Genomic DNA, 113,812 nt, shown 5'->3' with positions numbered 1-113,812 from the left:
TCACCATGACAAGGGCCCGGGCTGTGGCGCAGGCGGGAGAGCAAGCCAGCTGCAATTAACTGCAATGAATCACTCTGACCAGGAGGTCATGAGTTCGAGGCCGCTCGGAGCCTATGTTTGTTTGTCTTTGTTCTATGTTAAAAGGCATTGAATGTTTGCCTATATGTGTAATGTGATCCGCCCTGAGTCCCCTTCGGGGTGAGAAGGGCGGAATATAAATGCTGTAAATAAATAAATAAATAAATAAATAAATAAATAAATAAATAAATAAATAAGGTGAGAATCCATTGAGATTTACAGAGAAAGAACAATACTAATCAACAAACAGAAATTAAGCCTATAACTTCTCACTCACTGCCAGAAGACATTCAACAGTTAAACAAGCTATCAGAATTTAAAACAAAACCTATCTCTTCTGACAGGTCAATTCTAAATTATGAGTTTAAATTTGCATGTTATTGATATGAATTATGATTTTAATGTGTTTTCATTTTAGGTCTATGTCTTTTCATGTATGTGTTTTAGTGGTCTTATGTTATTATCAATACATTTCACCATGTTAAAGCCTGTCTTGAACCATGAGGAGAGAGAAAATAAAAAATAGTAGTAGTAGTAGTAGTAGTAATAGCCTAACTCATGTGATATACCCCAATTTGTGTACAAGCTCCCCGAAATGTCGTTGAGCTGAAGGGTGCTGGGCTTCTTCTATAATAGGGGTAAGGTTCTTCAGATGTGTTTGGGGTGGGAATCCCTGCCTCCCTTAGCACTGGCTGTGGGGGTCAGGGCGGCTGGGGTGGCAGTCCTTCAACTTCTGGAAGGCTGTATGACTTCTGCCCTGTTTGTCAAGAAATGAGAATGGTGGATTCTGGAGGTCACAGAAGGAGTCCCATGTGTCCTCTTGTAAAGGTATAGGGTTCTCTAATCTGAGTGATTTAGAGAACAAATACAACAAACTAAATACGCATATACAATTTTACAACATAGTGAGCAATCTACGGGAGCCCAAGTTAATCACAGTTGGTGTCATAAGATGAGCTCCGTTTAGATATTCCTTTTCCAAGGAATTTAAGACACACACACAATAAACAAATACAACAAACTAAATACACTTATACAATTTTACAACATAATGAGCAATCTACGGGAGCCCAAGTTAATCACAGTTGGTGTCATAAAATGAGCTCCATGTACATATTCTTTTTCCAAGGAACTTAAGATAGACACACAATAAACTGTTAAAGGAGGCATTGGGCAAACTTGGGCCCATTGAATCCGCCCAAAGGAGTAAGCCCATTGAATCCATTTCTGAACAGGAGTTAATATTTAGGTTGTTGTATGTTTTCCGGGCTGTATGGCCATGTTCTAGAACATGGCTATACAGCCCGGAAAACATACAACAACCCTGTGATCCCGGCCATGAAAGCCTTCGACAACACAATATTTAGGTTATTTCCATTCGTCTGATGGAATTGAATAATAGTGTTCTAATTCAGAATTCTCAAATGAGTTAGATGGTTATTTTAGCATCCCAATATTGTAAGTATTTTACATTCATCAGGACAGTCATGTGTAGAACTAGCTTGAAAGTCATTTCATAACTATGTCTATCATTGCTAGTCTCCATAAATAAAAACATCCGCTGGAATTTGATGTCTGGGTTACAAGAGTTATGCATTCATAACTTATTCACATAAGGACTATGTGTTCACCATCATAGCACTATTGCTACGATTGTAAAAATTCCCATTCCTGCTTTCTGAGGCCCCTTCCAAACAGCTGAATAAAATCCCACATTATCTGGTTTGAACTGGAAGGTATGGCAGTGTGGACTCAGATAACCCAATTCAAAGCAGGTATTGTGGGATTTTCTGCCTTGATATTCTGGGCTAAATGGCTGTATGGAAGGGCCCTCAGGCATCAACAACTACAAGTGAAGGAGATCTATTCCAGATCTATACTAGAAACATGGTATTTTGTATTCTCTCAGGCTAGATCTACAGTGACATATAATCCAGATTGTCAAATCATTATCTGCTTTCAACTGGATTATATGAGTCTGCACTGCCATATATATTTCAGTTCAAAGCAGATAACCTGGACTTTATATGGAAGTATTGATTCAGCTTTAGGCTCTTCTACAGTGTCCTTATATCCCAGGATCCAATCCCATATTATCTGCTTTGAACTGGATTATGTGAGTCTCCACTGACATAAAATCTGGGATAGGCAGATAATCTGGGATCATATCTTGGGAAACAGGAACAGTATAGAAAGGGCTTAATTTCCCACCTTCCACACAGTTGAATAAAATCCCACATTATCTGGTTTGAACTGGGATATATAGCCATGTATACTCAGATATTCCAGTTCAAAGAAGATATTGTGGATTATTGTGCCTTGATACTCTGGGCTATATGGCTGTGTGGAAGGGCCCTAGGTCTTCGGCTTTCAAAAAACAATTTTTGCGGAACCCTTATATATTGCTTTTGCCTCAAAGCCATACCAAACCATTCCCTTTTCATGCTCTGGTCTACAGCCTGGAGAAACGCTTTCACTGAAGACCTGCAAGACATCTTCTCAGGGTCCTTCCACACAGCCATATTACCCAGAATATCAAGGCAGAAAATCCCACAATATTTGCTTTAAACTGGGTTATCTGAGTCCACACTGCCATATATCTCAGTTCGAAGGAAATAATGTGGGAATTTTTTCAGCATTAGTCACTCACCTGATGCTAATTTCCTCTCAGTGGCGACTCTGGGGGTTGGTGCTCATCTCCATTTCTAAGTCGAAGAGCCGGCTTTGTCCGTAGACACCTCCAAGGTCATGTGGCCGGCATGACTGCATGGAGCGTCATTACCTTGGAACAGAATTGCCCAGAAGTACAAAACACTGCTGTTATGGAGAATGGAAAACTGATTGACCTGGGCTTCCTTTTATGAGCCCTCTAAGGATTTGCTGGAATGCACTGTATGTGTCAGATACGATCAACCTTTATTGAATCGGCTCAACCCCTCTGTTCTCCATATCCCTCTCCTAGAGGCACTTATCACTTGAAATATTAAAAAAAAATCCAGGGAGAAGATTCCCTCTGCTCTAAAAGTACTAAATGAATCATTGCTGAGATCCTAGTTCTCCTGGACCTCTCAAAAGCTTTCGATACCATCAATCATGGTATCCTTCTGGGCCATCTCTCCAGGATGGGACTTGGGGGCACTCTTCTACGGTGGCTGTGATTCTTCTTGGAAGGTCGAACCAAGAAGGTGGAGCTGGGGGACTCCTTTTTTACCCCCTGGATGGTGGCCTGTGGAGTCCCTCAGGGTTCAATTCTGTCCCTTATTTACATGAAACTGCTGGGAAAGATCATCCAGAGTTTTGGAGTTCGGTGTCAAATACATGCAGACGACACCCAACTCTTTTATTCCTTTCCACCGAATGCCAAGGATGCCATCCTGCCCCTAAACCAGTGCCTATCATCAGTGATGGACTGGATGAGGGCTAACAAGTTGACATTAAATCCAGACAAGACAGAGGTACTTCTGGCCAGTCAGAAGGCGGATCAGGGTGTGGGATTACAGTCTGTGTTGGATGGGGTCACACTCCCCCTGAAGACACAGGTCCAAAGTCTGGATGTGATCCTGGACTCATTGCTGACTCTGGAACCTCAGGTGATGGCAGTGGCCGGGGCGCCTTTGCACAATTAAAACTTGCCCATATCTTGAGACACCTGACCTGGCCATGGTAGTCCACGACACATCCGGCCTAGACTACTGCAATACTCTCTACATGGGGCTGCCTTTGAAGATAGTTCGGAAGTTTCAACTGGTTCATACCCTGTTTCCCCGAAAATAAGACATCCCCTGAAAATAAGACCTAGTAGAGGTTTTGCTGAATTGCTAAATATAAGGCCTCCCCTGAAAGTAAGACCTAGCAAAGTTTTTGTTTGGAAGCATGTCTGTCGAACAGAACACCAGAGCATGCAAAATCGGTAAATGTACGTACATGGAAATAATGGTAGTAACAAGAAATTCTTGATAGGATTCATAGCTTGTGTGGTTATGCTGGTTTGTAATGACAACTACTGTACAGTACATAATAAATATGAATTTTTCTGTGTTGTCGAAGGCTTTCATGGCCAGGATCACAGGGTTGTTGTATGTCTTTCGGGCTGTGTGGCCATGTTCCAGAAGTATTCTCTCTTGACGTTTCGCCCACATCTATGGCAGGCATCCTCAGAGGCTGTGAGGTATGGATAAACTAGGCAAGGAAAAGAAAGAATATATATCTGTGGAGAGTCCAGGGTGTGGCAAAAGTCCTTTGTCACTGAGAAGCCAGCATTAATGTTTCAGTTAATCACCCTAATTAGCATTGGAAAGGTTTTGTCTCTTGCCTGGGGGGCATCCTTTGTGGCCACACAGCCCGAAAGACATACAACAACCCTGTGAATTTTTCTTCATGGAAAAATAAGGCATCCTCTAAAAATAAGATCTAGCACATCTTTGGGAGCAAAAATTAATATAAGACACTGTCTTATTTTGGGGGAAACACGGTAGATCGGCAGCCAGATTACTAAATGGAGCCCTGCACAGAGAGAGAGCCACTCCCATGTTGTGGCAACTCCACTGCTGCCGGTCTGCTTCCAGGCTAAATACAAAGTGCTGGCCATTACCTTTAAAGTCCTAAACAACCCAAGTCCAGCCTATTTGACTGATCGCATCTACTCCTATAAACCAACCTGGCACTGCAGTTAGCAGAGGAGGCCCTGCTCTCAGTCCCACTCCCATCTCAAACATGGCTGGTGGGAACGAGAAAGAGCGCCTTCTCTGTGGAACTCTCTGCCGAAAGAAATAAAGGTGGCATCCTCCCTTCTCTCCTTCAGAAAACAACTGAAAACTTACTTTTGCTCATTAGAATACGGAGAGGAGGAGGATTTGATTATGAAAGATCACTACTGGACCTCTGACTGAAAACTGTTATCGTATTCAGGCTCTGAAATACTCTCCCACTCTTAGCCCCTACTCTTCAAGCATTTCGGGTGAGCCTAAAAACATGGCTCTTCAGGCAGGCCTTTATCCTGAGTAATCTATGGTTGGCTTGATGAACCATCGATTATACTGCTCCGCATTTTTCTTGCTATTTGTCTTTTTCGCAGGTTCTACTGTGTTTTAGGAATTTTAATAATTTTATACTTTTACAATTTCATCATGGGATTTTATATGTGCTGATGATTATATTTATGCCATTTATTTATGCTTGTGTATTGTTGTTTATATAGGACACTTGGAGTGCTTCTGTGAGCCGCCCCGAGTCCCTTGGGGAGATGGTGGCGGGGTACAAATAAAGATTTGTTGTTGTTGTTGTTGTTGTTTTTGTTGTTGGACCATGTTAGCCCAGTTAACATCACTGGCCACTCAGTCAACTCACATATCTTGGTGAACTTTTGTTGGCTTCTGTAAATTAATGTGGATGTTTTATGTTTAGGGTTTATTTAAGATATAATTTTTATAGGCTTTGTTTTATTTAATCTGTAGATATCATGTCATAAATTGTTTCATATGTGGAGTTATTTTAGGTTATTATGTTTTATTTGTTATTGTGCTAAGGCATTGAATGTTTGCATTTCTTGTTTGTTGCAGTCTGCCAAGTCCCCTCGGGGAGACAGGGCAGAATATAAATAAAGTTTTACTGTTATTATTTATAGAAGAGGGATGGAAACATAGGCCCAATTGACAGAAGAAGAGATCTCCTTAACTTGCAGTCACTGATGCCCAGGAAAGCAGGATTGGGAATTTTTACAATAGTAGCAATAGTGCAATGATGGTGAACACATAGGCTTTAAGTGAATATATTATGAATGCATAACTCTTGTAACCCAGACACCAAATTCCAGCTGATGTTTTTATTTATGGAGACTAGCAATGATAGACATAATTGGGTGACGATAGTTGCCCATAGGTCTATAAATTCTATGGGCACGTACAATGTCCTCAAGTTTAATGCTTAATTTATTTTCATTTAGCCAGCTCACCATAATTTGCTCCAATTCTCCTGGTGTCGCTCGGACCTCATAAGGAATTCCAGCCAGTTTCAAGTTTCTCTGGTGAAATCTGTCATTCAGCTGAGTGAGTTGTCTCTCCATCTCATCAATCCTTGATTGGTTTTCAACAGCCTTTTTCTGTGCTGACTGTGCAGGTTTTTTTACTGCATGTATTTCCTTTTTCACTTCCTGAAGTTGATTATTAATTTGCTTAATGTCCGATCTGATATTTTTCTCCATATCTTTCAATAATAGTCCCAATTCTTTTAGGCTGTGCGCCATCTTATCTTACCCTCCGGCAGTAGATAGTAGACGAAGATCTCTGTTTCTCTTCTGGAGTTATAAATCAGTTATAAATCAGTCCTCCTCCAGGCTTCAGAGTCTCCCTTGTCTGACTTTTATTGCCCAATTAAGTAGATGGCTTTCACTTTGTTTTTTTGCCTTTAGTTGGGCTATAAATTTAAAGTTCTGGGGAGAGGGTTTGTGGAGCGTCTATTCTCTCCGACGCATGCATAGCAAGTCAACACATAGGCTTTAAGTGAATATATTATGAATGCATAACTCTTGTAACCCAGACACCAAATTCCAGCTGATGTTTTTATTTATGGAGACTAGCAATGATAGACATAATTATGAAATGACCTTCAAGCTAGTTCTACAGAAAGTCCTGCAGATGAATGTAAAAGACTTACAATATTGGGATACTAAAATAACCATCTAACTCATTTGAGAATTCTGAATTAGATGAACACTCTTATTCCATTCCATCAGACAGATGGAAATAACCTAAATATTAACTCCCTGTTCAGAAATGGATGCAATGGGCATACTCCTTTGGGCAGATTCAATGGGCCAAAGTTTGCCCAATGCCTCCTTTAACAGTTTATTGTGTGTGTGTCTTAAATTCCTTGGAAAAGGAATATCTAAACAGAGCTCATTTTATGACACCAACTGTGATTAACTTGGGCTCCCGTAGATTGCTCATTATGTTGTAAAATTGTATAAGCGTATTTAGTTTGTTGTATTTGTTATCTGAATCACTCAGATGAGAGAACCATATACCTTTACAAGAGGACACATGGGACTCCTTCTGTGACAGCCAGAATCCACCATTCTCATTTCTTGACAAACAGGGCAGAAGTCATACAGCCTTCCAGAAGTTGAAGGACTGCCACCCCCAGCCGCCCTGACCCCCACAGCCAGCGCTAAGGGAGGCAGGGATTCCCACTCCAAACACTTCTGAAGAGCCTCCCCCTTATCATAGAAGAAGCCTGGCACCCTTCAGACCAACGACGTTTCAGGGAGCTAGTACACAAATTGGGGTATATCAAATGAGTTTAGCCTATTACTATTATTATTATTATTATTATTATTATTATTATTATTATTTCTCTCCTCATGGCTCAAGACAGGCTTTAACATAAGACCACTGAAACACATACATGAAAAGACATAGACCTATGATGAAAACACATTTAAAATCATAATTCATATCAATAAAATGCAAATTTAAACCCATAATTTAGAATTGACCTGCCAGAAGAGATAGGTTTTGTTTTAAATTCTGATAGTTTGTTTAACTGTCGAATGTCTTCTAGCAGTGAATGAGAAGTTGTAGGCTTAGTTTATGTTTGTGGATTAGCATTGTCCTTTCTGTGTAAATCTCGATAGATGTCACCTTGTTGTGATGAGGGGGCTTGCATGTTCCAATGAACCTGAGGGCACAACCACCGGAGTCACACACTCCCAGGAGGGGCCGTGAGAGAGCTTCCAGACCAAGCTAATCCGAAGACCTGAAGACCTCCACAGCGGATCAGGTGTAGGATAACATGGTACATGTTACAATGACTGTGAAGGCAGAAGAAGTCTTCAACAGACTGGGAAGCCACCATCGTTGTGTCAACCACGCCACTGGTTGAGACCTCACTCTGTGAAGACTGTGTGTTGATTGGCTGTGAACCGACCTCCACACATTAAAAAAAACTCATGCACAGGCATCTTCCAAGAAAAATAAAAACAAACCAACAAAAGTCCCATGGTGATCAGTGAGTGGTGTCGGGGGCAGGACTGTGGAATCTGGAAGCCCCTAGTCACAGACTGGCACATGGGCGGTGGACATGGACTCAGTCGCTCTACCTCAAGGCCTGAGGCAGTTGAGTAGTCCAGCAGCTGTATCCATGACTGAACGGCCATTTTTAGGATCCATTCTGCTCACCCCACATGGGGAAGGGGCTAGAAAACATTCCCTAAACATAGTCTGCCTCTCTTATACCCAACTGGAGTGCTGTGTCCAGAGGGGTCACCACACTGCAGCCAAAAAAGAGAAATGAACTTTGGAACATGGAACGTCAGGACACTGTTGGACAACCCAGACAATGAATGCCCCAAATGCAGGAATGCTATTATTGTAAGGGAGCTAGGATGCTTTAACATCAACATAGCAGCACTTCAGAAGACCCAGAGAGCAGGAAAAGGACAGCTGAAGAAAGAAAAAGGAGGCTACACCTTCTTCTGGAAGGGACTGCCTGAAGAATTGCAAAGAATACATGGAGTCGGCTTTGCTATCAGAAATGACCTGGTGAAGCACCCATTGGCATTAACAAACGACTCTCACACCTCCGAATTAACCTTGCCAAAAACCATCAGGCAACCATCATAAGTCTCTATGCTCCAACACTACATGCTCTTGAAGACATCAAGGAAAAATTTTACTGTCAGCTTGATACCATCCTATCAGAGATACCTAAGGAGGACAAAATCATCCTCCTGGGGGATTTTAACGCAAGAGTCAGACGAGACTTCAACCTGTGGCCAGGGACTATAGGAAAAGACAGGGTTGGAAACAGCAATTCAAATGGCATCCTGCTTCTCACCAAATGCACAGAACACAACCGTGTCATTACCAACATGCTCTTCCACCTGAAAAACAAGCTCAAGACATCATGGAAGCATCTGCAGTCAAAACATTAGCACCTCTTAGATTATGTAATTATTTTATTTATTTATTTATTTATTTATTTCTTTATTTATTATTCAAACTTATATGCCGCCACTCCCCTAGGGCTCGGGGCGGCTTTCAAGAACAGGCTAAAATCTAACAATTTAAAAACATCTTTAAAACATTTTAAAAACACTACATGTGCAAGAGACCGCCGTGACATGCCATGAGCCATGACAGGCACTGATGACTGTTGGACAAACCACAGGCTAACCCAATCCATGATGGCTATCAAGATCACCTCCAAACACAGACTCCAAGGAAGAAAGATGAGGAGCCCTCGAGGCCTTCTTCAGACAACATTCAAGGATCATCTACCCACAGAACACCCCAAAAATGTCAAAGAACACTAGAACAAACTGAAGACATCCATCATCACAGCCTGCAAAGAAACCATTGGATATAAAATTAAGAAACATCAAGACTGCTTTGACAAAAATGACAAAGAGATCCAACAGTTAATTGATAAGAAAAGAAAAGCCTTCCAAACATGGCAGAGAGACACCAACTGCACTGCTAAGAAAAATATCTATGCCAGTGCAAAAGCTGAGATTCAAAGAAGTACCAGAGAACTCAAAAACATCTGGTAGACAAAGAAGGCTGAAGAAATCCAACACTTGGCAGATACCCATGATGTTCAGGGATTTTTAAAGCCATCTACAGACCAAGAAATCATGGCATACACACTCTCTGCTCATCAGATGGAACCAAACTACCGAAGGACAATACATCAATCGCACTACGTTGGAAAGAGAACTACTACAACCTTCTGAATTGCAGCTCTAACGTGGCTGAAGAGGTTCTCTCGCAAATCCCACAGCAACAAACCAGGGATGAGCTTGCAGCACTGCCTAATCTGGAAGAAGTCGACAATGCCATCAGCCAGCAAAAAAATAACAAAACCAACCGCCTTCTACCTGTCTTAGAAGACACCCTCCCAGAATCCCAGAATGGCTTCCGCCCCTCCAGAGAAACAGTGGACATGATCTTCACTGTACAATAGGCCCAAGAAAAATTCAGGGAACAAAATCAACCTCTGTACATTGCATTCATTGACCCTTGCAAAGGCATTCGACACAGTGAATCACAGTGCTCTCTGGACCATTCTCCAAAAAATCGTATGCCCTAACAAATTTGTGAGCATCCTGCGGCTTCTCCATGCTGACATGATGGCAAGAGTCTTGCACAGCAGTGACTCCCAAAGTGACTCATTTAAGGTGGAATCGGGTGTCAAACAAGGATGTGTTATTGCTCCAACATTTTTTTTCCATCTTCATCTTGTTGATGGGAAGCTTCTCACCGGAGTGGAAATCATCTATCGGACAGATGGCAAGCTATTTAACCTCAGCAGACTGAAAGCCAAAACCAAGGTCACAACAACATCTGTTATAGAACTCCAATATGCTGATGACAACTGTGAGGTTATCAACACATGCATCTTTAGGTCTTCCAATTCTAGAAACTCCTGACGACTATATTTATGAATTGGAGAGATACCGGACAGGAAGAAGGATAAATCCAAGAGGCAATGGGTAACAAGGGAGTACACCCTGTAAACACAGAACGTTAGGGTAGGGGAGAAGAATCAATAAAAATACTTTAGAGCACATGCACAGCTTTGGAAATGGCTGTGAAACCAATATCACATCCATCTTCATGGTTATTACAGTGAATCTGTATGTATGCCAATTTGTTTATTGCACTCATAACCACTTAGATATCAGTAATATAAGTTGTTTCTTTAGGCATATATTCCCTTATCTGAATAAAGAAGTATATGTGTTGTCCTTCTTATGTAGGCAGTTCAACTTATGTAGGCAGTTCAAGGTTAAGGATAATGGAACCAGAATTTCCTCATTCCTTTATCTTTATATTGGGTCAATAGTTCCGGTCAAAAATGTATATATAACCTAGAAAAGGTAGAGAGCATTGCCCAAGAATCTCCGAGTTCAGTTGTCCACTGGATCTGTCCACTGAGGGGGAAACCAGCATCAGGTGAGTGACTGAGAAGATGTCCTGCAGGTCTCGAGTGAAAGTGTTCCTTCAGGCTGTAGACCAGCGCATGAATAAGGAAATGTTTATTATGGTTTTGGGAGAAAGCAAAATACAAGGGTTCAGCCAAAAGGACTACAGTGTTACCTCACTTCTTGCGTGGGTTACGTTCCAGGACCACCCGCAATAAGTGGAAATCTGCGAAGTAGGGGCACTATATTTATTTTAATATTTATACATTATTTTAGTAGTTATACACTATTTTAAATCTTTATCAACCAATCGTGTGTTGATACATTGACCCTTTGGGTTCCTTTTCTCTCCCTTCGGCTTCTCCTACCTTCTTTCCTTAGGCTGTAAATTGTAATATTTTATTATTTATAATATTCTTTTAGAGTTTATTGAAAAACTGCAAAACATTGAATCTGTGAAAAGTGAACCACAAAGTAGTCAGGGAACACTGTATTTAAAAACAGAGGCTTAAGTCTTAAAAGCAAGGGGAACAATATATCTTATTTTATTCATATGAAAGGAGATGAGTTAATTCACCAAGGACAGAATCTCTAAAGGGTCTATAATTAATGAGAATACTGAAACTTCTGCATAGGTTAAGCAAAGCAAAACAAATTCCAATTAATGTATAACGTGCAGATAAAATATGAAGACAACAAAATAAAGTGAAGGATTCAAGATTCAGATGGCTTCATCGGAAAGGAAGGTAAACCTTCTATATGCTTTAGAGCAACTTGCCACGAGCAGTATCCTTTCCATACTCAACAGCACCACATGAACAATTTGACATCAGAAACCTTGAATTCAATGCAGATCTTTCATATCAGGAAGGGTTGTAAAAGAACTTCCATAGACAATCCTACATGTTTATAAATCTCTAACACAATTCCACCCAGATTCTCTCCAAAATGTAGAATATTTCTCCTCACTGCAGTTTTCCTTCAAAAACCAATAATGAAAAGCAAGATGCTCCGTAACCTTTTAGCTACTTCTCATTGTTATTCCATTTGCTATTATTCGCTTAACATGATTCTCTATAATGTTTTCTTTTTTTTTTCAATCTTTCTTGAAAGTCATCCAGAAGATGGGACTCCTCACCTATGCCAGCCTCTGCCTTTTTGGCCTTCTGCTCTCCAGTCCTTTGACAGGAGGTGGGTCCCTTTAAGAAACATCCAAAGTGTTATGTTTGCAGTTATTTTGGGAGGTTGACTATCGGTAGCTGATGAATGGCAGATAACACTCAATAAACCACAACATGTCTACTCTTGAAACAGTGTAAGGCTTCCGTACGTAAGAGACAACACTGGTAATATCTTCTACCATAAATTGTCCTACATTCTTATCCCTTTCTCCTTGCAGCTGAGGCCAATTCCTGTCCTAATGATTGGACGGAAGATCCAGTCCAAGGGAACTGTTATGCTTATTTTGATAACAAACTGACATGGAGAGAAGCTGAGGTAAGAAACATTTCCTGCTGGATGAATTACAGTAGAGTCTCACTTATCCAAGCTAAACAGGCCAGCAGAAGCTTGGATAAGCGAAAATCTTGGATAATAAGGAGAGATTAAGGAAAAGCCTATTAAACATTAAATTAGGTTATGATTTTACAAATTAAGCACCCAAACATCATGTTATACAACAAATTTGACAGAAGAAGTAGTTCAATACGCAGTAATGTTATGTTGTAATTGCTGTATTGACAAATTTAGCACCAAAATATCATGATATATTGAAAACATTAACTATAAAAATGGCTTGGATAATCCAGAGGCTTGGATAAGCGAGGCTTGGATAAGTGAGACTCTACTGTATAAGTTATTTTACCCTCATCTCATAATTGCCAAGGAAGGGAAGAGAGCATTAGGAAGAAGAACTCAGTTAAACGCAGCCTGGGAACCCTTCCAGGCAGCCGTATAACTCAGAATATCAAGGCAGAAAACCCCACAATATTTGCTTTGAACTGGGTCACCTGAGTCTTTCCAGTTCAAAGCAGATAATTTGGTATTTTATTCAGCTGTGTGGTAGGGGACTGAGTCTATAATATAGAAAACATGTGACATTTCAGATATTGAGAAGCGCTAAGCATTGGGTTTATTTGTTTAGGTGGGAAGTTCTCTTAAGCAATAACTTTCTGCAGGGTCTTATAGATCATGGTTCTCAACCTGGGGTCCTCAGATGTTTTTGGCCTTCAACCCCCAGAAACAGCTAGTAAACTGGCTGGGATTTCCGGGAGTTGTAGGCAAAAAACGTCTAGGTACCCCAGGTTGAGAACCACTGTTATAGACTATGTATTGGAGGTGTAATGGCAGCAAAGTATCTACCTGCCTACTGAGGGGTTCTTCCATTTAACAGAATTTCACACACTTGATATTTCAAGTTTCATCCAAGGTTGCCTTTTCCCTAAAATCTGCACTCTAAGTTGATGTTTGTACCCAGATTCAGAAGGATGTAATTTTTTGCCTAGTTTCTTCTTGAACATAACATTGAGTATTTTAGCCATTTTCTTCCCACTACAGGCAAAACCTTGGAACTCAATAGCAAAACAGGGTTGATTTTGTACATTTGCACATGGTTGTTTTGCACAGAAACAGAAAAAAATTCTGCACAAAAAGTTATACTCCTGAGTAGAAGAAATCTGGGTTTCTGCATACAAATTATTCTTTCTTCAAACAAATTGAATATTTTTAAATATTTCTTTTCTGTGCAAACTGCTTTCCTGTTAATCACTGCCATGGCAGTTTCCCAGCACTTCCATCTGCTAGGCTGAATTCGAGAGAAGCTTTAAAAGCGATACATTCAAAGGGATCCAGCTCTGCATTTATCCTATTGATGGAAAATGACAGTGTGAATAAAACTCATTCTTTGTCCCTTCTCCCCCCTAAGATGGAGTGCCAGAACTATGGCTCCAAGGCTCACCTGGCCTCTATTCTTTCCGCGGAAGAGACAGATTTCATCGCCAAACACATCAGCACTTACCAGCACGAAACAAGTAGTGTCTGGATGGGTCTGTATGATCCCCGTCAGGTGAGCCTCTTCCTGCTCTGGTTTTCTGACAAATTCTCATTATCGCTTTGGTGATTTCATTCCAGGCATTACTCAAAAATTCTAAAGGGAATTACCAACCCTCTCTATGGCTATGTTATCACACCAAAAATGAACCAAGGCTTGGAAGCACTACTATGTTCTACAGCGCTTACTCCTAAACAACTATGCTGTACATAATTATGCAGAACCAAAGAAGTCTGATATTGTGCTATAAATCACTGGGGTGTGCATGCGTGAACTATGATGATGATCTCCTGAATATATATATATATATATATATATATATATATATATATATAGTGCATGTGTATGTGATATTGTGCATGTTTTTCCATTATAGTTTCTTACCAATTGACCCATCAGATGGCATCCATCTCTTAAGTTCTAACATTCAAAATACAGAAGATAATCCTATATTATTTATCTTATTTTTAGCTATCAAATCCTGTCATGGTCATCTTTTTTTTTGTTTTCACAGTCTATAAAAGGTTTCCATTCTTCTTGCAGATTCTGCAAAATTAGTTTGCTGTAGGGATAAAGTCAATTGGTCGATCTCTGCCATTTCAAAGACTTTTGGAATCCAGTCTTCTGTCATTGGCATAGATTCTTGTTTCCACAATTTTGCATATTCAATTCTTGCTCCTGTTGTTGTGTAGTGAAAGATTCTTTTATGGTGTTTTTGTATTTGCTTATCTAATAATCCTAATTAAAACATTTCTGATTTCAATGTTATTTTGTTTTTAATATTGTTTCCAACTCATTATGAATTTTTATCCAGAAATCTTTAATCTTTGGGCAGGTCCACCACATGTGGTAAAAACCTCCTTTCTTTTGTTTGCATTTCCAACTTAAGTCCAAACTTCACAAGTTTTTACTACTTTTAGTATGGATCTTTTTCTGAGCACACAAATCTCTGGAGAGGTATTAAAGCAGAAATCACAGACACTTGCTAGACGATCTCTATCACATCCAATAACACCTCCTACAGCTTTCCAGCTAAGCTGTGAATCTGCACCATCTCAATTGTCCCTTCACTTCCTCATTTATGAATCTCATTTCTGCAGACTGGGAAATGGAATTGGAGTGATGGATCCATTTACAATTACATGGCATGGGCGAGGGGCCAGCCAGACTTTCTTCATGGTCCTGAATACTGTGTAGAACTCAACCTTTTCACAGGTAAGCAACCTGAAAAGGACTGATAAAAAACAAGGTTAATTAGCTGATGTGTAGAATCATGGTGGAGGACCTAGAAAATACCTAGAGAGAACACCTCTCTACAATTTCTAGGTCCTCCAGAAACTCTCTGTTGTCTAATTCTAACAGAAGCAACCATAGAATAACTTTGAAGGATCTAGAAAATGCCTACAGATAATTATGGGTACAAATCCCAGATACAGGGATTATACTTTGTCACCCCTCAACGGAGTTCTGAACCCTAGAATCATTCTTCTCAGTTATCCAGTAAAATGGTATTTTACAAATTAGAGAACTAGAGAGCTGACATGTAGACAGCATACTGACCACACACACACCCTACATAAATATGAGATTGGGAAGGAAATAACATTGTTTTCTGTATTTTAGGTTTTAAGCAATGGAATAATAATAACTGCAAGAAGATGAACACCTACATCTGCAAAATTAAGCTGTAGAGCTACCTGTGTATCACTGAGTTGTGTATGCCGGATGAAACTGGATTAGATGGATATGTCTTTAATGATTATTTCCCACTTTTCCTGATCTGGTACTCTGAAATGCCATATTATTTCTTTCAAAATACTGTCTTTAAAAGGTTTTAATTTGGTTTGACCTCTTTTTCTCACCCTTCTTAATGGCTGCAGCTCAATGTGAAGTTAAATAAACTATTGTTTATGCATCATTTCTATGGTCTTTTCTTGTGTTCTGGAGTTATCCCACTCTTGTGTTATCCCACTCCCACAAAGGTCACCAGGAGGTGTGGCCTGTTGTGAACACTTGTGCAAAAAAGTGAATTTTCATTACTTGCACGTTCTCCTAATCCTGCTGATAAGAGAAGAGCACTGGGTTTGCTAGCCTTGGGAAGAAAGTTCTCTGCAGGACAGTAGCTGATTTTGCATTTTCCTTCACTTGCATTTCCCTTTTGCCTTTGTAAATCATTCCTAATTCGGGGACTGTTACCTGGAGCAAATGGGCCACCTCACAGCATGGCAAACTATGGGTGGTTCCACATAGCCCTTTAACCCAGAAGCAATCATGTTTTAAAAACGTAATTGTGCCCGGATTCATGTCTGCAAATGCCCTAAAAATAGCGTGCTTTTCGGGAGGTGTCCACACGCCCTCGCAGAACCTTCCGGGAGGATAAGGAATCACTCACAGCCCTCCCCAAATACTTCTTTTTATATCATAGGATGTTTCCGAACAAAATCTGAGAGTTTGAAGATTTTGCAGTAAGACTTCCAAACTGAGAGTTTTGCACTGTAATCGTCTTCTCCCTAACTCAGGCTCTGTTTCCACTTCTTGGTTCAAAGACTCAAACAACACGGAATTTGAGAAGTGCTGTGACCTGTTTTGGCAACAGGTGACATTGAATTCTAGAGAGCACTTTCCGTAAAATACTATCTATCTCATTAAACATATAATATTGTAATAATAATAATAAAACTTTATTTCTAGATAGCCCTCTCTCCCCAAAGGGACTCAGGGTGGTTAACATACATATAAACGGCAAACATTCAATGCCACAGCTACTTCACTTAATATCAAAAGTATAAAATGACAATAACATACTCATTATAATAAAAATTCTAAATTAGAAAAAAGCAATAAATTTAAGCATGACACTCAGTAAAAACATTATTGCACAGAACGAGCATATACCTGGACTGAATTAAATGACCAAGTTGCAGAAAATGTTCAGTATTTGTTAAAGTTTCACTCAGACCATAACTGCTATGGGGTGACAACAATTATCATCATCATCATCATCATCATCATTTAATTACTTAATAATCGCCCTCCATCCACGATGCTCTAGGCGATTTACAAGATAAAATTGTAAAGGATCAAAATACATACATACAAATATTGATAAAAATTAAAATAGATTAAAAGCTCTAGTAGAGAGCTATGTCTTGAGTGCTAGGGTAAAAGGCCCTAACTCACGCATGGCTCTCATATAGGGCGGCAAGGCATTCCATAAGGCAGGGGCAGAAACAGAAAAAGCTCTGCGTCTGGTTCTCTCCAAGTGCACTTCTCTAGGACCCGGTACATAGAGTAAGTCTCGTTGGGATGGTCGTTGCGACCTCCGATGGTGGGAGAAGGAGAGACGGTCCCTAAGATACGATGGGCCCTGGCCGTAAAGAGTTTTAAAAGTCAGGACTAGCATTTTATATAGACCACGGTAATCAGTTGGAAGCCAATGCAGATGCTGCAGCACTGGTGTTATGTGGCATTTCATGGGTGTTCTTGTGAGTAGCCTGGTTGCCGCATTCTGAACAATACGGAGCTTCCGGGTCGTGGACATCGGAAGGCCAACATACAGGGCGTTGCAATAGTCCAGCCTAGACGTGACCGTGGCATGGATGACTGTTGCCAGCGCCTCATCAGATAGATAGGGTGCCAATTGCCTCGCTTGTTGTAGGTGGAAAAAGGCCTGTTTGCTGGCAGCAGCGACCTGAGCTTCCATTGTCAGCTGCGAATCTAAAACGACACCCAGGCTCTTAACGGTGGGCGAAGGAGATAGGGCAGCACCATCAAAGGTGGGTAGCAAATGGGTCAGACCAGTTGAGCGGCCATGCCAGAGAATCTCAGTCTTCGCCGGGTTCACCTTCAATCTACTAGCACGTAGCCAGTTCGACAGAGCCTCCAGACATAAGGTGAAATTGTCTGGTATTGACGTTGCTCCAGGCTCCAAGCGCAGAAGGAGTTGGGTGTCGTCTGCATATTGATAGCAGTCTAGGCCGAAACTCCGAGCCAAACTAGCAAGGGGTCTAACGTAGATGTTGAAGAGACGTGGTGGGACCGAGAGCAGGGCCTCCTCCGCTGACCGAAGTGCCCGAGATGGTCTATACAGGGAGATACGATTTGGCAAATAGCCTGGACCTGAGATATGGATGTGTAGTGTAAATGCACAGAGCTTTTGTTGGTTTTGTATTTCTCTTTTATTTCTGAATTACCCAGACGATCAGAAAAGCATTCACTCCCATGTATTTCTTGGAACACAACTGCCTGGAAGTATCACAGACTACTATGGTGGGGAAAGAAATACTGAGATTGGATCTACACTGTCCTATATCCCAGGATCTTACCCACACATTATCTGTTTGTCCTAGATTATATGGCAGTGATTCATATAATCTAGTTCAAAGAAAATAATCTGGGATTAAATCCTGGGATATACAGTAGTGTAGATCCAGCCTGATTGCCATGGGCATCCTTTTCTGACCTCTCTAAAGGGATGCTCGGATGTTTGATGTTTGCTCAGTTTCAACCTTTTCTTGCAGATTACACAGGAAATGGAAGGTGTCCTGCTTCTAGGTAACAGACAGGTAGGGAATCATATACCACAACTAGAAGTATTTGCACTGCTTTAGTGTGTTTAGTTTAATATGTGTCTGTCTATCCTAAATTCCTTGAAAAAATAATATGTACACAGGGCTCATTTTATGATAGCATGAATTGTGATAAACTTGGGTTCCTGTGAATTGCAAATTATATTGTACTGGCACTCCTGTAATGTGTGTTTAGCTTGTGGTATTTGTTCTCTGAATCACGCCGACAACAAAACCATTTACCCTCTGTAACAACTAGAATCCATCATTCTTGTTTCTTGACAACCGGGGCAGAAATCAGACAGCCTTCCAGATAGTGAAGGACTGCCACTCCCAGCCGTCCACAACCAGCGCTAAGAGAGTCAGGGATTTTTTTACTCCAAACATATCTGAAGAGTCTCACCCTTGTTATAGAAGAAGCTTGGCATCTTTCAGACCAACAACATTTCTGGGAGCTAATACACAAATTGCGGTATATCAAATGACAACGCCAGCTCTTCGGCTTAGAAATGGAGATGAGCACCAACCCCCAGAGTCGGTCACGACTGGACTTATCAAATTCAAACTAAGAATTTAGAATTGACCTGCTAGAAAAGATAGGTCTTTCATTCTGTTTTAAATTCTGACAGCTTGTTTAACTGTCAAATCTCTTCTGGCTGTGAGTGAGAAGTTGTAGACTTAGTTTCTGTTTCTTTATTAATATTGTTCTTTTTGTGTAAGTGTATGTCACTGTCTAGTTCTTTTTTGTATTTATACTTTGTTATATGTGCTAGGCCTTAAGTAGTAGGGTAGTATTTGTGGTGGTTAGAATTTAGATAAAGAATTCTTTTAAAAATATATCAAAACTTTCAATTTGTGTAAACGTGCTTTTGTTTCGTTGTGCGTGGCGGTTATTTTTTTAATTGAAATAAAAGCTATACATGAAAGAAAAAATGTCTTCTATTAAGGCAAAAAGACTGGACAGATATGGGGGTTATTAAGACAATCCAGTTTTTATTTTGAACTTCTTCCTGCCAGTCATTCTACATGCTTGGGGCAGCTAAGGAAAAGGTCCCTAGGGTGAAAGTTGCAGTCAAGTTCTGGTTGAATGAAATAAATGTCTCCCAGAGAAACCTAAGTGTATGGGGTGATTATATGAGAGAAGGTGATCCTACAAGTAATCTGGACCCAAACTATTTAGCACTTTAATGGTGATAACCAATACTTTGTACTTAAGTGTAGTTGTGATATGCTCATTCCTAAACGTGTTGTTATCAAATCTGACTGACATATTTTGAACTAATTGGAGTTTCCTATCTTGGGACAAAATGGCCCAATGAACAGCACATTACAAGAGTCCAATTGTGAGGTTAGTAACACATGCATCATTAGATCGATGATAGGTAAACAAGTGACGGCGCGAGTGGCGCCATCTATAGGTCAAACTGTAAGTTGCAAGATTTGAATTGTATCATGCCTGATTTTGCCTTTACCCTGTAAATGTAGTTGGATTGGTTATTTATATCTGTCAATCAATGTTGTTTGCACCAGTTATATTGCTTCCTCAGCTCAATTGTTTGGCTCAACCTTTTCCTGGAGTAGGACAGTGTTTCCTTTTTCATTCCACCATCAAGCTTTCTACCAGATGGACGTGAGAGAGAGACTTGGCTCTAAAAGCCCTTGATTAAGTTACCTCTCAGCACCAATTCTGAGGTTCTTACCCTTGAGACTTACGCTTCATGTTCAGGGCCAACCTGAACGACGTTGAGGAGTCTCAAGCACCTTCAAATCAGTCCTTTGGCAACAGAGGAAGACTGTGTCTTCAAACATAAGCCATTTGGACTGAGGCTGAGGTTTGCTCCGGCATTCACAGCCATTGAGAAAGAGGGACCTGGAAAAGCTTCTCAGCTACAGAGCTCCTTGGACTTAAAACAACCAAAGACTGTAATGTATATTTTCCTTTACCCCTTTGAAACTTCCAGCTTATTGGGATAACCTTTTCTGAACAATAAAACCAGATTTTGAGTTATCTACACTGTTTTGGTCCTTGGGAGTTCCAGTTTCCCTAAAGGAGGGCAAGAAGCAATCCCCTGGAGAAAGATGTCACGTCCATGCCTCTTTCGCTAAGAGTTATAGCCCCAGACGCGACGGCACAGGAGGTAATTTGACAAGTCCTTAAGCTTTCTCTGCCAAAGAACACTGATGCCTCACGAAACTACAACTCCCATGACTGCACAACATTGAGCCATGGCAATTAAACAAGAGATGACGTCCCTCAAATATGACCTCCAGGTGTAGCTCCTGAAGCAGCTTCCCCTTTGGCTTTGTCTCAGCACTAAGATTACTGCATGACGCAAATCTAACGTGCACACTAAGTTTGGAGAGGTAATTTAGCCAAAAAAAAGTGAGCATTAGATTTGAGTAAATACGGTGTAAAATATACATATATCCATGAGCCCCAAATAAAGTGCAATAATGTGTATTTCATAAAGTATATAGCCAAGGATCCCAGACACCGACCATTTCCAAGTCCTGAGACTCAGAAAGGCAGATGGTAAGTAGATAACTCAAAAACATAGTAGCTTGTATTTTCTCAGGATGGATCTACACTGCCATATAATCCAGATTATTAAATCAGATAATCCACATTATCTGCTTTGAATTCCATTACATGAGTCTGCACTTACATATAATCCAGTTCAAAGCAGATAATCTTGATTTTATATAGCAGTATAGATCCAGCTTCAGGTCCCTTCTACACTGTCTTTATATCCCAGAATCTGATCCCAGGTTGTCTGCTTTGAACTGCATTATGAGTCTCCACTGCCATATAATCTGGGATGAGCAGATAATCTGGGATTTTTTTTGTGTGCAAGGAGCGACTTGAGAATTGTCATTTCTGGTGTGAGAGAATTAGCCATCTGAAAGGGCGTTGCCCAGGGATGCTCGGATGTTTGATGTTTGCTCAGTTTCAACTTTTTCTTGCAGATTACACAGCAAATGGAAGGTGTCCTCATACTAGATTACATAAAGGTAGGGAATCATATACCACAACTTGAAGTATTTGCACTGCTTTAATGTGTGCTTAGTTTAATGTGTGTCTATCCTAACTTTCTTAAAAAAATAATATGTACATAGGGTTCATTTTATGATGGCATGAATTGCGATAAACTTGGGTTCCTGTGGCTTGTAAATTATATTGTACTGGCACCCCTTTAATGTGTGTTTAGCTTGTTGTATTTGTTCTCTGGATCACTCAGATAACAAAACCATATACCGTCTGTAACAGCTAGAATCCATCATTCTCGTTCCTTGACAACCGGGGCAAAAATCATACAGCCTTCCAGATATTGAAGGACTGCCACCCCCAGCTGCCCACAACCAGTACTATGGGGGGCAGGGATTTATTACTCCAAAGATATCTGAAGAGTCTCTACCCTATTATAGAAGAAGATTGGCATCCTTCAGACCAATGACATTTCTGGGAGCTAGTACACAAATTGGGGTGTACCAAATGAGTTTAGCCTTTATTATTACAGTAGAGTCTCACTTATCCAAACCTCGCTTATCCAAGCCTCTGGATTATCCAAGCCATTTTTTTTAGTCAATCTTTTCAATATATTGTGATATTTTGGTGCTAAATTCGTAAATACAGTAATTACAACATAACATGACTGCGTATTGATCTACTTTTTTTGTCAAATTTGTTGTATAACATGATGTTTTGGTGCTTAATTTGTAAAATCATAACCTAATTTGATGTTTAATAGGCTTTTCCTTAATCCCTCCTTATTATCCAAGATATTCGCTTATCCAAGCTTCTGCCGGCCCGTTTAGCTTGGATAAGTGAGATTCTACTGTATTATTATTATTATTATTATTATTATTATTATTATGACACAGCAAACAAGATAGACATGCTGGATTTCGTATCACAAAATTACAAGTCGAACACTTCCCAAGTGTCTAGGACTGGGATGATGCGTGCAGATCCCAGTAGGGTGGCCTTTTGCAGTTGGCAGAACATAATTTTGTCAATGTCTATTGTTTCCAAATGCCAGCTGAGATCTTTTGGCACGGCACCCAATGTGCCCATCACCACCGGGACCACCTGCACTGGTTTCTGCCAGAGTCTTTGAAGTTCAATCGAGGTCCTGAGTTTTTCCTGTTGTTTTTCGTCAATGCAGCTGTCACCTGGGATGGCAACATCAATGATCCAAACCTTTTTCTTTTCCACAACTGTGATGTCTGGTGTGTTATGTTCCAGAACTTTGTCAGTCTGGATTTGGAAGTCCCCCAGGATCTTTGCGTGCTCGTTTTCCAATACTTTTGCAGGTTTGTGGTCCCACCAGTTCTTTACTGCTAGGAGGTGGTACTTGAGGCATACGTTCCAATGAATCATTTGGGCCACATAGTTGTGCCTCTGTTTGTAGTCTGTCTGTGCGATTTTCTTACAGCAGCTGAGGATATGATCAATGGTTTCGTCGGTTTCCTTGCACAGTCTGTATTTTGGGTCATCAGCTGATGTTTTGATCTTGGCCTTAGTTGCCTTTGTTCTGATGGCTTGTTCCTGAGCTGCAAGGATCAGGCCTTCTGTCTCCTTCTTCAGGGTCCCATTTGTGAGCCATAGCCAGGTCTTCTTATCAGCTTTTCCTTCAATTTTGTCAAGGAACTTTCCATGCAATGTTTTGTTGTGATAGCTGTCAGTTGTTGTTGTTGTTGTTGTTGTTGTTGTTGTTGTTGTTGTTGTTGTTGTTATTCTCTTCATGGCTCAAGGCAGGCTGAAACATGATTATACACATACATGAAAAGACATGTACCTAAAATGAAAACATATTAAAAATAATAATTCATATCAATAAAATTTAAATTCATAATTTAGAATTGATCTGCCAGAAGAGATAGGTTTTGTTTTAAATTCTGATGGCTCGTTGAACTGTCAAATGTCTTCTGGCAGTGAGTGAGAAGTTGTAGACTTAGTTTCTGATTATTTACCGGTATTAGTATTGCTTTTTTGTGTAGATCTGTGTCCATGTCTGTTCCCTTTTTGTATTTCCGTACTGTTATATGCACTAGGCGTTAAGTAGTAGGGTAGTATTTGTAGTGATTAGAATTTAAATAAGTATTTTTTAAAAAAAATATATCAAAATTTGCAATTTGTGTAAACATGCTTTTATTTCTTTGTGTATGGTGATTGTTATTTTCTGATTCAAATAAAAACTATAAATGTAAGAAAAGAATATCTTCTATTAAGTCAAAAAGGCTGGACAGATATCGGGGTTACTAAGGCAATTCAGTTTTTATTTTGAATCTCTTCCTGCCAGTCATTCCACAGTCTCGGTGCAGATAAGGAAAAAGTCCCTTAGGTGATAGTCAAGTTCTGGCTGATTGAAATAAATGTTCCCCAGAGAACCTAACTGTATGGGGGAGATTAAATAAGAGAAGGCCATTCTACAGAATCCAGAATCCAAACCATTTAGGACTTCAATGGTGATAAGTTGTACTTTCCTTGGAAAGTAATAGGCAACCAGTGGGGTAATTTAAGTGTAGGTGTGATATGCTAATTCCCTTGACATTAAGTCCAGTCATGTCCGACTCTGGGGGTTGGTGCTCATCTCTATTTCTAAGCCGAAGAGCCGGCGTTGTCTGTAGACACCTCCAAAGTCATGTGGGTGACATGACTGCATGGAGCGCTCTTATCTTCCCACTGAAGCAGTACCTACTGATCTACTCACATTTGCATGTTTTTGAACTGCTAGGTTGGCAGAAGCTGGGACTAACAGCGGGCGCTCACTCCGCTCCCTGGATTCAAACCTGGGACCTTTCAGTCTGCAAGTTCAGCAGCTCAGCGTTTAACACATTGCGCCACCAGGGGCCCCTTGGTACAGAGTAGGCTTGTGCAATCCGGGTAAACCGTAATTAGTTTTATGTCTCGAGTTTAGCTGGGGCCTCGAACTGTTTTTCCAGGAGCCTCCTGGAAGTCGGAAGAGCAGACATCTGTTTTCACTCTGGGGAGTCGAAAGATTCATTTTCTATATGGCCTATTATGAAGGGGGGGGGGGACTTCCCAGGCTCCCCTTCCCATCATTTTAGGAATTTAAGTTGTTTCCTACTAAGCATGCTCCCTCTCGCCTGGTGCCATGCATTCTTTCCAAGGCATTTAAAAGAGACAAGTTCTTAAAGCTGTTTATTTCCTACTGTAGAGGAAGAGAGGAGAGGAGCTGCAGTCAGGTAGTCAGGCACACTGTCTCTCTCCCGGTGCCGCACACTATTTCCAAGGCATTTAAAGGAGGCTTCCCACTTCAGGTAAATGATGGGATTAATAAAAAAAGATTAAACTGTGATGCCAAATAGAGGAAAAGGAGCTGATATCACCTCCCCCTTGCTTTCGTGTTGGGCAGGTTCTCATACCAAGAGAGTCCTTACTGTTACAAGCTCCTGAAGTACCAAAGGAAACGAATTCCGCACACAACTCTAGTACAGACTGGCCCAATGGACAGCACATTACAGGACTCCAATTGTGAGGTTACTGCCAAATGCACCATTAGGTCTTCAAATTATAGAAAGGGACACATCTGGTGTATGAGCCAAAACTGATAATTAGCATTACCTTGGCCAACATTTGGAGAGATGACAGACAGAGATAAGGATAAATCCAAGAGTCAATGGGTAACAAGGGAGTATACACTGCAAATGTGAAACTGTAGGGTTGAGGAAAGAATCAATAAAGACACTTCAGTGCACATATAAAGTTTTGGAGGGATAATAAAGCGTTGGGTTTGAACCATATGCACAGTGGGATGTAGAGTCATAAATGGTGGTAAAAATAATATATGGTAGCGTTTTCATGGTTGTTATACTGAATCTGTATCTATGGTAGTTTATTGTACTCATAACCATGTAGACATAAATAAAGAGAATTGTTTAATAAGATATATATTTCCGTATTTGAATAAAGAAGTATATATCTTATCCTTCTGATGGATGATAAGTTAACAGTTCAAGTTTAAGGGAAACAGATCCAGGATTTCCTCAATCCTTTATCTTTATATTGGACCATTATCTCTGGTTATATATATATATATATATATATATATATATCACCTAGAAGAGTTAGAGAGCATTGCCAAATAAACTCCCAGTTCAGTTGTCCACTGGATCCATCTACTGAGGGGGAAACCAGCATCAGGTAAGTGTCTAGAGTTGGACAGTCTAAACAAAATTCCAGGTAAGGTTTAATCAAAGCAGAATAGAGGGGCACCATTACTTCTTTGATTTTTTTCATGTCAGGAGCGACTTGAGAAAGTGATCACTTCTGGTGTGAGAGAATTGGCTGTCTGCAAGGACGTTGCCCAGGAGACGCCTGGATGTTTTTGATGTTTTACCAACCTTGTGGGAAGCTTCTCTCATCTCATTGAAATAAATAATGTATTCCTTCCATTCTATGATACCCTATTTTCCCTATATTGACCCTTCTAAAAATGAGATTCATCTTACAATCACAAGCTTCTCTTATGTATTTTGTTGGCGGTCGTGGTACTGAAATTAGGCTGTATTTTACGATCAATGGCAGCTTACAAATGAAGAAATGTTGTAGTACATCACATCAGAAAAGATTAATAAGATCCCCACTGATTCCAAAGGGCACACTGTTATTTACCCTCACAACTTAAATAAAGAGGGTGTTTTGGTGTACATGTCTTTATTTAAATAAAGGAGTATGTAATTGTCCTTCTGTTGGGCTGATAGCTGATAAAAAAAATCAGTCCAAGATTATGGGGAAACAGAACAGGATTTCCTCATTCTTTTATTGTTATATTTGGACCATTACTACTGGTCAAAGGATATATATAACCTAGAAAAGGTAGTGACCATTGCCAAAGAAGATCCCAGCACAGCTGTCCACTGGGATCTGTCGATGCCATCTTAAATTTGAGGAAATCCAGTAGTACATAGCATTAGAAATATTAAAAAGAGCCCCACTGGTTCCAGAGGGTGCACACAGTCTGTATTGGATTTGTTATTTACTTTCATATCTTAAATAAAAAGAGGTTTGGGTAGTAGTGCTTTCCTTATTTGAATAAAGTAACATGTAATTGTCTTTGGCAGGAGATATCCTGAATTCAATGCAGATGTTCTACATCAGGATGGAATGTCATAGAACTTAGATGTGTATAAAACAAGGACTAACACAATTCCATTCGGATTCTGTCCAAAATTTATTGTAAACTTCACTGCAGTTTTTCTTCTAAGACCAGCAGTGAAAGACAAAGTGCTCCATAACTTATTTAGCTACTTCTCATTGTTTTTCCATTTGCTGTTCACTGGAACTTTTTTATTTTCTCCCTTGAAAGTCATCCAGAAGATGGGACTGCTCACCTATGCCAGCCTCTGCCTTTTTGGCCTTCTGCTCTCCAGTCCTTTTCCAGGAGGTAAGTCCCTTTAAAAAAAACATCAAAAGTATTATGTTTGCAGTTACTTTGGGAGGTTGACTATAGGTAGCTGGTGGATAGCAGATAACATCCAACAAATTACAAAATGTCCACACTTGAACCAGTGCAAGGTTTCTGTAGGTAAGAGAGAGCACTGGTAATATCTTCTACGGTAGCTTGTCCTACATTCCTATCCCTTTCCCCTTGCAGCTGTGGCTGCTTCCTGTGCCAGAGACTGGATGCAAAATCAAGGGAACTGTTATGCGTATTTTGACTTCAAGTTGACATGGGCAGAAGCTGAGGTAAGAAACATTTCCTCCCAGATAAGTTATATGTTATTTTACCTTCATCTCATAATTGCCAAGGAAGGAAGGAAAGCATCAGGAAGATGAACTCAGATAAAAGCAGTCAGAGGGCCCCTCCAGACAGGCCCTATATCCGATGATCTGATCTCAAGTTTTCTGCTTTAAACTAGATTATATGACTTCACACTGCCAGATAATCTGGGATAAACAGAAAACCTAGGATCAGATCCTGGGACATAGGGCCTGTCTGGAAGGGCCTAGGGTCTATAGTATGGAAAACGTGACATTTCAGATATTGATCCAAACAGAACATTGGATTTATTTGTTTGGGAGGAAATTCTTCTAAGCAATAACTCCCTGCAGGACTTTATAGACTATTTCAGGGGTCCCCAAACTAAGGCCCGGGGGCCACATGCGGCCCATCAAAGCCATTTATCCGGCCCCACAACACAAAGGCAAAAAGGGTTGGGCTAAATGACCCAAGGGTTCTCTTCTTTTCTTCCTATTATTATTATTATTATTATTATTATTATTATTATTATTAACATTGAGGCTGGGAGGCCATCTGTCAGGGGTGCTTTGCTTGTGCTTTTGGTGCCCAAAGGCAGAAGGGGATTGGATTCAATGGCCCAAAGGGTCTCTTCCAACCCTATTTATTATTATTATTATTATTATTATTATTATTATTATTATTATTATTATTACTTGGTGGCCAACTATAGTCCGGCTCTCCAATGGTCCGAAGGATCATGAACTGGCCCCCAGTTTAAAAAGTTTGGGGACCCCTGGACTATATATTGGAGGTCTAAAGGCAGCAAGCACCTACTGAAGGGATCTTCCATTTAACAGAATTTCACACACTTGATATTTCAAGTTTCATCCAAGATTGCCTTTTCCCTCACATCTGCACTTGGAGTTGATGTTTGTACCCAGCATCAGAAGGATGTAATTCTTTGCCTACATCTTTCTTGAATGTAACATGGAGTATTTTAGCCATTTCCTTCCCAATATCATTGCTTATTTGTTTGTTTGCTTGCTTGCTTGTTTTTATCCCACTTTTCTCCCATGAGTGGGACTCAAGAAACTCTTTGAAACCTCGTAGCAAAACAGAATTGATTTTGTGCAACATTTGCATATGGCTGTTTGCACAGAAACAGAATTTTCTGCACAGAAAGTTATAGTCCTGGGTAAAAATCTTGTTTTCTGCATACAAACTGTTCTTTCTTCAAACAATTTGGATAGTTTTAAATACAGTAGAGTCTCACTTATCCAAGCTAAACGGGCCGGCAGAAGCTTGGATAAGCGAATATCTTGGATTATAAGGACTGATCAAGGAAAAGCCTATTAAACATCAAATTAGGTTATGGTTTTACAAATTAAGCACCAAAACTTCATGTTATACAACAAATTTGACAGAAAACGTAGTTCAATACACAGTAATGTTATGTTGTAATTACTGTATTTACGAATTTAGCACCAAAATATCACGATATATTGGAAACATTGGCTATAAAAATGGCTTGGATTATCCAGAGGCTAGGATAAGCGAGGCTTGGATAAGTGAGACTCTACTGTATTTGTTTTCTATGCAAATTCCTTCCTTGCTAATCACTGTCATGGCAGTTTCCCAACACTTCTTTCTGCTAGATTGGCTTCAATTGTTCCACTGTCTCCCCCAAATGAGAATGATGAAGCAAAAAGTCTAGAGAAGTTTTGAAAGTGATAAGCTCAACGAGATCCAGGTCTGCATTTATCCTGTTGCTGGGAGATTACAATGTAATTTTTTTGCCCTTTCTCCACCCTCAGATTGAATGCCAGAGCTATGGCCGTGGGGCCCATCTAGCCTCTGTTCTTACCGCGGCAGAGACAGCTTTAATCGCTAACTACATCTCCACTTACCAAAAAGTGAAGGGCAATGTCTGGATCGGACTGCATGATCCCCGTCAGGTGAGTCTTGGTCCTGCTCTAGTTTTCTCAGAAATTCTCATCATCACTTTGGTGATTGCATTCCAGGCATTACTCAAAAAAAAATACCTAGGGAATTACCAACCCTCGCTATGACTGCATTATCACACCAAAAATGAGCTAAGAGGTTGGAAAATTCTTCCATTGACATCTCATCTCTATCAAAATTAGGGAGAAACTCTAGAAAGAACTAAACAGATGTGACTCCCATCTCAGACCATTCTTTGGGCCAGAATTGTGTACACCAATGCCACCTGAAAATGCATCCACAACCCTAAAGAATCTGTCAATGTGAAGGGACAATTGTATTTACAAAAAGAAAATCAGAAAACGTGAAGAGAATGCTTCTGTTACTCCCTTTGTATTTCCTCTCTCCCATCAACAGGTTATTGTTGTCATTTCTTTACATGGAGGTTTTCATTTCTAATTTAAAGCCTACCAACAGATGGCTAGAAGAGAGGCTCTGTTGAGCCCAGATATAGCATTAGAATTAAACAGTACTATGTACAATAGAACTTGCTCCTAAATAGTGATGCTGTAAATAAACATGCAGAACCAAACAAATTGGATGTTGTGTTATACATCACTGGGGTGTGTGTGTGTGTGCATTATGATGATGATCTCCCACATTTCAAAATGCACCTGCACAACTGGGGAGCTCTTAGCCACCAGACAATATTTCATGCATTTAAGGAAATTGTATGTTGACATGGAAACTCCTACTTTTAATGTGTATCCTTTCATGACAACATACGTTTCCTGACTGGTATTAAAACAGAAAACCAGTCACAGGCACTCACTAGACCAGTGGTTCCCAACCTATGGGTCCCCAGATGTTTTGGCCAACATCTCCCAGAAATCTCAGGCAGTTTACCATCTGTTAGGATTTCTGGAAGGCCAACACATCTGGGGACCACAGGTCGAGAACCACTGCACTAGACAATCTCTATCACACCCAATAGCATCTCTCACAGCTTTCCAGCTGATGTGTGTATCTGTACCATCTCAATTGTCCCTTCACTTCCTCATTTATGTATCTCATTTCTGCAGAACCGGAGGTGGAGGTGGACTGATGAGTCAGTCTACAACTACAAGTCATGGAGGAATGGCCAACCAGATGGTTACGCCAATTCGGAGTACTGTGTAGAACTCGTTTGTTACACAGGTAAGTAACCTGAAAAGGACGGAAAAGGAACAAGGTTGTCTAGCTGATGTGTAGAATCACGGTGGAGGACCTAGAATATACCTAGAGAGGAAACCTCTCTACAATTTCTATGCCATCCAGAATGGCTCAGTGGTCTGATTCTAGCAGAAGACACCATCAAATAACTTTGGAGGATCTAAGGTAAAGATAAAGGTTTTCCCCTAACATTGTCTAGTTGTGTCCAACTCTGGGGGTTGGTGCTCATCTCCATTTCTAAGCCAAAGAGCCAGCGTTGTTCATAGATGCCTCCAAGGTCATGTGGCCGGCATAATTGCATGGGATGCTGTTACCTTCCTGCCACAGTGGTACCTATTTATCTACTCACACTTGCATGTTTTCAAACTGCTAGGTTGGCAGAAGCAAGGGCTAACAGCGGGAGCTCACCCTTTTCCCTGGATTCAAACCGCTGACCTTTTGATAAGCTAGTTCAGCAGCTCAGCGGTTTAACCTGCTGCACCACTGGGGACTCCACTTGGAGGACCTAGAAAATGCCTAAAGCGAATATATTTCTGGACATTGCTATGTGCAATTATGGGTACAAATCCCTAATACAGGGATTATACTTTGTCACTCCTCAACGAAGTTCTGAACCCTAGAATCATTTTTCTCAGTTATCCAGTAAAAAGGGTATTTTACAAACCAGAGGACTAGAGAGCTCACAGGTAGGCTACCTTCCCCAGTAAATAACAGACTGAGAAGAAAATAACATTGTTTTCTACATTTTAGCTTTTAAGCAATGGAATGACGCCAATTGCAAGACTACTAACACCTTCATCTGCAAATATGAGCTGTAGAGCTACCATAACCCTGAGCTGTGATTGCCGGATGAAACTGGATTAGATGGATATCTCTTTGATGATCATTTTCTACTTTTCCTGATCTGGTACTCTAAGATACCATCTTATTCCCTTCAAAATACTGTCTCTGAAAGGTTCCAGTTTGGGTTGGCTTCTTTTTCTCACCCTTGTTAATGGCAGCATCACAATGTGAAGTTAATAAACTATTGTTTATGCATATATTCCATGGTCTTTTTTCATGTTCTGGAGAATTCTTACCCCACTCCCACAAGGGTTGTCCTCCCACTTGCCTCCCTCCCCGCTCATCGTCCCCTGAGTCCCCGGTTTGGGCATTGGGTATCTAAAATCACTGGCTTACATGGTCTGGGGAGATGAAAATAATGGAGTTGCACACCTAGGACAAAGCCAACCAAGTATAACTACTCGCCTCCTTTCACATCCAGACAGGATTGCTCAATTTCATTCGCAATACTTTGCAATGTGCATGTACCAGTCTGAGTCAGTTTTACATGGGACTTGTCTATATTGACCTAACACCCCTATTTTGATCAGAAGTCAGCCCTGGATGTCCAGACAATAGGTTTAGCGACATCCAGTCCACAAGAAGGGGTAAAGCAGTTTCACTGGTCTGTTGATCAGTGAGAGGACCAATTTATCTTCAGCTGGCACAGATATTGCCTTCTGAAAGATCTCCCATCAGCTCTCATTACCAGTTCTAGTAGGTTTTAAGGGTCCTTTGAAGGTGTAGGTATGTCCAAATGCCAGAGGGAAGGCAGGGTGAAAAATGTTCTTTGGAAAAGTACATGGTTAAGCACATGGGATATCCCAGAATCTCTCTCTTCATGTCTATCTTCATTATGGAATAGCATTAATTCAGGTGAGTTACAAAGCGGTAGAGAAAACAGATTGGGAGTGGGCATGTATGCAGGGCATGTATGCATTTTGATTCCTATCTCACACATTTCCCAATAGGCTACACATCAGTTTCTCAGTTGGAGGACAAGGGATTTGAGGGTCATACTTTACCTGGAGGATTCCTTCTTCTCTTCTCAGGTTCTCAACCGGGGGTCCCCAGATGTTTTGGCCTTCAACTCCCAGAAATCCTAACAGCTGGTAAACTGGCTGGGATTTCTGAGAGTTGTAGGCCAAAATACCTGGGGACCCACAGGTTGAGATCCTCTGATCTAGAGATTCTCTTTGGGGCCACTGGAGATTGAAGACAAATCTGGACCCTCCAAAGAGCCATTTCCTCTTCAGGAAATGAGAGAGAGTAATAATAATAATAATAATAATAATAATAATAATAATAATAATAATAGACATTGACAAAATTACGATCTGCCAACTGCAAAAGGTCACCCTACTGGGATCTGTGCGCATCATCCGAAAATACATCACACAGTCCTAGACACTTGGGAAGTGTTCGACTTGTGATTTTGTGATACGAAATCCAACATATCTATCTTGTTTGCTGTGTCATAAAATAATAATAATAATAATAATAACAACAACAACAACAACAACAACAACAACAACAACAACAACTTTATTCTTGTACCCTGCCTCCATCTCCCCGAAGGGACTCCGGGTGGCTTACATGAGAAAACAACATACCACAATGAAAATTAACATACAATTTAAAACATAATATTACATCATCATTATAAAACAACACGACATGATGAAATTTATAAACCAAGACAACAATTGTTACGTATAGAAGGTGATTTGTGCAAAAAAAAAATGTACTTGAATATGGAGTTTCTTCAATTTAAAGACAGCTAGGGGAGAAATTTGTTTCTTATCCATCCCCATTTCCAAAGTTCACTCCCCCCCCCCTTGAAAGTGGGGAACTGTGAGTTTGGGGAGTGTTCCAGGGAATTTCAGGGTAGAATAGGTTGGGTTCAGATGGCACATTCACCAGCTGTCAGCACTTTCTCCATCTCAGCCTTGAATCAATAGTTTTATGTTGCCATTTTATGGCTAGAGCAATCAGATGTCTTCAACCTGTTTGTCTCAATTGATGCCCGTGTTTGTGCAAAACTGCATTAGAATGTCCTGGTTCCTTGAAACAATTAGCTCACCTTTGTATTGTATCATCTGATTTGCCTAGGAAGAATAACAGTCGCCCAGGAATAGAGATAACACCAGCCGAGAAACGCCCAGCTCAGCTGCCCACAACAGTCCACCCTGGAAAACGTAGTGCCAGGTGATTGTGTGAAAGGAAAGACATCTTGCACATATCTGACTGTCCAGAGACCTCATCACATTAGAGTATGGGTCCATGTTAAATCCAGTTTTTGATGTCTGCAAAATTCTGGGGCTTGTTGTTTAGGGAGGGCCCTTTAAACTGCTCAGCCAAGCAGGTCCTGGGCCTCACTAAACTACAAACCCCAGAATTCTTCAGGAAGCAAAAACTGGATTTTAAAATGTTTCCATGCTCTAGTGAAGGGGCTGCAGGTTCTTGGGGATGTACATTGAATGGGGATGTGCTCAGGGATGTTCCACTAGCTTTTAGACAGAAGAGTCAGCAAAAAAAAATACCTATAAAAGACTGGTGAAATTTTGGGAGGAAGTCTCACAAAGTTATATATGAGATGCGAACAATATGTCTTATGGGCTTTTCATAGGTTTATAAGTAGGTGAGCACTAGATTCAAGTTTACCTTCATTGCAGAGGGGTTTTTGTAGGAAGAAATTGAGGCAAAGCAAAAGCATGTTGCTCAGTGACTTCCTTCCTTCCTTTGAACTGATATTACATGTATGCCACACAAAAGTAATAGACAAAGACATATAAACCAGAGGAAAGGATTCCAAAAATGAATAAACAATCAAACATTGACAATTCTAATCATGGGCTTGCAAGTCATTTAAGGGCAACATACACATAAGCAGAGTTGCAAAGCCAAGACTATTTCAGATTCCTCCTGGAATTGAGAATTTCAGCACAAAATGCAGAACAAAAAAAGGTTCTCATGCCCAAATTTCCTCTTCTTTGTAACCGCTCAATGTCTCACAACTCCAACATTCTTTGCATCTATGGCACCCCTATTGTTTCACTGGTAGTTTTTCTAAAGCAAGAATATGAAAGGTATAGCCTCCAGATCCCACCCTTGACCTCCACACCCATGTATATCAGAATATACACACATAGCTTCTTCTGGTTTCCCAGTGTCTTCTTCTGAAATATTGCCTAGAGCAGGGGTCCTGAAACTACCAGATACAGCCTCCAAGTTCATTTACATGGCCCCGCCCTAAATGTTAGGATTGACCTAAGTCTGAAACGACTTGAAGGTACACAACAGCAACAATCCTAATTGACTCTCTCATGAGCCAAATGCAGGTCCATTCTTCCCATTGAAATATAGTAGAGTCTCACTTATCCAACATAAACGGGCTGGCAGAATGTTGGATAAGCGAATATGTTGGATAATAAGGAGGGATTAAGGAAAAGCCTATTAAACATAAAATTAGGTTATGATTTTACAAATTAAGCACCAAAACATCATGTTATTCAACAAATCTGACAGAAAAAGTAGTTCAACACACAGTAATGCTATGTAGTAATTACTGTATTTACGAATTTAGCACCAAAATATCATGATGTATTGAAAACATTGACTACAAAAATGCGTTGGATAATCCAGAACGTTGGATAAGCGAGTGTTGGATAAGTGAGACTCTACTGTATTGGTAATTTTATGATGGTTAAAATTGTTCTTCATTTTAAATATTGTAATTTTTTCTATTTTAAAACTACAAATAAGATGTTCAGTGTGTATGAAACCAAATTCAGCTCTCCGCAAAGAATCTAGATCCGTTGCCTGGCACACCTTGTTATTTTGGCAGCCAGATGAAAACATTCAGACCAGGTGTGAGGGCAACAAAAAAAGGTTTATTTACTTTCAGGCCTGAAAGGATGTCTGATACAGAGTCTCCACCGAAAGGAGACATAACCAAGCAATACGGTGCAAGACATTTTATCCTCTTTGACAGCCTTTCAAAGTCCCCACACCCTCCTCTGATTGGGTGAAAAGTGATCAAGTTTGGATCCGGGTTCTCATTGGCTATGGAATCCAGCTGACATCAGAGATAAAAGGAGTCTTCTTCGTAACAGGAGAAATGAATAGCTGTCATGTGTTCATTTGAACCTTGAGCCGTTTGAAGAGTCTGCTCAGAAAGAAAGGGCTGGATTTGGCACATGTTTTGCGGCAATACGTAAACAGTCCAAGATAGGAATATAGGTTGTGTCCAGTATACACAAAAGGGTAAGCCTCAGAGACAAATGCAGAGTTATGCTAATATGAACAGTTCCATGGAAAACATACAGATTTCATCAGTCAGCCGATTGTGTTTAACCATTCTCATCCGTCGGAGAATGCTGGCGAATGTAATGCACAGCGGAAAAAAGTGCACTCATCATTTGGCCAAAACGATGCCCATTGCAGTTGCTGCCTACTTAGGGTTCCTTCTTTAAAACCAAAAGTGTTAGAGCACCAAAGCTTCCAGCAATGGAAAGCAAAATTGAGATGCATCTATGCTGCAAAATTAATGGACATTAACTGCCTTGGTTTAATACTATGGAGTTTGGGAGGAGGGGTAGTTTGACAAGTCCTTGAGCGCCAAAGAACACTGATGCTTCACCAAACTACAAATCCCATGATTGCACAGCATTGAGCCATGGCAATTAAATGAGAAATGACGTCCCTCAAATAAAAGCTCCAGGTGCAGCTCCTGAAGCAGCTTCCCCTTTGGCTTTGTCTCAGCACGCATGATGCAAATCTAATGTACACACTAAGTTTGGAGAGGTAATTTAGCCAAAAAAAGTTAGCATTAGATTCGAATAAATATGGTGTAAAATATACATATATCCATGAGCCCCAAATAAAGTGCAAAAATGTGTATTTCATTAAGTATATAGCCAAGGATCCCAGACACTGACAGTTTCCAAGTGGGGACTAAAACTCCTTTGTTAAGGGCATTCAAGTGAGGCTTAAGCACACATTTCTCTTCCACTTCCCCAGGATATGGGCCTGTCTCGATGTGCCCTTGGGCTCCTTTTTCACTTTCTGATTTCCACAGCTCAGACCTCATTTAGCAGGATATAGATGTGGGGTGGAAATCTACAAAGATGTATTGATCTTATTATATTTGTTTTGCATGCTTTATTGCACATTTCAAATGTTTTTTTTAATCCTCTGAATTACCCAGATGATAAGGAAAGCACACATTGCCTTGAATGCCCAGAATGGGAACTGCCTCTGTGTACAAAGGGCTGTTTTTGTGGGAACTGAACCATTGATTTATCTGGGCTTTCGTTTCTGGCCATCTAATCCAACCCCCTAAGGTAAAGGTAAAGGTTTTCCCCTGACATTAAGTCTAGTCGTGTCTGACTCTGGGGGTCGGTGCTTATTTCAATTTCTAAGCCAAAGAGCTAGTGTTGTCCGTAGACACCTCCAAGGTCATGTGGCTGGCATGACTGCATGGAAGGAACGCCGTTTCCTTCCCACCGGAGTGGTACCTATTGATCTACTCACATTTGCATGTTTTCGAACTGCTAGGTTGGAAGAAGTTGGGACTAACAGTGGAAGCTCACTCCACTCCCTGGATTTGAACTGCCAACCTTTTGGTCAGTAAGTTCAGCAGCTGAGCGGTTTAACCCACTGCACCATTGGGGACTCCAATCCAACCCCCTACCATGTAGGAAAAGCACAATCAAAGCACCCCTTATAAATGACCATCCAACCTCTGCTTAAAGACCTCCAAAGAGGGAGCTTCCACTAACTCCGAGACAGAGTTCCCCTGTTGAACAGCTCTCAGGTTCTTCCTAATGTTCAGATGGAGTCTCCTTTCCTGTAATATGAGTCCATTGCTCTGAATCATAGTCTCCAGAGCAGCAGAAAACAAGCCTGCTCCCTTTTCCTTAAGACATCCTTTGAAATATTTAAATGTGGTAATCATGTCTCCTCTCAACATGCCCAGCTCTTTAAGCTGCTCCTCATAGGACATGGTCTCCAAACATTTGATCATTCTGGTCTCTCATGTATTTTGCTGGTGGTTGTGAAACTGAAATTAGGGTGCATCTTATGATCAATGACAGCTTGCAATTGAAGAAATGCCATAGTCCATTGCATTAGAAAAGATTAATGAGCGATTAATAAGCCCCACTGATTCCAAAGGGCACACTGTTATTTACCCTCACAACTTAAATAAGGAGGGGTGTTTTGGTTTCCATTTTTATTTGAATAAAGGAGTATGTAATCGTCCTTCTGTTGGGCTGATAGCTGATAAAAAATCAGTCCAAGATTATGGGAAAACTGAACCAGGATTTCCTCATTCATTTATTGTTATATTTGGACCATTATTACTGGTCAAAGGATATATATAACCTAGAAAAGGTAGTGACCATTGCCAAAGAAAATCCCAGTACAGCTGTCCACTGAAACTGTCCACTGAGAGGAAAACAAGCATCAGGTGAGTGACTGAGAAGATGTCCTGCAGGTCTTGAGTGAAAGCGTTTCTCCAGGCTGTAGACTAGAGCATGAAAAAAATGAATGTTTTGTATTGTTTTGAGACAAAAGCAATGTATAAGAGTTCAGAAACAACTATTTTTTAACTGAGTTGCAAGTCTTAAGTACAAGAGGAACAATATTTCTCATTTCATTAGTATGGAGGGAGATGAGTAATTTCCCTGAGAAAAGAGCAGGAAAAGTGTATGGAATTGACAAGAATACTGAACTTTCTGGATACAAAGGAGAACAAATCCTTATTATTGGTGGTGAAAATTCCAAGAGAGCAAGAACAAAGAATTCTGGATCCAGATGGTTTCATCACACAGGAAATGATTTCACTCTATGTCTTCTGTATCTTGCAGACAAACTTGGCAGGGTGCAGTAGCCATTCTTAGGTAAACCAAATACTTAAGAGCAACACCAGGTTTTCTGGAATGCAATGGATGGAACCATGACCCATAAAAGTCCAACTTTTGATCATCTTTCTGACATGACAACAAAACAAAACAACCCATATATTCACTGACATTGTATGGAATAGAAGTCTGTGTGCAGAATTGTGCATCGATTGTGTCATTCAATCCTTGTGTCAACACTACGCATCCTAATGTGCATCCACATTTTCAACAGCTCCTCACAAACAATTCTACTTCAGGAATCTTTCATAAAGAATATAGATGTTCTAGATGAGGGGATGTCCACGCATTTCCATATGAGGACATCAATACGCATAAATGCCACCATGATTTCAACCCACACATTCCCACAGATTCTATCCATGTTCACTATCACTGAAGTTTTTCTTCTAATAGCTTCATAACATATTTAGTTACTTCCCACTGTTTTATCATATTTTGCTCACTGAATATGTCTCTTGAATGTCTTCTACCCCAACTCACTCTCCTTAGAGGTCATTGAGAAGATGGGACTTCTTACCTATGCCAGTCTCTGCCTTTTCGGCCTTCTGCTCTTCAGTCCTCTTCCTGGTGGTAAGTCCCTTTAGAAAACATCAAGATTATATTTACAGTTAGTTATAGAGATCGACTAAAAGTAACTAAGGATAGCTCTTATTAATCTTCATATATTTTAAACCAAATTCTTTTTTCAAGTGATTTAAGTCAGGTTAAGCAAACACAGTTACTGCTGTCTCACAAACACTGGTTTCTACTAAACCAGGGGTGAATTCTCAGGCTGGGATTTTGTATCTTGGAAACCTCCTGCCCACCCCCTAATGTTCTTTTAAATATCCACACATATAATCTCTTTCCAGGTGGAGCAATTTTGTGATTTTCATTAATCCAGAAATTATAGAGAAAGTTGTTGTTAACTAAAGTGCAGCCCAACAAAAAGAAATTCTTGGTGTCTTGGTTATTAGGTCTGTTCCTGGTTTATCTGGGGGGCTGATTCAGAATACTGATTAATAGATTACATCAGTTCTAGTTTCTCATATATATGATTATGGTTTTCTGTGGGTGAAGAGATTAAGACTGGTATATACTATATGTTCAGTATCTCAAAAACTAGAGCAGACAGGAGAATGGTGCCATTTTTGATATCAGCAGGTTAAACATATGCAGAAATAGATCTAACTTTTGAGGCACCAAAATGTGTGTGGGATGAATCAAATGCTATGCTCCCAGTACAAAGACCATAGCAAAAAGGACCTGGTGAGAAACTTTAAGGAAGTATTACCCAGAGTCCATCCACTGCAACACAGCTGCATCGTTTGTTTACTTATGATGTTCAGTAATGTAAGTCCAGAGACCTATAAGATCCGCAGCATCGATCCAATTGGCTTTTACAAAATGGGTCACACGGAACCACCTATTATATGGCTTAGAGTGTTTTACCTTGTGTTTTATTTCACATGAAAAATTCTCCACACCTTATACAGGCCTCTTCAACCTGTGGCCTTCAAGGTTTTGAGGTCTCCAACTCCCAGGTTTTGCCAGGTTGTTCAATGGTGAGGAATTCCAGGAGCTGAATTCCAAAACACCTGGAGGGCCGCAGGATGAAGAGGCTTGTGTACCTGTCACAGATATAAACAACCTGTGGCCCCCCAGATGTTGATGTCTCTAACTTCTATCAGTCTTAGGCACTATGGTAAATTGTTGAGGACTTGTATGATGGAGGCTGGAGAGCAGACAACACCCAAAGAATCACAAAATGTCCATCAATAAACTAGATCAGTAACATTCCCCTACTTAAGAGACAACATAGATAATCTCTTCCACCACAACTTGTCCTACATTCATCTCCCTTTCCTGTTGCAGCTGAGGCTGATTCCTGTGCCAGAGACTGGATGCAAAACCAAGGGAACTGTTATGCGTATTTTGACTACAAGTTGACATGGGCAGAAGCTGAGGTAGGAAACATTTCACACAAGTTAGAGTGTAAGCTCTGTTACCTTCACCTCGTGATTCAAAAGGAATCCAGTAATTCAGATGGTTAACGTCTTTAAGGGTAGGGCAGGGGATATCCAACTTCATAGAAAGAAGTGAAGTCAAAGAGCTCTGGCAGTGCCCTTATCTCCATGTGGGAAGAATTGTGTGAATAACATTCATTCCCCATCCCTTCTCCACCCGCAGATAGACTGCCAGAGCTATGGCCGCGGGGCCCATCTTGCCTCTGTTCTCAGCCAGGCAGAGTCATCTCTCATTGCCAACTACATTTCAACTTACCAAAAAGATAAAAGCAATGTCTGGATTGGACTCAATGATCCCCGCCAGGTGAGCTTCTACCTTACTTTGTTTTGCTCAGATGTTCTCATCACTAATTTGTTGACACTTTAATGATTCCATTCAAGACACAACTCAAAAAGACTTCCCGTTGAACTGTTCATATTCTCTTGGAATCTTTCCTTCTCTGTACATTTCCTTTTTTAAGCCCCTAAGAGGGAGAATAGATCTATAAATTTTACCTTTGCCAAATTTCCTCACTTCTCTAGCTGCAAACTCTGTCTTCTATTTCTACAGAATCACAGATGGAGATGGTCTGATGAATCAGCCTACAATTACAGGGCCTGGGCCAAGAACGAGCCAAGCAACAGTGGTAATAATGAATACTGTGTGGAGTTGCTTCTAATCACAGGTAAGTGAATGCTTTCTTGAGGTTTAATACAAAGGTTCCCTCATGACATAATTTCTGGCCTGGATCTAGATCAGCAATGGTCAAGCTTTCATCCTACAGGTTCATTAGACCTCAACTTGACCATTATCTAAGGTAGCTGGGGCTGGTGGCAAGTGAAGATGAAAACGCCTGCAGCACCAGCCTTAGAGGACCTAGAAGATGGATTTCTTATAATAGTAGTTCTAGATTCTACATCAGGGGTCCTCAAACTTTTTAAGTCGAGGGCCGGTCCACAATCCTTCAGACTGTTGAGGGGCCGGATTATCATTTGAAAAAAAAATACAAACAAATTCCAATGCACACTGCACATGTCTTATTTGTAGTGCAAAAACAACAACAACAACAACAACAACAACAACAACGAAAGAACAATACAATATTTAAAAATAAAAATAATTTCAACCAACATACATTTATCAGGATTTCAATGGGAAGTGTGTTCCTGCTTCTGGCCAATGAAATAGTCAAGTTAATTAGGGTTGTTGTTGTTGTTGTTGTTGTTGTGTGCCTTCAAGTCATTTCAGACTTTGGGCAAGCCTAAGTCTAAAATGTATTTATTTATTATTTATTTATTTACTGCATTTATTTACTACATTTGTATCACACTCTTCTCACCCCAAAGGGGACTCAGAGTGGCTTACAAATTATATGTACATACAATGTATTATATTATTAGCATAGCACAATATTAGCATTATATATTACTTTATTGAACTATACCACTATACTGTAATATTATTAGTAATATTATATGTAATATAGAATATATAATTAATATTATTATATGGTATTATTATTAGTGTTATATTGTATTACATTATAATATTATTATCAATATTATATGTATATACAATATATTATATTATAAAACTGAGGGCGGGGGCCTGGTAAATGACCTCGGAGGGCCGCATCCGGCCCCCGGGCCTTAGTTTGGGGACCCCTGTTCTACATGATCTCTAGCCAATGGTACTTTTTGTCCCCAAATAGGCTAAGACTGCCTAAGAACCCTGCTAAAGCCCACAAATCCCTCCAAAACCAATGAAAATGGGGGAAGTCTGAAAGATGATGGCCAAAAGTAGCATGTTGGGGCAGTCTGGAGGCCAAGCAAAGAAAAGAAATGGTCCTCACTGTCTGTGCAGTTGCTCCCTTCTGTCCTAAATGAGCTTCTTATTTTCTTGTTCTTTTTAAGGGGGGAATAATGGTTAGAAATGACTAAGGTTCAAAACTAGGGAGACAGATAAATCTGATGGTTTTCAGGTTAATAATAATTAATTAATTAATTTGGCATTTGGGTGTGTGTGAACAATGTCTTCTGATTTAGGTTACAAAGAGTGGAATGATAGGTCATGTCAAGCTTCTAATACTTACATCTGCAAGTATGAACTCTAGAGAAGATGGCAGCTTCCAGCAAAGCCTTCTTGAATGTTGAATGCTTAATCAGCTGGCTTCAGATGCTCTTACCTCTTCCCAGTCCAGCAAGCAGTCAACCTCCACCTTCTGCTTCTTTGGACCTCCACTTGGATACCCAGCAGAAAATTAATAAACTTCCTCTTACATGTGCATTGGCTGGATTTTTTTTATTTATTTTTTTTGCTTGACATTCAAAATATTGTTCTTTGCCAATTCTCTTCTTGGGTGACTACAGTGAGGAAAACTCTTCTGGATATAGTTCAGAATGAGAAACTTGGGTAGGACAGCTTCTCTCCGTCTGGAATGGAAAGTTTCTCATGCTCCAATTCCCTTTTCTTCTTAACTATTCAAGGTCTAACAATTCCAATATTCTTTGGATCAATGACACCCATACAGTTTCTGATAGTATTTCTAAAACACTTCCATATCCCACGCTTGGCGCACACACCCTGAAGTATATCAGAATATACACACAGCATATTTTTTCCCCAATGCCTTCCTCTGAAATATTTCCTACAGTGGCTAGTATCCCTTGCTGCTCTGCCATCCAAGTGCCCTCTACCTAGTTTATTAATCTTAATGGGACTTTTGACTTGAGACTTAAAAATAATGCTATCTCCTAGAGGTTTAAAAATAGCACAACATCTACTGACCGAGAGGTCCTCCAACCAAACAGATACTTCCAGTTGCATCCTAACATGCCATCTAAAATCACCTTTCTTTCACATCAGCATTCAGAGTTGATGTTTGTACCTAGCATCAATAAGGATGGACTTTTTCACTTAGTTTCTTATTGAAGGAAAAAATGAGTCCATTTAGAAATTTGATTCCCTCCGTTCCCAACTTCTGTTGTGTGCCCTTGAGCTTCACCTCCTCCTTCCAAAAGGACACCCCACTGAATTCAGTTAGGAATTCCTGCCATACACCAAGGTCCTCCTAAGGTCTTTTCGCTGGCTAAGGGAAATCCCAGTTCCCACATAAACAAAACTGAGTAAACATAAGAGCACAGTGCCTCATTCCAAACTTTCCAATGAGCAGAAAACCAAACTATGTAAAACATGCCATCAAACAAGAAGCCCATCCACTCAAACTCATCAGGGTGGGCTAGCAAGAGACTGGATGCACATAATATTAGAGAAATATATTGTGACAGTGGTAGCAGTTCATTGATCAATTAGTTGATCATTAACTATTCAAAATAATCAAAAGTAGCCTGAGATATTTTATTGACTTGCAGGTGCTACAAAAATGTTTCTCTTTGTGTTTGGCCTCTGCGTCGCCTTCTTAGCAGAAGAGATGCAGATGACGAGAACACAAACACTGGCACACAGAACAAGCGGTTTTGTGTACAGAAAGATATTCTGTGTAAACACTGCAACTACATTAATGTGCAATGGGTGTGCATGCTTGGATTATCTTATGACAATTGGACTCTTGCATGCTTTAAGCCACACAGATCACAGAGAATCTCATGGTCTGTCCTAAATTCCTTGGCAAAAGAGTATGTACACAGGATTCCTTTTCTGGTGACAGGAACTGTGATTAACTTGATTTCCTGAGGATTATTGTGTTTGCATTGCTTTAATGTGTGCTTCGTTTGTTACATTTATTCACTGAAGCACTCAGGTCACAGAATCATATAACTTTCAGAGAGACCATATGGGACTTCTTCTGTGAGGATAAGAATCCACCATGCCCATCCCTATACAACAGCGGCACACAGCCTTCCAGATATAGAAAGATTACAACCCCCAATATCCCTGACCAGCATCACCAGTGCTAAGAGAGTCTGGGATTTCCAATCTAACAATATCTGAAGAATTGTATGAGTCTCAACCCTATTATAAAATAATCTCAACATCCTTGAATAAGGCTCCTTTGGTCTGATACCGACAACATGTCAGATAGCTAGAACATAAATTGGGATATATCAGATGAGTTTAGCCCATGCGTTGTCAATATGAATTTTACACATTCAGTAGCCGAAATACTGAATTTTAGCCCAGCTTGGAAAATTCTCTAACCTTCTCCAAGGGCCAAAAGAACTTCAAGCATGGTAGGATAATGGAACCATGTTCAAATTTGCAGTTTCACAAAGGAAATGGGGAGCTTCACAAAAGAAAAGACCCTGGACAGAGGGAAGGAGGCAATGGACAACAAGGGAGAACATGTTTTATACATGGAACGTAGGGTCGTGGAGAAGAATTGAATGAAACACTTCACTGAACATGTATGGCTTTGTTATGGTAGTAAAGTGTAGGGCTATAACCACATATCCAGTGCAATATAAAGTCATAAATGGCTATGAGAAAAGCACAGCACATTCATTGTTGTTATTTATTTATTTATTTATATTTATTTTTCAAACTTATATGCCGCCTAGGGCTCGGAGTGGCTTACAAGAACCGGCTAAAATCAACAATTTAAAAAACATCTTTAAAAAACATCTTAAAAACATCCTAAAAGCACCTTTTAAAACATCAACAACAGAACTCAAAAGCCTGTCGAAACAGATGTGTCTTGCATGCCCTACGGAAGGCCGACAAGTCCTGCAAGGCACGAACTTCAGGTGGCAGAGTGTTCCAGAGAGATGGCGCCACTACTGAAAAGGCTCTGCGTCTAGTTGTTGTTAGACGCAAGGTCTTAAAACTGGGGACTTCCAATAGGTCTTGGTCCTTAGAACGGAGGGATCTCTGGGGTTTGTAGGGAGTGAGGTGGTCCCTCAGGTACATCGGCCCTAGACCATGTAAGGCCTTGAAAGTAAGTGCCATCACTTTGAAAGTGATCCGGTGCTCAATCGGTAATTTAAGGTTGGCTCCAAACCTAAGCCTAGTTAAGAGCAGACCAGTTGAAATAAATAGTATGGAGCATTAGTCAAGATTAATCTGAGGCTCCCTAAATCTGAATCTGATTTGGTATCTGTGCTCACCACCACTTAGATATATATTTCCTTATTTGTTTAATAAAGTATAAATTGTCCCTCTCTTAAAGCTGATGACAGATGAGTAGATGGTCCATGGATATGCAAACTGGAATCAGGATTTCCAGATTCCTTGGATGCATTCTGCCTATGCTAAATACCCCGGCAAGGGAGTGAAGCCAAGGAGGCTCCCAGTTCAGCTGCATCTGTCCATCGCATCTGTCCACCGAGGAGGAGAATACCAGCAAAAGGTAAGTGACCAAGAAGATGTCCAGCAGGCCTTTAGTTAAAGGGTTCTTCCAGGCTGCAGTCTTTGAGACAACACAATGGACCAGGGCTGAACAATAGCAGCCTCTAGAAACGCGAGGTATAAAAAGCAAAAGGAACAAAATTTATCTTCCAATTAGTATGGAAGGAGATGAGAAACATCCTTAAGAATAGGAAAAGCACATGGAATTGGCAAGGATACTGAAATTTCTGGAAAAGTTATGCAAAGGAGAACAAAGTGGTGTCATACTGCAGATGAAAATACCTAGAGAGCAAGAATCAAGTGAAGGGTTCAGGATCCTAATGGCTTTATCACACAGAAAGTAATTTCACTGTACATCTTATCTACCGTGTAAATAAATTTGACAGGTGTAATATTCATGTTCAGGAATACATTTGGGAGCACGCCCTGGTTTTCAGAAGTATAATGAAAGTGAAATCACAATCCATAAAAGTCATGTATAATAAATGTCAGTATCAAGGGTTATGCAGCAATTGTGCTGTTCAGTCCCTTGTGTTGAATGTCAATATTATACAAGCTAATGTATATTACCTTTACAATGGTTCCACATCAGCAGTTCCATTTCAGGAACTGAAAGTAGATATTCTTCATTGTGGAGTGGGGTGGAGGGCTGTTGAAAGACTTCCATAGGGGGGATTACATATGCATAGACTACCATTATAAGATCACCCAGTATGTTTCCTTGAGGTTCTATCCAAAACTCAGTGTTCACCTTCACTACAGTTTTCCTTCCAATTGAAACAATGAAAATTCCGGCATTGGCACCCCATAAAACTTACTAAATTATATGTTGTTTTGGCACCTGCTGTCCACCAAACCTGGCTTTTGAATGTCTTCATTTTTTATATAAAGATCACCCAGAAGATGGGACTCCTCACCTATGCCAGCCTGTGCCTTTTTGGCCTTCTGCTCTCCAATCCTTTTCCAGGTGGTAAGTTTCCTCATGAAGAATCAAGACTATGACTAGAGTTAATGAGTGTTTGACTAAAGGTAGCTAAAATAGTTGTCACTCATTTTTGGATACCTTTAGTTAACCAAATTGATATTTTAAATGATCGCATATATCAGGTTAATCAAATAGTGTTAATGCTTCCTCACAAGGTCAGGTTTTCAGTTAATCAGGGTTGCAACCACCGGACCTCACTTCGGCACCTTGAAAGCCTCCTGTCTATCCCTTAATATTCTTTTTTTTAAAAACCCAACACACTAGGCTTGTGCAATTCAGCTGGAGGGCCATCTGTTTTTGGTATCTGAATTTTGTTGGGTACCCAGATCCGTTTTCAGGAACCTCCCAAAAAATTAGCTATTGAAAAATCTGTTTTAGGCTCGGCAGTCGAAAGATCTGGGAAGATCTGGCCCACTGGCAACAATGGGGAACCTACAAGGCTCCCATTTCCATTTGTGGGATCCTTTCCTATCTTCCTTTCAAGGGAGCCTGAGCTTGAGGAACAGGATTGAGGAAGCATGTACCGTGTGCTCCCGAACAGAAGGAAAGAAGCCATGCCCAGCAGCAATGAGGGCCATTTTAGCCACAAAAAAAACTTGGCAGCTGAGCCCTCACCATTATGGCCAGTCAAACAAGCCAAAGAAGCCGGATTGGCAGAAGGGAGCCCAACAAACCGAATCCATGCACAAGCCTACCACACACTCTCTCTTTGAAGTATCTTTACAATTGGTCAGTTTTGTTAAAGTTTTAACTGCAAAATCATAGAGAATGTATTATAGAAGAACTATAATATGAGATGGATCATTGAGCCTGTTTCCAATACATAGCAAAATAGCAACAACAAAAAAGACCTCGTGAAAAGAATTAAGTAGGAAATACCCTTGATGTATAGGACTACACAGGATAAAAGATTACCGTAGTTCATCCACTCCAGCACAGTTCCATCATATATTCAATTATGATGTGAAAAACTTTCAAGTCCAGTGACCCATGAGATCCTGAGAAAGGATCCACTTGGCTTTTCCAAAATAGTTTAAATGGTGCCACATATTAAGTGGCTCAGAGTGGAGAAACCCCAGGTTACATTTCACATGCAAAAGTCTTCCCCCCTCCCTTAGTACTTTCCTCAGAGACTGATGACCTGTGGCCATTCAGATGTTAATGGAGGATAACTTCCATCAACATTAGGAAGCGTGGTAAAGCTTTCAGAATGTGTTTGGTAGGTGCAGATAACACCTGAAAGTCCACAAAATCTCCACCTATTAATTAGTTCAATAATGTTTCCCAATTTAAGAGATGAGAGTCTCTTCTATCACAACTTGTCCTACATTCACCGTCCTTTCTCCTTGCAGCTGAGGCTGCTTCTTGTGCCAGAAACTGGCTGCAAAATCAAGGGAACTGTTATGCTTTCTTTGACACCAAGATGACATGGGCAGAAGCTGAGGTAAGAAACATTCCCATGAGTTAATATGCACATTTTAAAAAAAAATCTTCATGATCTACATGGAAGAGGGACAAAACACTAGGGATGTAGATGGGACCCAGAAGAATATGTTAAAGAATATCAAGCTTGTTTTTCAAATATTTTTGCGTGTCTCTGCTATGCCAGTTTTCTAGCAATTTGTTTCAGTTAAGTTGATTTGAGTCCCTCCAAACCTAGTCCTCCAAATGAGAATTTAGAAAGCAAAAGATGTAGAAGAGTGATGGACTCAACGAGCTCTGGATCTGTATTGGTCCTCCAGGTGTTTTGGATCTGTATTTATATCCAGACAGAAAGATAACTGTGTGAATAAAACCCATTCCCCATTTCTTCAACCTTCAGGTTGAGTGCCAGAGCTATGGCCGTGGGGCCCATCTTGCTTCTCTTCTCAGCCAGGCAGAGGCAGAGCTCATCGCCAATTACATCTCAATTTCCCAAAAAGAGAAAAGCAATGTCTGGATTGGACTCCATGATCCCCGTCAGGTGAGCTTCTGCCTTGCTGTGTTTTATTCAGAAATTTTCATCGTCGCTGATTACTGAGACTTTGGTGATTCCATTCCAGACTCATCTAAACATACTTCCCATTTAACGGTCATTTCCTATCATATTCTTTTGAAATCTTTCCCTCTTTAGATAGCTCCCTTTCTAATCCCCTAAGGGTAGACCAGTGATTCCCAGCTTTTGGTCCTCTTGATGTTTTGGACTTCAGCTCCCACAATTCCTAACAGCTGGAAAACCGGCTTGGATTTTTGGGAGTTGAAGTCCAAAACACCTGAAGGACCAAAGTTTGGGAACCCCTGTGGTAGACAAAACTATGAATTTTGGCTTTGTCAAATTTTCTCACATTTCCAGTTGCAAGTTCATTACAGCCTTTGTTTGCACTGATTCATATGAGTTGAAAAATTCATCTAAAAAAGGAGTCAGGATGAAAAATTATTTGTACTTTAGCACCTCTTTTCCTTTATGTAGTCCTTTTTGTATAGGTATCTTTTGCAAGATTTTCCCCCAATATTATCTTAGGATATAATATTTCCTAATATGCATATTCTTGTTTGGTTTAATTTTGGGTTTTGACACTTGCTATTTTTTCTTTTCATTTATGTTGTATGTATAGATTAACGTTGTACGAGGAAAGAGAACCAAGATTAAAGAAAGCTAAAACACAAAGGAAAAGAATAAAAGTAGAACAGGAGAGATCTACAAACTAAGGCCCCTTCTTACACTGCTATATAACCCAGATTATCAAAGCAGATAATTCGCATTATTTGCTTTGAACTGGATTATATGAGTTCACACTGCCATATAATCAAAGCATATAATCCAAATTTTATATGCCAGTGTAGATGGGGCCTAAATTCTATAGAATACATTCATGTGTTCAAAAGATAGTAAAAAAAAAATTGTCATCTGAATGCTATCTGACTGAAAGTGCTGAAAGTCAGGGTGGGCTACTCTAGTAGCCGTGGAGACATAATTTGCCATGTTTCAGGCAATCTTGAACCATTTAGCAATACTTTGAATAATATGAAGTGGGCATTTATGTTTTCATTGCTGCAAAAAAAGTTGCTTGGACACATTATGGAAACAGAGGATCTAGTGGTTAACTTCCAACAAGTCAGCAGATTGCTCAAAAGCTTATAGTAAGGTAAATGTTTTCCCCTGACATTTAGTCATGTCCAACTCTGAGGGTTGGTGCTCATCTCCATTTCTAAGCCGAAGAACTGGCATTGTCCATAGACACCTCCAAGGTCATGTGGCCGGCATGACTGCATGGAGCGCCGTTACTTTCCTGTAGGAGCGGTACCTAGGTTGGTAGAAGCTGAGGCTAACATTGGGAACTCACTCTACTCCCCGGATTCGAACCGCCGACCTTTCTGTCAGCAAATTCAGCAGCTCAGCAGTTTAACCTGCTGCAGCACACAGACACTGATAAAACTTAAATATTGTTTCAAAACATAGTTCATCCCAGTCTCACCTGCTTTCCAAAAAGAAAGTGTAGCTGGACAAAATCAGACCATATGTATAAAAATTGCCCCACGTGAATTGCAACACCAACAATGAAAAAACCAACTGCAACTTTTTTTCTGGATAGCTCTTCTGTAGGTGTATATGTAGGTGTGTGCTTGCACCCCAGAGTCACCTGTTGACTTATTTATTTATTTATTTATTTATTTACAACATTTATACCCCGCCCTTCTCACCCGAGGGGACTCAGGGCGGCTTACAAAAATTCGCAAAATTTAATGCCCAAAATGCAATCATAAAAACAAAACAATATAAACAGATCTATTAATAACATTATTAAAACACATTATAGAGATCTCATGAATTTCATTACATTTTCTTAGCCATGGAATATTCAGAGGTAGTTTTGCCAGCTCCTTTTGCCTAAATATAGTCATCAACATTCGGTATTTGTTGGTGGTCTCCCATTCAAGTACTAACCTTGCTTAGCTTCCATGATCATACAATATCTGATGCCACTATTCTGTGGATATTTTCCTTTAGCACACACATTTCTGAATGGGCATTTAATGGCAAACCAGATTACAAAATAACAAGAAGTGTGGATATAGCTGTGCCAGTGACTTCCTGTTCATTTTTGAGATTGACAGGTTCGGATGGGCAAGCTTGTACAAATCTCTGGACCCCAGAAAACAATTTATATCTCAGCTAATCACAAAATCTGTTTTTTCCCATTTCTACAGAATCACAGATGGAGGTGGACTGATGAATCCGTCTACAGTTATAATGCCTGGTACAAACACAAATCAAAGAACGGTAGCCATAATGAATACTGTGTGGAGTTGATTCTAAGTTCAAGTGAGTGAGTGCTTTCTTAAAGGTTTAGTACAAATACATAGTTGCTAGCCTGGATTTAGTTCAGTAATGGTCAAGCTTTCAGATATATTGAACTTCGGCTCCCAGTATTCCTCATTAGGGGCTTAAGGTAAATGGGGCTTCTGGAAGCTGAAGACTAAATACCTGGACTGCCAACTTTTAGAACCAACTCCTTTTTTGGACTCTAACTCCCAGAAGCCCTGGTTGTCTTGTTCAATGATCAGGAATCTGGGGAGCTGAAGTCCAAAACACCTGGAGGAACAAAGGCTGGACACCACTGACTTAGAGGTTCAAGATCAACTTCTATATGAAATTCTTCAAAATGAGTGGTTCTCAACCTGTGGGTCCCCAGGTATTTTGGCCTACAATTCCCAGAAATCTCTGCCAGTTTACCAGCTGTTAGTATTTCTGGAAACTGAAGGTCAAAACATCTGGGGACCCACAGGTTAAGAACCACTGTTCTAAATGAAGTTCTACATAGTCAGAAGTCCTTTGAATGCCCCAGAAGACCTCACCAGCCAACAGCCTCGCCCATTTATTAAATCTTTAATTTAGGGGAAATTTTCAGGCAACTTGTTGCCCAGCTAAAAAACCTGTTAAGGAATCTGGATTTCCCTAAAAGTGGGGGAATGACCAAAATTTCACCAGAATGTTGGATAGGATAATATCATATCATTTCCAGCATGCTGTAACTTGTTGATACAACCTTCTGGATAGGCACAGAAAAGAAATGTTACTCACTATCTGTGCCATTGCCCACTTCTCTCCTAAATAAACTTACCTTTTTTTTAAGGGGGAGATGGGACATAATGGTTAGAAATGACATAAAGCTCAAAACTAGGGAGGAACAGAAATCTGATGATGTTTCAAGTTGTCATTGCCATAATTATTTTGTCACTTGTATAGTGTGTGTAAATGTGTGTGTGCCTTGTGTATATATTAATGACTGTTCATATTTTAGCCTTTAAAGAGTGGAACGATGTTTCGTGTCGAACTCTTAATACTTACGCCTGCAAGTACGAACTCTAAGGGAGATGGCAGTTTCTAGCGAAGCTTCCTTGAATGTTGAACGTTTGGATCAACTGGCTTCAGATGCTGTTACCTCTTCCCAGTCCAGCAAGCAATCTATCTACACCTTCTTCCAAAAGTACCATCGGGGAATTTGCTCCCTTTGAACCTGTGGTCTGATGCTCAGCAGAAAATTAATAAACTCCCTCTCATGCATACATTGGCTGGTGTTTTTCCATCATTATATTTTATTTGTTCTCCATTCATCCTCCCTCTTCTGGCATACAAAGAAATTGCCACTGGTGATTGTAGGAAACCCTGTCTAGATTTTAAATCCCAAACAAGTATATTATGGCAGAGAGTCAAGTTTGTTAGGGTTAGAGTATGTAGCGGAACCAGCAGTATCCAGTTAACACCATGTGCAAAGATAACCACACCAGGCAGAGGAATTGAAATAACAAAGGAACTTTACTTGTTGAGTTGAAGTTAAGTAAACAGTTCAGCAATCGTACAATGTCCATGTAGTTGCATAAGATCAATAACTAATCAATCAGCATTCAATATATATATATCCAGCATAGCAACATTCAAACTGCTACTTGACCGTAGCCAGAGAGCCTGTCTTTTCTGTGCTCTCCCAGCAAGCTCAAATTCCCAACTGACAATCTCAGCCATCTGCCAGCAAACCGATACATTGTTTGAGGCGTGGCCTGCCTCTGCAAAAGCTGAGCTCCTTTTTTGCAGAGATATTTTCCAAGCAACTTTGCAAGGATTTCTTTACACACACACATATAGCAATTTGGCGCAATAAAGTTTACTTCACTTCATCAACTTGATAATGAGCTCCTGGTGGTGCAATGGATTAAACTCCTGTGCCAGCAGGACTGCTGATCTGAAGGTTGGGTTGCTGACCTGAAGGTTGCTGGGAGAACGGGTGAGCTCCCTCTGTCAGCTCCAGCTCCCCATGCGGGTGCATGAGAGAAGCCTCCCACAAAGATGGTAAAACACCAAAACATCTGGGCATCCCCTGGGCAACATCCTGGCAGACAGCCAATTCTCTCAGACCAGAAGCAACTTGCAGTTTCTCAAGTCACTCCTGACACGGAAAAAAAAAACTTCATCAACTTGGTCATAGGACTTACTGCATGCAAAATATTTGCAGTACGCTGAACTACAATTCTTCCCATACAAATCAATTCCAGCTATTGATTTCTAAAAAGCATCTGGAGCATCTAAACTACGGAACACAAATATATTACACTTGACTCTCCATATTCGCAGGGGTTAGAAATGCAAAAAAAGGGAATAACACAGAGACAGATGTGCTACACAGATTCGTTTTGCCAAGTTGGTCCCTCCATTTCCCCAATGCATCTGCCTGAATGCAAAGCTCTTCATTGCCCATCTGATTCCCTCAAGCTCTCGTTGTCTCCTCTCTTACCCAACTCAATTGCCCATCATAGTGAATTTAAATTGGTGTTGGGAAGCCGAAAGAATGAGCAAGGACAAGGTGGATCGGCAGGGAAAGGTGTAAATTCAGGCTAAGACTTGTGGTTGTATGATGGGCAATAGAGTGCAAGGGGTTTTAAATCTTAATAAAGCTTTTGAAGGAAGGTGGGGAGGGGAGCAAAGGAGGAAGGAGTTTAAAATCTGGGTGCTGCTTTGGTGGATTGGTGGGCCCCTTCCACACTGCTGTGATTATATGGCAGTGTGGGCTTAGATAACCCCGTTCAAATCAGATATTGTACATTATCTGCCTTGATATTCTCAGATAGTTGGCTTTTTTGTGTCAGGAGTAACTTGGGAAACTGCAAGTTGCTTCTGGTGTGAGAGAATTGGTCTTCTGCAAGGACGTCCTGGATGTCTGATGTTTTACCAGACTTATGGGAGGCTTCTCTCATGTCCCCGCATGGGGAGCTGGAGCTGACAGAGGGAGCTCCCCCATTCTCCTCGGATTCAAACCGCAGTCCTGACAGCACAAGGAATTAGCACAGTTGGAAAGACATCTGTGGAGATGTGGGCAGCAGAACAATTGAGGCAAGGAGGTGGCACTAGCTAAGCAAATCTAAAAATAATCAAATTCATGAAAGTCAAACCGAGAGCCTACTGTAGTGCAACTTTGGCTGGATCTACACTGCCCTATATCCCAGGATCTGATCCCAGATTACCTGGCAGTACAGATTCATAGATTCAAGGCAGATAATATGGGATCAGATCCTGGTATATATAGGGCAGTGTAGATCCAGGCTTCATCTCTTTTCCCCTTCCTGGTCAGAGAGATGCTTCTTAGATTTTGTCATACAAATAGGTGTTTAGTCATCATGCTGGTGAAGATGCTTTGCCATGTGAGGCAGGCTCCAGCAATTTTGGGGGTTGGAAGCATCTCTGGAATTTCCTGTTGGTCTGCCCTTACAGCTGACTTGTCAGGAATAATTATGTTCTTCCTTCCTGCCGGAGGAATACCTGCCTTGGTTTTCTTTTCACCCAAGGAGGGCATCAGAAGACAACAGAGCATCATAATACAAAGGTGAGCTTTGAAAACTAACTGGGCTAAAGTGATGGCTTTATGATGCAGTATCTTACATTCTAGAAATTATAAAGATGGTATTCTACAATTATAGTTAGCAACGCCTTAACCTTAGGATGACAAAGGGGATCAATTCAGCTCTTCCATCCTTTTTTTCTTTTTTTTTTGGGGGGGGGAGGGGGAATTCAGTTGTGATAATTTAATTAAACTTGCTTAGAAAAATGTTTAAGGAGCACCTAATGGCCTATGGAAGCCCCCGATGGTGCAGCGAGTTAAACCGCTGAGCTGCTGAACTTGCAGACCAAAAGGTCAGCGGTTCGAATCCGGGGAGCATGGTGAGCTCCCACTGTTAGCACCAGCTTCTGCCAGCCTAGCAGTTCAAAAACATGCAGATGTAAATAGAGCAATAGGTACCACTCCAGCGGGGAGGTTAAATGGCACTCCATGCAGTCATGCCCATGGCCACATGACTTTGGAGGTGTCTATGGACAACACCGGCTCTTCGGCTTAGAAATGGAGATGGGCACCAAACCCCAGAGTCAGACATGACTAGACTTTATGTCAGGGGAAACCCTTTACCTTTACCTTTAATGGCTTATGGGATTCTTTTTCAACAATGAACATTGATTCACGTTTTTTCTTTTTTTTAAAGTACTAGTAGGTTGACCCCCCCCCCCCATTTATTCAAATTAGACAATGGAGTTTAAATGGAGGGCCTAGAAGTTCCTAGAGAGAACATTTTAATCGCATCCATGAATAAGTCAATATCAGCAAAAGTCATATCCGCAAAAATCAAGCTCACAAATTTAGACTGCCAACTGCAGTGGGAAAGGGACATTATTTCCTCATTTGGTTCTGTTCCGTTATCCGGGCAGCGGCCAAAAGCAGGCACTAGACAGGGAAGGATAGTCCATTTTTCAGGGGGATGGGGGTTGAAGGAGTTAAACCATTTCCCCCAGTTTTCCTGTTATTCCCCCCACCCATGTCACCATCGTGGAAACAACCCTCTTTGGGAAATGGGAAGTGCGGAAGACAGGTAACCAGTGAAAATGGGGAAAATTGTTTTCCTCCTTCAACTCCCCCCCCCCCCCCCAAATGTTGGATAAGTGAAAATGTTGGATAATAAGGAGGGATTAAGGAAAAGCCTATTAAATGTCGAATGATGTTATGATTTTACAACTTAAGCACCAAAACATCATGTTTTACAACAAGCCTGCACTTGTTCGGGAGTGTGGCTGTGCTTGTGTTGTTGTTGGGTGTGTTGGCCTGCTGCGCGTTGCTGCCTAGAGAAACAGCTGTGGATCCGGGCAGGAGGCAGACGGCATTGGATAATACAGAATGTTGGATAAGCAAAGGTTGGATAAGCAAGACTACTGTAGTAAGAAAATCAGACAATAGAGGATCATTTTCACAGCCCAACAAAAAAAATCTTAGTCTGTTGGTTTTTAGCCTGTTTTGGGGTTATTTTGGGCAGTGATCTGGAAAATGTACTGGATAGACTGCATCAGCTCTAGTTTCCTAGTTATGCTTCTCCTGGTTTTCTCTGGGTGGGCAGATGGTGACTGGTAGATGGCATGTGTTTTGCATCTCAAAAGCTATAGCTAATAAGGGAAACCTGGTACCATTTTTGGAATCAGCAGGTCAAATATACCCAGGCACAGTCTAATCTTTGAGGCAGCAAAACATATGTTGGCCTGTGATGTAAAATAATTGACAGGAAATACAGTGGAGTCTCACTTATGCAACATTCGCTTATCCAACTTTCTGGATTATCGAACGCAGTTTGCCTCCCGCCCTGATCCACAGCTATTTCTCTAGGCAGCAAGGATTGAACTTTTTATGGATTTAATTTCCAACAATGTTGCTACTGTAAGTTCATTTTATGTAATTCTATCTTTATTGGTAGTCAATTTGTTAGTAGCCAATGTTTTTTTAGACAATGTTTTCTATATATTGCAATGTTTTGGTGCTAAATTCATAAATACAGTAATTACTACATAACATTACCATCTTTTGGACTGTTTTTTCAGTTGATTTGTTGTAAAACATGATGTTTTTGGAGTTTAATTTGTGAAATCATAACGTAATGTGATGTTTAATAGGCTTTTCCTTAATCCCTCCTCATTATCCAACATTTTCACTTATCCAACGTTCTGCCGGCCTGTTTATGTCAGATAAGTGAGACTCTACTGTAGCCTGTAAAGGTTTGTTACTTGGAAAAGATGGATGAATGGTGGGACAATGCTAAATTTTAAATTGTGATTCATTTACTGTATTGTGATATTGTATATACTAGGCATATACTAGGTATACACTGGGGACCCCTGGTGGCACAGTGTGTTAAAGCGCTGAGCTGCTTAACTTGTGGACCAAAAGATCCCAGGTTCAAATCCTGGGAGCAGAATGAGCGCCCGCTGTTAGCCCCAGCTCCTGCCAACCTAGCAATTCAAAAACATGCAAAATGTGAGTAGATCAATAGATACCGCTCCGGCGGGAAGGTAACGACGCTCCATGAAGTCATGCTAGCCACATGACCTGGAGATGTCTATGGACAACGCCGGCTCTTCGGCCTAGAAATGGAGATGAGCACCAACCCCCAGAGTCGGTCACAACTGGACTTAATGTCAGGGGAAAACTTTTACCTTTACCTATATACTAATTTTTTAACTGATTTATAGTGTATTGTACAATTTTTATATATGCGTTTTATTGTAAGCCGCCCTGAGTCCCCTGTTAGGTGAGAACGGCGGCATATAAATATTGTAATAAATAAATAAGTAATAAATAAATATATACTAGGCATGGGCGAGCTTTGGGTTCGAGGGTTCAACTCACACAACTCCTAACAGTGGAATTGTGAGAGTTGAAGTCCAAAACATCTGGAGGGCCAGACTTTGCCCATGCCAGGTATATAACGTGAAAAATTAATTAAATGTAAATAATTTTCTATCTCAGGTACTCAACTCCATTTCGACCTCCTTTCTTGACAGATAGCAATGGCAGGTAAAAACACATGTTTCGGCCTAACCATGGCACTCTTTGTGGTGTCGGTTTGGTTGGCCTTGGCCAGTGCAAAAAGCTACCAGAAATTCCTCCGGGAACACGTCGACTACCCTGTAACCCAGGTTCCCGACATCCAGCATTATTGCAGCCTCATGATGAAACGCCGCAACATGGCGAAACCCAACTACTGCAAGCACCTCAACACCTTCCTCCACGTGGACACCCCAGAAATCCAAGCGGTGTGTGGCCAAGCCGGGGAGCCCACCACCGGAGACCTCCGGGAAAGCCAGGCCAGCTTCCCCATGACGGTGTGCCACCTGCAGAAGGGCTCCTGGGCCCCGGATTGCCAATATCAGGGCACCCAGGGCATCGAGAGGGTCGTCATCGCCTGCGAGGAAGGCTTCCCCGTCCATTTGGAAACCGAACTCCCCGATTATTGAGGGAACTTTATCCTTCATATTTGCTCTCTCTTTCCCCCCATCTCTTTAATGTCCCCATTATATTCATACCAGCCAAGTGTCCCAGTTTGACAGTGTGTTTACACCAGGCCTGGGCCAACTTGGGCCTTCCAGGTATTTTGGACTTCAACTCCCACAACTCCTAACAGCCTACCAGTAGGCTGTTAGAAGTTGTGGGAGTTGAAGTCCAAAACGCCTGGAGGGCCAAAACACCGAGTTCACGCCCAACTAAGGGTGCATCTTCACTATGGAATTGATGCAGTTTGGCCTCACTCTTATTGCCCTGGCTCAGTCCTCTGTAATCAAAGGAGCTGTACTTTTACAAGGTCTTGAGCCTTCTCTGCTCAGGAGTGTTGGTGACTCATCAAACTACAACTGCCAGGATTCCATAGATTTGAGTCGTGGCAGCCAAAGTGGTGTCAAACTGCATTAAATATACAATGTGGACGCTTCCTAACTGAGGAAAGGAAAGAGGAGGCAAGATTTCACACTCTGACGAAAGTAAACTTCAGTGGCCTTTTTTAGTTCGTATGTCCCCAATTAATAACGTTTCCCATATTAGGTTGCTGTGAGCTTTCCAAGATATATGGCTACGTTCCAGAAGCATTCTCTCCTGACATTTCACCCACATCTATGGCAAGCATCCTCAGAGGTTGTTGGGGAGTCTGTTGGACCTGTAGAAAATCAAGGGTGTGAGAAAGGACTCTTGTCTGTTTGAGGCAAGTGTGAATGTTGCAGCTGGCTAGCTTGATTAGCATTGAATGGCCTTGCAGCTTCAAAGCCTGACTGCTTCAGAAAATATTTGAATTCCAGACAGGAAACAATCAGGGCCAGTTAACACCTCCCAACAAAGGATGCCCCAGGCAGAAAGCAGCCAGGCTTTGAAGCTCAAGGCCATTCAATGCTAATCAAGGACATTGTTTCACGGTATATAAATCCCACTTGCCTAGTTTCCAACAGACCTCACAACCTCTGAGGATGCCTGCCGTAGATGCAGGAGAAATGTCAGGAGAGAAGGCTTCTGGAATATGGCCATACAGCACAGAAAACTCACAAAAACCTAGTGATTCTGGCCATGAAAGCCTTCGACAACACATTTTCCCATATTAACCATACATGTATGTTGCTTTGGCATACATGTCCCAGCTGTAAAAAAATTCAATTTGATCTCCATATTCTTATTCATACCTTGAGAATAAAATAAATGTAATAACATAAGTTTTGCTTTGATTTCTGGGAAGAAAGTGTCTTACTAATTTGTCATCAAAAAAGTTCAAAACTGGGCTCGTCCGGGATTTGAACCCGGGACCTCTCGCACCCTAAGCGAGAATCATACCCCTAGACCAACGAGCCACGCTCCTGTCTACTCCTTTGAAGCAATGCTTTTCTGGTCTAGTGCCACCTAGTGGCAACATGGATATGACGAGATACTTTTCTTAACTCGTTTTTAGACCAAACTTCCTTCTTCTTGTGCTCCTTTTTCTTTGTTTATTTTGAAACGAAGTGGGAGGAATCCAGATTTGTCATCAGAGTCTAAGATTGCAGTAAAGCTCACCCCCATTAAGCCATCACAGCTGTAATAGAAAAGTTGTCATTCAAGCACCTTGCATGACTTGAAAAAGTCAAATTCCGTAGTTTAAGTTCAGAGGGACTTGGATGTTCAATGTACGTGGGAATGGATAGACACGGGATTGCAGAAAATTGGGAAGAAGGAAGCCAATGAAGTGGGTATCTGAGGCTGTGTCTACACTGTAGAATTAATACGATTTGATACCACTGTATCGAATCCTGGGAATTGTAGTTTGGGAGGGACACCAGGCAGAAAAGGCAGGGGAGTTCCAGACAGGAAACAATCAGGGCCAGCTAACACCTCCCAACAAAGGATTCCCCCAGGCAGGAAGCAGCCAGGCAACACCTCCCAACAAAGGGTTCCCTCAGAGACGAAGCAGCCAGGCTTTGAAGCTGCAAAGCCATTCAATGATAATCAAGCTAGCCAACTGCAACATTCACATCATAGACATTATTTCTTTCTCCCACACTGGACATAATTCCACAGACATATGCTTGATTAGCATTGAATAGCCTCTCAGCTTCAAAGCCTGGCTGCTTCCTGCCTGGGAGAATCCATTGCTAATCAAGGTAGCCAAATTGCAACATTCACACTTGCCTCAAACAGACAAGAGTTCTTTCTCCCACCTTGCACATTATTCCACGGATATATGCTTGATTAGCATTGAATAGCCTTGCAGCTTCAAAGCCTGGCTGCTTCCTGCCCTGGGAGAATCTTTTGGTGGGTAATTACAACACTCTCGCTTGCTTCAAACAGACAAAGAGTTCTTTCTCCCATCCTGGACATCATTCCACAGATATATAAAACCCCACTTGCCTAGTTTCCAACAGACCTCACAAACTTCTGAGCATGCCTGCCATAGATGTGGGCGAAACGTCAGGAGAGAATGCTTCTGGAACATGGCCCAAAGCAACTCATAAGGCCTTATGAGGAGAAAAAAAACTCCCAACTCCCAGGATTTCCTAGCCTTGAGCCAGAGGAGTTAAAGTGAGACCAAACTGCATCAATTCCACAGTGTGGGTGCATGCTGCGTTATACCGGAAGAGTAACTTGCAAAAAGAGAAAGTGACAATAAAATAATGTACAATAGCAGTGGTATTGTAATTCTCACGTATTTAAACCCACTCCTTGAGAGAAACATAACAAAGGCCCCAGCGAGATTTGAACTCGCGACCCCTGGTTTACAAGACCAGTGCTCTAACCCCTGAGCTATGGAGCCTTGCATGTGCTTTGAGTCTTGCCCAATACTTTAGAAAGGTTGAATTCAAATATTAGTTTTTCTGAGTCATACTTCCTGGTTGGGTGTATAGTTTTGTTATTGTTTACACAGGCTGAGTCTCTCCTTATCCGAAATGCTTATGAAAACAAGTATTTTGGGTTTTTTTTAACATAGTTAAAATAGTTTAAATAGTTGTATGAATGCATGCAAAGCTGGCATCTACACCAGGCATGGGCAAACTTGGGCCCTCCAGGTGTTTTGGACTTCAACATCCACAATTCCTAACAGCCTACCGGCTGTAGGAATTGTGGGTGTTGAAGTCCAAAACACCTGGAGGGCCCAAGTTTGCCCATGCCTGGTGTAGAATGAATACAGTTTAGCACCACTTTAATCTGCCCCTACTCTTTGGTGTTAAAGAAATTCTTTCTTTTTAACTCTCAAGGAAAATAAAGGAAAAAAATGGGCTCGTCCGGGATTTGAACCCGGGACCTCTCGCACCCAAAGCGAGAATCATACCCCTAGACCAACGAGCCAGCTGGAAAAGGACAGAGTCCAACCTATATTTGAAACTGAAAGAACAAACTGTGTCCCATAGCTTCCTTGTTGTTTCAGGATTGAGGTTTAGTGCCTCCTTCTGGTCGGAATGTAAAACTACAGTATTCAATTTTGTTTTTATTCTGGTTTTTTTGGGTGAGTGCATGCATCTACACCAGGCATGGGCAAACTTGGACCCTCCAGGTGTTTTGGACTACAACTCCCACAATTCCTAACAGCCGATAGGCTGTTAGGAATTGTAGGAGTTGCAGTCCAAAACAGCTGGAGGGCCCAAGTTTGTACATACCTGATAAAATTATTGCACTTTGACACTACTTTAACTGCCACGGTTTAATACAATGGCATCTGAGGAAAATAGTTTGATGAGACACCAGCACTCTTGGGCCTTGTAAAACTACAGCTCCCAGGGTTCTGTAGCATTGAGCCAAAGTGGAGTCAAACTGCATTCATTCTATATACAGTAGAGTCTCACTTATCCAACTTAAACGGGCCAGCAGAACGTTGGATAAGCAAATATGTTGCATAATAAGAAGGGATTAAGGAAAAGCCTATTAAACATCAAATTAGGTTATGATTTTACAAATTAAGCACCAAAACATCATGTTATACAACAAATTTGGCAGAAAAATTAGTTCAAAACGTAGTAATGCTATGTAGTAATTACTGTATTTAGGAATTTAGCACCAAAATATCGCGATATATTGAAAACATTGACTACAAAAATGCATTGGATAATCCAGAACGTTGGATAAGTGAGTGTTGGATAAGTGAGACTCTACTGTAATAATAACACAAAATAAAAAATAGTAGAATCTCACTTATCCAACACTTGCTTATCCAAGTTTCTGGATTATCCAAGCCATTTTTGTAGTCAATGTTTTCAATATATCGTGATATTTTGGTGCTAAATTTGTAAATAAAGTAATTACTACATAACATTACTGTGTATTGAACTACTTTTTCTGTCAAATTTGTTGTCTAACATGATGTTTCGGTGCTTAATTTGTAAAATCATAACCTAATTTGATGTTTAATAGGCTTTTCCTTAATCCCTCCTTATTATCCAAGATATTCGCTTATCCAAGCTTCTGCCGGCCCATTTAGCTTGGATAAGTGAGATTCTACTGTACATACATAACACAAATCAGCAACAAACAGAAATTAAAACCAGATAAAATAGCAGCCATGGGCTGTTAGGAATTGTAGGAGTTTGGGAAAATGTTTATTTTTATGATTGAAACTGTCAATAAAAACTATTTTATAATAGTTGAAGTCCAAAACACCTGGAGGGCCCAAGTTTGCCCATGCCTGTTCTATAGTATAGTGTAGTGTACTGTAGATGCATTTTAGGTCCCAGCTTTTTTTTGTTGCTGTAGATCTATTTTTCTCTCCTGCACAAACAAGCCCAAGACTATAGTTAACAAGCTTGCCAGCCTCCTCATCAGTGTCTTGAATCCTCAGTGGAAAAGCCAAGTGGCTTTAATAAAAACATTTGAAAGTGCCAAGGTGAGATAATTGGCCTTTCCTCCCAGGATTTTTTACTTGCCTCCAATTACCTTCCTACCTTTGAGCAGGTGTCCTCATACCTGTCCAGGGACCTCATTAAATCTTGCAAAGTTTGCTCAGAAAACTTCGTGGCTCTGGGGATATTTCAGAAAGTTTTATCCCCTTGGAGCTCTGGCCACCTGCGCCACCTGACTTTCATAGTATGCAAAGTCAGAAAATAATCAGGCTCTTAATAGGAAAAAGGATTCTTATGTCCTTGAGTGTGTCTACACTGTAGAATTAATGCAGTTTGGCAACACTTTTTGGACTCTTTCCACACAGCTGAAAAATGTGCCACATTATCCACTTTGAACTGGAATATATGGCAGTGTGGACTCAGATAACCCAGTTCAAAACAGATATTGTGGGATTTTCTGCTTTGATATTCTGGCTTATATGGCTGTGTGGAAGGGCCCCGAAACATCTTGTTGCTGTTTAGTGAAATAAAAAAATGAAAGTCTTAATTTCTGTCCTATTTTATATATATTGATTGCCTTTAATCTTCAGTGTGATATTCTTTAAGCATTGAAAAGAGCAAGCTGCTAAAAGCACAAGCATGTCAATGGCATAACCATGGAGAGAGCTGAAAAAGGACATTGCTCCATAGAAAGCAATAAAATTGCTTTCAGATCCCAATTTTCTGCTAGGTTGGCAGAAGCTGGGGCTAACAGTGGGAGCTCACCCCGCTCTCCAATTCGAACCGGTCAGCAACTTCACCAGCTCAGTGGTTTAACTCTTTATTGAATCCCCCCCCCCTTTTTTTCTTTTTTCTTTTTTTTTGCATATATGTGCATACCAAGATACCTTGAAGATACCAAGCCCAAAATTTATTTACATTTCATATTTACACATAGCCTGAAAGTAAATGTATACAGGATTTTAATAATCTTGTGCATGGGCATTTGAGTGCACTGAACCAGAAGAATAGCAAAAGTGTCACTGTCTCAGCAGTTCTGGTTTTTGGAACATTTTGGAATTCCCGAAAAAAATCCATGCATTTAGTTATCCATGGGGGTCTTGGAAACAAACTGTAATACATTTTGTGAAATTGCTGCAAAGAGAGGTAGATAAGTATTAAAACGATGATGATGATGATGATGATGATGATGATGATGATGATGGTGGTGGTTGTTGTTGTTGTTGTATTGTTGAAGATTTTCATGGCCGGAATCACTGCCTTGCTGTGAGTTTTCCAAGCTGTATGGCCCTGTTCCAGAAGCATTCTCTCCTGACGTTTCGCCCATATCTATGGCAGACATCCTCAGATGTTGGAAACTAGGCAAGTGTGGTTTATATATCTGTGGAATGTTCAGGGTGGGAGAAAGAACCCTTGTCTGTTTGAGAAGTGTGAATGTTGCAAATGGCCAGCTTGGTTAACATTGAATCGCCTTGCAGCTTCAATACCTGGCTGCTTCCTGCCTTGGGAGGTGTTAGCTGGCCCTGATTGTTTCCTATCTGGAATTATTATTATTATAATGCACAGCATTTTTATTGTGCTTTTTGAACTCCACTCCCGATTATACATTGGATATAATATTGAATCAAGTTTTTTCATTGCAGGCTTGTGAATTTTTCCCACGAAGAGCAATAGTTAATACAGTTGCTTAAGACATAATTGTCTTTGTTACCTATATCTGAAATGGCTGGGATATAATGGTCCCCAAAGCCCTGTAATTTCAAGGCTTTCTTTCAGCTAAAAAGTCTCTGGGGCTGTACAGTTCACAGTAATTGCTTCTGGTGATTACAGAAGAGGGGAAGGAGAAAATGTTAATTGGAAAGTATATTTCTCTGTTGCAATGAATAACCACACTCCTTTTAAAAAGCATAGCCAGTGAGCCCTCGGTATCCACTGGGGTTTGGTTTCAGGATCCACAGATACCAAAAGCTACTAAGCCCCATCACTATGTAACACAATTTTTGTTCCTGGGTTATAAATGTGATTTCCTAATTGGTTCTATCATAAAAACATGGAAAACATTATTAAACAACAGAAACTTTATTTTTGCAGGACATCTTGCAGTATATTTTGCTATAGTTTTTCAATGAATCTCTCATCGAGTTTCAACCAATTCAACACAGTATGTGGCAGCCACAAAAGCAAAGTTTCTGGACTGTAACAACTACCGTACTTTCAAAGTAAATGCTGCACAATAAAAGAGGAAATAACACTTGCAAACTGGGGACAGAAATTGTGTTACATAGTGTTTTATTCAATGGTATGATAAAACGGTATCCCGTATATAAAATGGCAAAATCAAAGTGTGCTTTTTAGAATATATCCAACGATGGATCTGGAGCAAACTTGGCACATAGACACCCCATAACCAATAGAAAATACTGGAGGGGTTTTGGAAGAAATGACCTGGGATGATGGAAGGTGTAGTCCACCCACTTCCAGAGAGCATTATGAACCCCACCGATGATGGATCTGGACCAAATTTGGCACAAAGACCCCAGTGACCAAAAGAAAATAACAGAGGGAATTCGGGGTGATTGGCCTGTGATGATGAGAATTGCAGTCCACCCACATCCAGAGAGCTCTGTGATCCCCACTGATGACAGATCTGGACTAAATTTGGCACACACACCCAACATGACCAACTTTAAAGGCAGGACTTCACCCTGAATGTTGGGACTATTCATAAAGTCCAAAAACAAATAAGAACTACTTCAAATGTTTATCCTTACAAAATCCCTAACTCGGCATCTAAACTAGCATATGTATTTGTGTGTGTGTGTGTTGTGAATGATTGAACCTATGGATGCTGCATCTTCTCAGTTGGCTCAAGCAAAAACAAATTGCTTCAGTTCTCCTAGTTTTTGTGTCCTTCCCCATGGATAACATTGGCAATCTTGACCACTTTCTGGTATTTTGTCCTGGTTTCCACCTGTGAAATGTGGGAGAGCATGATGATAATATCAAGCTAGCTTGCTATCTATCTATCTGTCTATCTGTCTGTCTGTCTATCATCTATCTATCTGTCTGTCTGTCTATCATCTATCTATCTATCTATCTATCTATCTATCTGTCTATCATCCATCTATCTATCTATCTATCTATCTATCTATCTATCTATCTATCTATCTATCTATCTATCTATCTATCATATCTATGTATGTGTTCATGTATGTTCCACAACGGCGCCTACATGGCTTCATGGATCTAGACCAAACTTGGTACACGTACCCTTCATGTTCCAACTTAAAATACTGAAAGAGTTTCAACAAAAAAAAATCCACCACAAGAGGGCAGTAAATAGAAAGGCTAGTTCATAGGGATATACGCAATGTATGACAAATGGAAGAAGGTTAGAATGACAGCAGTGTTGCTGTGAGTTTTCCGGGCTGTTGTCGAACCACGATGACCACCAACACCACCACCCCTGGAAAATCCATAGTTCACTAAAGGTTCTATATTTTTTTTAAAAAAATTCTATTAAAAGAAAATCTTTCTAGAACTTCTGCGAGTTCAAAGCATCTGAGATCAGGAGCAGACGACCAGCAGCTTCAGACTTTATATTTCTAACCCTTTAATAAAATGAATCTATTTTTCTAGACTTTCTGCATAACTTGTATCTTTCTGTGTACTGTATCTATTTCATAGACAAACACAAAAGTGCTTATAACATGTAACAAGACGTCCCATTTGGGAGACAGGGCGGTATATAAATTTATATAAATAAATAAATAAATAGCCCAGAGACGGTCAATTCTCCATGATCCTGACAAGAGAATCTCCTGGAAATTGCAAGGTTGGGTAAGCCCCTCTGGCCACTTCCCAGACCAGATAATCATGGAACCCAGTGTTCATATATATGTGACTTTCCATGTCAACCCAGATAAACTCACAATTGTTTGTATAGCTATATGGCCCACGTGAAGCTGAGAGATAACTGCCCATAGAAACAGAAGCTTGGAGTGTGTGCACTTTTGAACCTCTTTATTGACAGCCCAAGACCATCACCTTTTGTTCCAGGAGCTTTGCACCTTTGCCTTTAGAAATTCCTATCTTTGTTAGGAGTTTACCTAATCAAAAGCTCATTAACATTTCAATAACATTGTTTCACTGGATTACACCCACTCCCAGGGGGGTATCATAACAGCTGATTGGCCCCTCTGCTGGCCAATTCCTAGCTGTCATTTCTCCGCTAAAGGAAATCCCTGCCTGAAAGCAGTGATGTCAGCGGGACTCCTAGCCAATCAGGGCACAGATCCTGACTGGCCCCTCTCTCAGTCAATCAATGAACAGAGCAAGAGTTTTGAATAGTTGTCAAACTATATAAGAAGTCATGCTTTCTCTGTATGTTTATGCTTGTGCTTTTGAATTAAAACTCTGTGGCTTGTCTTCAACCTGGTTGAATTGTTCTGTCCTGATTCATTCGGTTTTAGCATATGCTTGCCAGGCACGGATCCTTTTATCAGTGGTTCTAGCTTAACCACTACAGCAGGAAGACACTTTAGGAGTCCCTCTCAGAGGACCTGCGCCTTGCCATAGAGATGTTCTAAGGAAGGCCTTCTCGGAGGGCCAAGCAAAGATGGAAGCAAGCTGGAGAAGGCAGAACGAAGTCATTAAGATGACAAAACTTGGGTAATAATTGAGATCTATATTCCGTGCAACACCAGTAGATTGTAAAAGTGAATGTGAACGGCTGGAAGAACTAGTATGGAAATGAGTTTTTTGGACCACACCACAAAGAATCCTTGAGTCAATTGAAGGACTGTCTCAGTTGGACGCACCAAAACTGTGTGTTTCTTGGTTCTGGTAAACCTTATTTGGCTGCAATTATGCCTGGAACACATGTATGAGCACAGCGAAACCTCAAGACAAAGGTAATGAGTTAATGGAAACTGGTGACAACTGGTTTGGCTAGCTAGCAAACAGGCATATTGTTTTTTCCCCCCACCTGTAATACTTACTGGCAATTGTCAGTCAAGCAGGTTCAGGCCTCCCTTTGTGAATGCTCAAGGGCCATGACCAACTTGGGAGTCTCTGGGGCAAATAGCTCAACTTTGTGTACAACTTTGACAACCTGTTGAGCGACAAAAAGGGCTCGTCCGGGATTTGAACCCGGGACCTCTCGCACCCAAAGCGAGAATCATACCCCTAGACCAACGAGCCAGATGGAAGAAACATCACCAAATCTATACATATTCCAGTCCACAAAAGGCAAACCTGTTAATGTGGTGGCCTACAATACAGTGGTAATCTTTTTGAACCATTAAACTACATTCTTGGTAGGAAAAGTCTCGACTTGGTTCTTCTTCAAAATTGCAACCCAAATTGTGGGCCTAGACTATTTTTAAAAAACATTTCAGGCCAATTTTTAGAAATGTTTTGCCCTCAAATGTTCCTAAACCAAAGCAGCTTGATTACTCTGACCTTCCAAAGACCCTGAAACATAAAATATAGAAAGTTGACCAAAATTTCGTCCAGAAGTGACGTCCAAGTTACCGGTAATTGAGTACAAACTCCTTCTGCACTTTGAAGAAAGGATCAAATCAGACATTCAGAAGAAAATAGGTTATCATTATTTAACCTACTTCACTTTTTTCCAGGGAGACAAATGTCTCTGAAATCAGACTTTAAATTAGACCATTATTCGCTTTCCAATGTTCAATAATAAAACCAGGCTAAATGCAAGATACGGAGGCAAGGGAAATCATATGCTATGTCAGACTTATTAGGGTGCATCTACACTGGAGAATGAATCCGCTTTGACACCACTTAAGTTGCCTTGGAATCCTGAGAGATGTAATTGGGGAGGCAGAAGCACTCTTTGAAAGAGAAGGAAAAAATCTTGTAAAACTACATCTCCCATTATTCCATAACAATGGCAGTTTAAGTGGTGTCAAACTGCATTAATTCTACACTGTAAACGCACCATTCACAAGTAAGAATATATAGGACTACATTAACAATCAAAGATACAACCTCCCTTGGACTGGATCCACACTGCCATATAATCCAGTTCAAAGCAGATAATCTGGATTCGGAAACTGGATTATATGACAGTGTAGATGGGGCCTCAAGAGCAATATTTTTGAAGTTGAAAGAGTCCTTCTTGAAAATAGAAAATGTAGACAATATTGCACCAAATGTAAAAATAAATCAAGAACTATGGCATAAAAGCAGTGATTAGTTTTCCAAATTTTTTGTCAAAAATTTCAAACAGGCAAATTTGAAAAGCTAGTAAAAAACAGGGCTCGTCCGGGATTTGAACCCGGGACCTCTCGCACCCTAAGCGAGAATCATACCCCTAGACCAACGAGCCAGACAGGATAACCAGTTCTCTAAAAATATTCTATACCAACCTCAATTATTTTATGCCACGTTGAACTGCAGGACATCAAACATCCTATAAAATGTGTAGCTTTTGGCGCCACCTAGTGACACTTGGAAGTATTTTCCTGGTTGGAAATATTTTTTTTCCTATTAAGATATTTCAAAAGGTACCAAATAGTGTGTCTATGCATGTATAGCTTGGTTTGATTTTGAAGTGCTGATAATAGAGTTTTAAATAAACCCATTTTGCTGAATTCAAATAAAGAGGGAATGGATATTTGCAAGACCAAAGGAGCAATAAACACTGGCTCTTCTTGGGGTTGAGTTGCAGGATCCCCCCAGATGTCAAAATTTGTGGATCCTAAATTCCCAATATATCCAATGGTGTAGTAAAATGATGCCCTTTTATATATTGTGGCTCCTCCATAATGACATGGCAACAGTCTTGGACAGCAATGGCTTCAATTTAAGGTGGAATCAGGTGTCAAACAGGGATGTGTTATTGCCCCAACTTTATTTTCCAACTTCATCACTATGATACTTTTTTATCTTGTTGATGGGAAGCTTCCCACCAGGGTGGAAATCATCCATTAGACAGATGGCAAGCTATTTATCCTCAGCAACTGAAATATAAAACCAAGGTCACAACAACATGTTATAGAACTCCAATATGCGAATGATAACGAAGTCTGTGTCCATTCAGAAGACCTTCAAGCCACTCTAAACAGCTTTGCAGAAGAATTTGAGAAGCTCAAACTCTCACTGAATATCGAGAAAACCAAAATGCTCTTCCAACAGTCACCAACCAATCCCTCTGCAATGCCAGGAATACAGCTTAATGGCATAACATTAGAAAATGTTGACCATTTCCACTACCTTGGCAGCTACCTCTCCACAAAAGTCAACATTGACACTGAAATACAACACTGCCTGAGCTCTGCAAGTGCAGCATTTTTTCCGAATGAAGCAGAGAGTGTTTGAGGATCAGGACATCCGTAGGGATACCAAGGTGCTTGTTTATAAACTTATTGTCCTCCCAACGCTGTTATACACCTGTGAAACGTGGACTGTCTACAGATGTCACACTCAAGTCCTAGAATGATTCCATCAGCATTACCACCGAAAAATACTGCAAATGTCTTGGGAAGACAGGCGGACAAATGCCAGTGTGATGAAAGAAGCAAAGACCACCAGCACTGAAGCAATGCTCCTACGCCATCAGCTCCACTGAACTGGCCATGTTGTCCGAATGCCCGATCACTGTCTCCCAAAGAGGTTACTCTACTCCCAACTCAAGAACGGAAAACATAATGTTGGTGGACAGGAAAAGAGATTAAAGATGGGCTTAAAGCTAACCTTAAAAACTGTGGCATAGACACCAAGAACTGGGAAGCTCTGGCCCTTGAGCGCTCTAGCTGGAGGTCAGCTGTGACCAGCAGTGCTGTGGAATTCAAAGAGGTATGAATGGAGGGTGAAAGGGAGAAATGCACCAAGAGGAAGCAGGCGGACCAAGCCAACCCTAACCCTGACCTGGACTGCCTTCCACCTGGAAACTGGTGTCCTCGCTGTGGAAGAACATGTGGGTCAAGAATAGAGCTCTACAGTCACCTACGTACCCACCGCCAAGACACTACATTTGGAAGGCCATCATATTCGGACAGTGAGGGATTGCCTAAGTAAAGTAAAGGGTAAAATTAAAATTTGCATTTTGGATTTTATATATATATATATATATATATATATATATATATATATATATATATTAGCTGTGCCCAGCCACACCTTGCTGTGGCCAAGTATGGTGGTATGGGAAATAAAGTACTGAGGAATTGGTGGTAGTTAAGGTAAAGGGTAAAGGTTTTCCCCTGACATTAAGTCCATTATAAATTGGTTATATAGCTGTGTGGAAGGGCCTTGAGTCTACACTGCCATATAATCCAGTTAAAATCAGATAATCTGTATTTTATAGGCAGTGTGGAAGAGGCCTAAGTGAGGCCTAACTCTGCCTGTCCCCTAGGCTGAGTGGGTTGCTAGGAGACCAAGTGGCCGGAGCTTAGCCTTCTAACTGGCAGGAATTGGATAAAAACAATTATTCCTCTCCCTCTAATTAGGACTTTATTTTTCTTTTCTTTATGTTGTATGAACGTAGAGGCATGGATGAGGGGTTGTGCTGCCAAGTTTAGTCTTTCTGGAATGTGTAGTTTTGTTGTTTTGTCCTAGGCCGAAATTTAATTACCCTTTTATATACATAGATATATACATCCCAGCCAATGCAGAGTCAGCAGATCTTACTATTTTAAGACGCAATTTTAGAGACAAAGGGGAAATAAGATGCAATCCCACCATCAATCTGTCTGTTCCAACTTCCTTTATTATTCACTCATATTACAATTAATAAAACCAGGGCTCCATTCATTCATTTAAATAAAAATAAAAAGTGCAGAATGCTGATACTCCTCTAAAAAAATAGAGATATTCATATTGTATACATACATTACTTATATATATATATTATATGTTTCTGAACCTGCCGAGAACTTTGGGGCCTCTGAGTCGATATCCATCATTTGCACATTCATTGCTATTGCCTCCAGTGTCTTGCTATTACTAAGCTGCCATTTGCAAGGTGATAAGATTACAGAAGGAGCAAAGAAAGGTCAGATAAAAGTTTCAGACATGTATAGCTCAATTTGCAAAGCACAGAAGCCACCTATCCTAATTCCACCAAAGTCAGACCTAGAAACAATGTTGGATCTTAGGGCAAGGTTGGCCCATGTGTGGCCTTCCAAGCATTGCTGGATTCCCATCAAGTCCTTGTTGGGGACAATGGGAGTGGCAGTCCAACAACATCCAAATGGACACAAGTTTAAGGACAATATTCAATACATTTCTACAGTGAGGGGAAAGCTTGACTTAATACAATCTGCAAACTGAGTGGCTGCAAAAGACACAAGAGCCAGCAGGTTTGGTCCATTGGCAACCCTAGACTCATCTCCGCTGGATGCAAAGCTCTCTCAAAGCATGGATGTTGGGCAAAGGAATTGTCAATCTTTTACTTTATCTCGTGTCTACGCATCATTTCAGAGTATGAATAAGTCAGGAAAGCAATAGATCTTTTCTTTAAATAACACGGACAATAAAAGCTGTTGGGTCCTTGTGGGGCATTCCTGAGCATGTGAATTTTCCAGGCTGTATAGCCATGCTCCAGAAGCATTCTCTCCTGATGACCTAACAACCTCTAAAGAAGCCTGCCATAGATGTGGGTGAAATGTCAGGAGAGAATGCTTCTGGAACATGGCCATACAGCCCGGAAGACTCACAGCAACCCAGAAGGGCACATATTCGTGCCCAATGCACAAATCAGGAAACATGAGGAGGGAGTGACTATCTAAAAAAGAATGAGTCGCTCTTTGCCACTGCTTTAAAAATACACCAATTCTTAAACATTGGGAATATACATGTGCTATATTGCTCTTTAGTAGCCAGCATACTTCACATTCCTAGACCTGAGAAGTACCATAAGGTGCAATGGTCCAGTCACAACTATCCATTGCAATCGCACTGGCTGTGAAAGGCGTCTCTCAGTTATGTCTCCTACCAGGCACTTCTATTAGAAATCTAGCTGCAAAGGTTGGGCGATTTGGAAGGCAAGAATATTACCTTCAAGGTTTGAGAAAAAAGGGCTCTTTTGCTTAGGATGTTACCTTAAAAACAGTCCCATTTAATTTTAAAAGGGGGTTAAGATGAGCTACAGACATGGCAATGGACTGGGACCACAGACTTATTTCTCACAAGGTAACAGGTTCAGATTATTGAATCCTCTTCTAAACAAACCTGCACAGAGAAGGCCGACACATCAGCCTTCTCCCTGATATACTAATTCTCTACATGCAGGATTTGTGCATTTTTATTTCAAGGCCTTAAGTTGATTATTGCATCATGAAGAAGCCCTAGCTCACCGGCTTTGGGACAAAAATTGTTGGTTGAACACATCTCTGTTCACAAGGCCCTCTCAGGCTCCTTCTACACTGCCATACAAAATCCAGATTATCTGCTTTGAACTGGATTATATGGCAGTGTAGACTAATATAATCCAGTTCAAAGCAGATCATGTGGAATATCTGATTTAAAAATCTGGATTATATAGCAATGTAGAAGGAGCTTCAGAAAGAAGCTGTAAAGAATGGGTCACAGTGACTAAGAGGTCAAACAGACAAGTGGATCGGACACAGAACATCCCTACCATGAAGGACAAAGGGACAACACTTCACATATGGGAGGCCAGCTCTGGGTTGTGAGACAAAAAGAAAGGAGGCACACATCCAGGTTGTTGGATCAAGTAAGATTTGAAGCCCCATCTAACTCCACAATCCTATGTTTGGGGAAAATAAACCCTAGAAACCAAAGCAGTGGCGCCAGAAACCATTGATTATCCTGGTTCTGATTGAATTGATAAGAGCATTTTGAAATGGGAAACAGACTCCTTTAGAATTCCAGAAATTCAAATTCTGCAATTCCAAATTATTTGTTTTTTAAAAAAATCTGAAAGCAATTTAAAAAGTGAGCTGTAGCAAGACCCAGGGCCCATCCACACAGCCATATAATCCAGAATATCACGGCAGATAATCCACAATATCTGCTTTGAACTGGGTTATCTGAGTCCACACTGCCATATAATCCAGTTCAAAGAAAATAATGTGGTTTTTCCTACAGCGGTGTGTAAGGGGCCCCACATGATTTTGATACCTGGCACTACTCTGGCCTGGATTATGAGGAGAAGGAAGGAGAGAAGTGGAATGCAAACAACCAGGAACAACACGGTTCAGAAGCCAAAGGGAGACAGACAGAGATGGACCGACACTGCACCAGGTCAAATACACAAATAGGAGGACAATTCATTGGTGGCAAAAGCTCTTCCGCCACCGAAGCAGGACAGAAAACAAGCTGACAGCAAAAAAACAGCAGCTGGATTTGACCATGACGAATCTTTGGGGAAGCGAAGGAAGGAAGAGGAGAGAGTCGACATGCTGAGGTGTGAATGATTCTTCATTGCGCAAAGCGGGAGGTCCCCTCTCTCTCCGTGCATCACGCCACATTGTTGTTGCGCTCGATGCGCTGGACCATCAAGGAAACCAGTTTCTCGAGGGTGCGAGCGCTTTGCCGACTGGCCTCCAGGACCTCGGCGTGGTTGGCCTTCTCCTTGGTCTCATAGTCCAGGATGGCCTTGTTGGTGATGAGGGAGAAGCCGAAGACACGGATGCCGCAATGGCGGGCCACAATCACCTCGGGGACCGTGCTCATGCCTGCAGGGAAGAGCAGAAGAGGAAAAGAGTTGGAGGACATCCCCAATTTAATAATAATAATAATAATAATAAAAAAACTTTATTTATACCCCGCCACCATCTCCCCAACGGGGACTCGGGGCGGCTAACATGGGGCCACGCCCAGAGCAATACAATATAATAACATATAAAAACAACATATCATAACACAATTAAAAGCAATACAATAGATGATAATAGACATTACATCAAGAAATCAAAAAAAACAAAAAACAAAACAAAAAAACAGTAAAACAAGGGCAGGCCGCATGGACACAAGGATAAAACCCGGAGTGAGAGGGACAGAGGGGTATTCCACTGTGGACAGGGACACATGAAAGTAGGGCAATCTAGAGGATAAATGCTGAGGGGGGAGTAACACAGAAATATATAACAGAAATTACTCACCGAAAGCACAGCGGAAGAGCCATTTTTCAAATCTTTCCTAAAAGCTAACAGAGTGGGAGCTTGCCTGATCTCAGTGGGTAGTGAATTCCATAGTCGGGGGGCCACAGCGGAAAAGGCCCTCTCCCTTGTACTCACCAGGCGGGCCTGGGATATAGACAGTGGTGATAAAAGGGCCTCCGCGGATGATCGCAAAGATCGGGCAGGTTTATGGTAGGAGATAATTTAGTCCCTCAATGGCTTTCATATCTTCTTCAGTATATTCAAGGGTGTATCTACACCAGGCATGAGCAAACTTTGGCTGGTAGGCTGTTAGGAATTGTGAGAGTTGAAGTCCAAAACACCTGGAGGGCTGAAGTTTGCCCATACCTGATCTACACTGTGTTGGAAATAGCAACCTCCCAAGCCTCTCACTATTTATTTGTTAATGCATATATTTGTTAACCCGTATTCTATGTGTTTGTTGATTTCACTGACCTTTTTAGGTGTGGGAGAGGTTATAGATATGTGATTGTACTGAGCATGTTCAGACTCAGGACTCCTTTTTGTATTCAGTGTCTGCTTTACACCTCAGTGGATGTGGATGTCTGTTTGCATCAGATATCAGTGGAGGTGGATGCATCTTGCTGTTTAGACTTCAACATCGAAGTCAATATGTTTATGGACTTCAGTGCATACAAACATATTTAAAGACTATGAACTATTGATTATGAATGATACCCCGTGTACTCAACACAGAGAAGTTACATCCTATCTGTAATTAAACTTCAATAAGAAATGTGCCTGTATGGTGAATTAATACAAGATGTTTATGAGTAAACAAGATATGTTATTTTTCAAAGAAGACTTTGTTTTTATCTTTGAGTGCATAATTTAAACTAAAAGGTTTTTAAAGGGAATGTATATGTTTTGGGCAATTACAAATGCAACTATAATTTTAACTTTAAAGAAACAACCATCCTCTGCTAGCCAAATATATTTTTGTCCAGCCGTGTCTTTGTCCTTGGCAGTTCAAAGACATGGTTCTTCAGTTTAACAGCTAAGTGACTTGTGTGCCATTACATTAATGCTTGTGAATATCACTTGTTCAAAGAGTTGATTTCTAACAAGGTCATTCTTGACTAATGGTTTTCAAAAGGTGGTTACCACATGTTCATGGAAATTCACATTTGCCAAATGGATATGACATCATTTTTTCTTTTCAACAAGGTTATGATTGCCATTTATTTCCAAAAGGATATGTGCCCAGAAACTGGGTGTAGTTATTTTCCAATACACTGTAGAATTAATGCAGTTTGACAACATTTTAAGAACGGGGCTGAGATAACAGGAAGTGAGCAGAATTTACCCCTAAAAAGGGAACTTCACTCCTGGAAGAGTTATTATCACGGGGAAAAGGTGCTTCCACTGAGGCTTTCTCACCAATCCTTATTTGTACAAAAAGCCAAATTTTTCAAAATTCAATAATCACAGGGATAGAAAATGAGGTAACATTTTCTGAACAGGGCCACATACCGCAAAGGAAATGACACAGGGGTGTTAACCCTTCCCTATTGCTATCCAAGTTTTATATGTGTGTGTGTGTGTGTGTATATATATATATATATATATATATATATATATATATATATATTTGGAGGGAATTACACTTTAAAAAATGTACCTGTTCCAACTTGCAGAAAAACTCAACTTAAAAACAAACCTACAGAACTTCTCTTGTTCATAACCTGGGGACTGCCTGTAGATGCATGTAAGAGACTCAAGGAATCTTGAGGTTCACAAGGTATGACCACAATGTTTTAGACCAGGGGTCCCCAAACTAAGGCCCGGGGGCCGGATGCGGCCCTCTAAGGTAATTTTCCTGCCCCCCACCCTCATTTATAATATAATATTTTTATATCAGTTTTAATAATATAATATATTGTATATACATACAATATTGATAATATTATCATTTTATACAATATAATACTAACAATAATACCATATAATAATATTATGTTATATATTGCATATAATATTACAGTATAGTGGTATAGTTCAATATAGTATAATGCTAATATTGTGCTATGCTAATAATATAATACATTGTATGTACATACAGCTGCTCTGAGTTCCCTTCGGGGTGAGAAGGGTGGGATATAAATGTAGTAAATGAATAAATAAATAATTTTGGACTTAGGCTCGCCCAAAGTCTGAAATGACTCGAAGACACACAACAACAACAACAATCCTAATTAACCTGACTCTCTCATTGGCCAGAAGCAGGCCCACATTTCCTATTGAAATCCTGATAGGTTTATGTTGGTTAAAATTATTTTCATTTTTAAATATTGTATTGTTCTTTCATTGTTATTGTTGTTTTGCACTACAAATAAGACATGTGCAGTGTGCATAGGAAATTGTTCATTTTTTCCCCCCAAATGATAATTCGGCCCCTCAACAGTCTGAAGGATTGTGGACCGGCCCTCGGCTTAAGAAGTTTGAGGACCCCTGTTTTAGACCATCATGAAGGCTGAAGGAGAAGCGCTGCAACCACTTTTCCATCATTTCTTTGAGCTAAGCCTAGCCATATATATCGCTGCCATCATTTCCCTTGAACTCTGCCCACAACTGACCTACGGCATCTGCACCCAATCGCTGCAGGAAGCGGCATTCAGCAATGGTCTCATAGTTGGGACCTCCCAAGGCAACGTAAACGCCTTCGCGGACGCACCCAGAACAACCCATCTCGGATGCCACTGTATGGGCCAGCTTCCTCACGTCCTGGTCGTAGGCATCCGACATTGCAGGGAATCGAGCCCCAAATCTGTGAAAAAGGAATAAGAACAAGAGATTAATAATAATAATAATAATAATAATAATAATAATAGAAGACTGCCCTATCATTAGACCAAGTGAAGCAGCAGCCTTTGGAAGTCCTATAATAGCATAGCAAATCCTTGGCTATTTAAGCAATCCTTTGAGAATGGCTAGGCTGTATTGGAAACCATCAGACAGAATTTGGAATGACCACGAGATCGTTAATTATAACTGCTGGATAGCTTGATAACAGGAATAGCTGGTTAAATAGTGATAAGATTATTTTTACAGGACAAATAGCTTTTAAATTATTATTTATTAATACTTATGGTATTTTAAATTGCACTAAATAATAATTGGTTATTGTTAATGTTGTTTATCATGTTTTGCTCATTTTTTTGTATTATTACTTGTGGTAAGCCGCCCCAAGTCCCTTTGGGGTATATAAATATCATTATTATTATTATTATCATTATTATTATTACTACTACTACTACTGTTAGCTGCAAAATCACTCTTGTACATTTTTCCTAACTTTATTATGTTCAACTTTCTCCATTTCAAGAACAAAGCAAAAGATACAGTTCATTACAGAAATATCTGACTTTAGATTCTATTTATGTATCCATGTTCTAGGGAAAGTTAGGGCTTTCCAGGAAAATGGAGAAAGGCTATGGGAGGACTCTGACAAGGGAATTTCTGCCTCCGGTGCCACAAAAAATTGGCATTTGGATTAAAATGGTGATGAAAGAATGACAGCTGCTGAGTTACCTTAGGCAGCAAAATGTTCTGGGTCAGCCCTGCAGTGTAATTTCAAGAATTTTATGTAGGCAATATGGGGGGAGGGTCACCTGCTTTCCTCTCAGGAAGATAGGGCAGAATATAAATAAAGATGTTGTTGTTGTTGTTGTTGTTGTTGTTGTTGTTATTTTACTCATAGCCAGTTGCTTGGAACAAATGAAGGGGCCCCAGGAGAGTGTTGTTGTTGTGAGCATTCAAGTTATTTCCAACTTATCTCTTAGCAGAACCTATCATGGAGTTTTCTTGGTAACTTTCATTCAGAGTGGGTTTGCGTTTGTCATCCTGTGAGACTGAGTATGTAGTTTGCTGAAGGTTATGAATTATGAAGGATTTCATAATTCACTTTGGGACAATGCTTCTCAGCATCTCTACACATCCTTGGCAGATATCGGGGCCAGTATCTCAAAAAGGTATTTTTTCCAAGCTCTGCACAAGGGAAATTGTGGGATGTGATATCAAAAAATAGGACTATTACTCCCTTCTGTGTAAGAACACCGGGCCCATGGCATGACACCTCATAACCTCATTGAGTCACCAGGAGAGTCATCGAAAGACAAAAGAGGAACTATCCACCTTACCTTTCATCATTGGGTCCCATCAGTGGGTTCTGTCCAGCAAAACCTGGCATGTTGATGTGGTCCCGGATCACCATGATGTCCCCCACTTTGTAGTCAGGGTTGAGTCCCCCAGCTGCATTGGTCACGATGAGGGTCTCCACACCAAGGAGATGGAAGATTCGGACGGGAAAAGTCACCTGGAAAGAGGAACAGAAAAGAAGGCAATAGTGAGAGGTGGGCAGCCTTCTCCAGTGTTAGAATCAAAGCAAGGCTTGCAGAACTCAATCTATCCCAGAATATATCCGCAGGAAACATGGGACATGCATCCACTGTTCAGGGAGTCCCTGGTGGTGCAATGGGTTAAGCCCTTGTGCTGACAAGACTGCTGAACGACAGGTCAGTGGTTTGAGTCCAGGAAGAGCAGGTGAGCTCCCTCTGTCAGCTCCAGCTCCCCATGCGGGGACATAAGAGAAGCCTCCCATCAAGGATGGTAAAAATCAAACATCCGGGTGTCCCCTGGGCAATATCCTTGCAGACAGCCAATTCTCTCACACCAGAAATGACTTGCAGTTTCTCAAGTCACTCTTGACACGAAAAAAAATCCACTGTTCAGTTTTTAAAACCCCTTAAACAGCCCTTTGAGGTAAGTTACATCGGCAGAACATGCCTGGTATAAAGGCAGTTGGGAAATTTAATAAATGAGCCGGGATTTAAACTCAAGTCAAACTACGTAGTGCACATACAGTAAGTAGACTCTCCATTCACCAGCACTCATTGGCATTGGTAGATGCCAGATAAATGCAGTTTCTGGTTGCTTAAGAGTTACTATTAATAATGGGACCCATACTATACCACACCACAAACTCTGTATTAATTTGATTACTATTAACACATCATCATCATCGTCATTATCATGTCAGAAGCAACTTGAGAACATACTGCAAGTCGCTTCTGGTGTGAGAGAATTAACCGTCTACAAAGACGTTGCCCAGGGAATGCCCGGATGTGTTACCATCCTGCTTCTCTCATGTCCCCACAAGCTGGAGCTGACAGACAGGAGCTCACCCCACCTCACGGATTCGAACCGGCAACCTTCAGGTCAGCAACCCAACCTTGTGGTTTTATTTTGATTTTTATTTAAAGTATTGTTTCTTCAATTTTTTGCCAGTGGCTAAAGTGAGAGTCTATAGTATCTCCCTTAAAGATAACCCTTACATTTTAGGCGAGAGGAAAACAGCCAAATCATTTTCCTTTTGGACAAAGAAATTATCGCTCCTATTCAGTTCCAGATCAAAAGTGCTTAAAAGAGACTCTGCATATCATTGGAGGTGTTTGTGTAATTATTTGTGATCAGATAATAATAACAACAACAACAACTTTATTTCTATATCCCGCCTCCATCTCCTCGGAGGGGCTTACATGGGGAACACACCCAATCCAACAACAATTAAAACCAACCATAGACTAAAACATAATTCAATAAAATCACATCACAAAAGACAATAACACAACATAAAACAGCATCACCAACCAACTCCTTTCCCTGAAACACTGCGACCTGGGCTTTTCAAAAGAGATTTTTAAAGCAGAGGCTGGATGGTCATCTGTCAGGAGTGCTTTGATTGTGTCTTCTTGCACTGCAGGAGGTTGGACTGGATGGTCTCTTCAAACTCTGTAATTTTATGATTCTATGAGCTCCTGTGGAACAACTGACCTTCCAGAGCGGGTAGCCTTCATACATGTGGAAGCGGCCTTGCATCACAACGCAGGGGGCGCCACTGAGGTTTCCAAACACCAACCTTCCAGCATGACCAACCACTGAAAGAAGGGAAGGAAAGGGTTAATGCTCACCAGCTCCCTCTAGTGACCACTGATTTGCACAGCAGCCTCTTTATCCTTCTTGCTTCATTTTACCCCTTTGGGTCCCTTGCTGGGCAGTACAACCAGACATCTTTTAATACTTTGTTTACCTGTGCTCTGGGGAAAGTTGGGGATCTTGGAATATTCAAAGGCAACTTGGTCCTTCAGCAGATCAGCCAGCCCTCCGAGGCCCGAGCCACAGATGATGGCGATTTTGGGACGGTGTTTCGTCTTGGACAACAGCCAGTCCGCTGTCTTCTTGACGTCTTCATAGGTGTACCTGCAAAGATGACATAGCCATCACTGATATTATTCCTACATTATTATTTTCTGGAGGTTTTTGCCAATATTGGAAATTGCGGTGGCTTGCAAAAATTACAATCCAGTTAAAAGCACCTAAGTTAAAATAAAATAATCGTTTTTAAATGCAATTAAACTCAAGCTATATTTCTAAAGCCAGCAAGGAAATCCATCAAAAGGAAAATGACTACAAAAATTAGCAAAACATCCCACAATGAAAAGTCCTTACAGTCCATTCCTAAAAGCTGGTCTAGGCTGGATTCACATTGCTATATAATGAGGTTCAGAATTCTATTATATGATCAATGTAGACCCATATAATGCAGTTAAACTGCACTATAATTCAGTATAGTGCCAGCCCTAGACTATTTAAAAGTGGCATGAATGCCCTGAAAGCACCAGATTCTGTCTGACCTTGGAAACTAAACAGGATCTTCCCTGTTAGTACTTGGATGGAAGACTGCCAACGAATGCCAGGTGCTGCCAGTTATACATATTTCAAAGCAAAACCACCTTTGAGTATTGCTTGCCTTGGAAAAACCTACAAAATTCCCGAATTGCCATGTCTATAGGCCACTTAAAGGCTCACATACAAACACACACATACATACATGTATATACTAAGGATAAATTTGGAAAAATAAACTATCAACATCGCCTTGACAATAAGCACAAATGGATGATGGAATCTCTTTATGTAGATATGTGCAAAAGACAGGTCTTCCAGCATCTAAAATATTTTTTAAAACGATTTCAGGTCATTTGTGTTTATTGTCAAGGTCAGCAGTTCAAATCCAGGGAGCGGGGTGAGCTCCTGCTGTTAGCCCCAGCTTCTGCCAACCTAGCAATACGAAAACATGCAAATGTGAGTAGATCAATAGGTACTGCTCCAGCGGGAAGGCCACGGTGCTCCATGCAGTCATGCCAGCCACATGACCTTGGAGGTGTCTATGGACAATGCTGGCTCTTCAGATTAGTAATGAAGATGAGCACCAACCCCAGAGTCAGACATGACTAAACTTAATGTCAGGGGAAAATTTCTATCTTTACCTTTACATAAAGAGATATCTTGGAGATTGATATAAATATACCCAGAAGTTTATTTTATACAAAATAATTTAATTAATTTTGTGCATTAAACTATGTTTGTGTACATAGAATCATCAGAAAGTAATGGTGTTGCTATCTCAGACATCCATGTTGATTATATTAGATTTTGGAGTATTCATATTTCAGATATCTGGATAAGGGATGCACATTATGGAGACTCCTTCTCTGGAGATTTAGAAGCACAGGCTGAATGGCCATCTGTCGGGAGTGCTTTGATAGTCTTCCTGCCTGGCAGAATGAGGATGGATGGTGCTTGAGGGCCTCTACCAACTCTATAATTCTAATCTGTGTCAGCAAGCAAATGGGATGCAAATGCCAGAGATAATAACACAGCAGGACTAGTTTCACACCACTAGACAGCAGCAAATACCCAAAGAAAGAGTCCAACATACAGGAATAGTTTAATCCTCAGGGTTTTGCAATCTGCAATTTGCAACACTTTGAAACACCATGGGAGGGAAATTATACCAACTGCGGTTCTACCAGAAAAATTTCCCTCTCAGTAGCTAAAGCAATCTTATCTTTTCACAGGAGAAGAAGGGGGGAAACCAACACCTATGTTAAGACATTCTAGCTTCATAAAAGTCTTTAAAATACAATGCACCCATATTATACAAACTGTTGAAAACATGAAATGATCCTTCCAACAACTCTATAGAGTAGAACGGTATTATTACAACTCGCCATGTTGAGACCTTTGAGACTAAATGTGCATCTGTAGAATTAATCCAGTATAACACCACTTCAATTGCTATTGCTTCATGAAGTGGAATCCCAGGATTTGTAGTTTGGTGAGGCACTCTCGGGCAGGAAAAACTACAGCCCCCAGGATTCCATAGCATTGAGCCATGGCAATTAAAGACTTCTTGGATCACTGGGGTGGAAAGGAAGCCGTTTTTTTTATTCAATATACAGTACTTTCATTCAGTTTCCCCTCCTGGTTCACGCTACAGGATTATAGCACAATATTCCACTTTGAATATCATTGCTATAGTTATTTGTAGTTTGAAGAGGACTAGAGCTCTCTAGCTGAGAATTTCTAAACAGCAGATCTCAAGAAAGTCCAGAATAGAACCATGACAGTTAAAAGTGGGATAACAGCAGTATAATTGCATTTGCGTGGATGAACTTCCAGGTTTTCTTCTCTTCCTACTCGTTCAGTACTAACACTTGAGTCTAAATCAGCATTTCTTAACCTGGGGGTCAGGACCCCGGGGGAGGGGGTTGTGAGGGAATGTCAGAGGGGTTGCCAAAGACCATCAGAAAACACATATTTCTGATGGTCGTAGGAACCCCTATGGCAGAGAAATCTGAAGATCTCCCCGCCTGTCCTTTTCCTTTTCGAAGATAGATGGTGAATCCTCCCACCTAAAGCCCAATTTGCCCAATTCTATCGTTGGTGGGGTTCAAAGGGCACTTTGATTGTAGGTGAACTATAAATCCCAGCAACTACAACTCCCAAATGTCAAGGTCTATTTTCCCCAAACTCCAACAGTGTTCACATTTGGGCATATTGAGTATTCATGCCAAGTTTGGTCCAAATCCATCATTATTTCAGTCCACAGTGCTCTCTAGATGTAGGTGAACTACAGGTGGAGTAGTGAACTAAGTGACTTGAAGGTTGGGTTGCTGACCTGAAAGCTGCCAGGTTCGAATCCCACCCGGGGAGAGTGCGGATGAGCTCCCTCTATCAGCTCCAGCTCCATGCGGGGACATGTGAGAAGCCTCCCACAAGGATGGTAAAAACATCAAAACACCCGGGCAATGTCCCCTGGGCAACGTCCTTGCAGACCGCCAGTTCTCTCACTCCAGAAGCGACTCAAGTTGCTCCTGATACGAAAAAAAACCCCAAAAACTCCAAAACTCAAGGTCAATGCCCACCAAACTCTTCCAGTATTTTCTGATGGCCATGGGAGTTCTGTGTGCCATATTTGGTTCAATTGTATCATTGGTTGAGTTCAAAATGCTCTTTGATTGTAGGTTAACTATAAATCCTAGCAACTACAACTCCCAAATGACAGAATCAATCCACCCCAAAGCCATCAGTATTCAAATTTGGGCATACTGGATATTTGTGCCAAATTTGGTCCAGTGAATGAAAATATATCCTGCATGTCAGATATTTACATTACGGTTCATAATAGTAGCAACATTACAGTTATGAAGTAGCAACAAAAATAATTTTATGGTTGAGGGTCACCACAATATGAGGAACTGTATTAAGTGGTCGCAGCATTAGGAAGGTTGAGAACCACTGGTCTAAAGGCACTGTGGATTGAGATATATATTTTTTGAAAGAACAGGACTTGCATTTCAACCACATGCCAATAAAAGCAAGTGCCCTTCTTTGCTCTCCTCTTTCTCTTCCAGGCATTTTGATAATCGACCCTAAAAACTTTCCATTCAAGGAACCAGAAAGGTGACAATTGCTTTTGTAGATTTCCATGATGGGAACTAACACAGAGATTATCCTTGATGTGTGGCTCCAAGCCATTTCTGACTTATGACAACACTAAGGTGAGGCAATGATGGGGTGGTTTTCCTGGCACGATCTGTTTGGAATGTATTTGCTACTGCCATCCTTTGAGGCTGAGAGAGTGTGACTTGCCCATGGTTGCCCACTGAATTTTCCATGGCTGCATGGAGTTAGTCCTCAATTCTTTGGCATAAAGTCATGGGATGGAAATGGGACTAGACTGTATGTACATCCCAGCAGGAAGTAATCTAAATTATTCCTCACATAAACAGTTAGACCAAATCACCATGGCATCAAACTGCATAGAAACCATGCCCATAAAGTCAACAGAGCAGCCAAGAATAAGCAAGTCAGTGTCACTGGGCTAAGAAATGGGTGTCGAAAAGTAAAAGCGCTAAAATATGTGCAGACAAAACTCTGGATGCATCTACACTGTAGAATGAATGCAGTTTGGAACCTCTTCAATAGCCAAAGCTCAGTGCTATGGGATCCTGGGAATTGTAGTTTGGTGAAGCATCAGGACTCTTTAGCAGAGAATGTGAAAGACCTTGTAAAACTACAGCTCTACGGATTCCACAGCAGTTAAAGTGGTGTCAAACTGCATTAATTCTGGAGTGTAGAGTCCCCCTTAATTTCCTCCTGATATTCAAGTCTTTCCAGGAGATAAGATCCTTTTTCCTGTCTGCAAACAGAACGGAAGAACTCAGAAATGGCTTTTTTTGAAGCCAGTGCTGAGAGATACACAGTAGTAGTTTTTCACACTACATTTAAAAGAAGTTTTGGAGTCCACAGAAACATGAGGTTCTGCAAAAGGAATTTCTGATTGTGAACTTTTTGTCCATCATGCTGATTTAACACCGTGTCCCGAATTCTCTTTTTAATCCCAAATAATTAATCTCACTGAATCAATTGGATTGACCTACATGTCAACTCTCTGTTCAACAAGCAATTCAATGGGTCTGCCCCAGCTGGGGCTAAATAACAGATTAAAGGTCTTTTAAGTCACTATATATAGGTTGGGAAAACACTGTCAGCCCTTCACTATCACTAAGGTTAAGAGCACAGGATCCCCTTGAAAGTGAAAAACCACAAATAATAATTTTAAAATTCAAGTATCAAATGGGGACCATTTACCTACCTATACTTACTTACTTACTTATGAACAGCCCTGAATGGTTTCAACAGACCCTGTGATTTTTTAATTATTTCAACATGTATCAAAAGCATAAAGTGTCTCAAAAGTGGGGTTCACCATTTCTATCTAGGACAGGCAGTACCTGAGTTTCAAATATCTGACTGACAAACGACTCATAGTTAAGAACGGGGATGAGACAACAGGAGGTAAGAGAAATCTACCCCTCAGAAAAGACATTAGCTCCTGAAAGAGTTACTGTCATAGGGAAAAGGTGTCTCCACTGGAGTTTTCTCTACAATCCTTGTTTCCACAACAAGCCATTTTTTTCCAAAGTCAATTATCACAGGGAAATAAAGTGAGATGAAATAGCAAAACAAACCCCACGGGGTGTTAACCCTTCCCTGTGCTATCCAAAGCTCTATATATATGACTGGAGTTACACTTAGAAAACGTCCCTGTTCCAGGTAAGGTGGACATAAAGTCTAGTTGTGTCCAACTCTGGGGGTTGGTGCTCATCTCCATTTCTAAGCCAAAGAGCCAGCCTTGTCCCCCAAGGTCATGTGGCCAGCATGATTGTATGGAGCACTGTTACCTTCCTGCCGAAGCTGTACCTATTGATCTACTCACATTTGCTTGTTTTCAAACTGCTTGGTTGGCAGAGGCTGGGGCTAACAGCAAGAGCTCACCCCCCTCTCCAGATTCAAATCGCCAACCTTTCAGTCAGTACATTCAGCAGCTCCATGGTTTAATCCGCTAAGCCACTGGAGGCTCAACTGTTCCAACTTACATGCAAACTCAGCTTACGGACAAACCTACAGAACCGATCTTGTTCGTAACTTTGGGAAAGCCTGTACTTAAAATGTGAAAGGATCTAAATACCCTGCAATTGTTAATCTAATTCTAAGAGGCAATGTCCTTGGGCTGCCATTTCTTGGGTCTGGAATGGGAAAAGAAGAACCATAGAAATGTGGCAAGGTCCTGGGAAACACACACACAAAGACCGTGAAACTGAAATGAAAAGATGTTGTACACATCTCATGCTGAGCTTGTTGACGTCAACTTCTAACCCTGCTGATTAAAGCTATTAAAATATTTCTTGGAAGCTCTAAGATCTCTCTCTCACACACACTTAATGGGCTTTCCGGCAAAGCCACTGCACGAATATGACTGTTATAACACAACTGAACTGGAATGGAGGAGAACAATATTTATGCATGAGGAGTACAGGTGTCAAATTTCCAGAATTTTGGATGCCATGTTCCCCAAAATTTTGATAGGAAAAGAGGGCAGCAGAAAAGAAATTCAGGAGAAATCCAATGTAACTTATTTTCGTATCAGAGTTTTTTTCGACATTCTCCAAAGCTTCCAATCATCCCACTGTCAAAACATATTTATTTGATAAATACTGGGTGACTTGGAAGGTGATGAACAGACTGCAGCAGCACAAGATGCAGAGCCAATCTTAAGAAATGGGGCTACAAAGTGAAGTCCACGACATGCGAGTGTGGAGAAGAGCAAACCACAGACCACTTACTACAATGCAACCTGAGTCCTGCCACCTGCACAATGGAGGACCTTCTCACAGTGACATCAGAGGCACTCCAAGTGGCCAGATTCTGGTCAAAGGAAACTTAGCATAATGCCAAGTTTTTAACTTTGTTTGTGGTTCTTTATACATTATAGCTGTAGTCTCAATTTGCTTCTGACACGATAAATAAATAAATATTTGATAAAAATTTCGGTGAGTAAAAAGTTTCAGAAATTCCAAAGATGCGAAAGGTAGGCAATTAATAGTATATGATTTTATTTAGAAATCAAGAGTAAATCTATTTATAACGACCACAGTCCTAGCTGTCACAGCTGAAGTGGAAGCAGACGTGTTTGTCTGCACATTTGCCGTGGCCTTCCTCTGAGACTGAGAGAGTATGGCTTGCCAAATAGGTTTCTGTGGCCAATGGAAGATTCAAACCTGGGTCTCTAGAGATAGTTCAGTATTCAAACCACTGCTTTTTTTTTCAACTGATGTTGAGAAGTCAGTCAGAAGGAAGATGTGGTTGGCAAAAAGCCACCGCACTCAAGCTGACTGGTTTTACACAGTAATAACAAACATTTCATTATGTCAGACGCTGCTAGAGAAATGGAAAAAAATTATCTGCAGTCTAGCTGCCCATGGGAACGGAACATTGTAGGTGGGAAGAGAGAAGCACTGGACCATAAATAGGGCTACCACACTTCTCGAAAACTTTGCTTATTTTTCATAACCTGCAAGCAATTTTTACTCCTGCAGCTCAGAGAAACCTTGAGGAGAGCATGGTGCTATTCCTAGACTGGAGAAATGTTACTTGTTCTGAACTTATACTTCTCCAAAACATTGACCGTGAGAATGAGAGCTGCAGTAGAAAAAAAGAGGAAGTTTTCCAAAATCTTACATAACGCTCAACACCAGAAGCTGCAATAAATCCATTTTACTGCATTCCTGTCTCACTAAAGACAAACTGTTCCCTCCCTGGAAGTTTTAATAAGAAACATGGGCTTGTAAAACTCCTGTAGGTACATGTTCTGGTCAGATTAAACAGCACTTTCAATTGACATTGTTCTTCTGCTTTTCATGGCCTTTTGATCCACAGAATTCAGCAGCATAGGGAAAAATATTAGCGGCCAAAGGCAAGCCAGGATTGCAAAACCTCACTGCAACAGTTTCCAAATCCACCTGTTGTAAACTTTAGGTCATTCACCTTCCATGCGTAAGACAGGGAGCTCTCGCCCCAGGCACACTCCAAGGTTAATGGCTAACTAGTGGTCACTCCTGATTGTGGTCAATTCACTCCCTTTGCGCACACAAATGCCAAATCTGGACACTCTGATACACACTGCAGGGTTGAGACCCTCAGTGTTACAGCAAAGCAAAACAGACACCCAACATCCAGGATGATCCTTGGAGGTGTGTTTGTTCTTTGCTCCGCTGTGCTCCAACGCAGAACCTGGTTTAATGGTTTTTGAGTTACAAGAGGGTTGATTTAGGGCCTTTCCACACAGCCATACAACTCAGAATATCAAGGCTGAAAATCCCACAATATCTGCTTTGAACAGAGATATCTGAGTCCGCACGGCCATATATTCCAGTTCAAAGCAGATAATGTTGGATTTTATTCAGCTGTGTGGAAGGGGCCTTAGATAGAACATTGGAAGACTGTAGCAATAGCATTTTGACAATGGAACCAATTGCCTAGAGAAGGTGGTCAGGATCTCCTTCTCACAATGTCTTCAAGAAGAGGCTGGACGGCTCCTCACTGGAGATGATGTAGCTAGAAATCCTCTATTGAGGAGGACATTGGACTAGATGACCTATGACAGGCATGGGCAAACTGTTAGGATTGTGAGAGTTGAAGTCCAAAACACCTGGAGGGCCAAAGTTTACCCATGCCTGACCTATGAGATCCCTTCCAAGTCTTGAGAATCTGCCTAGAAGGTGTCTTAGGGACTCTGTAGTGAAACAACTTCAATACCAAGCACAACAGGACACAAACTAAACTACAGTATTTATATTCTGCCCTTCTCACCCCAAAGGGGACTCAGGGCGGATCACACTGCATATATAAGGCAAACATTCAATTCCATAACATAGAACAGAGAGAGACGCAGGCACGGGCTGGCCTCAAACTCATGACCTCTTGGTCAGAGTGATTTGTTGCAGCTGGCTGCTAACCAGCCTGCGCCACAGCCCGGCCACAAGTATAGCTACTGCTCACATTGATTTTCTAGTACACACTGAGTGTTGAGAGATGACTCTGAGCCTAAAGCAAAAGGGTCATGATAGCAAATATAATGGGAAACAAAAGCCACATGCCCCCGGGCTCAGTTATCAAAGCCACCAGATCATCCTGTTTTATGGTGACTCCACAGAAACTGTCTCCATTCCTTTACAGACAAGAGGAGTATGTTCTCTGACGCTCCTTTTCTCTGAGAACGCCACAGAAACAGTATTTCAAAAGCAAAAATAGGCATGCGAGTGCCATGTGAGCCAAGTTATTTTTAAACCCTAATTATTCCTAGTTCTAAGGTCCATAAAGGACATTAGAAGCCACTGCAATTGCGGATTTTTAAAGAAAAGCAAGTCTATTTTCACATTTTCCAGAAATACATTGAATCCTTTAGGTTGTTTTTCAACATCTGAATGATACAAACTACTAGTAATGCCTTGGCGTAGAAAACACACACTCATTTTTTCATATGTCATCCTGGGAGTAGTAGTTTTACATGGTCTTTAGCCTTCTCTGCCAAAGAGTGCTGGTGTCTCACCAAACTATAGATACCGAGATTCCATAGCCTTGAGCCATGGCAGTTGAAGTGGTGCCAAACTGCATTAATTCTACAGTGCGGTTGCATCCTCAATCAAAGAAGTCACACCCCTAAAGTCTCTTATGCATTATTGTATTGTGCCTTTGAGTAGTTTCAAGCAGTGGAAAGGTTAAAAGTTCTAAAAAACAGCCTTCTCTAGCTTTCTAGTTTCTTACATTATCTGGGTTACTATTAATCATTGTATTCTTTATGATTTTTAACTCATAAATTGTTGGCATTATATAAATAAGGGAATCAGCCAAAACTACCTGCGTGCAATCGGTTCCATGGGTTAGACATAATAAAATTTAGTACAATAATTTACCAAGAACTGGCAATAGAAAACCTGGGACTGTCCCTGTATATAAGAAAAACTGGGACCTGTGCCCAGGTTGGTTATAAGAAGGGACCTTGGGGCAAAAGAAAACAGGAGATTATGGGTTCAGATAGAGGGCATCAGCAAAAAAATGGGGTCAAAGAACAAATTTTAAACATTGCAGAATGGTCTTGATGCAAAAAAAGTTAAAGACTAGACGTAATGTCTTGATGCAAAGAGTCCAAATACCGGTGCTTTCTGGCTTTGCATAACTGAGAGGTAGCGGTTACATCAGTTTTTCTGGATTCGTATTGGCCTCTGTACTGGAGGGGTGTGTGAGCCAGGAAAGCCCTTCATTGGATGTAAGACAGTGGGAAGGGCTGTGATGCAAAGGGAAGGGAAATGGTGCAACAGCAGAGAAATGGACATAGGAAGAGAGAGACTTCCAGTCATAAGGAGCAAGAGGTTCCTCCTTGTATTCATGCAACAAGGAGGGTCATTTGTGGGTGTTTCTCCCCATTGGAAACATCTGTTTACTGGCAGCACATGTGTTGAGTCATGCGTTCCGATTTCAGCTCGGGCAGGAAGGAACGAGAATGTGGCAAACAGTTCCTGCTTGAATAGGGCTGGCCTTGTATGGCCAGTCTCTGTGCCGACACTTGTCCACTCCCAATTCTGGCGGCACAAAGAAAATAATCCAAAAAGAAACACAAACTCAACCATTGTCACAATCCAGACCTGTTTGTGTGGCTTCCAGAGGTATCTGGGGACAATATGGAATTGGGAGAATACTGTGGGTGATTATAAAGAGCTAGAACAGGACATGCCGATCGATCAGCAAGCAAGATAGTTCATTTCGAATTGCTCACTCAGTGCCAAAAGGATTAGATGGAAGAAGGAAGGCATTGAAGAAAAGGGGATTAGGGAGTTTGTGCGCTTAGATGAACTCTCACGATACAAAGCATTTTCTTTAACAGAGGATATTATCATCAGCATCATTATTAGCTTGCTTTCCTCTCTTAAATGAGACTCAAAGAGGAATTGTTTTAGATCTATTGGATTTTTTTTTTTGCATTGCACTTAATTTAATTTTCTAAGGTGCTGGATCCTATTAGCTTGTCAAATGGAAGTTTCTTTTCATATTCTCTAAAGCATGCTTTTAATCATCTGTACTTCTTGCTGTATTTGTTTTTATCATATTAGTTGCCTTCAGGGAGTTAAGAACACTAGGCGACTTGGAAGGCACTGAATAAACTGTGCTCTGGCACCACGAGGTGCAGAGCCAATCTTCAGAAATGGGGCTACAAAGTGGAGTCCACGACATGCAAGTGTGGAGAAGAGCAAACCACAGACCACTTACTACAATGCAACCTGAGCCCTGCCACATGCAGCTTCTCACAGCGACACCAGAAGCACTCCAATTAGCCAGTTTCTAGTCAGAGCACTTAGTATAAATGCAAAGTTTTAAACTTTGTTTCTGTTTTGAAATACATTGTAAATGTACCCTCAATTCGCTTCTGACACAATAAATAAAATTTAACACTATTTTAGTATATACAAAATCATGTAATAATAAATATTATTTCTTACATACTGTGCAATTCTTAATCAATAACAGGGAAGGGTGGCTTTTTATTTTTAGGTATCTGTCTCAGGGAAGGGCTGTAAGAACTAAATCCATCTCCATAAGGGAAAAGTAAAGGTTTTCCCCTGACATGAAGTCTAATCGTGTCGGACTCTCGGAGTTGGTGCTCATCTCCATTTCTAAGCCGAAGAGCTGGTGTTGTCCGTAGACACCTCCAAAGTCATGTGGGCAGCATGACTGCATGGAGCGCAGTCATGCCAGCCACATGTCCTTGGAGAGTCTATGGACAACCTTCCCGCCTGAGCGGTACCTATTGATCTACTCACATTTACATGTTTTCGAACCGCTAGGTTGGCAGAAGCTGAGGCTAACAGCGGGCGTTCATTCCCTCCACGGATTAGCAAGTTCAGCAACTTGCCACCACTTGTTTTCACTGTTTGACAAGTGATAGTTTTACAAGAATCTTCATCTCCGCTTCCAAAACTGGCCTTTCCCTCTTCTACACGTTCATTTGTATTCACAACAGCCCCGACTTCGTGTGCATCTACACAGTAGAATCAACACAGTTTGACACCACTTTAACTACTTTGGCTCAAGGCTATTGAATATTGGGATCTGGAGTTTGGTAAGGAAACAGCACTCTGTCAAAAACCTTTGTAAAAAGGACAGCTCCCAGGAGTCCAAAGCACTGAGCCATGGCAGTTAAAGTGTCAAAGTGCATTCATTGCACAATGTAGATGCACCTTCTGTGAAGATCAACCAAAGCACAGTCCTGGTCGACCTTTGGTTCCCTATCTTTTGAAACTCAGACTGGATAACGTCTTTCTTTGGTTCACCAACCTTCTGGGACAAAAGGAATACACGTGAGCTCCCTCTGGAAAGAAAAGACCTCCTTTCCCAGTCTCCAAACCCTCAAAAAAAATTGTTCTAGCTTACTAAGGAGTGCAAAGGTTTGCAGAAACAGAAAATCGATTTCTTACTTATTGTCTGTGCCCAACTAGGTGGAAAAACCAACTTTTAAACATACATTTATGAGTAGTGTTTTCGTGGCAATGTTGATTTAAAGGAGGTGTTTCATTTTCTCCCTCTGAACAAAGCCTACAAAGCCAGGCATTGTTTGGCAGTCTCGTAAAAGAATATATATATATAAGAAGAGGAGTCAATTCATGTATTTGGAGTCTACTACTTCCTGGTAAAGAACAATTACTGTTTACGAGAAGAGGAGTCAATTCGTATTTCGAGAGAAAAATATTCTTTTCACTGTGAATGTAACAGTCCTTTGTTTTACTGTATAGTAATGCCTTTTTGTTTTTGTATTTATATTGATTGACGCATTGAACTAAATATAGGTTTAATGACATTCAAAAAAATTCTGTATTACCATAACAGTTGATATCTGTCTTTGTAATTTCTTAGCAGTCTCCCTTCTAAGAAATAACCAGACTGAACAACGGCATCCTTTCAGGGAAGTGCGAAGGATGAAAACCACGCCAGGTAACAACACCAGAATGTTACAATTTCATTAAAATTGCAATGTCCCAGCTGAATTCCTTTATTTTTTACAATAATATCCCTATAATCAGATATAACCGCGAAAACGTTTTTTTCCGAAATCCAGCATACACAAAACTATGCTGACTTTTTGGACCTTCTGATGCGCTTGCGCTCTGGTGAGAATTATTACTTAACAGCAATAAAGCTTTGAAACACGTGGTTTCTTCTGCACATGATTCAAGCATACACTGTTCTTATTTTCCTGTGTTTAGCTGCAGTATTGTGGTATGTTCTGGTACAGGAGGAGACCCATGAGGAGGGACACACTGTGAGTTACCACATTAGGAATGCCAAGGGGCCTGACTCTGGGTGTGTCTATACTGTAAATTTAAGTTAGTTTGACACCACTTTATGCAATAGAATCATGAGAGTTGTAGGAGCCCCCGGTGGCACAGTGAGTTAAACCCTTGTGCTGGCAGGACTGCTGACTTGAAGGTTGGGTTGCTGACCTGAAAGTTGACAGTTGGAATTCAACCTGGCGAGAGCGCAGATGAGCTCTCCCTATCAGCTCCAGCTCCATGACATGAGAGAAGCCTCCTACAAAGATGGTAAAACATCAAATATCCGGGTGTCCCCTGGGCAACGTCCTTAAAGGTAAAGGTTTCCCCTGACGTTAAGTCCAGTCATGTCTGACTCTGGGGGTTGGTGCTCATCTCCATTTCTAAGCCGAAGAGCCAGCGTTGTCTGTAGACACCTCCAAGGTCATGTGGCTGGCATGACTGCATGGAGCGCCGTTACCTTCCCGCCGGAGCGGTACCTATTGATCTACTCACATTGGCATGTTTTCGAACTGCTAGGTTGGCAGAAGCTGGAGCAACAGCGGGCGCTCACTCCGCTCCCGGGATTTGAACTTGGGACCTTTCGGTCTGCAAGTTCAGCAGCTCAGTGCTTTAACACACTTCGCCACCGGGGCTCCACCGGGGCAACGTCCTTGCAGACAGCCAATTCTCTCACACGAGAAGCAACTTGAAGTTTCTCAAGTTGCTCCTGACACAAAAGAAAATGAGAGTTGTAGTTTACTAGGGCTTTAGCCTTCTCTGCCAAAGAGAGCAGGTGCCTCACCAATGTATAAATCACAGGATGCCATGGCAGTTAAAAGTGGTGTCAAACTGCATTAATTCTTCAGTGTAGATGCATCCTCTACTGAGCTTCCAAATCGAGACTGGATCTGATATCTTCCAAGGTATTAACGGATAAATATGGACTGGGTAGCAGTCTTCATGTGGGCCCAACTGAAATTTACAACAGTACATTGTAAAGTTAAGATAAATAGATCTCAAGTGGATGAGACACAGTGAGGGAAAGAGGAAGAGGAAATAGGTTAGTATATATACTCAGATTTGCATAGACCTAGAGTACAACCAGACCACATTACTTAATTGCGTGCTTTTCATACTTCTTTAACTGCCATATCTTCAACCTGTAGAAGATTTGTGATTTGTAGTTTGCAGAGGCATTTAGAATTCTCTGCAAAAATGCTAGAAAATTACCATAAACTACCATTCTCAAGGTATCATCACAAGAGGCGGACTAAAGATAAAATCAAGGTATCTAAGGGTTGATCTACACCAGGCATGGGCAAACTTGGGCCGTCTGGGTGTTTTGGACTCCAACTCCCACAATTCCTAACAGCCTACCGGCTGTTAGGAATTGTGGGAGTTGGATTCCAAAATACCCAGACGGCCCCAAGTTTGCCCATGCCTAATCTACACTGTAGAGTTAATGCAGTCTGAACTTGAACTGTCATGGCTTGATGCGATGGGATCATGGGAGTAGTAATAAAGACCCTGTAAAACTACACCACCACAGCATTCAGTCATGACATTTAATGTAGTGTCAAACTGCATTAATCTACAATGTAGACATGACCTAAGATAGCTGTAGTTTAGGGAACATACCTGTCTAGCAGAGGATTGTAATTAGTGTAATTACTCAAATGACAAATCACTGGATTCCAGAGGCTGGTGACATAACAGCACCATCCAGTGATTCACCAGGGGGAAAAGGAAGCCAAATTGCATCACAAGTAAGCCTGCAATATTTGAAAAGTCCATTGTGTCCTTGAATTTCTGGCAACCAGCAAAGCTGTGCAAGCAATAGCACTTAGATTGATCCATTAATAATGATTTACTATTAAAAATAAGCTTTCAACCATACATGGCTACCCAAAACCTCAGGTTGCCCGTCGTTCAAGAATAAGCCACCCACAGTTACTGATTTGCCCCATCATTACTTTCCATCCTATTGTCCACTTGACACTACAGCCAAAAAAAGAGATGCTAAGAGCTAGGAAATTTTCAATTTGTGGCAATGGGAATTCGGGATTCTGGGAGCTGTCATCCAAAATATTCTCTTCTATTCTTGTATTATTTATTTATTTACATCACTTTTACCCCGCCTTTCTCCCCGAGGGGACTCAAAGTGGCTTACAATAAATAGGCAAAAATTCAATGCCTAAAAAAAATGTAAAAGCAACAATTCATATAAAAAAATATACAAAACAACAATTCATATAAAACAGATACCATTGCAAAATAAAATCACATTTTATAAAATTTTAAGCCAAGGAGGCCCCTCTTCTGCAGCTCCCTTTACCTTTCCCAATTGTGATTTTATGCCAGGAAGCTCGGGATTTCTTGGCTTTTTCACCAATAGCATTGAATTTCTAATTCAAACATCACACACTGTCATATAAAATCCAGATTACTTGCATTGAACTGGATTATATGGCAGTGATCCAGCCTTTGACCTGAACGTGGCAGCTCTTGATCACTCAAGGATTCGTATATTTTCAAAAATCTTCTTTCTAAACATTCCAGGGCTAAAATATATGAGATTGGTGACCAAGCTATAGAAACCTGGGATTTGTAGTTTGGTGACAAACTCAGAATTTACTCCAAGGGCACTTCCACACTGCCCTTTATCCCAGGATCTGATTCCAGATTATCTTCTTTAAACTGGAATATATGAGTCCCCACTGCCAGATAACCTGGGATAATCTGGGATCAGATCCTGGGATACAGGGGCAGTCTGGAAGCTCCCCTAGAGAGGTTAAAATGCTTCAGGGGAGTTTGTTAAAGCTCTACAGCAGAGAAGTCTACATGCCTTGCCGAACTATGAATCCCACAATTACATAGGAGGAAGCTATTGAAATTAAATGAGAACCAGCATGGTGTAGAGATCTGAATGTTGGATCTCTACGCATCTACACTGTAGCATGAATGCAGTTTGACGTCACTTTAACTGCCATGGCTAAATGATATGGAATCCTGGGAGTTATAGTTTTATTGCTTTGAGTCTCCCTGTGGAGAGAAAATGCGGGGTATAAATAATAATAATAATAATAATAATAATAATAATAATAATAATAATAATTTTATTGTATGACACAGCAAACAAGATAGATATGCTGGATTATTATTATTTAGTGAGACATCATCCCTCTTCAGCAGAGAAGGCTAAAGACCTTGCAAAACTGCAACTCCAAGGTTTTTTTTAATTTTACAAAAGCCTTTTCTGCTAAAGAGTGCCGGGATAGCACCAAACTACACATCTCGTATGTTCATAGCACCGAGCCAGAACAGTGAAAGTGGTGTCAAATCGGATTCATTCTACAACATAGATCAGGCATGGACAAACTTCAGCCCTCCAGGCATTTTGGACTTCAACTCCCACAATTCCTAACAGCCTATCGGCTGTTAGGAATTGTGGGAGTTGAGGTCCAAAACACCTGGAGGGCTGAAGTTTGCCCATGCCTGGCATAGATGGACTCTTGGATTCTTAAAAAAGGCACATTCAGAAGAAGAGATGGCAGAAAGAAGACATCTGAAACTTTTGAAATCTCCAAGTCATTTTGAAACTTGAGTTAAGAGTACATTTGACTCACAAATTGGCTGAAACCTGGGTATTTTTCCAACTGTAGCTCCATTTCAGATATGATGAATAATGATATAAACCTATTTCCTCTTCAGACATTCTGCAATTCATCAACTAGCCTCAGTTTCCTCCACTTCGGATAGCAAATCTCAATATTAATAGCATTAAAGTACAAGAGAGAGGCTAAAGTTTCTCATACACTTCTTACAGTGGTAACAGTACCTTAAATTCAGAGTAAATTCACACTATTGAACTAAAATAATATTAATAATAATAATAATAATGTATGCTTATTATTATTATTATTATTATTATTATTATTATTATATTTGTTGTGTTTATTTTTACCCCACTTTCTCTCTCCATAAGAGACTCAATGAGGCTTGCAGTAAAACCAAATGAAATGAAATTTAAAATCTAAAAATATACAAACATTAAAATAGAATTAAATGCTAATTGGTTGCTGTGAGTTGTCTGGGATGTATGGCTATGTTCCAGAAGCATTCCCTCCTGATGTTTCGCCCACATCTATGGCAGGTATCCACAGAGGTTGTGAGGTTTATGGGAAGCGAGGCAATGGGGTTTATATATTTGTAGATTGTCCGAGGTGGGAGAAAGAACATGTGAATGTTGAAATTTATCACCTTGATTAGCATTGATTAGCAGGCGGCCAACTGCAACATTCACACTTGCCTCAAACAGTTTCTAACAGACCTCCCATCTCCCAGGATGCCTGCCATAGATGTGGGCAAAACGTCAGGAGAGAATGCTTTCGGAACATGGCCATCCAGCTCAAAAAACTCACAGCAACCCAGTGATTCTAGCCATGAAAGCATTCAACAACACATTAAATGCTAATTGTTTTTAAAAGTAAACATAAAGACTGATTAAAAATGTATTAAAAGCAAAAACAGTTTGATATCACTTAAGTTGCCATGGATAAGGAATCCTGGGAGTTATAGTTTGGTGAGGCCGACCTGCACTCTTTGGCAGAGAAGGCTAAAGATGTTGCAAAACTACAACTCCCAAGATTCCTCGTCATTGAGCCATGGAAATTAAAATGGTGTCAAACCACACTCGTTCTATAATGTAGATCAGACATGGGCAAACTTCGGCTCTCCAGGTGTTTTGGACTTCAACTCCCACAATTCCTAACCGCCTACTGCCGGTAGGCGGTTAGGAATTGTGGGAGTTGAAGTCCAAAACACCTGGAGGGACGAAGTTTGCCCATGCCTGGTGTAGATGCACCCAAGGAAAAAGAAGTGTGGCAGCCTATTATACAGCGTTGTTGTTAGGAAATGCAGCAAGACTTTTTGGAATGAACCCGACAAACACCAAAAAAGTAATATTGTCATTAATTATTCAAATCAAGTTTCTCTTTTTTGTTGTTATTGTTGTGATTGATGCCTTATTTTTTTCTTTTTTAGGGCCCTTCCACACAGCCATATAACCCAGAATATCAAGGCAGAAAATCCCATAATGTCTACTTTGAACTGGGTTATCTGAGTCCACACTGCTATACATTCCAGTTCAATGTGAGATTTTATACAACTGCGTAGAAGGGGCCTCAAAGGAGACTGAGGCTGACATATAATCCAGTATCCAAAAACTGCTATCTCCTTTGAACTGGATTATAGGAGTTAACACTACAATATAGTCTAGAACAAAATAGATAACCTGGATGGAAAAACTGGATTATATGGCAGTGTAGACAGGGCCTCAAAGTGGTTTGAATGCTGGATTATAGCTATGGAGACTTGGGTCCGAATCCTGGCTCTGCCTTGGTGAAAGTCACATTCTATTAGGGGGCATCTACACTGTAGAATTAATGCGGTTTGACACCAATTTAACTATCAGTGTTATAGAATCCTGGGAGTTGTTGTTTAGTGAGGCACCAGCACTCTTTGTCTGGATCTACTGCCATATAAAACAGATTATCTGCTTTGATCCGGATTATATGAGTTTACACAGCCATATAATCCAGTTCAAATGGATAATCCAGATTATATGGCTGTGTATCTCCAATGTTTGGCTCTGCCTTGGGGCAGAGGTCACACTCTCTTAGGGGGCATCTGCAATGTATAATTAATGCGGTTTGACACCACTTTAATGTTATAGTCAATGTTATAGAATCCTGGGAGTTGTAGTTTAATGAGGTCTCAGCACTCTTTGGCTAGATCTACACTGCCATATAAAACACATTTTCTGCTTTGAACCGGATTATATGAGTCTACATTGCCATATAATCCAGTTCAAATAATCATCCGGATTATATGGCTGTGTATCTCCAACGTTTGGCAGAGAAGACTTTATAAAACTGTGGTTCAAGACCACAGTTAAAGTAGAGTCACACCGGTTTAATTCTACAGTGTAGATGACTCTGCAGGCCTTAAGGGAGTCACACTCTCTCAGCCTCAGGGGAGAAAAATATATATTGTACTGTATTATATTCTCACCTCTCTTCCCGTTTGCTGTCCATCTCGGATTCCCCTCAAGGTCGCTCTTGCTCTTTCTCTTTCTCTTTCTCCGGATCCTTTTTCTTCGACTGAACCCGCACTTCTCGCCAGCCAGGTTATGACCGGCCTTCTCAAAAGAGAGAACGTGACGTCACGGACACGGCAGCCAATAGGAGCTCTCCTTCTGCCGGCAACAAAGGTTGCCAAGGGCGACGCCGGGTTCTGTCGTCATGGCGGCGGGGACCGCTGTTGCCCGGCCCACTCCATTCATTACGGGGCTGTTCTGTGCACCTCCCACCGCGTTGTTCTGGCTGGGGGGCGGCGGGGAAACAAAGGCAAAGGGAGGGTCACGTGACTCCGTGTCACGTGGGAAATACATTCTTCTGGGCTGGACAAAAGGATGGGTGGTATATTCATCACAAGGCCGGGTATATAATATAACATTATCTATCTATTTAAAAGTCGAAGTATATCTGTATATACAATATATACAAATATACAATACATTTATTATTATTATTATTATTATTATTATTATTATTATTATCATATGTTATCAGTAGTATTATATTTAATATATTAGTATTATATTACGATATTATTATTACAGGGTTGCTGTGTGTCTTTCGGGCTGTATGGCCATGTTCCAGAAGCACTCTCTCCTGACGTTTCGTCCACATCTGTGGCAGGCATCCTCAGAGGTTGTGAGATCTGTTGGAAACTAGGCAAGTGAGGTTTTTGTATCTGTGGAATGTCTAGGGTGGGAGAAAGAACACTTGTCTGTTGGAGGCAAGTGTGAATGTTGCAATTGGCAAGCTTGATTGGCATTGAATAGCCTTGCAGATTCAAAGCCTGGCTGCTTCCTGCCTGGGGAAATCCTTTGTTGGGAGGTGTTAGCTGTCCCTGATTGTTTCATGACTGGAAATTTATTTATTTATTTATTTTATTAGCAACATTTATATCTCGCCCTTCTCACCCCAAAGGGGACTCAGGGCGACTTGCAAGTTATATTTACATACAATATATTATATTATTAGCATAGCACAATATAGTTCTCTGTTTTCAGAGTGTTCTTTATTTACTGTTCTGATTTTAGAGTTTTTTTGTAATACTGGGAGCCAGATTTTGTTCATTTTCATGGTTTCCTCCTCTCTGTTGAAAATGTCCACATCCTTGTGGATTTCAGTGGCTTCTCTATGTAGTCTGACATGGTGGTTATTTGAGTGGGCAAGCATTTCTGTGTTGTCAAATATGCTGTGTCCAGGTTGGTTCATTCTTTCATCTCAACAGGAGTCTGCTGTACACCATGCAGCTGTGGACAAGTCCGCATAGGGACCACCAAACGCAGCATCGCCCAAACACGAATCAAGGAACATGAAAGGCACTGCAGACGTAACTCAACCAGAGAAGTCAGCCATAACAGAGCACTTGGTGAACCAACCTAGTCACGGTATATTATTTGCGAACACAAAAAGGCTTGATCACTCTCACAACATCCATGTCAAACTATACAGATAAGCCATTGAAACCCACAAGGGTGTGGACAATTTCAACAGAAAGGAAGAAACCATGAAAATGAACAAAAACTGGCTACCAGTATTTAAAAAAACTCTAAAATCAGAACAGTAAATAAAGAACAACACTTTGAAAACAGAGAAATTCCAGACAGGAAACAGTCAGGGACAGCTAACACCTCCAAACAAAGGATTCTCCCAGACTAGGAGAAGCCAGGCCTTGAGGCCACAGGGCTATCAAATGCTAATCAAGGTGATTAATTACAACATCCACACCTGCCTCCAACAGACAAGAGTTCTTTCTCCCACCCTGGACCTTCCACAGATATATAAGCCTCCCTTGCCTAGTTTCCAACAGGCCTCACAACCTCTGAGGATGCCTGCCATAGATGTGGGCAAAACATCAGAAGAGAATGCTTCTGGAACATGGCCATACAGCCCCGAAAACTCACAGCAACCCAAACCTACAGAATCTATCTTGTTTGTAAGTACTTAAAATGTAGAACTTCCTAACTGGGAGAGCTGTTCAGCATTGTAAGTCTCTACCCCGGAGTGTGGTAAACAGAGGCTGGATGGCCATCTGTTGGGGATGCTTTGAATGCCATTTTCCTACTTCATAGCAGGGGGTTGTACTGGATGGTCCACAATATAAAACAAAGTCTTATTTGTTGTCTTCCAGATCAGTCCGCTAAAGGAAGTGGACTGTAACCCATGAAAGCCAATGGTAACATAGATCAGGCTTAAAAGTGAAAGAAGATTATTTTTCCTCCCTTTGCTTCCTGTTTTTAATAACGAAACAGAGTTTTATATAGCAATTTCTTTGAACATTTCATAATCGGTTTTAAAAAAAAAAGCATGGGGCATGTTAGCTTAAAAAAAATAAAACTGTCTCTAGACTAGGGATGTCAAACCCATTTTGGGCCACTTCAACCTTATGGTTGCCTTCAAAAGTACAATATTTAAATGTCTAATTATTGTATGTTTGCTATCAGGAATAGGACTGTAATAGACTTCTTGAAACAAACCTTATGTACTGGAATTTTAATTTTGTTTGTTGTTGCTGCTTAGTGGATTATGCTTTTCACTGAGCTTCATTTATGATGGGGCAACTATGTTGGCAATGCATATTACAAAAAAGTTAATTAAAAAGATACCTTCTTTAATGAACTGAAATGCACAAAAATATATAATGAAAGCTTTCAAATCTCTGGCTTCTTCAGGTAAATAATATAGAAAAATGATCCAAGGGAAGAAAAGTGGCTTTGGCCCCATCTACACTGCCAAATAATGCAGTCTGAAACTGCATTATGTGGTCAGTGTAGCAGGCTCATATAATGCCGTTCACCAATAGAAACTGACTTGTCGATCCATACTTTCCAACTTTGTAAGCTTTAAACACATTCTTGCTTTGTATCTGGTAGCCCTGTTTGCCTATGTTATCTATTTTCATACAATACTTTTCAAATACTGGATGACCTGTCATATAGAAAAGAGCAAATATTTGTTCTCTACTGCCCCAGATGTCAAGATTTATAGGTTCAAATTATCGGACTGTAGATTTTGGGCAAACAGTAGAAGAAATGTATTGATAGCAGGAAAAGTTCAGCAATGTCATCTATAATTGATGGGATGGCTTTCCTTCAGTTGTCTATCATTGGCATTTTATGACCATTTAAATTATTCAAATTCCATGTGACCTTGTGAGATGGGATGTTTTTCTATTTAAATTACAGCAGGAACATTCAATTTGCATCTGTACGGATACAAATGCTATGCAAATTCACACCCTCTTTTGTGTGAATGTACATACTCTTTTCTTGAGTATAAAAGAGACCATCTGACTAGCTTGAGTCTTTTCGCAATTTAAATTTCTCCTTATATTATTTTGGAATGGCACTGCAGGGATACTTTGAAAATTAAACAAGAGCTAGATGCCTCTAGCTGCTCCTCCTTGAAATACAAAGCCAGGCTGGAAAAATACCATAAATGAGGACTTTGCTAGGATGCCAAGCTCTTGGCGGATGCCCAAAAATGCCAGGTGTGGTGCCAGCCTTGGAGGAATTGTATGTTTGCCTCTCTCACTCAAAGCTTAGAAATGTATTCCGGGAAGCATATTAATTCAACAGGATCGTGAATTGCCAACAACAGAATGAAAAGTTGGAGCCCAGGACAAAACCAGATCCGCATGCAGACAAGATTAATCTGCTTCTTGCGTTTGCATGCTAGTAATTAGAAGATGGGTTCATCCCAAAGGCTTCTAATAAATCAGCGGTCAATTGGAACATTGGCTCTTACTAGACAAACCCTCAAGGAAAAAAAAATCTGAAGAAACTGGAATTGTGGGAAGTGAATCAGCATATAATGAGAGCTGATGCTTCCTCAGGTGTTTGGCAGGCGGCAGAAGCAGGATATGGCCACAGAGTGACTGCTCTTGCCCAGTATGGGTCATGGCACCTTTCTCCTGTGTTGGCCTAAGCCTTCACTTCCTTCCATCCTTGAGTATTGGTACCACAAATGTTCCTCCACACTTGCATTTTTTTACTTTTGCAGATTTGATTATCCAAGGATTTGATAGCAAAATGTTTTCTAGGAATCTCTTGGTCCTCCAGTGTGACTCCAGTTGCTGGAGGACCTCAAGAATATCTCTTTAGGAATTTCTAGGTCTTCCAATGCGATTATATGGTCAGTTTCCAGTAGAAGTCAACCATAAAGTCATGCTGGAGGACCTAGATATACTCATAGAGGTGTTCTCTCTTCTAAAAAAATAAAAATAGGAAAATCTTTATTTGTGGCTTTTCACTTTCATGGGGGTCTTGTGCCCCCAACCCCAGCTAATGTAAAGTGCTGACTATACAATCTCCCTTGCTTTATAGCCTAAGAAGGAAGCCATGTAACCCCTGAAGCCATTTTGGTCAATTTCTGACATTTGTGTTATGGGTTGGGCACTTGGTGTCCAGCCACACTACATAATTATAGCATTACGATTCCACTTTAACTCCCACGGTTTCATCCTGTGGATTCCTGGGGTTTGTAGTTTGGTCTGGCTTTGAACCACTCTGGCTGAGAATTCTAAATGCCATAAGTCCATGATATGGAACAATGGCAGTTAAGTGGAACAGCAGTGCTATAGTTGTGTAGCGTGGAAGGGATCTTGGCAGGTCAGCTGTTTCCATGGTAAATTGAGAAAGTCACCCCAAAAAGACCATTCTGCTTTGTATGATATGCTCCTGACTGCATCCAGAAGATGTTGATCCATTTCAAGAAAAAGGTAGGGATTGTATGAAAGACCTCTAGCCAAAAAAAGAAGGTAAAGAGGACATGATTAGGGAGAAGAGTGCAAGTTTATGGCAGAAATATTTTTTTTCAAAATAGTTTATTGTACGGGCCCAAGGCTATGACAAAAAGCAACGCATGCACACAATAGTACCCTCAGAGCAATAGACTCCAATGATACTGAGCAGAAGCCATAATCGTGCTCCCGCAAGGAGTTAAAACAATGCCAGTTAACAGTAATTTTAAAAAAATTGCGAAAGAGTTCACATATAGATGCATATTGTGAGTCCACTTAATCCTTTGAGTCTCCTCGGCAGTTGATGGCAATTTTATCTAATTCTATCTTTCTGATCTTATTTGCAGATAGAGCAAACAGGGCTACTTTGTGAGTTACATAGTTGTTTGTGTCACTCAGCAGAAAATACACCATTTCTGCTAAGCAATTCCCTTTACCATGAGTCAGCAGGGGTTCCAGGTGTCTTTCTCTTGGGGCACTAAAAAATATGGAACGCTTCACGAATTTGCGTGTCATCCTTGTGCAGGGGCCATGCTAATCTTTTCTGTATCGTTCCAATTTTAGTATATGTGCTGCCGAAGCGAGCACGGCAGAAATATAAAGGAAAAGCCATTGGGTTCCTGGGCGATAAAACAGCTTTGTGTATGAATAATGGATATTGTATGCTATAAAGACTCAGAGCTGGGAAGCAGGTTTTAGCAGGTTCAAATGTCCCAAAATCATCTGGCATGACTGTTGCTTCCTTGAATTGATTTCTCACACATTCCCGCAGCTGTCAATTTAGAAGAAAAAGTCTCAGAGGCAAGTAGAAGGTATACTGGGCATCCTTAAGAACAATGGAGGATGTTTTCCAACTACCATTGTTGGAAAATTCAAATGCCAATAGTGAGGACTCAAGACACACTTGGGCGCACATGCCTCAATTACATCCATTTTGGACTACTCTAATACACTTTATGTGGAACGTCCCATAGAAACTGTTTGGCAGCTTCAGCAGATCCAAAATGCTGACCAGAGCCACTTACAAGGAGCATTTAATGGCCTTGTTAAAACTGTTTCCTTGGCTACTGGTGTATATCTGGGCAATTCGCTATGTTGATCATGACCTATAAATCCCTATATGACTTGGGTCCATATAGTTCCAGGTATATTCCAGAGGAAGGAGCTTAAAAACCTATCCCTTGAGTATTCTTTACCTAAGAAAACCCTGTGCAAATTCATGGGGTCACCAGAAGTCAACATAGATACATACAGAGAGATCTCTGTTTACATATATACTGTAACTGTTTTTATTCATTCATTTTTATCCATTCAGAGCTGCCTAAAATAGATTATGTGAAATGCCATATAATTTGCTCCAGGGTGAACAACAAGCATCCCTTCAGACTAAGATTATCATCATCCCTAATTACCGATGATTGCTGACGGGGCTGATACCGTGTTTCCCCGAAAATAAGACAGTGTCTTATATTATTTTTTGCTCCCAAAGATGTGCTAGGTCTTATTTTTAGGGGATGTTTTATTTTTCCATGAAGAATAATTCACATTTATTGTTGAACAAAAAAATGAATATTTATTATATACTGTACAGTAGTTGTCATCATAAACCAGCATAACCAAACTAGACAAACTATGACTCCTGTCAAAAATTTCTTGTTACTACATAAATATAAATAATATAACAATTTAATATATTATTACTATTATTTCCATGTACAACTGGTATGTACATTTACCGATCCTGCAAGTTCTGGTGTTTTGTTTGGTGGGTGCCGGGCATGCTTCCAAACAAAAACTTTGCTAGGTCTTACTTTCAGGGGAGGCCTTATATTTAGCAATTCAGCAAAACCTCTACTAGGGCTTATTTTCTGGGGATGTCTTATTTTCGGGAAAACAGGGTGGGAGCTGTAGCCCAAGAATATCCAGAGAGTCACCAGGTGCCTGCCTCCATCCCCATTGAAATAATATTAGAAACATCATTTCTGGCTGGCTGACTTTTTTTTTTAAAGATAATCCAGATTGATTGATTGATTCCAAGCAGCCCTTGAGGGCACAGATTTTGATCAGAGTAAGGAAATGAGTGTCAATCCCTCTCCAATTGTTTTAGCTGTGTACAAAGGCTCCAACCAGAAGGTGTTTTGCTTGGGAGGAAAGACCTGAATATGTTGCCAGGTCATTGCTCAAAGCATTGCTCCATGGCTGCATTTGATTGCCCTGCAGTCATCTGTCACCCAACGAAAAGGGAAGAGGGTGACGGTGTTCTTGGCCATGGGTTCATTACTCAAACATAATTGTTTGGCAACACGCGATTACCTGCAGGTCAAAGTATATCTGGGCACTGATCCCCAGCATGTGGATAGATAGGCTGCCCTTCTCCAGGATGCCTTACAATTGTAATGCATGTACAGAACAGATAAGCTCTACGGTCTCATTTAAGCAAGCCACAATAGTGATTTGGGTTCCCGTATCTTTGGAGCTGTAGTCCAAAAAATTAAGTTTCCTAACCCTACTTGCGCAGATAAAAATCAAAATGTGTTTCTCCTAAACAAAGTTGGATTGACACACATGCCAAATAAGAAAGCCAACCTTGGTTTGAGTGTTGGACTAGGACTCTGAAGACCAGCGTTTTGAATCGCCACTCAACGAAACACATTGACTGAACTTGGGAGAGTTGCACTCTCTCAGGCCCCTTCTACACTGCCATATGAACCAGATTATCTGCTTTGAACTAGATGATATGACAGTGTAGACTCATATAATCCAGTTCATGGCAGATAACATGGATTATCTGCTTTGATAATCTGGATTATATAGCAGTGTAGAAGGAACCTTGTTTGCAAGGCAAATGGTTTCTCTGTGGCCCCTTCCACACAGCTGTATAAAATCCACATTGAACTGGATTATATGGCAGTGTGGACTCATATAACCCAGTTCAAAGCAGATATTGTGGATTATCTGCCTTGATATTCTGCATCATATGGCTGATTGGACAGGCCCTGTTATATGCTTTGAGGTTGACTCTGATATATGATGACCCATAGGATTTATTATTAATTGCCATTGCCTTTCTCCCCCTAAATGCTGAAATGACCAAATTTATGGCTACTATTCTGTGGACATAGATGACGTGACTCTTAGAAGACGACAATACCCGGCAAACCGGAAGGCTGTCGGAGAATGAGGAAGAGCACATTACAGGTGGAGTTACTCAATCATGGAAACCACAGCATGATTATTTGAAGACTTAACTAGCAGTACTGCAATTGGATTCATAGAATAAGAATTGGATAAAAGAACATGGGAAATGCAGACAATTAACAAAATTAGAAGAATAACTAATACAAATAAAGCAGAATGGTACAGATGAAGTAACAAAAGGATTAATAAGTAAAAATTATAAAATAATGATAGAAAGCAATCCAATAAAAGTTGGAACAAAAAAATAAATGGGAAAGGGACTTAGGAATCAATATTACAAAGGAGGAATGGTTAAAAATTTGGAAACAAGGAATTGTGAAAAATATGTTGGTTAGAATTAAAGAGAATTGTTATAACACAATTTGGAGATGGTACATGACTCCAATAATGTTAAGTTATAACAAACTTAAATTATGAAAGAAATGATTTTGAGATAATATGGGGCCAATTCTTAGAATATATATTTGTCAAAGAAAAAGGAATAAAACCAAATTAACATACACTAGCATTTTGGAGAAGAAGTCAATATAAGAATCATTAATATTAAGGATGAATATATACCTCATGGGTGGTGGGTGCATGTAGAGATTACATGTCTAAAAATATATGTTTAATTGTTTAACTTATTTTGTTTTTTCTGTTATTGTTAGTTGTGTGTGATTTGGATAATTTATTTATTAGTAAAGACCTGACCAGCAGTGGTATCACAAGCAACACAAACCACAGTTGGTAGAGCTCACCAGCAAACCTTTAAGATTTTGGAAGAGTTTATGAAAAAAGGGAAACGTACTCCGATTCAAACAATTCATCATCCAGAGCAGAGTCTAATCTGCTTATTCAGTAAAAGGTTCGACGGGCCTTTATCAGCTGGCACCCAGCCAAAGAGCTTTCAGCTTTATACAGCATTTTGCTTATTTTATTATAGTGAAGAAACTTAAGTAAACAAAGATAGTGGAATAGGGATGTGGGCGGAGATTTGAAAAACCCCAGGATGATGATGACAACCCAAAAAACTCTTTCACAAGAGCAAACAACGGGAAAGAAAGGTTTGTCATTTGATTGCGTCTACAATGTTCCTGGAAGAGCAGTCACAGGGCATCAGTGCTATTTGTGCCACGCTAATAACCCTGTGCCTTGGAGGCAATAGAGAGGACAGGTGAGGGGCAGGGACTTGGTGGCACTGATGGGATTGGAGAGCAAGGTGTCCAAAGAGGAATCAGCAATCCAGGACCATGTGAACTCTTTATGCAAGAGCATGTTGCCTAGGAAGGACATTAGTTATGACTGGACCTACACTGACATATAATGCAGTTTGAGAATGGTATAGTGCAGGCATGGGCAGACTTTGTCCCTCCAGGTGTTTTGGACTTCAACTCCCACAATTCCTAACAGCCGGTAGGCTGTTAGGAATTGTGGGAGTTGAAGTCCAAAACACCTGGAGGGACAAAGTTTGCCCAGGCTTGGGTAGAATGAATACAATTTGATTCCCCTTGGGATGTGTAAGTTTGGTGAGGTACTGGCATTCATTGTTAGAGAAGGCTAAGGACCTTGTAAAAACAACATTCATGATTTCATAGCAAGTCAAGTGGTGTCAAACTGCATTGATTCTACAGTGTAGATGCATCCTCAGTTAGAACCTGGTAAGGGCATCATGGGTTACCCATTTCTGGTTTAGGGGGGAAGCCAAGTTTATAAACCTAACTCAGAACTGACATGTTTCCTTAACCAGAATTCAAACTAACTATAGTTTGCCTACGTTCAGCAAATAATTATAATCTCTTAGGACTAGAGAATGAGAAGGAAAATGTAATGTAATGTTAAATTATCACAGCCACAGGAACATGTGTCCCTCTAGATGTTGCTCCATTGAACTGCATTATAGGATTCTCCACTGAACATATAATACAGTTTAAAGCTGTGTTATATAGCAGTGTAGATGGGGCCACAGGCTTCATGGCGTCAACCCTTTCAGGCCAACTCCTAGTGTCATTCTGAATATTTTGAGGATTAATCATTGTAGGTTTGATCTATCTGCCCACTCAACAACAGGATGCCTGGCCACTATTATTTATTACTTTGCACTTTATTGAATATTTTAGTTCTGAAACTACCTCTCCCATGTGAAGTTTTCTGCGTTTTGGCCCAGATCCATGTTTTAGCCTCCCATTTTTAACATTTTATGTTGTATGCTGACTTTTATGACTGTTTTACTGATGTTGATGTTTATTGATGCGATTTTGTTTTATTGTCTTATTACTGTTATTGTATTGTTGTGTCGGGCATGGCCCCATGTAAGCCGCTCCGAGTCCCTTCGGGGAGATGGAGCGGGGTATAAAAATAAAGTTGTTGTTATTATTATTATTACTATTATTATTATATTTTGACTGCTATCCTGCACTTTAAACATCAGGTCAAAGCAACAGAAGAATAAAATTGAATAGAATACAAAAGAAATATCAAAATGCTGTATGAAAGAGCAATTCCTTGGAGAATGGTAATGGTCCCATTTAAAGTATACAGGAAGCAGTATGTATGTGAATATCATTTGCTCGTTAATTTTAATTACCGATCTGCTGCAGAAATTAAGCCATACTGTTCTTCTTGTGCTACTCATTTTACTCATTGAGAACGATTGCCTAACAATTCCTGATCACGGGAAAGCATGCTATCCCCATGAATGCACCGCAAAGAGGAATTTCCACAAAATGTTGCCTGAGGCGAGCACTGAATGAGTCTCTAGCTGAGTCCAGAAATGTGTCATTATTGGGTCACACTTGAGTACCAAGGCCAATAAATTTAACTGTATTCAGAGGGTCAAAAAAAGGCCCTTCCTAGTGATCTTACCATGAGATTCCTCATTTGATCTCTTCCATATACATTGAGTTGAAGGAAATGCTTTATTCAACCTGATAATGATCTCCATAACTTACTGGTTTGAGATGAGGGGACAGATGATGCATGGGAGGAATCTAGGGGTGCATCTACACTGTAAAATCAATGCAGTTTGACACCACTTCAACTGCCAAGTCTCAATGCTATTGAATCATGGGATTTGTAGTTTGGTGAGGGACCAAAACCCTTGAGTAGAGGAGGTTAGAGAAGTTGTCATACTACAACTACTTCCACGATTCCATAGCATTGAGCCATGGAAGTTAAAGTGGTATTGATGTTGAGCCGCAGCGAGTGAGAGCTCAGAGTCCTGTTGAGATTGATTAAGCAAACGTTCGCAGGAATGAAGGAACTCAGCAGTAGCTACTGGCAATACATCTTGCAACAATATTTCCCCTTTATATTATTAGTCTATTCCTAGGCATCACCTACTCACAAAGGACTCAATCTCCCATCATCTCTGACCCATAAAGCTGGCTGTGCAAGACACAACAGGACTCTGAGTTGGACATCCTGTTCTTTGTGCAGCCACATGGACACATGAAAAGACATTTATCGCCTGGCATTTTCTTCCCTGATGTTGGGATGACTTGTCCTGTTTTCCACAATGAGATTTCAGCTTTTCCAAGAAACAGATCATGTAATCCTATCACCTTGGAGAATATGTTGCTTTGAAACACAATGGACACTGGTTCAGAGCCATCAGATCCGCTCGGTCGGGGCTCAAGACAATCATCAAAACAATAGAATGCATGAGACCTGAGAGCCTCTCTTTGTTCGTCCTGATGTTGGGGCACTGCATTCCATTCATAAAACTATGTATTCTTTGTCTGATACATCAGCCAGCCCTCTGCCAGCCATTGGAAGGTGAAAATCTGCAATGGAAGCGAGGAGCGCCCTCTGATTGGCCAGCAGGGACTCAATCCCGCCTCCTGAAGGGAATCCCTCCCAGCTATTTGTGACATCAGGGTGCCTCCGCCAATCAGGAAAAAGCTGGTCCGGGCACGGCAAGCGTGGGAAATTCAAAGGGACACACTGTATAAAAATGTCTGTTTTACTATTGCCAAGGATCTCAGCTTTCTTCTGCGGCTTACCGCAAGCTGGCATCCCTTTCAATTGACTTGAATAAAATACCTCGGTGGCTTTCTCTTCAACTTGGTGAGATTTCTGGATTGGGAACATTGGACTTAGCTTCTTCGTCTCGCTAGGTGCACAGATCCACAAGCAGGCCACTGCAGATACTAGCCACTCGCTTAAAAGAACTCGGTATCCGCGCACCGGGCTTCTGCTACCCGTGGTCCAGATCTCACTATCCGTGACCCATTAAAATTGCTCAATTTCAGTATCAAACTGAATTAATTCAACAGTATAGATATGCCCTATGAGTTCATGTGGGGATACAAGCATCAGCCATAAACTAAAGCAGCCCATTTCTTGGGTTAAGTTTGCTGATGCATAAAGTCCATTTCTGTCACGACCCAGGCTGCAGAGCACCAATAACCATACACAGAGGCCAGAATCTATCTAATATCTTTATTGAAGGAATATATAAAGTTAATAAAAACAAGTGTAGAAAATAGTCCAGAATTAGACCTTTCAGGAAAGGTCAGAATTAGTCCAAAAAAGCAATGTCCAATAAGAAATATTAAGGTCCAAAGTTGTAATCCAATAACCGAAACACTCACTTTGCCAAGCAAAGTGAGGGGAGATGACAAGGTCCTTTAGTCCATGAAACTTGAGCGAGGCTAGGAAATAACTTGATACTTGAAACAAGGCTTGAACGTGGAACAAGGTAACTAAGAACAAGAACAAGGTCCGTGGAATAACTTGATAAAATCCGTGGAACAAGGCAAGGATTGATCCTGGGAAACAAGGCAAAGTCCGTAGATAAACAAAGGCTGGGAAGCAAGGCGAAGGCTGGATAGCAAGGCAAGGCTTGAGCAGGAGCGAGGCTTGAATCGGAGCGCGCTGTCCAGACACAACTCGCTCCGTAGGCTGACGAATTGACTCCGCGAAGTTACTACGCGGGTAAAACACCTAAATAGAGTCTAACTTTCCCGCCGAAGCAGTTCTCTGGGAATCAGAACCGAAAGCTAAACTCTGAGACCAGATGTGAGACTCCCCAAAGATTCTCACGAGAAGCAGTCTTAATTGGCCACATTCTTAGCTGCAATCCTCGCACTCCTGCGCGAAGCTGATTCCAAACTTCTCTGTTGTTTACAAAACTCCCGGCGCAAGAACACGGGAGAAGTAGGCTCTGGGCTTGTTTGACATACTTCTGGGAGACAACTTTCTTGCAGGTGCAAGGTTCCCAGATCTGCCTGGGAAAGATCTGGCTGAGAGGAATCCAGTTCAGACTGGGAAGGTAAAAAACCCAAGTTTTCATCTTCATCAGGAATTACAATGTCCTGAGCAGGACTACAAGGCCCATGGGTCATCACACTATCCCCCTCCTCAAGGCCCCTCCCAAACTGGGGCCCTCTCCCCGAGGCGCGAGGTCGCGGTTTGGTGGGATAGGTCTGATGAAAGCGACGGGTTAGATCAGGAGCATGGACTGTGGAGGCGTCTTCCCAAGAGCGTTCCTCAGGGCCAAAACCCACCCAGTCAATGAGATATTGTAGGCGGCGGCGGTGAAAGCGAGAATCCAAAATGTCCTCAACCTCGAACTCCTCCTCCCCATTCATCAAAACAGGAGGGGGGGCCGGTTGGTCTGTATCAGGTCGCACACCATCCGCCGGAAGGAGCAGGGAACGGTGAAACACTGGGTGAATGCGCATTGAACGCGGAAGTTGGAGTTTGAAAGTCACGGGGTTTAATTGCGCCACCACTGGATAGGGGCCAATGAAACGGGCATCTAACTTCCGGCAAGGGCGGTGGGAGGGCAGAAAGCGAGTGGACAGGAAAACCCGATCTCCTACCTTGATTTCGAGGCCCGGCTGGCGATGTTTGTCAGCGTGGCGTTTATAGTCCTCCTTGGCTTGGTCCAGTTGCTGGAGCAAAAGTTGTTGCACCGCTGTGAGTTCCTGCAGCCAATCCTC

The 113,812-nt window shown here is 40.8% G+C and overlaps 5 protein-coding genes, 2 long non-coding RNA genes and 7 other non-coding genes across 15 annotated transcripts; 7 read left to right on the top strand and 7 right to left on the bottom strand.

Annotated features, from left to right (window-relative positions):
* Positions 1-12,123: 12,123 nt before the first annotated feature.
* Positions 12,124-15,966, top strand: LOC100567668 (C-type lectin BpLec). The gene is made up of 5 exons (XM_008115378.3): positions 12,124-12,190; positions 12,399-12,496; positions 13,923-14,063; positions 15,149-15,263; positions 15,672-15,966. Exons 1-5 carry the CDS (start codon positions 12,124-12,126, stop codon positions 15,737-15,739), a joined length of 489 nt encoding a protein of 162 aa, XP_008113585.2. The 3' UTR covers positions 15,740-15,966.
* Positions 15,967-21,476: 5,510 nt separating this feature from the next.
* Positions 21,477-31,519, top strand: LOC100554894 (C-type lectin BpLec-like). Its single transcript, XM_008115377.3, has 6 exons — positions 21,477-21,628; positions 26,950-27,027; positions 27,238-27,329; positions 29,139-29,279; positions 30,348-30,462; positions 31,228-31,519. Exons 1-6 carry the CDS (start codon positions 21,538-21,540, stop codon positions 31,293-31,295), a joined length of 585 nt encoding a protein of 194 aa, XP_008113584.2. The 5' UTR covers positions 21,477-21,537; the 3' UTR covers positions 31,296-31,519.
* Positions 31,520-38,267: 6,748 nt separating this feature from the next.
* On the top strand, positions 38,268-43,423 carry LOC100554696 (C-type lectin). Its single transcript, XM_003223809.4, has 5 exons — positions 38,268-38,798; positions 40,083-40,174; positions 40,398-40,538; positions 40,785-40,899; positions 42,260-43,423. Exons 1-5 carry the CDS (start codon positions 38,732-38,734, stop codon positions 42,325-42,327), a joined length of 483 nt encoding a protein of 160 aa, XP_003223857.1. The 5' UTR covers positions 38,268-38,731; the 3' UTR covers positions 42,328-43,423.
* Positions 43,424-50,350: 6,927 nt separating this feature from the next.
* LOC100554503 (uncharacterized) lies at positions 50,351-52,052 on the top strand. The gene is made up of 2 exons (XR_009999607.1): positions 50,351-50,806; positions 51,786-52,052. It is a non-coding gene; the product is annotated as an uncharacterized LOC100554503 (transcript).
* Positions 52,053-53,878: 1,826 nt separating this feature from the next.
* rnase12 (ribonuclease A family member 12 (inactive)) lies at positions 53,879-57,891 on the top strand. Of its 2 annotated transcripts, none has more exons than XM_003223870.3 (2): positions 53,879-54,359; positions 57,350-57,891. In XM_003223870.3, the coding sequence occupies exon 2, from the start codon at positions 57,356-57,358 to the stop codon at positions 57,800-57,802; it is 447 nt and encodes a 148-aa protein (XP_003223918.2). In that variant the 5' UTR covers positions 53,879-54,359; positions 57,350-57,355; the 3' UTR covers positions 57,803-57,891. The 2 variants fall into 2 exon arrangements, with proteins under 2 accessions (XP_003223918.2, XP_016850855.1); XM_016995366.2 differs by having other exon boundaries at positions 57,315-57,891.
* A 1,210-nt stretch (positions 57,892-59,101) lies between these two features.
* trnap-agg (transfer RNA proline (anticodon AGG)) lies at positions 59,102-59,173 on the bottom strand. Its single transcript has one exon. It is a non-coding gene; the product is annotated as a tRNA-Pro (tRNA).
* A 1,363-nt stretch (positions 59,174-60,536) lies between these two features.
* Positions 60,537-60,609, bottom strand: trnat-ugu (transfer RNA threonine (anticodon UGU)). The gene has a single exon. It is a non-coding gene; the product is annotated as a tRNA-Thr (tRNA).
* Positions 60,610-61,070: 461 nt separating this feature from the next.
* trnap-ugg (transfer RNA proline (anticodon UGG)) lies at positions 61,071-61,142 on the bottom strand. Its single transcript has one exon. It is a non-coding gene; the product is annotated as a tRNA-Pro (tRNA).
* Positions 61,143-67,756: 6,614 nt separating this feature from the next.
* On the bottom strand, positions 67,757-67,828 carry trnap-ugg (transfer RNA proline (anticodon UGG)). The gene has a single exon. It is a non-coding gene; the product is annotated as a tRNA-Pro (tRNA).
* Positions 67,829-68,909: 1,081 nt separating this feature from the next.
* Positions 68,910-68,981, bottom strand: trnap-agg (transfer RNA proline (anticodon AGG)). Its single transcript has one exon. It is a non-coding gene; the product is annotated as a tRNA-Pro (tRNA).
* Positions 68,982-71,343: 2,362 nt separating this feature from the next.
* pnp (purine nucleoside phosphorylase) lies at positions 71,344-100,057 on the bottom strand. Its single transcript, XM_003223869.4, has 6 exons — positions 99,885-100,057; positions 80,849-81,018; positions 80,593-80,696; positions 78,900-79,075; positions 77,337-77,527; positions 71,344-74,295 (listed from the first exon to the last, which is right to left on the bottom strand). The coding sequence occupies exons 1-6, from the start codon at positions 99,905-99,907 to the stop codon at positions 74,078-74,080; spliced, it is 882 nt and encodes a 293-aa protein (XP_003223917.1). The 5' UTR covers positions 99,908-100,057; the 3' UTR covers positions 71,344-74,077.
* LOC134299890 (uncharacterized) lies at positions 93,042-94,467 on the top strand. Its single transcript, XR_010007140.1, has 2 exons — positions 93,042-93,190; positions 93,415-94,467. It is a non-coding gene; the product is annotated as an uncharacterized LOC134299890 (long non-coding RNA).
* Positions 100,058-100,230: 173 nt separating the features above from the next.
* Positions 100,231-108,010, top strand: LOC134299889 (uncharacterized). The gene is made up of 2 exons (XR_010007139.1): positions 100,231-100,312; positions 107,810-108,010. It is a non-coding gene; the product is annotated as an uncharacterized LOC134299889 (long non-coding RNA).
* LOC134292817 (U6 spliceosomal RNA) lies at positions 105,169-105,275 on the bottom strand. Its single transcript, XR_009999952.1, has one exon. It is a non-coding gene; the product is annotated as a U6 spliceosomal RNA (small nuclear RNA).
* Positions 108,011-113,812: the final 5,802 nt, after the last annotated feature.

This window comes from Anolis carolinensis, chromosome 6 (assembly GCF_035594765.1).
Source record: "Anolis carolinensis isolate JA03-04 chromosome 6, rAnoCar3.1.pri, whole genome shotgun sequence".
NCBI lineage: Eukaryota > Metazoa > Chordata > Lepidosauria > Squamata > Dactyloidae > Anolis > Anolis carolinensis.
Note: the sequence above shows the minus strand (reverse complement) of the source record. Positions and strands in the feature narration are given on the sequence as shown.

Excerpts from the sequence above, each read along its gene's own strand:
- LOC100567668 (XM_008115378.3), top strand. The coding sequence starts at position 12,124 with ATGGGACTCCTCACCTATGCCAGCCTCTGCCTTTTTGGCCTTCTGCTC. Across the intron at positions 12,497-13,922 it reads TGACATGGAGAGAAGCTGAG|ATGGAGTGCCAGAACTATGG; the intron begins GTAAGAAACATT and ends CTCCCCCCTAAG. Across the intron at positions 14,064-15,148 it reads GTCTGTATGATCCCCGTCAG|ACTGGGAAATGGAATTGGAG; the intron begins GTGAGCCTCTTC and ends TCATTTCTGCAG.
- LOC100554894 (XM_008115377.3), top strand. The coding sequence starts at position 21,538 with ATGCTCGGATGTTTGATGTTTGCTCAGTTTCAACTTTTTCTTGCAGAT. Across the intron at positions 27,330-29,138 it reads TGACATGGGCAGAAGCTGAG|ATTGAATGCCAGAGCTATGG; the intron begins GTAAGAAACATT and ends CTCCACCCTCAG. Across the intron at positions 29,280-30,347 it reads GACTGCATGATCCCCGTCAG|AACCGGAGGTGGAGGTGGAC; the intron begins GTGAGTCTTGGT and ends TCATTTCTGCAG.
- LOC100554696 (XM_003223809.4), top strand. The coding sequence starts at position 38,732 with ATGGGACTTCTTACCTATGCCAGTCTCTGCCTTTTCGGCCTTCTGCTC. Across the intron at positions 40,539-40,784 it reads GACTCAATGATCCCCGCCAG|AATCACAGATGGAGATGGTC; the intron begins GTGAGCTTCTAC and ends CTATTTCTACAG. Across the intron at positions 40,900-42,259 it reads GGAGTTGCTTCTAATCACAG|GTTACAAAGAGTGGAATGAT; the intron begins GTAAGTGAATGC and ends CTTCTGATTTAG.
- rnase12 (XM_003223870.3), top strand. The coding sequence starts at position 57,356 with ATGGCAGGTAAAAACACATGTTTCGGCCTAACCATGGCACTCTTTGTG.
- pnp (XM_003223869.4), bottom strand. The coding sequence starts at position 99,907 with ATGGACAGCAAACGGGAAGAGAG. Across the intron at positions 81,019-99,884 it reads GACAGCAAACGGGAAGAGAG|GTACACCTATGAAGACGTCA; the intron begins GTGAGAATATAA and ends TCATCTTTGCAG. Across the intron at positions 77,528-78,899 it reads ATGGGACCCAATGATGAAAG|ATTTGGGGCTCGATTCCCTG; the intron begins GTAAGGTGGATA and ends CCTTTTTCACAG.